The 138,299-nt window shown below is 44.4% G+C and overlaps 1 protein-coding gene and 4 long non-coding RNA genes across 5 annotated transcripts; 3 read left to right on the forward strand and 2 right to left on the reverse strand.

Moving 5' to 3' along the window:
* Positions 1 to 19,845: 19,845 nt before the first annotated feature.
* Positions 19,846 to 22,788, reverse strand: LOC140214135 (uncharacterized). Its single transcript, XR_011891082.1, has 2 exons — positions 22,727 to 22,788; positions 19,846 to 22,006 (listed from the first exon to the last, which is right to left on the reverse strand). It is a non-coding gene; the product is annotated as an uncharacterized lncRNA (long non-coding RNA).
* Positions 22,789 to 32,655: 9,867 nt separating this feature from the next.
* LOC140214028 (uncharacterized) lies at positions 32,656 to 37,114 on the forward strand. The gene is made up of 4 exons (XR_011890938.1): positions 32,656 to 32,736; positions 33,218 to 33,827; positions 36,150 to 36,224; positions 37,035 to 37,114. It is a non-coding gene; the product is annotated as an uncharacterized lncRNA (long non-coding RNA).
* A 4,457-nt stretch (positions 37,115 to 41,571) lies between these two features.
* On the forward strand, positions 41,572 to 52,628 carry LOC140214109 (uncharacterized). Its single transcript, XR_011891035.1, has 3 exons — positions 41,572 to 41,895; positions 51,206 to 51,325; positions 52,492 to 52,628. It is a non-coding gene; the product is annotated as an uncharacterized lncRNA (long non-coding RNA).
* Positions 52,629 to 52,683: 55 nt separating this feature from the next.
* Positions 52,684 to 81,368, forward strand: LOC129386873 (uncharacterized). The gene is made up of 8 exons (XM_072285229.1): positions 52,684 to 52,885; positions 53,000 to 53,221; positions 60,385 to 60,467; positions 62,187 to 62,246; positions 62,319 to 62,500; positions 76,248 to 76,299; positions 77,370 to 77,562; positions 79,358 to 81,368. Exons 1-5 carry the CDS (start codon positions 52,684 to 52,686, stop codon positions 62,340 to 62,342), a joined length of 591 nt encoding a protein of 196 aa, XP_072141330.1. The 3' UTR covers positions 62,343 to 62,500; positions 76,248 to 76,299; positions 77,370 to 77,562; positions 79,358 to 81,368.
* Positions 81,369 to 83,635: 2,267 nt separating this feature from the next.
* Positions 83,636 to 93,089, reverse strand: LOC129386874 (uncharacterized). Its single transcript, XR_008614173.2, has 4 exons — positions 91,696 to 93,089; positions 89,833 to 90,022; positions 87,559 to 87,752; positions 83,636 to 85,663 (listed from the first exon to the last, which is right to left on the reverse strand). It is a non-coding gene; the product is annotated as an uncharacterized lncRNA (long non-coding RNA).
* Positions 93,090 to 138,299: the final 45,210 nt, after the last annotated feature.

Consider the following 138,299-nt stretch of genomic DNA (forward strand, 5'->3'; position numbering starts at 1 on the left):
CGTCGTTCGTTTTTAGGTATTGATACAGGTTCGCCTTTTTCTTTCTTTTTACTTCTGCAAATCTATTGCCATATGGTATATCTAATGTTTCTTTGCCTGTCCATGATTATGTTGTGGTTTCAGAGGTTCGCGGGTCTATTATCGACGGCTTGAGTGGTAAGGAACACTTGGGAGTTTCCTGGGCTGTTTCCATTTCTTTTGCAAGGGCTACAGCGTCGATTCTTTCTTCGAACCTCGTTACTCTTGCTCTTATACTCTCAAGATTCTCTTTATTCTCTTTATATTCTCTCCGCGCACTTCCCCTTGACGGCGCTTCCCCAGCTCACTGTTGCGGTTGTTTGGTGCCTCCGAAAATCTGGTGCCCTTTGGTCTTGGACCTGGCTCTGCTCTTGGACCTGGATCGGCTACGCCCTTCTTTCGAAGGTTCCGAAACCGAGTTCCGGCGGATTTTTAAGGATGCTTATCCGATGCGGCTCATCTTGCGTTGTGTAGTTTTCGTGTTCTTTGTGTCTTACTTGTTTAATCCTTTTCCTGTGACGTTTCTTCAACAGGAAGGGGATCTTGTATCTTGCCTTGCATTCTCGATGTGGTCTAGGGTGATACATGTAGCATAACTGACATTTAGCCTTGCATTCATGGTGTTCGGGAGGGTCCGCGAACCCGCATATTCGGCAAATCTTGCCGTCGGTGTAAGGACACACATCCGCTCTGTGTCCTAATCGTTCACATTGGTAGCACATTTCGAGTTTCTTATATAGTGCACGCCTCAACAAGGCCGCACTGTATGTTACGTAGTTTGGGACCTTGTATCCGTTGAACACCACAATCATGTTTGTGTCGTTGCCTATTCACTTGGCGGCAATTGCTGCAGGATTTCTTGGAATTATTACTTTTCGCACGACGTCTTGTGCGCTGTCTTCCAGTCGTATGCCTCGAATCGCCCCTTTGGCTGTATTGTCCGGGGCGGGTTCGTAAGCGGTAGCTTCATTTACGTGTGTATTCGTCCTGATGCAGATGATCTTCTTAGGACTTGTCGGCGTGATCTTGTGTGGCAGTACTGGTCACTATTACGCTCTGTTGACAGTTGATTTTGCTCTTGAGCCTCTTGAGGTAGGCTGGCCGTATTGATAATGCTTTGGAAGATGTGGGTGTTCGTGTAGTTGGAGACTCAGAAACCCCCTCTTGGTCTCACTATATTCTTGTATTGCTCCTTGGGTAGGTACGGCATTCTGCTGGCCCTGGTGATGGGTCGTATATGCCGTTATATCTTCTTCTTGCCTTCTGCTGTCGAGAGGTGTCACAAGTGGTGTCCCTCTGGCGTTGATTCCTTGGCTTTACGTCGCATAACCGGCCGCCAGCCGGTGTTATCCTCGTAGCCTCCCTTTGTAACGCCTTCTCCTTCGACCGATACTTCCATCTTGCTAAAACTCCTACTCGCTACGCGCGCGGGAAGCCATGTCGACAGAGATGCGGCGAAGCCGCCGATGGCGGCTGTCCACGCGTAATGTGGCCAAAAATCGGTCCTCTCACCTGAATTAGGTGTCAGGACGATCGCGGTGACTTACTGCGTCATTTGTGGTAGCCCACAAATTTGTGATCTCACTTACGACGAACGCCTGGATGATTCTCATGACGCTTGCTTGTTTCATTCCTTCGTTCATGTTGGTGATTCTCTTGATCAATCGCATCGTCTGAGAAACTTTGGCTTCGATTTGGCGAATGGCTTCTCCGTTGGTGCCGTTGGCTTCTGTGATCGTTCCCAACACTCTTGTCTTCTCGACTTTGGGTATGGGTTTTACATCTTGGGTCATGACTTGTATGTCTTTGTAGGTTCGTGTGTTGTAGTTATTAGGAGGTTTCGTTTTAGCGTTGGCCAGTACAGCAACAGCTCAGACTTTTCGGCGAAGCATGGTAGACCGTTGCCTTCTCGGCATTTGGCGCCTGTTTCAACTGCTTGTTGTAGTCTCTGTTCAATTGATCCATCACTGCCATCGTTTATCCATAGCGTGATGTCGTCTTCATAATTGTGTGTTTAAGTCCTTTTATTCTTTATAATATGCTATGAAGACCAATCATGGCCAGATTAAAGAGCATTGGCGATATAACCGATCGCTGCGGTGTGCCAGTACTGCCCATGGGTACTTTCTCGGACGCCAGATCTCCTACCGTGATTTTTGCTTCTCTAGCTATTAAGAAGTTTCGTATATACTTGTAGGTCGGCTCGCCCAAGCAAAGGTAGCTGATTTGGTGCAGTATGGTTTGGTGTGCCACATTGTCGAATGCCTTCTTGAGATCTACACCGAAGATGGCTTGAGTCGATTTCCGTGTTTCGTCTATTACTTGGTGCTTCAGTTGCCTCATGGCGTCTTGTGTAGACAGGTTTCTTCGGAATCCAATCATTGTGTTTGGGAGCAAATTATTTTCTTCTGTGTTGTTGGTGAGTGCCGATGAAGGGATTCTCCATTAGTTTGCCCACGCAAGAAGTTAATAATATGGGTCTTAGATTCCCGATTTGTAGTTTTTTGTCATGCTTTGGAATTAGGGTGACTTGTGCCATCTTTCACTTCTGTGGTATCTTTGCTTGTTTCCAGCACTCGTTGATATATTGTTAGTTTGCCAATGTACGTGTCATCGAGGTTTCTGATTGTCTTTTTTGTAAGTGCGTCTGGGCACGGTGGCGATCTGGTGTTGAGTGTGTGCAGGTCCAGTCTTATTTCTGCATTGCTAAACTTTTCCTCGAAGTCGAAGTTCTTTTCCCCTCGTATTCCGGATGAAAACGCGGCGATGCTTGTGATATTTGAGTTCGGCGTTTTTCAAGAATTCTTGCTCGGTTCCTTTATACGCTTATAAGATCTTGTGCATGTTTGGCCTGTGCATCGTTTTTGTTTCTTTGGGTTAAGGAGATATTTGAGTAACATCCTCGCCTTGCTTGTGCTCAGTTGCTGATCTATCTCCGTACGTAGTTTCTCCCATTGTCGTGTTTGGAGCTGTTGTGCATATTGTTCTATTTCTTTGTTTAGTAAGGCTATCTTCTTCGTTAATCTCTTGTTATGTTTCTGCGTTTTCCATCGTTTCTGCCGCCCTGATTTGGCTTCGCACATGTGTGAGAGCCTGCTGTCTATCCCTTCTGCTGAGCCTCTTGTGGGATCACCTGCGTTCGTTTGGAGATGTCTTCAGTTAGGTTGGCTGTGCAATGGTCAACGTCTCTAATGGTTTCTAATGGTTGAGAACCCCGTTGTGGTCTTACTATTATGTTGTATTGCTCCTTGGGTAGGTAAGGCATACTGCTGGCCTTGATGATCTGTCGTATACACCGGTATATCTTCTTGCCTTATGCTCTCGACTGGGATGGCACGTGTTATCACTATGGATTTGGTTCCTTGGCTTTACGTTGTATAACCGGACGCTAGCCTGTGCTATCATAGTAGCCTTCCTGTGTAATGTGTTCTCCTTCGATCGATGCTTGCATCTTGCTAAATTTCCTGCCTGCTACGCGCGCAGGAAGCCACTTCGACAGAGATGCGGCGGTGCATCCGACGGCTGCCGTCAATGCGTAATGTGGTCAAAAATCTGTCCTCCCAACTGAATTAGGCGTTAGGACGATTGCAGTGACTTGCTGCGTCATCTGTGGTATGCCGACACATACGTGATCTGACTTTTGACGAAAGCCTGGATGATTCTCACGACGCTTGCTTCTTTCATTCCGCCGTGCCTGTTGGTGAGTCTCTTGATCAGGCGCATCGTATGCGAAACATTGGCATCTATATTACGAGTACCGTTGGTGCCCTTGGCTTCAATGATCATTCCCAACACCCTTCTCGAATTTGGGTATAGGTTTTCCATCTTGGGTCTTGAGTTGTACGTCTTATAGGTTTGCGTGTTGGGGTTCTTGGGAAGTCTCCATTTAGCGTTGGTCGGTACAGCAACAGCTAAAATTTTTCTGCCGAACATGTTAGACCGGTGCCGTCTAGGTATTTCCCGACACTTTCAACTTCTTGTTGTAGTCTCTGTTCAATGGATTCGTCACTGCCATCGTTTAAGCATAGCGTGTTGTCGTCTGCACAGATTGCGCGTTTAAGTCCTTCGATTCGTTGTAATTTGCTATGAAGACCAATCAGAGCCAGGTTGAAGAGCATAGGTGGTATAACCCATCCGTGCGGTGTTTCTGCACTACCAATAGGCACTTTCTGGGAGGTCAGATCTCATACCGTGATTTTTGCTGTTCTATCCGTTAAGAAGTTTCGTACATAGTTTTACGTTCGCTCACCTAAGCAAAGGTAGCTGATTTGGTGCTCTATGGCTTGGTGGGCCACGTTGTCGAATGCCGTGTTGAGATCTAGGCCGAGGATTGCTCGAGTCGATCTCTCTGGTTCGTCTATTACTTGGGGCTGAGTTGCAGCATGGCGTCTTGTGTAGACAGGTTTTTCCGAATCCTATCACTGTGTGTGGGAGGAAGTCAGTGTCTTCTATGTTGTTGGTGTGTGGCGAGGAAGGCATTCCCCATTATTTTGCCCACGCAAGAAGTTAATGATATGGGTCTCAGATTCTCAATTTGTAGTTGTTTACCATACTTTGGCATTAGGTTCACTTGTGCCGCCTTCCAGTGCTGTGGTATCTTTGGTTGTTTTAGCACTCGTTGATATATTTTATTAGTTTTCCAATGGATGCGTCATCCAGCTTTCTGTGTAAGGGCGTCTGGGCACCGTCCGATTTTGTGTTGAGTTTGTATAGGATTGCTGTTATTTATGCAATGCTAAACTCTTCCTCGAGGTCGGAGTTCTTTTCCCCTCGTATTCGGGACGAATGCTCGGCGATGCGTTTCATATATATATATATATATATATATATATATATATATATATATATATATATATATATCAATTCGACCTCTTTGATGAATTGTTGCTGGATTCCTTTATACGCGTATAGGATCTTGTGCATGTTTTGCTTGTACACCGTATGTGTTTCCTCTGGGTTAAGGAGATATGTGAGAAACCTCCGTGTCTTGCACGTGCTGAATTGCTGATCCATCTCCGTTCACTGTTCCTCCCATTGTCGTGTTTGTCGCTTTTGTGCATATTGTTCGATTTCTTTCTTTACTAAGGCTATCTTCTTCCTTAATCTCTTGTTATGTTTCTGCGTTTTTCATTGTCTGTGCAGCCTTGTTTTCACCTCCCATATATGCGAGAGCCTGCTGTCTATCGCTTCTAACTGAGCCTATTTCGGTATCATCTGCGTTGATTGGAGATGTCTTCGTGTAGGTTTGCTGTCCAAGGGCCAATGTCTGCAATAGTTTCTAAGTTTCTCTCTTCCCTTATGTTCCGGAATTTCACCCAACGAAATAATTTGGGTTGATTATCCGTGCCTTTTTTAGGACCTCCTTTGAGGTGGATTTCGATTACGCAGTGGTCGATCCTCAGGTCTTCGTGCGTATGTTGCCATCTCATTGAGTGCATATTCTTAGCGAAGGTGAGCTCTTGTGTGGAATAGTCACAGGTGCTATCGCTTTGCCGTGTGTGCGTTGCTAGGTCCGTGACAAGGGTTAAACTTTCCTGTTGGGTGTCAAGGCACAGTTTTGCCTTTGTTGTGGATGTTGTTTACCCCCACGTGGTGTGGGTAGCGTTAAAGTCTCCACCTATAATTCATTCTTGTCACATGCTATGTTGAGCGTGCGTATAAATAGTGTCAATAATCTGTATCTCTTGAACTTTGGACTTCTGTGTACGTTTAGAATATACTTGTATTCTTTGATGGTATAATTTCCATTAGTATCTTCTCTATGTCTGTGACTCGTGTATCATGTTCTACACTTCCGTATGGTCTCTTCTGACTAGGGTGGTAAGGGTCTAGGTTTCTCCAACGGCATTGCCGATGGGTTGGCACCCTGATAGTCAGCCGGGACCATTCATTTCTTGCAGATTTATTACGTCGGGCTTGTCCTTCGTTTTTAGGTATTGATACAGATTCGCCTTTTTATTTCGGGAACTTCTGCAATTCCATTGCCATATGGTATATCTAATTTTTCTTTTCCTGGCGATGATTATGTTGTGATAATAGAGGCCATCGAGTCTAGTGTTGAAGGCTTGAGCAGTAAGGAAGACTTGGGAGTTTCCGGGACTGTTTCCAATTACTTTGCAAAAGTACAGGGTCGATTCGTTCTTCTAAACTCGTTACTCTTGCGTTTACAATCTCAAGATGTTGCTGTACAGGTTGTAGTTGTTGAGCGACTATACTGACCATGACCGCCTTAATTGATTCTTCCAACTGGCTCATGTGCTCTTTTATCTTTTATTCAAGTTTGGGTAGATATTCTTTTAGACGTTCCTTTCTTATGCTTGCAGATTTAGTTTCTCTCGTTTGGTTCCGTTGTCCGCAATAATCTCAGCGGTCTTGGGTTTAAATTGTGGGGTATCGCTGTTGTCTTCCATGTTCACATTCTCGCGGTCCATTGTGGTTGTTTTACCTGCGATCTGTTTTCGTTTTTCAACTTGGTGTTTGTGAACGTTTTCTTCTAAACTCTTATTCTCCTAACTGAATACTAACATTTGTTGTTTCATTGTTGCAACGATTTGTTTTGGCTGTGCCCCCTGTTCCTCTTATTTATGATTAGCAATAGCCTACGCCTCCGTGCACTTCCGCTTGACGGCCTTGTCGAGCTCACCGTTGATGTTGTGGTGCTTGCAGAAACTTCGGGTTCCTTGGTCTTGGAGCTGTCTCTGCTCCTGCACCTGGATTTGGTACGCAGTTTCGAAGGTTTCGAAGGGGTTACCGGCATATTCTTGAGGATGCTCATCTCGTGTCCGTCAGTTTTCTCCTTCTTTGTTTCTTTCCTTTCTTTCTCAGCGAGATTTCTTCACCAGGAAGGGGATCTTGTACCTTGCTTTGCATTCTCGATCTGCTGTAGGGTGATCTATGTAGCATAACTGACACTTAGCCCTGCATTCATGGTTTTCGGGAGTGTCCGCTAACCCTACCGAAAACACACGTCCGCTTTGTGTCCTCATCGTCGACATTGGAAGCACATATCCAGTCTCTTGTATAGTGCACACCTCAACAAGGCCGCAGCGTTTTTCACATAGTTTGGGACCTTGTATGCGTCGAACACCATAATCATGTTTGTTGTGTTGCCCATTCTCTTGGCGGCGATTGCTGCTGGATTTATTGGAGTTAATACTTTTCTCACGATCTCTGGTGCGCTGTCTTCCTGTCGTATGCCTCGGATAACTCCACTGGATGCCGTGTCCGGGGCCGCTTTGTAAGCGCTGGCTTCATATTCCTGTGTATTCGTCATTCTGCAGAAGATATTGTACTTGTCGGCGTGTCCTTCTGTGGGATTGTTTATCACTGTTATGTTCTTTTGAGCTCTTGAGCTTCTTCAGATAACTGTGCCGCATAGATTATGCTTTGGACAATTTGGGTGCTCGTATAGTCGGGGACTCGAAAACCCTCTTTTGGTTTTACTATTATCTTGTATTGCTCTTTGAGAAGGTATGGAATTCTGCTGGCCTTGATGATCTGTCGTATACGCTGTTCTATCTGCTTCTTGCCTTCTTCCGTCGACTGGGCTGGCGCGTGTTTTCGCTGTGGCATTGATTCTTTGGCTTTCCGTCGTACAACCGGACGCCAGCCGGTGCTATCCTCGTAGTCTTTTTGCGTAAGGTCTTCTCCTTCGACGGATGCTTGCATCTTTCTAAAATTCCTGCCCGTTAAGAGCTCAGGAAGCCACGCCGACAGAGATGCAGCGAAGTCGCCGACGGAGGCCGTGCAGGCGTAATGTGGTCAAACATCGGTCCTCCCACCTGTACTAGGTGTCAGGAGGATCATGGTGACTTACCGCACCGATCCGCGTGGCTTTTCCGATAAATTTGGTGCTTTTCCGCCAAGATTCCCTCAAGAAACAGACAGCCGACATGGGGTTATTCAGCTCACCATTTTCTTCTTCTTCCCTCCCAGTAACTAAAAGCAGCTAGACCTTCCATACCACAGTACAGAAAGTGCACAGTAGGGCACAATTCGGCCTCAGGTTCCTTAGAGCATAAACACTAGAGGTCTTGTCAGTGAACGTGAGGAGCTACGTAGCGTATTAGTTTCAGGTTGAGCGCACCTCGGGCACAACTAGCAGATAAGGTTTGCACCTTATGTTTGCCTTTCGGACAGTGGCCTCTTCCGAATGCACTTGCAACCAAGTCTTTTTATCGTGTCAAGGAATGCCCGTGCAACGAGAAGTGCTCTTGATCGATAAAGTGATCCTTGTCGCAAAGGCATTCGGAATCCTCGCCCACCACGTCTTGCAACCGCGAAGAAAGGACGTTGCCTACGGTCTGCAACACATCGCACTTCCGTTGCAGCAAAGGTACTGGGACAGACCATTTATCGACAAATGCTGTAATTATGAATAACAGCGGGGATTCGGCTCATGGACTGTTTACTCGGCTGCGATCTCGCTGGGATATAAGACAATTGTGCTCACTTTATTAACAAGTATTTCGAGCCTGATATTTTTGCAGATTGGCGTCCTCATTCCAAACACAGCTCTAGTAAAGGCATCGCAGTGCTGTGCTGTTTTCGGACGTAACCGTACATGGTCCGTGGCTGTGCTTCGATCATCGGTGCCTCCTGCCAACTCCATTCTGTTGGCTTGCCCTTCTCAGGTGATCTCATCGATTATCGTGTTTACTTTTCAATAAGGTGTTTGCTTTCCGAATTTTTGGCATTCGTCTCATCCCTGAATTTTTCATGTTGCAATGGCTGTTGCAGATTTCTTGAGAGCTCGCAACCAGAAAATGACCGATGACTGTGAACGGACGTGAAGAAGTATGTGAAAGCATCGTCACCGTGCAGAGCAGAGTAAGTATGCAGGGCAATCCCCAGTGTTGAGGCCCAGTGTTATCCAATGTGCATACGTTAGGCTGCTCACTCTATTTTTACTAAACTTTATTCCTAGATGTATCCAGATGTACTTCCTGGACCATGGAATCGTATGAAATATTCAAAAGTTATCATCGTACTGTCCAGCCTTGGAGTGTGGCAGTGGAGTCTTGACGAAAGCAGTGGTGTTGCTACACATTTTCCTTTGGTGCTGCTTGCCAGGTAAACAATTTCTGTTCATTTAATTTCCATGGACTAAGTTTCTCTTGATCTTGAATATATGCAGATTCGGTCTGAAGTATACCATTGCCAGGACGGCTCCACTATGACCATCGCAAGACACAGTCGTGCAGTGCGTTGATTCACTCGTGAAGAGGGCTTTTACCACAACATTGCCTCGTTGCTTCTGCTAAGGTGGGAATCGCTACTTATCGTTCTCAGCTTTCAGTAAGCTGGGTGTTTCATTTAGATATCTAGATCATCTACCTGGAGCTTGTGTTTGTCTGGATGGTTTCATCGTGAGCATCGAAGTTATCATTGGTGGAGTTAAGAAGTGTTGTGGTGATGAAGATGTGCTGTTGGACCCCACCGACCTACAGCTGCTGATCAGGTGAAAAACTTCGGTCGCTTTAATTCCGCTATACGAAGCTACTTCCACCTTTAGATATCAGCAGATTCGGTATAAAGTATACGCTTTCTCGAATCGTACAGTACTGCTCTCGTGAGGACGAAGAGCTATTTCCACTTTAGTTCCCCGCTGGTTGTTCTATCATGAATATCTCTGGTAGGTTATTCTGATTTTGCAGAGCTGTTTTGCTATATTTGAAGATCAACTACCGCAAGTTTGCTTTTGTGATGTTATTTTCATTTGGGCCGTGGAATATACGAGTGTTAAACTGTAAGAGCGCTTTGGCGATGATGACGTGGTAATCGCACACATTGACTTGGTGTTACTGCTGAAGTGAACAATTTGAGTTGCCTTATTTCCTTTTAATAAAGATGGCATGCCTTTGCATATCTGCAGGTTCGGCCTAGACTCTATCCTTCCCTGAACGGTTTCAGCATGACTGTTTTATGGTCGAGTGGGGCGTTTGGGATTAGGCTTCTCGAGATAACAGCTGTTGCCACCAGAATGCCTTGCTGCTGCTTCTCAGGTGAGCGTTTAAAAAATATTTTATGTTTACTAAGCTGTCATTTGTTTACATTTCGAGATTTGCTATCCGGAGTTTGTCTTAACGGTTCGATCGCGATCAGGGAATATACCAATCGGGTAGTTCTGAACGTCTCTTTTAAAGAAGGGGTGGTTGTGGTACTAAATTGACTAGCTGCACTCAGATCAGGCGAACAACTTGAGTTCTTTTCCTTTTTACAGATGTGGGCGTGGCCCTCTATATCTGCGAGTTCGACTGGCACTTTACCCTTCTCTGAAAGGTTCCAGGAGGATCATTTCACAGTCCAGTGGAGCCATTTAGTATCACATTTCTCGAGGAAGGTGCTGTTGCCACAATAATGCCTTGCTGGGGCTTCTCAGGTGAGCCTTCGTTTAAAGAATATTTTGCTTTTACTTAAGCTGTCCTTCATGCTTATTTTTAGATGATCTACCAGACGTTTGTGTGGATAGTTCCATTGTGATAAGGGAATACACCAATCGTGGGGTGCAGAAGAGCTGTGTTGATGAAGATGTGGTATTGGCACCACATGTACTTGCAGCTCTCGCTCAGGTGAGCACATACCTGTACCCACAATAATTTGATTTTAGGAAGCTTCTGGCGCCCTAGGCATTTGCGAATTTACTACGTGGAGAATAATTTTCGGTGGAACGCACTAGTATAGGCCTCGGTTCGTTTGTTAGCATTGAATGGACAAGTTTTCCACTGTGGTAACGTTGCACTTTTAAGGAGACTCAATATGGCAGGTGCTTGTTTGATGAACACGTACATTTGCTTTGCTGCTTTATTATGGATGTCTTTTTCTCTGTTTATTTCGGCGCACCACAAAATATGTGCTCTCGAATTTTTCAGTGGCAACTGGAGGTGACTGGGCAACTTCAAAGCGGAGAATGACTGAAGAATGCGGATAAAGAACGGGCTTCTAGCTTCCAGCTTCCAGCTTCGTAGCATCGCATCACAGAGTGAGTGTACGAGGCCAATAGCCTCGTGGCGAGGGTGGAATGTGTCCAAGGAACCACTTGAATACGCAATCCGAATTTTCATTGGCTTAAGCTTCATATGGCCAATAGCTGAAAGCAGCTAAGCATTCAATACCACAGTATCGACAGTGCACAGTAGGGCACAATTCGGCCTCAGGTTCCTTAGATCATAACCACTGGAGGTCTTGTCAGTGACGGAAACGTGAGGAGCTACGTTGCGTATCAGTTTCAGGTTGAGCGCACCTCGGGCAGAACTAGCAGATAGGGTTTGCACCTTACGTTTGCGTTACGGACAGTGGCCTGTTCCGAATGCACTTGCAACCAAGTCCTTTTATCGTGTTAAGGAGTGCCCGCGCGCGAAAAGTGCTCTTGATCGATAAATTGACCCTAGTCGCAAAAGGCATTCGGAATTCTCGCCCACCACATCTAGTAACCGCGAAGAAAGGACGTTGCCTACGGTCTGCGACACATCGCACTTCCGTTGCAGCACAGGTACTCTGACTGACCATTTATCGACAAATGCTGTAATTATGAATAACAACGGGAATTTCGGCTCATGGACTGTATACTCAGCTGCGATCTCGCTGGGATATAAGTCATCTGTGCTCAGTTTCTTAACGAGTATTTCGAGCCTTATATTTTTCCAGATTGGCGTCCTCATTCCAAACACAGTTCCAGTAAGGGCATCGCAGTGCTCTGCTGTTTACGCACGTAACCCTTCATCGTCCGTGGCTGTGCTTCGATCGTCGGTGACTCCTGCCAACTCCATTCTGTTGGCTGGCTTTTCTCAGGTGATCTCATCAAAGATCGTGTCTACTTTTCGATAGGGTGTTCGCTTTCCGAATTTTTGGCATTCGTCTCATCCTTGAATTTTGCATGTTGCAATGGTTGCTGCAGATTTCGCGACAGCTCGGAACCAGAAAATGACCGACGACTGTCAACGGACCTGAAGAAGTATGTGAAAGCTTCGTCACCGTGCAGAGCAGAGTAGGTATGCAGGGCAATCCCTAGTGTTGAGGTTCAGTGTTATCCAGAGTGCATAAGCTATACTGCTCACTCTATTTTTACTAAACTTTATTCCTAGATGTATCCAGATGTACTTCGTGGACCATGGAATCGTATGAAATATTCAAAAGTTATCATCGTACTGTCCAGCCTTGGAGTGTGGCAGTGGACTCTTGACGAAAGCAGTGGTGTTGCTACACATTTTCCTTTGGTGCTGCTTGACAGGTAAACAATTTCTGTTGATTTAATTTCCATGGACTAAGTTTCTCTTGATCTTGAATATATGCAGATTCGGTCTGAAGTATACCATTGCCAGGACGGCTCCACTATGACCATCGCAAGACACAGTCGTGCTGTGCGTTGATTCAATCGTGAAGAGGGCGTTTACCACCACATTGCCTGGTTGCTTCTGCTAAGGTGAGAACCGCTACTTATTGTTCTCAGCTTTCAGTAAGCTGGGTGTTTCATTTAGATATCTAGATCATCTACCTGGAGCTTGTGTTTGTCTGGATGGTTTCATCGTGAGCATCGAAGTTATCATTGGTGGAGTTAAGAAGTGTTGTGGTGATGAAGATGTGCTGTTGGACCCCACCGACCTACAGGTGCTGATCAGGTGAAAAACTTCGGTTGCTTTTATTCCGCTTTACGAAGCTACTTCCACCTTAAGATATCAGCAGATTCGGCATAAAGTATACGCTTTCTCGAATCGTACAGTACTGCTCTCGTGAGGACGAAGTGCTATTTCCACTTTAGTTCCCCGCTGGTTATTCTATGATGAATATCTCTGGTAGGTTATTTTGCTTTTGCAGAGCTGTTTTGCTATATTTGTAGATCAACTACCGCAAGTTTGCTTTTGTGTTGTTATTTTCGTTTGGGCCGTGGAATATACGAGTGTTAGACTGTAAGAGAGCTTTGGCGATGATGACGTGGTAATCGCACACATTGACTTGCTGTTACTGCTGAAGTGAACAATTTGAGTTGCCTTATTTCCTTTTAATAAAGTTGGCATGCCTTTGCATATCTGCAGGTTCGGCCTAGACTCTATCCTTCTCTGAACGGTTTCAGCATGACTGTTTCATGGTCGAGTGGGGCATTTGGGATTAGGCTTCTCGAGATAACAGCTGTTACCACCAGAATGCCTTGCTGCTGCTTCTCAGGTGAGCATTTAAAAAATATTTTATGCTTACTAAGCTGTCATTTGTTTACATTTCGAGATTTGCTATCCGGAATTTGTCTTAATGGTTCAATTGTGATCAGGGAATATAGCAATCGGGGAGTTCTGAACGTCTCTTTTGATGAAGACGTGGTCGTGGCACTAAATCGACTTACAGCTGCACTCAGATCAGGCGAACAACTTGAGTTCTTTTCCTTTTTACAGAAGTGGGCGTGGCCTTCTATATCTGCGAGTTCGACTGGCACTTTACCCTTCTCTGAAAGGTTCCAGGAGGATCATTTCACAGTCCAGTGGAACCATTTAGTATCACATTTCTCGAGGAAGGTGCTGTTGCCACAATAATGCCTTGCTGGGGCTTCTCAGGTGAGCCTTCGTTTAAAAAATATTTTGCTTTTACTTAAGCTGTCCTTCATGCTTATTTTTAGATGATCTACCAGACGTTTGTGTGGATGGTTCCATTGTGATAAGGGAATACACCAATCGAGGGGTGCAGAAGAGCTGTGTTGATGAAGATGTGGTATTGGCACCACATGTACTTGCAGCTCTCGCTCAGGTGAGCAAATACCTGTACCCACAAAAATTTGATTTTAGGAAGCTTCTGGCGCCCTAGGCATTTGCGAATTTACTACGTGGAGAATAATTTTCGATAGAACGCACTAGTATAGGTCTCGGTTCGTTTGTTAGCATTGAATGGACACGTTTTTAACTGTGGTGACGTTGCACTTTTAAGGAGACTCAATATGGCAGGTGCTAGTTTGATGAACGCGTACATTTGCTTTGTTGCTTTATTATGGATGTCTTTTTCTCTGTTTATTTCGGCGCACCACTAAATATGTTCTCTCGAATTTTTCAATGGCAACTGGAGGTGACTGGGCAACTTCAAAGTGGAGAATGACTGAACACTGCGGATAAAGAACGGGCTTCTAGCTTCCAGCTTCGAGCTTCGTAGCATCCCATCACAGAGTGAGTGTACGAGGCCAATAGCCTCGTGGCGAGGGTGGAATGTGTACAAGGAACCGCTTGAATACGCAATCTTAATTTTCATTGGCTGAGGCCGTTGCACGGCAGTACGATCAGTCATGTCCACGCATTAGTGAAGCTGCACAGCGCGCTCAACTCAAGAGGTTACTGAAAAAATAAAAGGCGTGTTGTCACGTGACATAATGTGTAGTCCAATAGCGACGAGGCGAACAGGCGGGCAAAGCCTAAAAATTAGAAAGACGGGGAGAAAGTTTGGTGGCCTTACTTGTGCACTGCAAGGCTTATCTTTCGCAGAATCAAGGGCCGTATAACGTAAACATTTCCAATATGTTTTATTCCAATCTCCTGACGTCAAATTTGCGTAACCGCTGACGCAAGCATAGGGCGGTCGCCCGCAGTGTTGTCTGAACAAACCAATCAAATGTTCCCCTCGTTCATAGGAGGTCACTTTTGCTCGCTTGAAAAGCGAATAACATTGCGTGCACTGAGCGGCTTGTCTTATCTAATTGGCTCACGAGAGGCGAGGAGCATGCTCAGGTGGAGAGGGATTCGATGGGGCCGAGCCACTGCACTGAATATCGATAACTGGATGAAGAGGGTGGTGCCGGCGTCTGTGATTGGTCCGCTTTCTCTTACTTAGCTTGCGGTGGCTCTTCGACAATCGCAGCGGCATGCAACGGAAGCTTAAGAATGACGCTAAAACGGATCCTCAGCAAAGAAGAGTTGGCAGAACAAGGTAATAAACGGGGCGAAAGTTCTCGAAAACGTTACACGGCCACGCAAAAAGTTTTATTTCACGCAAATAAATCCATGCTCTCCAGCAGGGGCGAGTAGCCAGTGCCGGAGCGATCGGCGGCAGCCATCTTTTATTCCTTTCGGAACGGGGCAGCCTGCGGCTATTCAGAAGAAAATTCAGTTTTGTTCGGCATATTAATGCATCTTTAACGCGCACGCGTCACTTTGCCGCGGTAAGTTTTTGCGGTTTTGTGACGTCGCGTGAGAGGCAGGTGAAGTGGGTGCAGCCCGAAAACTTTTGACCAATAGCCGAGCGGTAATGGCACAAAGATCAGAATTAACTATTTTTGTTTTGCTCGGTCAAATTATGCATAATCAGTGTGTCATCTTATATCAGAGGGGAAGCTATCGCGGTTTTCCGTGACGTCGCGTGACAGACAGGTAAAGTGGGGGTAGCGCAAAAAAGGTTTTGACCAATCGCGGTGGGCTAATTGCAGATTTAGAATAGAAAAGTTTGGAATAGTTTTACGTTATAGCGCCCCAAGCTTAATTTCCCAATGGTCTGCGCTGTAGTGAAGCCGACTTCTTGCAATATCTTGTCTCGCAGTAAAGCCAATGCTTTGTATATATTGCATGCATGTTTTTGTATTGTTTACTAAAATGATAAAATAAAAGTGAGGGAGGGTGGGAAATTACTGCAGGCTGCGCTGTAATTATTTACCGCGAGGCTACTGACACCTGAACGACGGTCACCAGAGTGCGTGATAGGTTAGCGAAAGGACTGGGATATAGAGGATGGCAGAGAGGACCTACTTATTCATTGCGAGCTTTTGCTTTTGGCCTAACTGATCTAACTTTTTTTCACGGTATGTTCTATGGTGAAGCCCACTCCTTGCAGTGCAGCCGATGCGTAGTCCCTGTGAGCAGCACTACACTGCACATCGCGTTGGCGATCCTCGTGGCTTTTGCTCCCACTTATGCTGCGTGTTTGCTTGTTCTTCCTGCCAGTTGTCCTCACGCCTACGTCGACACCAAGGAAGGTAATGGCAGTGCTTAATGTTCAAAATTTGGCTGAAATGTATGAGCACTGCTTTGCTATCTCTATCCTTAACCTAACCGACACACACACACACACACACACACACACACACACACACACACACACACACACACACACACACACACACACACACACACACACACACACACACACACACACACACACACACACACACACACACACACACACACACACGCACACACACACACACACTCTCTCACACACACACACACTTTATTCAACCTGTATTACATCATTGCTGCGTTAAAATGTTGAATCCAAGACAGCACTAACGGAACAATGTGTCCTGAAAAACGATACGTACAATCGCGCGACCAATTTATCAAATGACCACGTGTGGCACCCACAGAAAATATCTTTTGAATGCAGCCATTTTCGTACGGGCGCCACGCTAAATCCGTTAACTGTCACCCGTGTTATGTGTCCATTTCAACTTCACAACGAAATACTTACCCGTGTGCGTGTTAGGCAAGCAAAGCAACGAGAACGCCGATCAGCTTGCGGCGAGCGCTCGCAAGCTGCCTACCACACTCTAAAAACTAAGGGAGTGCCGGGCACTCTCTTTGAGGGAGTAGCTGCTTGTCCCATATTTCACTCTCTTTTCGAGAGTAGATCGACCCTCTTTGAGAGAGAGTAGGTCAACTCCTCCTGACAGAGTTTTGTTACTCCACCGCAAGGGTTTGCTAGTACTCTTCCGCAGAGTGATAATACTCTTCCCACAGGGAGTGCTAGTACTCTTCCGCAGAGTGCTAATACTCTCCCCGCAGGGTTAATAGTACACCGCCAGACCGAGTACTTCTACTCCCCCAAACAGAGTGCTTGTACTCCTTCAGAACAGAGTGCTAGTACTCTTCCCAATACCCTTTTAGCCAAGTCCTGGTCACGCATGCAGGCAGGAAATCAGATCAAATTAGGGCCGCTGATATACTGTTCCCTAGGCGGCTCCTCAGAGACAGTGGCCCAATTCCAAGCGGCTTCAGAATAGGCGTGCGCAAAGTTACGCAGGATTTTAAAGTCATTTTTTCCTGGCTATTTGCTGCCTACCGTGAGGCGTGACTGCTCTGAAGCGGCCTATGCGTATGCGTCACGAACGCCACTGAGGAGAAAAAAAAGCGAATTAACACTTAATCTGCAAATATCTTCGCAAATTTCACAATCAGGAGTCACACAATCTAATTAGAATACAATTGTCAAGGAGATCAGCTTATCAGGAATCGCAATGCTCTATACATCATGTGGATTCGAACCCGCGTACACTCGCATTTGTACAATTCAATACACACATCATAACCATTACACCACAACGCCGCCACGTACAGTCGTGTTCTTTTAGAGGTTATATATATACCAAACGTATTTGATGAATCGGCTGTGGTGGGTGGGGTTTCTCTGCAGTGTGCTGTGCTGTTGTGTACTGGAATACGTGTGCGTTTGCATCATTTCCATTCCTTGCTACGACTAACGAAGGAAGACAACGTAGACGACAACGTGAGAACTATTCACGGCTTGTCGTCACCGCAGGAAAATAACAAATATGCCGTTCAGCTCATGATCGAGTGCTTCTCCAGTCCATGTTCTCCAAAATACGCGGATACAAAGTATTGCGCCAACAATCCACGTATGTGAATTTAATTCGCGCGTATACTGGTGAGCAACTGCGACGCCAGTACCAGGCATTTCGACGTGCCTCACGCTGCCGTGTAGGCGTTCTTTTCAAGTGCATTAGTTTAGAGTTTGGTTCAGTCCGCTGTGAGCTGTTGTCCTGCATTAGCAGCGGATCGTTAGCGTTTTGAAGCGCATGCATTCCAGCATTTGGAGACTGCTTATGCCGATAGCCGCGTCAAATGCATTGGCACGCATGTTTAAACGACTAATGTGTCCACTTGTTACGCGTGCACTGCTCGTATCCTGTGGCAGTGCTCGTTCTAAAAGCTTCGAAGACCATCTACACTCATGCGTGTGTTCAATTTATATATGCACAGGATGGACTTGCCGGCTAGTTGATTGAGCATTTTAGAAGAAACAGCGCAACACAAGGACGACGCAAAAACATGCCACACCACGAAGCGCTGGTGTGGTTGATGCTTTTTCTCGTCCTTGTGTTTGCGCTGTTTCTTCTTCCACGATACACGCACACCACAGGTACGCGAAAGTTTAGGAGCATAAGTGGTTAACTCTGTTTTCCCCGTTTTCTCTCAGTGTCAATGGCACAGTGCGTTGCCCGGAATTGTGCACGCTTACCCCCATATGCAGAAATGCATCATAACTTGAAGCCCATGCTTGACTTGATCTAAACGACGCAAGTCGTGAACGCGCCAAAAGAAAGGCAGTGAGCGTCTTGGGGGACGTTCGCACCAGGCGTCGTTTATATCAAGTCAAGCATGAGCTTTGTATTAAGATACATTTCTGAATACGGGGGCTAGACATCTGCTTCTTCCAGAAAATGTCGAAGAAACGCCCGCCAAAACCAGGCACATTCGTAAACTTAACTAGGCAATACGAAGCTCCATAGAAAAAAAGAAGAGTGGTATTAAAAGCTTTCAGTATTTTTCTTTACTCCAGAATAGTTGCGCTCTCGTGGCTTTACTGTACAGAGATAGTGCAGCGTTAGCTAGAAAGCATGAATTTCCTAACTCCATGCCAAAATAAGCTTGTAAAATTATTTAGGTGCTAGAATCCAGGGTTTGTAGCGATCCTTGAAAATCCTTTATTTCTAAAATGCCATTTTCAAGGCATTGAAAACCCTTGAATTTTTAGAAGTATTGGAAAGTCCTTAAACTTGTACACTTGGCTAGACTTAGCAGACATTGCCAAGCGCTTTTTTTCCCTTCTGTGACACTCTTTCGCATGTCACAGAAAATTGTCTCTGGAGGTAATAGAAGGAAAGCGACATCCTTAAAGTTGAAATTACAAAGGAGCTGCAGATACCAGTTTTATGCACATGGAACCGGCGACAAATGTGCTTGGAGGAGCAGAAGCAGGAAGCTCAACAGTTGAGGCATTCGAAGAGTAAATTGAGAGCGACAGACACAATAAAAAGAAATTAGAAATGACTATTGCTTATTTGATGGTGAAAAAAGCTGAGGCAACAGATGACATCACATACACTGTCAAACCAAACAGTATTCAAAAACTGCAAATGTTGCAGGTCCAAGTAGTTAATTGTGCTATTGCAGAAAAACTTTGAGCGCTTTCTTGAAATGCTTCCTTGTGTGCGTTTAGTGGTGGGCGGTGAAAGGCAAATTAGCAGTCTTTCAAATGTTTGAAATCACTGAAATGTGATTTGTTTTCTTTTGTTTGCATTAAAGTTAACGGTGTTCTTGAACAAATTATTGCCTGTCCAAACTACTACACACATTGCACGAGGTCCTTGAAGTTACTGTGTCGGGGCCTCGAAAGTCCTTGAAAACCATTGAATTTTTTTCTTCAATATTGCTACGAACCCAGTAGAACAACTGTCATGGAGTAAAAAGCTTGGCTGAACAGGGGCTTATACGCAGAGCACAGGAAGACTAGAAATGCAGTAGTAGGCATGGAGGGCCCTCAAAAAAATGTGCCACATCCGCTCGTCTGCCTTATGTTTCTGCACCGACTGTCGCATTTTTAATAGAAGTGCACTTTCTGTTCTACTCCAATAAACGCAACATTACGAACTCCAGTGTGGGGCAGTCCTTCAGCCAGTGCAGAACTTTTTCTGTACATCCGAGTCAGCTCTGTCATTTTTCCAGCATTGTAGTACAAGATTTGTTAAACTGGTTTAGCAGAATATGAGCAGTATACTCTTAAATTAGCTGTTTATTTGTATGCACAAGTTCAGGTCCTCAGTTTGGTTGCATGACAAATTGCCATACCTCAATAGATACAAGAAACAATTTTATTACAGTTTAATAAAATCCAAACAGTAATAATCACAACAATATAATGACATACATTTCTTTTGGTACGTATACAGCCCATGTCTTGGCAGTGTATAAATTCAACTATACACTGCAAGTACTGTGTCCTGACCACTATTATTCACATGTGTAAAACCATCACAGCAATTCAACAAATATCACAGTAATTAGTGACATACACTTTGTAACTGCTTTACATGAGCATAATGTATACAAATGGTCCCTGTGTACCTACACATGACTAGTGCCACCTGAGTACTATTACTCACAGGTGTAAAACCAACAAAGCAGTTCTTTAAAAAATATCACAGTGCTTAGTGACGTACATGCTGTAACTCCCTTGTAGAAACTTAATACAAACACGCGAGGACACAGAAAGCTAGCAGTGGGCATACATGGGAATACCACTGCCTCAATACTAATTCACAAGTGTAAAACCAACCAAGCAGTTCTTTAAAGAATATCACAATGCTTAGTGACATACATTTTCTAACTAGCTTATATAAGCTTTATACAAACATGAGAACATACACAAAGCTAGCAGTGCACCCGCATAGAAGTGCGGCCATCTGAACACGATTATTTGCAAGTGTAAGCTCAACAGAACAGTTCGTTATAGTGACGCACATTTTGTAACTGCCTTATACAAGCTTAGTGCAAGCACAAGAATGCAGAAAAATATAAATTAAAAACTTGCTCTATGCATACACAAACAGACCAACACAAATGGTAAACACCGCTTTGAAGACAAATGTGACTGTGGCAAAGTGCAGTGCTGTGCCAGTTGAAATTGCCACCCACAAAAGTATTGAGCAATGCTTAAACCACAGGCAATAAAGTGCTGAAAGACTGCGTCTCTAACGTAACTATTTTAATTCAAATTTCTTGAATATAGGGCTCGCTTGCAGATAAGGCATCTGATCCAACTGACCTGATTTTACACCTGCTACATGCATACAATGCACTCAGATATAACTGGTGATAATAATTATAAAAGGCATTTAAAAACTTGATAGTATGATGAAGATGCATGACTAGAAAAGTTCTGTCCCCCTCGTACTTGTTAAAAAGGTGTAAGTACGACACATGTTCTTTTTTTCCTCAATTTTTGCATTAATGGACAGCCGGGAACCTCGAACCGACACAAAAAAAAGATACTGCTATGTTAATAGTGTTATGAATAATTTTTTGTGAAAGCTTTTTTACAGACAAGTTGCAGTCTCGTTTCTGGAGGTTGAGCTGTATCTTGCAAAATAACATGAAAAGTGGTCACATGGGAGCATGACACTATATCATAATGTTAGTTTCAGTTGACTCTCTTGCCCTACAAGTCGCTGCTCACTGTGGCCAGTGATGCAACAGCAGTGTCTGTGTGATTTTCATCACACTTCTGTCCTATGCCATTCTTACCAGAGTTGGCGGCACAGATACCCAAATTTCGATAGTGTTGCTTTCTCAGGTGGTTGCTTTTGATTTGCTCAATATCAGTTGGCACTTCAGCTGCATCAAACTTCTTTTTTACCTCTTCAACAACAACGTCAACAACAATCTTATGACACCTGTGTTGTCCTTCTAGTTGCCTACAAAGACCAGTCAATCTAGCAACAACACTGACAGTCTCTACTATCTTGTAATGGGGGAGAGGTGTGTCCCACCATGTGTTCCACATTGTTGTCACTATGTGGGCGGGCTGGGGAGGCAACAACTGTAATATGTCTGCATTTGCATATATTAAAGTGATGCTTGTACTGTGTTATAACACCTAACTTAGTCTTGCACTTGCTGCACAATAACACTGGCTCACAGTCGTGGTGAAAAGCTTTTGTATGTTGAGCAAATGAGTTGTATCCACTACAAAAAAAGTCAGTGATAGAACACATGTTGCTCTACCAGGCCTGGTGTGGTTCCTTCTGACACTGCTGCTGATGCTGACGCGCTGCTGCTTGCCTCGTACACTGTTGCAGCTGCAGTAGACATGGCAGTCTCTGTATCTATTGCTGCCATGTCATCTGTCATGGTAACTTCCAAGTGGTATCGGGCTCACTTCTGCAACAGAGATGTTGTTTGCCCCTTGAGGCTCTCATGATCAGGGCCAATAATTCCGTAGGCATTGTCTCCTGCATCGAAGAACCAATAAGAACAGCATGAATTAATAAACATAGCTCTAAAAAGTACGGACATCAAGACTTAACCACAAGCTTTGCACATAAGTGACCGGGCTAATGAATAATACTTGCAGGAGGAGTTACACAATTGTTTGTGTATATTACAGTAAAGCCTCATCAGAAGATATTCAAGAGGCACGGGAAACATGTCTCTCGAAACCAAAAATTTTGAGACACTGAGGAGCCAGACTAGATCACTTTATTATGCATCATCACTAAAGTATGTTTTGATATATCTGAAGGAATAAATGCTCAGGGTGGCTTAAAGGGCCCCTAAACCACTTCTCGACATTTTTTGAACATTTCAAGTAAACACGCGTATCGAAATCAGAATGCCGTCACGATCGACAAAGCCAAATGCCAGAGTGCGTAGCACTGCCGGAGCACCACAATGATGAAAGATGGAACGTCCCTGCCTTTAGTTTAATTGTGTGTGTGTGTGTGTATATGTCTCTCTCATGTTTTGAAATATATGTACATTCAGGAGTGCCTGCATGCCCTTCTCTCCTGCTCCAGTGACGAAAAGGAGAGCCTGTTTATGTACCATAGTAAAAAATTCAAAGGTTTTCGCTGTGCCCATTACATCCCTTATCATATGGATCTGTCACAATACAGAGTAGCAGTGGTCCATAATACTAGCCCATCCCAACATAATTATAAATTAACACATACCGACATGCTGCGAAACAGCTGTTGCAAAGCCGCTGGTGAAGGCAATTTCCGCAGCACTGCAGTGGGTACAGCCGAGTTCCACCTGTATAGTGACAAATCCATATGCGTGTTAGCAACTCAGTAGTTGCTGATGGTTTCATAAGCTTTACACTACACAATAAAGTAATCTAGACAACTTTGTTGGAACAAATGCACATAATTAGGACACCACTTAAACACTAACACGATTAATTGCCCCCAATCTCTCACTCACTAAGGGATAATACTACTGAAACATCGGTGGAGAGCTCAGATTAACACAGCCCATAAAGGACAAGCGTTCTTTGAGGAAAACAGCTATAACAGCGGTTAGTTTTCTCGATAATTTTATGTGGTAGCTTTGATTTAAATGTCATGCAGTACTATAAAATACGAAGTGCCGCATTTCTAGCAGCAGAAGGCGTCGTCAGGCTCATGGTACAACAGATTTTTGCACTGTTTGTCAGTGAGCCGACACATACAAAGAAAACCGAATTCACACATACATATACAGTGTCAAGTGCACTTCTCCTTCTGAAAATGCAGCCACCAGTTCCAATGTTGCTGAAAGGAAAGGTTATATAAAGTGCGAGACTGCATGGAACTGCCACTTATGACTGTAAATGTATGGTCTGCTGATTGCAGAGGTAGTCACATGCTATTTCTAGTCTCTTTTAGAAGCATTACTAAAGAATAAATTAAAATCTATTCATAAGTCACGAATTTCATGCATCCACAGTTTGGCTAAATAACCTGTGAGAAAAAGACATGTTTACCTGGAATAGCAACCTTTTTTCCTGCTGCAAAACTTTCCTTCGAATTAATGAAATAACTTTACAGCATCATAATGCGTTTCTCGCAACTACTTGCCGGCAGTGGCGAGTTAGTGTTTATATCTGACTCATTGGGCGACAATACTGCCAAACACAAATGCTTCACGAACACGAGAACACGTCCCTCGCAGAGAATAGCAACCATATATGCCTCTGTGAGACATGATCGCACCTTTGTGGTCAAAATGTACATTAGAACGACATCACCATCTCATTAAAAAAAAAAGCCTCCGTACAAGGCAGCCGCCAACTGCATAATGTGAAATTGCAACTGATGTCCACTTACTGGTGGCCTGTGTTTGAGTCACTTTTGGCAGCTGACTGGGTGCTGAGAAATGCACGTCCTGGGTTGTCCCTGCAAAACATACAGGGTTATGTCAAATGTTGAAAATATATATATGCCGGCATTTCATCAGTCGCAAAACAAACGAGTAAACTAATAAACAACTGTAATGTAAACAGAGTACACATCATAAGATAGGCTGTCAACTGTTAATGCATTACGCAAAAAACCTAATGCATAGGAAAGACTATATGTATACACACGAAGCTGACACAATTTAATTCGCTCTAGGTTTTTCCGTGCAGTATATTCAAATTATTATGTCTCGTGGTTAGAGCAAAATTAGTGTAAATTAGGAACTAAATTATCTACCCTGGAAACTTTTTTTCAATATGCACCTGTGCGCGCTTCAAACGAGTAGCGTTGTAAAATTTACGTACATGGCATTTAACATAGTTACTGAACACGGATTTCCTTTGCCCTGTGTCGTGTACAGTGAGCTACATATATCTGCCCCCCCCCCCCCCCTTTTTTGTACTAGCCATACTGCGTGCGACTGCACCTATACGCACGTCAATAAACCTCACGACACAGAAATAAAAAAAGCGCCAATCACCCATGCCTGCATGTTGTAGTGGGCCTAACCTAACCAAGCATGGGCTGTTGCTTTTTATAGTAAACACAGGCACCGTGCTCATTGCAAGTATGTATCATGTCGCTAAGCAAATATGCAATTTCATTGTACCACTATTTTTTTATCACATGGATATATCTGTTGAGAGGCAAGACAAAAAGCAGTCACTTCTCAGAACTAATCAGCTTTCTTAAAACACATTTTTAACTTTTCAATGACACTTGCTGCTATGTGTTTGTCTCCAGAGAGCATACTTGATTTGACTTTCCAATCAGAGACATTACATAAATATACCATGTTAAGATGACTGCCTGGAGCACGTGAGAATTTTCATCTTCGTGTAACATACTGCATCTTGATTTTGTTGACATTTGGTCAAATGGTACACCCAATATACCCACATACTAGTTTTCTTGTCCAAATAACATGCCAATGTATTTTGATTTTTCGGCATTGGCTCCTCTGCACTACGTGAAGTCGCGCTGCACTGGCTCTTTCACATCCTCGTGTCCTTGCAGCTGCCTTCTTGCGTTATATAAAGCGGGTGCCTGAAAAATATCGTATGCAAAAGTCAACACAAGGACATGGTGCAAAACAACATCAAGACAGTCAAGACAATGGCAATAAAAAAGTCTTAGCTCTTAGTCTTCCTAGTGAAATGCATGCAAAACATCCAAATGACTGCAACAGTCAACTGCTAAACTAACTTCAATTTTTAGATTTAAGCAAAAAAACAAACCACAGTTCATCCTTGTTTTTCATGAATATTAGAATACTCCTGCTAATGAATAGAATATTGGTCATTTTCAGACGTCATAGGTCTGTCATGAGTCTGGTGTATCGCAAACACCACTTGTGACACATCCTAAGCACGTGCCCAGTGTGCCCCCCCACCCCCCCGCACCATGCCTGGTTGTGCCACTGCTGAAGCCATAATTTGAGGATTATAGCTGCAAACATGATGCTCAGTAGGGATGAAAATATTGTCCTTCAGCTCAATGGATATATGGATGTGCCTATAAAAAAGGGCAACAAGGCTTGTTATGGCAAGCTTACCCACATTTCAATACTAACAAGTTCACTGCGGCCTGCATCTAAGCTTACTAAAAGGCATGAACTTATTTTCATGCATGAGGTGCGCAGTGGAGTTCATTTTTGACAGACCCGACTACTGCTGCAGTTTGAAATCTAGCATTTTAGATTCTTGTAGGCATGTAAAAGTTGCAGTTAAACCGCAGTTATTAGTTTATTACACCATCCTATTGTTCTGTGTACGACAGAATGGTAACACGGAATTAAAGCAACATTTTATTTTGATATTTTATTTCTCTACTAAAGATATTCAAGCGATAAACACATCATAATCTGCCATGCTATAGCAAAATGCACACATTACGCTTGTAACACCCAGAGCAAGGCTGATTTAGCTGTTCATATGACATAACTCTGACACGCCAACTCATATTAGCAAATGCACAGGTATGTCCAAAACAATAAGCGTATGCAAAGCGCCCCTGCAATTGTAATTCCACACAGCAGCCGTTATATTCGATGCCGATGCGTAACTAGCTGCTCGACAATTCACCGAGTTCGTAGACATAAGCATCCTTTCAGTTTCGCACCGTGCACGAAAACCGCAACAGGAGACAAAACCAGACCTATAATCACACCATTTCAACATGAGCAAAAACAGTTCAGTCTTAGGGATAAACACTGTGAGAGCGATTTAGTGCGCGACGGCGACGAGCGACAAAACGGGCTGTCGCTTGAACAGATGGCTCGGTTCTGGAAATCTAGAAATCGTCGCTCGTCGCCCAGAAGTGCTATGAGCGACTAGCCAATAGCGCGAAGCCGGAACTGGATGTACATACATCGCTCAAATACTACCGATTGTCGCGCGGAACGAGCAAATGATTCAATTTTTATACGTGCAAGGATAAGAACGTACTGCAAGACCTCCGGAAATATTTTATGCTACTTTTTATAGTAAAATACATCAACGTAAATTACTAAAGCACCCGTCACGCGTGACTGCAGCCCTCATGCCGGCAACACCGGGGAGGCGTCGCTCAAAATCGTCGCTCGCACGGAGTACGACTTGTAGGCGACGAGCGAACGCGACAGCCATCTCCGTCGCGTCGCTTGTAGCTGCCGCGCGCAAGATCGCTTATATGGGGTTTATACTTTTTTCATCATAAAACATGGATTCCTCATGCGTTTTCAGTAAGTTCAAGATAACGCGCCCAACTGACCTCTTGCAGCATGCAGCTGAATGCCTGCGGCAAAGTTTCTAACTAGCACTGGTGCTGCACGTAACTTCAGTGGTCGCAGATTCCCCCTGCGCGAGACACCGTCAAGCGCGCGGTTTATTTATAAAAAAAAAGCATGCTGCCAGCAAAATGACGGCTTCTGTTATGTGATTCCTTAGTTCAACAGCGTTCCGTACATAGTAGACTGCCAAACTGAATAAATTCAAACACGCAAAACGCACGCTAATCACGCTCCGCATAGGCTCGGAATCACGGGCTGGTGAACTAACCATTTTAAGCGTCCTCTCGCCTGGCGTCTTATTGAACATACCATAGTTCTGGCAGCGTTTGCGATTTTTAAAGCTCTTACTGACAACGGCAAAGTGATAAAATCACATGCAGTTATCGCGACGACTGGCTTTTTCGATTGAGATCAAGAGACAGCGCGTACGCCTAGTCCTTTGTCAATCGCGTCGGCTAAGCGCAGCGACAACTTCCTGGCGATAGCATGACATATACGGAGAATGTGCACCTAAGTCAGAATTCACTTACCGTGGAGGATTTGTTGTTATATCCAAGGCACGACGAACGACTGTCGTGTTTTCGTGGCGACGCGAGATGGCTGCCACACGATCTCCCTCGGCTGGCCTTTGCTCGCTGGATGGAACTACTTTCTCCGGTGTTGTGTTGTTCCGCGATCTTGAGCGCGCGCGCGCGCGGTGGAGCCACTCCGAGTGAAAAAGTAGAGCGCTCGCTACGCGTTCCTTTGAACTGCGGCGGCCTGTTCTCTTAGAAGCAAAACGATGTGTTCTTTGCTCAGCGTGCACGAATGATACATTGCCATGTTCGGGGCCAGCCACCTACAGTTGAAGCAGAAGATTACGCTACGTTTTGTTTTCTATTGCCGCAAGAGTCTCTCTTTTCTATTGTCGCAAGAGTCTTTTCACTCTCTCTCTCTGAAGGGGAGAGTGAAAAGCACATTTCACTCTCTCCTTGGTGACAGAGTGAACAATGCATTTCACTCTCCTCGACATTTTGCGAGAGTAAAACGACGCTTTGAAGAGTGAACCGGCAGCTTCACTCCTGCGATACCCTTCCTAGTTTTTAGAGTGCATGCGACGCCAACTAAGCACTCAGACCGCGTATCGAGCGTGGAGAAGCTGCCCGCGTTCGCCGCATGGATTAATTCGCGGGGTCGCTACAGTTGACGTGTTGGATGAGTGTGTACTCCAGGTGAATTTCTGTCGTTGAGGCAATATATAGATGCATTGCTCGCAAAAATTCATGTCTGCACTATTCAATAAACGGATATAAGGGTGCTAACTTTTGAACGAACCACTTTGCAGATAGGAATGTTTTATGCATTTTGCCAACGTCAGTGGAACCGCTTTTATCTCGCTGCAGCAGCTAGTCAAGAAGCGACGATATAGCTATGAGTTCTGTTACATAGTTACGACACGCGTGCCGTGTCTTACCGTATACGACAGCACGCCGTTCGAAGGTTGGAACATGAATCTTTATTGCTTCCGTCTAGGAGCGTATATATACGAAACAGAGAGGGGGAAAGGGGAAAGGAAGAACAAGGGAAGGATATCAAACGATAAACGCACGTGCCGTCAGCGCTTGCAAGGCAGTCTGATTGCGGCTGACGTCACTTTACAACAAGTTTCTTATTGTGCATCGCTTCACTTGAGAAGGTAGTACACAACATATGTGCGGTCCCATGGCCAAAGGCTAGTACGGGTACAGAAATACATCTGCGAAACTGTCAGTTCAATTATACAGAGAATTCTGAAATAGGAGTTAATTACGAGGAGATACAAAAGCATGTCGCCCAATAGCGAAGAAAAAGAGAAAAAGAATATGTTGCAGAGAGAGAGAGAGAGAGAGAGAAGCAGTTCTTTATGAAGAAGGGAAAGGATGGCACTGTCTTCTGTATCCCTGAGAGAGCATGGGTCAGCACAGGCTTTGCGGTGAGGCTCTTCAGACGATAAGCACGTCTACAATGTTATAGAAGAATTACACAGGAATCGTTCAAATCAAAAAACAAACACCGATCACTTCAGGAAGCAGAAAATATTGGTTAAAAGTAGTACTTTTTCAGTTATGTTAACACCTTCTGTGAGATCCGAATTTTATGCGAGATTCCCTACTTTAGTTACGATAAACACTAAGAGACGTTTGCAATATGTATTTTATTGGCTCGAGATCTAAATTATCAAAAGTTCATTTCCTAGTGGAACTTTGTGGAGTGTAGATTAATAAAACACGAAATGACTCGTTGTTTGTTTTAACGTTATTAGCGCAAGTGGTTCACTTCAACTACCGTAAAGGATCAGGCGATAAAGCTTAACTTGGGGGAACAGGGGCTTACTTGGTTCGTAACATCGCGAGAAATAGCGAAAAGAAAAAATGCCGCGACGATCAGCGCAGCTAAAGTGTGCTAGAGCGCAGCCGTTGTGAGGCGTACCTGCTAGCATTGAAAATGCGTTCGCCCAAAACCGAAACCGGAACTGTGGTTCAGGTATTATAGCCGGTAGCTTAGCGCGCTACAGTCGATTCGTCCGCTTGGCTCTATGGGAGCGTCCGCGTTTGTTGAATTTATTTCTCTGTGGTGTCATACTCGGGTGAGTACATCTACCGCGCTAAGCACTACGAAAGAAAAAGCTTCGGCATGGTAACTGTAAGGCCAGAAACGAGCATGAAAAAAAAAAAAAAAGAAAGAAATAGAAATTGAGAGCCTCCCTTCTAATTACTCCTTGCGGCGTAGCAGCGCCTAAGCCAACCGTAAAAAGTCGCAAAGAAGCCTAAAGGAGCACGGCTTCTTTCATCGGCCTCGGTAGTGCAGTGGCTACGCCGTTCCCCTGCGGTACCAGAAGGTCCTAGGTTCGAATCTTGACCGCATTGCACTGGGTTCCGAATGCAAAAAGATTACCTTGCATGTTGAATATGCTGTGAAAATACATCCACTACGAAACCTTTGAAAGGCCGGTTACGGCTAAGCCTGCGGATTATTTTTTTAAGCAAAAAGAAAGCGCTCGTATATATCAGCATGGTGCCGCGCGAGCGTCTCTCGTTGGTATTTCGCAGGACCGTGGTTCGAATCCTAAAAAAACCTGCGAGCTTCTCTTCTAATATATGTAGGTTTTTTTTTTCAATTAATAAACGTCTTTCACTATATGTCTTCTAATTTCACACGGTGTACTTTATTAAAAAGTGTTATTTTAATGAAACCTAATTTTTTGTATATACAGACACGCCCTCTGGCGTTTTGATGATACCGTCTGTCTGACGTACTGTAACTACCTTTGTTTAAAGGCACGCTAAAGACAAACATTAAAATGAGTTTAGACGAGTAAAGCATTGGTTAGAAACTATATTTGATTCAATTTCGCGGTGATAGGTTGAATTATTAGAAGAGAAAATGGAATTCTAATTTAATATTACTTCGGATTTCGCACCGTCAGGCCATACATGAGTGTGACGTCACAAATTTCAAATTATCCCTTTGCTATATAAGCCCTTCTGGTTCATCAAAAGGTCGTAACGTATGCCGAGTTCACTCTTTGTTTGGCTCCATCGGAATGCGATATAGTCCATAATTACCGATGGAAAATTAACTAAGCCCAAGCACATACCAACAGAAAGTGATGACGTCACTACGAGCTGGCTCGTGCACCACACTCATCCTTCGTTTTTCCGTGTTTTCTCGCTTATAGGCTACCTTTCACACAAATGATGTTTTTTTCTTCTTTATTTTATTGCGAAAGGCTAATTTACTAACAAAACTCAAATTGTTTGCGCGCAATATAGTGTTTTTAATACGGACTCGGGGCGCGTTTGCGAGCGTTTATGTGCGCTTTCTTTGCTTCTACGTCATAATGACAGTAATTAATACGCTTTACTAATTAAAAATTATGGCGTCTTACGTGCCAAAACCACTTTCTGATTCTGAGGCACGCCGTAGTGGAGGACTTCGGAAATTTCGACGACCTGGGGTTCTTTAACGTGCACCTAAATCTAAGTACACGGGTGTTTTTGCATTTCGCCCCCATCGAAATGCGGCCGCCGTGGCCGGGATTCGATCCCGCGACCTTCTGCTCAGCAGCCTAACACCATAGCCACTGAGCAACCACGGCGGGTCTTTACTAGTTCACCCCAACCGAAATGTCTTCAGGAATGCTATTCCCAGCATATGAAACGCGAGGTTTCACGTTTCATATGCGTGATGTTTCACGTGTCATTTAAACCGTGGCGTTAGCGCAGTGGTGATTTCGCTGCGCTGCTGGGCGTAAGGTCTCGGGTTCGATCCCGGTTGCGGACGCTGCTCCCCGGTGGGGGCGGTATGCAAGAACGCTCGTGTTTGCCATGCGTTAATCTGGGGACCTCCACTACGGGTGCGCATTATAACCGAATACTGGTGCGGCACGTAAAATCCGCGGAGTAACTTTTTTTTTTGTTTTTTGAGTAAGCTTACCGGAAGTTGGGTTTGCTTGACAACATCCGTCCCCTCTGTTTGCAAATGGCGTTCTTACAGCGGAAGGCGACGGTCCGCAACCTTACCTTCAGGGATGTAAGCACTTTATTTTTGTGTGTGTGTTCAGCTGTGTTTTACGAGAACACAAATCGGCGGCATCAGCGCAAGACGAAACGAGCATTAGAAAAGCTGCGGATTCCAGCCGGCGTTTGTGTAAGGACCCAGGCACTACCGGCCATGGGCGGCACCAGATTGCCGACGTCGAGTACCGTTCGAATGTTTTTCCCCATTCTATTTTTGTGGTGTCTCACTTCTTAAATTGCAGTTGCTAAGCTTTGCCATTTGGTAATCTACCGGACGCAGGAATATGAGCTCGAAGCATTCGGCGCCTGTTAGTATTGGGGCGTTCTGAGGTTGCAAACATTCGTAAATTTTATGAATGTACTGCGTGTGAATACTCAGATAAAGGCGGAGGACTATTAAAACGACTGTGTAGTGAAATGACTGCAAGAGAGGCAGTGCGTTAGTAAAAAAATATTTAGAAAGACGCTTAGTGTATTTGTCGGGAAAATATTGTTCGCTGCCTTATTTCCGTGTTACTCGGCAACGTCTGCCTCAGATTCGTAATAATAAGAAAAGAAAGATGAAACGGGGTTTCTGAAAAAAGTAATTATTACTAGTTACGTTTCGCAGAAGTGATGGAAACTCTACACAATCAGTGTTGATACATTAAGTGCAGTGTAATGCAAAGCAGTGGCAGTATATTCTGTGTGGAATAACTTGTTCATTTAGTTCAACTAGAGAAACTGAATTTGAGAAAGAAAGAGATGTATTTCATATTACGAGATATAATAACCTTATTGACTTAAAATTGGCAAGACGCGAGCAGTTTTCGTGAGTTCCGGTTTCTTGAATCCATTATGCTTCGGGTATCCTCAATGGCGACGTTGGTATAACTTTAACTAAATATGTAGTGCAACTACGTACGGCAACATAACTAAGAAGGCCTGTGCTTTCAGTTCTGCTGGTAATCGCAAGGTAACGCGCCCGCTAAATAATCACAGGTGCCACAAGATTGTTTCCCTCTATCTTTCTATCGCAATTTCTTTCTGAAAACGGCAGGTTGGGCGACTTCGTAGGCTACCATCGTTCAAATCAGTGTCTTCATTTCTTTGGCGCTGTTTGAGTTCGGCAACTTCTTCGCATTGGGACGTTGCCCTCGCCGCAACAGCGGGCGATGTAGCCAGCGCTGATATCACGGCTTGCTTTGACCTCGGTTGCCATGTTGACCTTTGTCGGTGCATGTGGGGGCGTGCAAGAGTGCGTACCTGATTTTGTGAACAGCTTTAGCTTCTGACGTCACGCCGCAGTTCGAGCCACTTTTTCGAAAGGACCGCATAGTAACCGAAAGAATGCTGGCTTCTCATTTTTGTAGGACAATAAATACCGTGGCTCGTGGTTCGGACGAAGCTGGGACGGACAGCCGGGCCAAGCTACGTTTTCCCCAGCAGACAAGGTGAGAACAATTCTAGCAACTGTTGTGAAATAATTACGCGCAATCAACATTTCGCGTGCAGCAGCTAGCCCAAGTGCCTCGTACTCCTGTTTTGCTGTAAAACTTTCTTTTTTCCTGCTCGCGAAGTAGTCTTATCAACCATTAGATATAAATCCGTACAGTTGCCAGTCCAGTGCAGCGCGCCACTGAATTTGATGTCGGCGTGTTGAAAAAATAAGTTCATTCCTATCGCGTTTTCTGATTGCGGCCATTTCCTCGTGCTTGGACGTTGCGTTTGCTGCAGTACCAAGCGAGGTAGCCGCCACTGATTACGCGGCTTGCTTTCGCGTTCGTAGCCATTTCGACGTTCATTAGTGCACGTGACTGAGCGCAGGAGTACTCATCTGTTTTCGTGAATAATTTTAGCTTTAGCCGTCTGGCCGCAGCCTTTTCGAGGGCACCACAATGTGACTGAAAGAATGCTCGCTGCTCGTGCATGCAGGATTTACCCGTCGCTCATGGTTCGCACAACAACGGGGGGACGAACAGCTGGGCCGAGTTCCGTTTCCCAGGAGACGAGGTGCACGCAATCTTTTCTGTTGCTTTGAATTTGGGTAATTGCCCTCAATGAACGTTTGTGTTTAGCAGCTAAGCGATGTGTACCTTCGGTTGATTTTTGCTATAGAGATGAAACAGGTTTTTTTTTTGTAATTTAATCACTACCTTGTAGATCAGCCTTTTTTGTTGCAAGTGGCTGTAGGTCACCGAAGCATCCATTTTTTCGTTTTGCAAGACGCTTCCGTATTACAACGAGCACTCGGGTGGATGCGCGCCGAAGCAAGCCCTAACCGTATGTGCAATATTTCGCAGCGTCAGCATTAGCAACACGTGCGTACATCGGTTGCTGTCACGACAAGAATCAAGTCTTCCAACTTCAGCAAGAAATCAACCGCCGTGCTGAGTCGACCCAAGGGCCTGTGCTGTGCAGCGTCCACTGGACTGGGAGGCTATGTAATCTGGTGCCTCGTCTTCAACTATTCCTTACAGCGAGGGATCCGATTGAAAGCGCATCGAAGCAACCACTGGGTACCCGTATCTGCAATATTTCGCAGGTGTGTAAATTTTTTTTTCTATCCTAACTGTAAAACTCGGATGGCTCGCTGTCCAAGTGAGTGAAAAGCAGCCGGACAGTATAAAATAGCTGTTCAAGCAATTCACTGCCATGAATGTGAATTTGAAGGAACTCGACGATTTAAAACAGTGTCGCGCATGTCAATGAAACTTCTGAAAACCTTCGGGTGACTAAACAAGGACTGGATGATTTAGAACAAAGCATGCTACTTTAAATGCAGAAAAGGAACGGTACAGTCGCTGGCCACCACACAGAAAGAACTTGCCGAAATAAAGCAATACGCAAGGAAAAATTAGAGATAAATGAAATCCCACGGAACGAGAACGAATCGCTGGTGGAAGTGGTTAGCAATATTGTAGAAGACATAGTAGGGGTCAGTACTGTATCGTTAGACATGGAGATGGTTCATCGTGTGCCAACAAGAAAAAAAGCAATAGCAACGTCGTCGTGAGGATGATATCGCCAACAAAGCGTGACACCCTGTTTATCACCGCAAAGGAAAAGCGTTTTATGGCCAACAAAATAGCATTCTCTGAAAGTGATGCAGTGTTTCATCAACTAGCACCTTTGTCCCGAAAACAAAGCTCTGCTAGCTATGGCCACTGAAAAAAAAAAAAGGCAAGAACTTGAAATCTGTGCAGGTAGTTCAGTGAAAAATTTTTGCAAGGAAGCCAGGAAAATTCGAGAGCTACTCACATTGCAACAATAGACGACCTTGCGAAAATTTTATGACAGACTTGTACGTGTTGTATCTGACGTTACATTCATTTTGTGTATTTCGCCCCACGAACAATTCTGCTTGGGTTCTCACTAGCTTCATATCCTGCATTGTAACATCAGAAGCTTGCCCAGAAATACTGATTCATTATTGTCCTTACAGGTGCGGTTTAAATGTTGGTACAACATCGTAGCTCTATCAGAAACTTGGTTAAAAGGACGCGAATTTTTAAACATGCCTAGTTACAACTTTATGTCCCTCCCAATGATTCTTGAACGTAGAGGTGGTGCTGCGGCACTGTACCCGTCATCGAAACTAAAATATAAGAAACTGGATGCCTCGGAGTCGAGTTCCGCTAAATACGAGACGGTTTTTGTAGAACCCGAACACATGCTTATAATTGGAGTGATACACAGGCCGCCAGACTCAAAACGTCAGCCATTCTTAGGTAAACTTGAAAGAACCGTAGGAAATCTTGTCAACACATGTAGGTGCCACTTTCGTGGATTTTCTCAATCATTTAATGACTACTTTGTTGATATGGGCACTACGGAAAAATAGAACCAGAGCGCCCATGATTCTGAGTTTGTTTCAATTTTACCTACGTCTCAAATAAACACATTTGTTTCCTCTGAAATAGCAGCGCAAATCATAGATACAGTAAAGATTGTGCCATCAAATATGGCCGCGGGACATGATGGTCTACCTGTAAGCTTGTCGATGCCGTTTTTGAGTGCTTTGAGTCCAGTGCTTGCAAACTTTTTCAATGAATCCGCTCTATCAAGCACATATCCTGACCAGCACAAAATCGGAAGAGTGGTAACAATATACCAAGCACATAGCCCAAACGACTTAGCGAACCATAGTACAATAACTATTTTGTCATACATTATTACGCTCTTCGAAAGGCCGATATCAAAGCGCACCACAAGCTGTCTTTAAAAATACCGCACTCTTTCAAGCGCACAACACGGTTTCCGAGCTGGCGTCCTGCTCTCCTTTTTAGTTTCGCACCTCGACGTGGCACATCGCAACATGTAACCCACGCGACTATTTGCCACGCGCTCGCCTATTCCCTTTCCTAAAGATTACGATTGTACGTACTACAAACTACAGATAAGGTCTGCGTCGTTCGTTCTGCTCGGGATGCAGAAGTTTGTGTTCATGCAGAAGCTAAAAAGTCGCAGGTGGGAAAACTTTGTTCCCCCCCTCTCTCTTTCTGTCAATCGAAATTTTTTCATCAAAACGGCAAGTTAGCTGCGATGGTAGGCTAACACAGTTCAAATCAGCGTGTGATCGTTCGTTTCGCGCCATTTTATTTCGGCGAGTTCGCTGCACTTCAGTGTTGCCTTGGTCTCAATGGTCTCGATAGAAAGCGATGTAGGCTGCATTGATATCACGGCTTACTTCGCCTACTTGGATCTTCGGTGCCATTTTGCCATATGTCTGTGCATGTGGCTGCGTGCAATAGCAACCATCTGCTTTCGTGAATAGCACGTGTTTCTGGCGTCACGCCGCAACTCACGTCGCTTTTTTCGAAAGGACCAGAGTGACTGAAAGAATTCTGGCTGCTCATTGTTGTAGGAGTCTCCCGTGGCTCGTGGTTCGAACAAAGGAGGGACGGACAGCCGGGCCAAGCTTCGTTTCCCAGCAGACTAGGTGAGACCAATACTTGCAACTGTTTTGAGATAATTCCGCACGGGCGACATTTCGCGCAGCAGCTGTGCAAAGTGCCTTGCACTCATTTGTTTTTGTTGTTGCTACAAGTGGTTTTTTTTCCTGCTCGCGCAGTAGGCTTATCAACCATTAAATGAAATCCATACCATTGCCAGTCCAGTGCAGCACGTCACTGAAGTTGACGTCGAGTTGTCAAAAAGAAAAAAAAAAAGAATTCGTTCCTGTCATGCTGTGTAACTTAGCCCATTTCCTCGTGCTTAAAGTTGCTTTTGCCGCAGTAGCGGGCGAGGTAGCCGGCACTGATAACGCGGCTTGCTTTCGCGTTGGCTGCCATTTTGCCGTTCATTGGTGCACGTGACGGAGCGCAAGTGGATTTATCTGTTTTCGTGAATAATTTTTGCTTAATAAAACGAAAATCAGACATCCGCCCGTTTGTAGCAATTAATAAATAGGAGACCCCTACGGGTTCCTCGAAAGAAAGGCCTCACATTTGAAGAAAAATTAGTCCTGGTCCGGGACCCGAACCCAGGACCACCGCCTTTCCGGGGCAGCCGCTCTACCATCTGAGCTAACTATGCGGTTAGCAGATGGCAGGGCGAAGTCAAATTTGTCGACAACACGAAGCAAAGGCAAGAGTTTGACGTAAAGTGAAATTACGTAAAAAAACTTCTCTTCACCTTGCGGATTTCCGCAGAACTTTTACGTCATAATTTTTGCTTGTGCCGTGTGGCCGCAGCCTTGCCGAAGGCCCCACAATTTGACTGAAAGAACGATGGCTGCTCGTGCATGCAGGACTTCCCCGACGCTCCTGGTTCGAACAACGGACGGGGGAACGAACAGCCCGGCCGTGTTCTGCTTCCCAAGGGACAAGGTGAGCTCAAAGCTTTGAAGTGGTTTAAAGTGAAGTAATTGCGCTGAATGAACTTCTCATGCAGCAAGCTATGCGATATGTACCTTATGCTGATTTTTGCTGGAAAACGCGTTCTTTTTTCCTCCTCGTGTTATAGGCGCATCACCGTTCGACAAATGCACTACAGCTACCTTTCGGTGCAGGACGTCGACGAATTTGATGTCAGCGTGTTTAAAACATAACCTGTTCGCTACATATTCCGAAACGCTATTCTAAACTTGCTAAAAGTGCATTTAAGGCTGTAATGCGGTGATTTGGGCTTGTTGGTATGACATCGTGAGGCTTATAGCGCGTGAAAAGACAAGGACGAAAAGCAGACGTGATACACATTTAAGGACTATTGCCGGTATCTTTACGTTTTGTCGTGTACTTTGCTGGTTTCTGTAGTGGCATCATCGGTGGAAAACTTGCCGAATACGGGATTCGCTCGGAACGAAAAATTGTGCAGAAAGATAAACTTTATGCAGATCTAAGACACATGCTGGGCTGTATTTGAAACCAACCTTTACGATAAAGTTTTATGCAACGGTGACACGTACAATTGTATGATTTCATCCTATGCAACGAGTAAATTCACGCAATGTTTGCGCGGAGCTTTCATTTCGGGCCCTTTCTTATGGCTCGTGCCACGCCATTCAAATGCTATTCTCAAATGCAAACACCAAATCAGGTGGATGCACAGTGTAACACATCAGCGTAGCAATGTCACGAGTATGAAGCCGATGTGTGATACTTCTCGAGGGAAGAGCACTGATCACAGGTCATTGAATGCGAGTTTTCTGCATTTGGAACTAGGAGATATTTGTAATCACGTGTACTCGGAATATATTCGAGGCAGTTATGATCTTGAAAGAAAGCGCGGCTTAGCAGCTCTACGTAGACGGTCACAGACGACCATGTATAGACGCGATCTTGTTGAGCGTGAACACGGGAGCACGTGGCTTTCCATACTGCTAGCGCAGTTTAGCGCCGAGAAGCAGTGCGCGTTCATCACGCATCATTGGGTCACGGAAGCACGTGAATGTCGTCTACGGCACGCGTACTGCAATATGGGAGCCGTGCGCTTAGAGAGCGGGTACAATGTTGACATTGCAATTACGTTCCACACGATGCATGAACAAACTTGAAACGATGTTATGTTTTGCCGACGTTCGCAAGATAATTTGTTCTGTAGCTAGTTTGTTGCATGTGTACATGTATATTTATACATATACACACACATTCATATTACCACATTGATCAGAGCAGTTGTTGAACCTCAGCATGGCCCGTGTTCCTTAAGAAGAGAGGCGGGACATAGTAAAACTTTTGCTCACGGGAAATCTTCAGTGCTCCATCGGTGCCCTGGTGAGAGGCCGCTATATACTGTCAATAGGATTATCCAAGCATTCACCAAGGAAAGCCGCATTTCCAACGCCCTACATTGGCGTCGACCAAGTGCAACGACGGACTAAGAGGACGCACTTATGGTAGATGCAGTCGTGGATATAACCCGTTTCAGTCCGCGACGGAAGAGCGTGGGAGCTGCTGGATGTCGACTCTTCCGTTGTTATCATCCGGCAATGTCTCAGGTGTGCTGGTGTGCTGGACAGCGAATGGCTGCGGGAAAGGCCGTCATACACGCTTCGATCAAAGCGTCACGACTGCAATTTGCTGAAGCCGACGCCTCGTGGACTTCCGTTGACTGGGGTCGATTTATCTTCTCGAAGGAGCCGACTTTTTGAACGCGTCAAAACCAACGCCAACGAGTGTGGCGAGCGAGAGGGACACGGTAAGACTTCGTTTTCCAAGCGGTCGTTATATTTTGTGTGAAGGATTAAATTTATCGTTTCCGTGCAGTTACAAGCCAGCCAACGTGCAGGGAGTCGCAGCGAGTCGACGCATCTGCGTGGACGTGGGTTTCGGCGTTCGAGGCGTGGTCTCGGGCCTCCACACCCCATCGAGGGCGCTCTTACTTCGCAGCGCTACTGTAGCGGAATCGAAAGCCTCCCCACTTAGGCCCACACCGCTCTCCCCGATGCTGAGTCTGTGATCCAGCATGACCATGCGCCGGTGCACACTGCGAAGATTGTGAAAGAGCAGCTGGAAACCCGCAGAGTCAATCCGCTCTCCTGGCTGGCTAAGTTCATTGACATGAGCATCTGCGGAAATGTATGGGCGCATAAGAGCAGCTGTGGTGCGAAACCCGATTTATTCGGCGACTGCGGAAGGTGTTTGCCAAGAGTGAGGATCATCTTAGAGCGAGTAACCCTTGTGCCTGCTCTGTACTCCTTCAATACCTTCTGGAATGGCAGCAGTTGTTGCTGCGAAAGGGGGTATGGCAAAATATCACCGAAACTCAAGCAGCGAACAATTGTGATTTCCGGCGGCCACTTCTCCAAGTTTTTCGATATTTCTTGAAAAGTGCGCAAAATAAAGTTTTGATGCTTGTGTTTGGTTGATTTCTGCATTGTGACTAAAGGAACCTGAGATAAAATAAACTGGGTAACGATTTCCTGGTAATTAAGGTAACGCTAATACACCGGAATACAATGAATAATACAAGGAATACACCGCCTTAACTAGAAGCATCCAAATTTTGGTTACTCGTAATGCGGCCACAACCGAGAAAAAATGAAACTGCAAGCGGACAAGCGAGCGCTCCAATGACTTGATGCGCCTGATGGGAAGCCACTCTCTCCGCGCATGCGCACGGATAGTTTGAGACGTCGGATAACTGCGCTCGTAGTGCAGAAACCCACGCGCTCCCGTGTTCACGCTCAAAAAGATCGCGACTGTGCAGGTGGGCGTACTGTTAGAGGGAACACGCGAGCGCGTTGCTCATGTAAAGCCCCTTAAGCCCCTTAACTTGCCGCAGGTGGGAACCGAACCCACAACCTTCGCATTTTCGCGAAGGTTGTGGGTTCGGTTCCCACCTGCGGCAAGTTTTTCACCCACTTTAATTTCCATTAATTTATCGTTTCTTTATTTCATTTATTAAGCGCAAGTAATTTCCCCTATGTTGTCCTTGGTGTCAGTGTTTGTTCAGGAATTGTGGTATCATGAAGTGAATAGCCTAAGCCATTGTGCACAACCTAAAATCTTGTGCTTCATTTCTGTTTCTTCGTTTTTAGCTGTGATCACACAGTATTGACCATCGCCTTTTTCAGAATGATTCGTTTGTTTGGAGTTGGTATACCTTCGTTGCTTCGCTTTCATGCGCCTGTCCTTTTACTGTCCATCATTATCTTGCTAGAAAACACCAAAGCCCGTAACATTGCGTTTCAGCTAGCGTTTCTGTATATGGGACTATGCAGGTGAACTGGAAAATAAGATTACGTAGGCCACTTGGAGAGAACTGGAAAGATGCCGGAAAGTAAGCAACCCTAAGTCCTCTACAGCTAGTCTTAAAAGAATAGCGACATTCTTTTGCCCGCACAGGTGGCCGCAGAATTTAATCTTTAGTTTTACTCAGTGTTTACTGACGAAATTACAATCCCCTCAAATGCTCATAGGGTTTCTATAAGTGCCACCATGGACGACATTGTGATTACGCACGAAGGAATTGACCGTTTGTAAAGTAATTCGAGTACTGGGTCTGATGGTATCTGCCCCATACTGCTCAGACTAACTAAAGCAACATTACCCCGGATATTTTACTGCATTATTTCAGAGGTTTATTTACACAGGCTACACATCTCACTTTTGCCGACTATATCATAATCCTTCGGCATTCTCAGAAGCCCATATCAAACCGGCCATTCACGTCTTTCCGTTACTAGATCACCCTTTTAAAGTACAGCCAAATTTCGTCCGTACTAAACTTATGCATCAGTCACAACCATAGGAATCTACCATCGGAACAAACTGCCAGCTGAAATCGCTTCTGAGAACAATCACGATGTTGTTAATAAACTTCAGTGCTGGATGCATACTGCATGTAATAGGGTTTTAAGGACCTTTAGTTTTATCTTGTATTTGAATCTCGTTTTCCATTTTTCCCATTTATTTATTTGTTATTTATTTGTATGTCGCAATCTTTTATTGGTATTCATTAATTTTGTATTTGTGACCTTGTGTCTTGTATTACTTGCGGTGCTATGTATATTGTTCATTCATGGCGTTTTTGAACCCCCTATGTAATGCCTGTAAACGGCCCTTTACGTTGCGTGAATAAAAAAAAAAAGAGTAACTATTATCGATTGCTTAAATGATATTGCGCGACATAAAAAACGACACGGACGTGAGAGAAGACGACACACCAAGCGCAATGGTGCGCAATTGCGCTTGGTGTGTCGTCTTCTCTCACGTCCGTGTCGTTTTTTATGTCGCGCAATATCATTTAAGCGATGGATTACCAACTTGCCCGGAATGCTGCTCTCATTAACTATTATCGATGCGCGAACGGCCAGTGGTCCAAGAGCGACATCTAGGGCGATACTTTTCGGGACGATCACACCAGCTCTGTGACAGTATGCTGAGTATACTGCCGAAAGCGTTTCTCGCTTTGTGCTAAGATCGCCATCTGTTGGCGTACAGAATAGTTAAAGGTATCGTGTCCTCATCCCTTTCACCCTGTTGCTCACACACGCGTGCGATGTCTTTTATTTTTCATTGGTGCCGAGAACGAACGGCACGAGATCGACATGTTCGTGCCGTGCACTCATCTGTCGGGCAAAGACGATGCTGGCGTTTCGTGCGTCATCACCGGGTGAAGCATGGGGAGGCAGCACGGTCGCCTACTATTCGAGTCAAGCAAGCAAGGTGAGCGCATGGAAGACGAGACTCGGGTGTTGAAATCTTTCCATTGCATTTTGCTCTGACTCTTAAACGATTTGACACTCTTTAACTGTAAGAAGTAAGGTTAGTCGTTTCGTTAGTGACATAAACTGCTGTGAATATTCGCTTACTAACTAAATTAACGAGCACGTTATCACGCGCACAGGCAAACACGAACGCATCGCACTCGATGGGCACGGACACTCGCAGTTGTACCTACATAGTTACCATTCCTTGTGAATTTCACTCAGTTTGCGGTATGTTTGCTTGCGTATTGGTTTGTTTGGTTATTCGTATCTAACCTATTTGACGCCAACTTGGGTCGCCGGGTATTCCGTGGTCTAACGTGTAGAACATCGGGCTGCGTTGCCGAGGAAGAAGGTTCAAAATCAACCTGCAGACAAACTTGGCGGACTGGTTATCTGGTGGTATATGCCGCTCCTCAGTAAATTTCTTTCATGCCATTCTCGGTCAGTGTGTATGGTCCGCCAACTAGTGAACCACTTTTACACTAAATTTGGTCACTGGTTGTTGGCCATTACCCACGGTGGTGGCGTATTGGATTTGGCGTTTCGCTACTGAACTCGAAGGCGCAGGATACAAATCCCGGCCGGGGTGGTCGCATTTCGATTGGGGTCGAAAAGCAAGAACGCCGGTGTGGATGCACGTTAAAGCACCCTTGATGATAAACATTATTTCGGGGTTCAGCGCTATGGAGTTCCTCATAACACTATAATGGTTTTGGCACGTAAAAGCCCAGAAATGTTTGTGCCATGCGTGCGTGCTCTGGCGATGTCCCGCGTTACGCGGCGATGAAAGTAACACTTCTTCATGCTGGGATGCTGTCCTACACAGCCCCAACCTCGAAGAACAGTTATGGGCTGTCCAACGGGCCCGCGACGCAGCGGAGAGGCTCGGCCTCTCTGTCCCGACGTGGGAGCGGCCCGCTGCGCGCTAGGGCGCGCCCTAAAGGACCCTAATAAAGTTTTTCATCCATAGCGTGCGTACTGCCCTTCAGTCGACGCAAACTTTGGTAGCTGGGTATGTGTCACTGGGTATGCGCGTAAGTTCAATCAACCTATTTTACGCCAACTTGGGTTACAGTGTTGCTCAAACGGCCCGGTTTGTTGTTGCCCGCCCTGCGGAATTGGTGGCCAGTCCTTTTATCGGGATGGTGTCTGCAGCCTGCCCTGCGGACCTGGTGGCCTGCTTTCCTCGCAGCCTGGTGTTTTAATGACCCCCCTCCCCCACCTTCATGTACTGTGGATCTGGTGATCAGCTAATCTAGCGACTTGGTATCTCGATAACCGCTATGCTGACCTGGTGGCCAACTGATGTGAGCTCCTTGGCTGCCGATTAGAAGTATGCGTTAAGGAATCATTGGTGGTAAAATGTTTATCTACCAATTTCTCTACGAAAAAAGACAAGTAGGCATAGTTGTTGGTTACCATGCGCAAAATCAGCGTCTGTGGTAACTTCGTTCTTTTCGCGCTGTTTTATTTCGGCCATTTCTTCGTATTTAAAAGTTCTCATCGCTGCAATAACGGACGATGTAGCTTGAATCTATATCGCGGGTTCCTTTCGCGCTGGCTGTCATTTTGTCATTGACGCTGCAGTGGTTGTGGGAAAGGGTATTCACCTGCTTTCGTGAATCGCTTCAGCCTATAACGTCCGAACGCAAGTCACGCCGCTTTTTCTTTTTTCTTTAAGACATCACGAGATGACTGCATCAATAATAATAGCTACTCGTTTGTGTACGCCATCGCCGTGGCTCTCGGTTCAAACGACGCGGAGACGGACAGACGGACCAAGTTCGGCTTCCTAGCAGACGAAATGAGCGCAATCTTTGCGACTGTTTTGAATTAAGATCAATCAACTTTTGGTTTAGGAGCCAGGCGATGTGGCATACGCTGCTTTTTGCTGTAACCGCTTTCTCTGTCGTGCTTGTGAAGTTGGCGTATCTGCGTTTAGACAAATGCAGTAGAGTTGCCTGTTCAGCACATTCTTGAATGTTATGTCGTGTAGTTGAAAACTTCGGGACAAAGTAATCAAGAAATACTACAGGCAGGTTTCCATTTGCTGACGTTTCAACTTGTTTTTGTCCTTTCTGTAGTGGCAGCATCAGGGAAGAATGCTGATCCAATGCACTTGTTACAATTTATTTGAAACGAAGATGTGTAATCATCATCATCATCATCAGCCTGGTTATGCCCACTGCAGGGCAAAGGCCTCTCCCATTCTTCTCCAACTACCCCGGTCATGTACTAATTGTGGCCATGTTGTCCCTGCAAACTTCTTAATCTCATCCGACCACCTAACTTTCTGCCGCCCTCTGCTACGCTTTCCTTCCCTTGGAATCCATTCCGTAACTCTTAATGACCATCGGTTATCTTCCCTCCTGATTACGTGTCCTTCCCATGCCCATTTCCTTTTCTTGATTTCAACTAAGATATCATTAACTCGCGTTTGTTCCCTCACCCAATCTGCTCTTTTCTTATTCCTTAACGTTACACCTATCATTCTTCTTTCCATAGCTCGTTGCGTCGTCCTCAATTTAAGTAGAACCATTTTCGTAAGCCTCCAGGTTTCTGCCCCGTACGTGAGTACTGGTAAGACGCAGCTGTTATAAACTTTTCTCTTGAGGGATAATGGCAACCTGCTGTTCATGATCTGAGAATGCCTGCCAAACGCACCCCAACCCATTCTTATTCTTCTGATTATTTCAGTCTCATGATCCGGATCCGCAGTCACTACCTGTCCTAAGTAGATGTATTCCCTTACCACTTCCAGTGCCTCACTACCTATTGTAAACTGCTGTTCCCTTCCGAGACTGTTAAACATTACTTTAGTTTTCTGCAGATTAATTTTTAGACCCACCCTTCGGCTTTGCCTCTCCAGGTCAGTGAGCATGCCTTGCAGTTGGTCGCCTGTGTTACTAAGCAAGGCAATTTCATCAGCGAATCTCAAGTTACTAAGGTATTCTACATTAACTCTTATCCCCAATTCTTCCCAATCCAGGTCCCTAGAATACCTCCTGTAAACACGCTGTGAATAGCATTGGAGAGATCGTATCTCCCTGCCTGACGCCTTTCTTTATTGGGATTTGGTTGCTTTCTTTATGGAGGACTGCGGTGGCGGTGGAGCCGCTATACATATCTTTCAGTGTTTTTACATACGGCTCGTCTACACCCTGATTCCGTAATGCCTCCATGACTGCTGAGGTTTCGACTGAATCAAACGCTTTCTCGTAATCAATGAAAGCTATATATAAAGGTTGGTTATATTCCGCACATTTTTCTATCACCTGATTGTTAGTGTGAATATGGTCTATTGTTGAGCAGCCTTTACGGAATCCTGCCTGGTCCTTTGGTTGACCGAAGTCTAAGGTGTTCCTGATTCTATTTGCAATTACCTTAGTAAATACTTTGTAGGCAACGGACAGTAAACTGATCGGTCTATAATTTTTCAAGTCTTTGGCGTCCCCTTTCTTATGGATTAGGATCATGTTAGCGTTTTTCCAAGATTCCGGTACGCTCGAAGTCCTGAGGCATTCCGTATACAGGGTGGCCAGTTTCCATAGAACAATCTGCCCACCATCCTTCAACAAATCTGCTGTTACCTGATCCTCCCCAGCTGCCTTCCCCCTTTGCATAGCTCCCAAAGCTTGCTTTACTTCTTCCGGTGTTACCTGTGGGATTTCGAATTCCTCTAGACTATTCTCTCTTCCGTTATCGTCGTGGGTGCCACTGGTACTGTATAAATCTCTATAGAACTCCTCAGCCACTTGAACTATCTCATCCATATTAGTAATGATATTGCCGGCTTTGTCTCTTAGCGCATACATCTGATTCTTGCCAATTCCTAGTTTCTTCTTCACTGCTTTTAGGCTTCCTCCGTTCCTGAGAGCATGTTCAAGTCTATCCATATTATACTTCCTTATGTCAGCTGTCTTACGCTTGTTGTATAACTTCGAAAGTTCTGCCAGTCCTATTCTAGCTGTAGCGTTAGAGGCTTTCATACATTGGCGATTCTTGATCAGGTTTTTCGTCTCCTGCGATAGCTTACTGGTCTCCTGTCTAACGGCGTTACCACCGACTTCTATTGCGCACTCCTTAATGATGCCCATAAGATTGTCGTTCATTGCTTCAACACTGAGGTCCTCTTCCTGAGTTAAAGCCGAAAACCTGTTCTGTACCTTGTTCCGGAATTCCTCTAGTTTCCCTCTTACCGCTAACTCATTGATTGGCTTCTTATGTACCAGTTTCTTCCGTTCCCTCCTCAAGTCAAGGCTAATTCGAGTTCTTACCATCCTATGGTCACTGCAGCGCACCTTGCCGAGCACGTCTACATCTTGTATGATGCCAACTAACACAACTACACAACTAACACAATGCTACACAACTAATGGTGATGCGCCAAATTGTCTTATTTCTTTCCATGCAACGAGTATGTTCACGCAATGTTTATGCAAAGCCTTCAGCTCGTACACTTGTGCTCTACACTGTTCAGAAGCTGTTCCGAAATGCAAACACCAAATCAGGCGGATGCATAGTCTGAGACGTCCGTGTAGCAATATCACGAGGACGAAGGTGATGTGTGATTATTCTCGAGGGACGAATGCTTACAAGGGGTGTTCACAGAAAAGTGTCGCATGTATTCGGCTCATATCAGGGGAATTCGTAATCGTGAGAAAGCGTGGTTCGGCTGCTTTGCATAGGCGGTCACGGAGGGCTATATATCCGCTGCTTTGGCGGCTACACGTTTATATCGCTGAGTTTCTCAAGAGCGAATGTATCATTATGAGAAAGCATTTCTTCGGCGTTGGTCAACGCAGATGGTCAAAATGAGAAACATCGCTTTTTCCTTGGCCATGCTGCATTATTAGTGAGACCAGTGTATCGTATAACGTTCTGTTTCTGGAATGCATCATGTAACCGCGCAAACGACAACGGACGAGGAAAGAAACACACAGGACAGGCGTGGAACTTAACCGCGCAAACGACAACGGACGAGGAAAGAAACACACAGGACAGGCGCGGAACTTCAGTTCGTCCGTTGTTTGCGCGCTTAAGTTACGCGCCTGTCCTGTGTGTTTCTTTCCTCGTCCGTTGTCGTTTGCGCGGTTACATAATGCATTCCAATAACGACCACCAACTAGCCCGCCTCTCCCTGTTAAATATGTTCTGTTACTACCCGTGCCTTTTTAGAGGGCAGCTCTTAGACGCACGTACCTGTGGCGATCGTCGGCGTTGTCCCCCGAACGCAGCGAACGAACACAGCGAAGGACGAAAGCGAACGCGGAGCGCAGCGGAGGATGAAAAAAAAAAAAAAAAAAAAAAAAAAAATGGCGATAGCAAAGAAAGTGCGAGAAGGTAAGCGGAGGAGGAGGGTATGGCGTAACTTTAAGAGACATGAGAGAGCGGTGGGGATCGGAAAGCAGACGGGGATAGCCGATATTCTAGTTCACGCTAACATAAAGGAATGGAGCTGGGTAGGGCATGTAATGCGTAGGCTGGATAAGCGGTGAACCATTAGAGTTGCAGAATGCGTGCCCCGGGAAGGGAAGAGCAGTCGAGGATGGCAGAAAATTAGATGAGGTGCACAAACGCACAAACGCACGCACGCACGCACACGCCCATGCTAGGTGTCTGAGCTTACGTTTCTTTCGAGTGAATGTGCCAGCGAACGGATTTGTATAAGCCCTCAATGCTCCATGGTGTACCCTTGTTTTGCGTAATAAAAATTAAGTAAATTTTTACATCAAACCTCAACATGTAATGCACATGAGTGCGTCTGAAGCACGCAGGCGTCCTGAAAATTTAGCTTATTATCATCCTTTGGTTTTTGTTCAATTCTTCATTCCATATGGAGCACTGGGTGGGAGCGAAAACTTGGAATATCCTGCAAGATGGACGCGTGACACTGGGGCATGAGAGGTACAGATTCCCTAATGCATCTAGGCATGTGTCACGCTTCTCTGTGCATGCACCTGTAATCGCCATTCTTGCATCGACAAACATAAGTCGCCTTGGCCCTTGTGACATCGCTACATTCATATCTGACACTGCATGTCTGCCTGGTTTAGTTTTTGAATTTGCATAGCTTGTGAACAGTATAGTGTAAAAATATGAAACAATTCCAGAATATCAGAGACGTAGCCTTCGTGGTGAATAGACAGAATATTGTATGGCGTTACACGCTGCACAATGTGTAAGTAAACAGAATTGCGTGCATAGGTGTTATTTGCGTAGGATTTGACGATGCGTTTCACTGTAGCTTCGCCTGATATAAATTTCAGCGCGTGCTTAGGATCATCGTAATTTTGCCTTCATGTGGCGTTTGACAGGCATTACGAACTGACAAATTGGGCCAAAGAGAGAAAATAATGCAGAGAAAGGCAGGGAGGTTAACCAGAGGTAGTTCCGGTTGGCTACCCTGCGCAGGGGGAAGGGTTAAGGGTGATAAAAATTGGGCCAACTGGTACATTGCTGGTTGTGCAACAGTGTGGCAGGGCAGCAAACAGAATTCTACTCCGTACTATGTATTCAAATTTTGTGCTTTATTATTTGTCTTATTCCCTGTTGGTTATTGCGAATTCTTTTACGTATATGCTGCGCCGTTTTGGGCAACACCATGTGTTGATAAGCAGCGCAAGTATTGTTTTTCGGCTTGCTACTCCGGAAACCACGTTACATCCTACTTAATTCTTGATTCCTTGTTCTTACGATGAATGAAGCCAAAGCGACAGCAGTCGCGTCAGTAAGACAGCCGAACGCGTAGAAGTGAATCAGGTGCATAAAGTACGAGTGCAAATGTGCATTTCGCTATTTGGGATAATGAAGCAAGGAAGGAAGCATTTTTGCATTTGAGCTGTTTACAGCATCGACAACAAATATATTGATGTCAAGCAATACTGGGTTCTGCTATTACTCGAAATGTTATGGTCCCGTGACTTTAAAGCCGTTGGTGAAAACGTCACAACTTGGACTCATTGGTAGTAAAATATGATATGCAAATATGCATCAACGGACGAATACAAATGAAGCACGCCAAAAAAAGAAAAGAAAGCGCCATCTTCTGACAAACTATTTGAATAGGAAAAATTAATCCTATGTCATCTGTTCTGAGATACCACAGCTCCTTATGCAATAGCGCAACTAATGCCATGTAACCATTTTTTGTCCGTTGTTTATTGCCTTTTTTCTTTCTTTTTTGTTTGGTTTTATTCGTGTAAATCAACTACCGGTATTTTCTTCCCATACAATTCTTCTTGCTCCCATGAGATAAGCTATACCTTGTTTTCATTTGTAATCAATTCTGTATTTTGCTCTGTTAACGTTCATTTCCTGTTGCTTGTATACTAGCTTATATGCTACTGTTGCTTTGTGATGTCAACTATCATAACTGTTCTTGTACAGGAGGTCTCGATACAGTCCTTGACTATGCGACCTCCTCCTGCATACTAAATACTTGTAATGTGACCCAACTTCTAACAATAAATTCTGATTCTGATTCTGCTCGCGCGCGACAAAGCCTACCGGTGTACAGTCATCACCATCAACCTACTTCTGTCCTCTCCCGGCGATTTCCATAACCCTTGACTTGCACCAGCTGATTCCACCTGATAACTGCCAACTTTGTCAATTGATCACAACACCCAATTTTTTGCCGTCCTCTACTGAGCTTCACTTCGGTAGGCGCCAATTCTGTAACTCTATTGCGCCTCCCCTTATCTGCTCTATGCATTACGTAGCTCAGCTCGATCTTTCCCTCTTAATGTCATCTCGCATATCGGCTACCCTTGTTTGCTCTTTAGTCGACATCGCGGTCTTTGTGTCTCTGAACGTTACTCCTTCCGTTCTTCTCCTGAAGGGGATTTGTTAATCCCCAACTGTCTGCTACATACATTGACACCCGTAAAATACAGTGATTGTGCACTTTTGGATGCCAATGTATAAGGATAGCAGTAAGCTGCTGGTCATTATTTCGTAATGCGTACCATATGCGATTTAACCGGTTTTTATTTGCTCGTATGTTTGCTTGTCATGATCAGTCACCTTAGCTACGCTATAAAAGATTGCCTAAATGTTATGCATATTCGTGAACCTCACTCATATACTCTTTCGGCTCAGTCATAGAATGCAAGTTGCACTTTACGTTACTTACTCAATCCCATAATAGAAAGAACGGATTCGAAACGCAATGATGTAAATGTTATAATTGCGCCACCAATAAGCTATGGGTAGGTTTATAACCAAGAACTAATCCTTCTAGCGAAATTCAACGCAAGCCCCGCAGCGCTTCCGTGGCATGGGTAAGTTGAACTCTGACATTCGACAATCGGTCAGTCATCAGGCATCACGTAGGCAAATCTGCACGCTGCGTGAAGCAAAGGTTGAATAAGCGTAAGCCAAACATCAGAACAACACGCTGTTGGCGTCGAGCTTCCAGGCATACAGCCACCGCCTAACGTTAAAAGAAACTCGCGCGTTGCTTTGATAACAAGCAAATACGGCGAGATAGATAATTCAGGTAAAACGCTGTGGCGGCGAGGTTTGTCGTGCATTAGTAGCGCATGGCTTCGGCTATTATATCGTGTCACGAATTGGGGAATCATAGCCTATGCCCTTCTGTTCAAACCCATATGTTGCGCTGTTATTGCTTTTTCCTATTTGGCTTAGATAAGACAGTATATAACTTCGTCGTTTCCACTGATTAATTTGTCGGAAGGTTGTGCTGTATTTGTGTGCTTCGCATGCGTACGCCTGCTTCTTTTTTATACCACCGAGAGTGTTTCTGGCGTTATGTCAAGCTCGCTCTCGCGCAGTGTGAAGAGCGCCGTTGGCCGTATACCTTATTGAGTCCGGGGCCGAGTCTCGCGAGATCTCGCGAAAGTGAAATTATGTCCGTTAGTGATCGCCCCAGAATGCCCGCCTACTTTTTCAAAACGACGGCAACAGAAAGATAAAGTCATGTTGACAATAACGGGCACAAGCGAGGCTGGTTGACGTTTTTCATTTAATATATTGCACCTGACACAATCCTACGCGAGGGAAATGCCAATACAAGCGTCGATGTATTTCTCTTCCGCACAAAAAGCGACGAATGTCGTAACGAGTTTTACTACTTGGAGTGTTCAAGACTGTTGATAAATTGCAATTTGCGATAGATCATGGCGGCCTTTGACGGTGTTCAGAATATAATTATAAAGGCCTCGCGTCTCCAGTTCTGTCGCCGTGCTTCTGACATATGCGTGCGGTGCTTTCTTTTTTTCTGTTTCGTGAACGAGCGGTAGGAGATCGACCAGATCGTGTCGGGAACCCATCTGTCAAGCAAAGGCGATGCTAGGCTTTTGAGGATCAGGATCTGCGTGGGAAGAAGTACACTGCTTGACTATACTAGCCATACCAGCAAGGTGAGCGCATTGAAGGCGTGACTTACTACATTTCAGTATTTTCATAGCCCTTCTCTCTGCAAAGAAAATTGTGTGAATACAATTTCACGTTCGCTAAACTCGAGTACGTCAACGTTTCTTATAACTCTTAACAATCAAGTGTCAAGAAGACGCCATTATAAATAAAAAAAATACAATTAGCGCAACCACAAATATTTTGCCTGACTAATGTCAATTATGCTACCTGACAAAAATGCAACATGGGTTACTACAACATATCCAGTGAAAGATCGCATAAGGAACACGTTACGAATAAAATAGCAGACGTGCGTCGCCTCACAATTGGAGATAATATAAAAACACCGCGAACGCATCTGCGTTTTAAACAATATGCGTGCGCATTCGAGCCTGCTTTCACACGAATGTTTGGTCATTACAGATGAATCATGTGCGCTCCTTCGATAGCTACACTTTTCACTCCAGCATCAAAGCAGTGAAATCTGTCTTGACGTGTTTCTCTTTCTTGCCATGTAGTCGCTGGTGAAAATTTGTCCGCAGCTACCCACTTTGGCGTCCCGTATATGGCCGTATGTGTTTCGTTAAGGTACGCGATAATTCATAGCTGCTACAAAAGGGAACCACACATCACGGTTTTTCATGCTTCATTTTGATTGATGGGCATGCAGGCCTATTCGACGAAAAGCTGCTACCCGTGCTTACCATAGGCCATTATATAATTGAAGCCGCACATTTTCAAATGAAAAGAATTAGAAAGACATGACTAGGCTGTGTGTAGAATTCTTTTCGGGTAACGAATAAGAAATTATTGAGGCTGCAGTTCCAATAGTGAGAGCACTTTCGAAGATTACGACCAAACGCAAAGCCTATAAGGATATTATGCAAAGTTCTGTGCAGTCTAGCGTCTTAAGTTTGTGAGTTTCAATTACTCATTCTTCGGAAACTTCACCCTCTTTACGGTACGTTTGTTTGTCTATTAGTTTGTTATTGCGCATGTGACCTCTTTCACGCTAATTTTGGTCAACGGATATTCTTCGGGCTGCTGTGCTGAGGGGACAGGGCTCGCTATAAACCTTCAAGCCAACTTGTGTCGCTGAGTTTCTTCAATGAGTGTCGCCGCTTATCGGTGAACCTATTTCATGTCAACTAGGCTGAATCGGTGGTTCTAGCGTCTCGGTGTCTTGGTCCTAACCTGCGGTACTGGTGGCCAGCAGTTCTTACGCACTTGCATCTTGCTGCCGGCCCTGGGGACCTGGTGACCTGGTGACCAGTTCAAGCGGCTTGGTGTCTTGCCACCCACCCTGCAGACCTGGTGAGCACCTGTTCTCCTGAGGCCCGGTGTATTGCTATCAGTGCTGTGGATGTTGTTGCCAGCTCTTAAAGTATTCTGGCGTCTTGCTTCCCGCACTGGGGACCTGGTGGTCAACGGTACTGGAGGTGACTTTCCAGCCCTGCGGTCCTGGTGGCCAGATGTCCTTGCGTACCTGTATTTTGCTGCCGGCCCTGTCAACCTGGTGGCCACAACAAGAAGCCTGGTGCCTTGTCACGCACCCTGCAGACCTGGTGAGCACCTGTTCTCCTTAGGCCCGGTGTATTGCTATCCGTGCTGTGGATGTTGTTGCCAGCTCTTAAAGTATTTTGGCGTCTTGCTTCTCACACTGGGGACCTGGTGGTCAGCGGTTCTTGAGGTGATTGCCCGCCCTGCGGTCCTGGTGGCCAGATGTTCTTGCGTACCTCTATTTTGCTGCCGGCCCTGTGGAGCTCGTGGCCAGTTGAAGTCCGGCCCTGTCAACTTGGTGTTCACCACAAGGGGTGTGGTGTCTTGCTACGCACCTTGCGAACCTGGTGACCACCTGTCCTCGTGCGCCCTGGTGTATTGCTATCCGTGCAGCAGATCAGGTGAGCACAATCCTTGCTACTGTTTTGATTTCATTACGTTCAAACAACTTCTGGTGTAGCCGCCGCGCTTTCTACCGTAACCACTTCGTCTTTCGTGCTCGTGAAGTACTACGTCTTCATCTTGCGTTAGACAAATGTAGTACAGCTGCCTGTTATGTTTAACGCGTTCTTGAATGTGATGTCATGTAGAAATAACTTGTAACTCCCTTTGTTGGTTGCTTATTTGAAGAGAAGCGCTTTAGCAAACGCTATACAATGAACGGCGGTGCACAAAGTCGTTTGATTTCAGCCTACCCAAAGAGTAAATTTATCCAGTGTTTATGCAAAAGCTTCACCTCTGACAATTACTGGACTTGTTCTCAACACAGTTCAGATGCTATTCGGAAATACAGACACCAAATCGGGTGGACGCACTGTGTTGCGCATCTGCGTAGCGATGTAACCAGGACGAAGGCGATGTGGGATGCTTGTCGAGGAAATGCTGACGAAGGTGTGTGCACAGAGAAGTAGGATAGAATTGTAACCCTGTGAATTCAGAACATATTCGAGGCAGTTGTCATCTTGAGAAAGGGCTCTTCGGCAGATTTGTGTAGACGGTCACCGAGGGCTACGCACCTTCTGCTGTCTCGGGTTATGTGCGTGCAGTCACCGCTTTTTAGAAAAGTCAGAGCAGGGCTGTGTGGATATACTATTGGACTATGTTATGTTTTTTTCCATGACAAAAAAAATTTTCGTAAATTGTTGTGACGTTCGCCCAAGTGATTTTGACTATAGGTACAATTAGTCATTGATATGTGCTTCCAGTTGCATATTATTAGAGAAGTGATAACATGGATCTTGAGACATTAAAATGGGCTTTGTTTTTTTTCCGCGAGAATTTCGCAGACGCCTGTGCTATATATCTAAATAAGCGTCACTATATGCGGATTTTCCGACGTACTGATATGTGTGTCCAGTCAAAGCTTTTTAGGGAAGTTAGAACATAGCGGTCCTTACAGTCTAACGAGCTACGAGCTTATGTTCTCTCCGGGACAAGCAAATTTGGTAAATTCGTGCATTCTTCTCCTAAACGAGCGCCAGTATATGTGCATTTCCATAGGTAGGGTTATGCACATGCATTGACGTATTTTTGGAAAATGAGAGCACGGCTGTGTGGGCATTATATTGGGCTATATCATGTTTTTGCATGACAAAAAAATTGTAAATTGGTGTAGCTTTCACCCAAGTGATTTGGACTATAGGTACACTTAAAGACGTAGTGATATGTGCTTCCTGTCGCAGATTATTAGAGAAGTCAGAACAGGGATGTTTAGACATTCTGATGAGCTCTTGTTCGCTTTTTCTGCGAGGAGTACATTTGGCAAATGCCTGTATTCTCCACATAAATAAGGGTCACTATATGCGCATTCGGACAGGCCGCCATTGGAATATGATCCTGGCAACGTTTAACGCTAGAACGTTATCTAGTGAGGCGAGTCTAGCAGTGCTATTGGAGGAATTAGAGGGCAGTAAATGGGACATAATAGGGCTCAGTGAAATTAGGAGGCCAAAAGAAGCATATACAGTGCTAAAAAGCGGGCACGTCCTGTGCTACCGGGGCTTAGCAGAGAGACGAGAACTAGGAGTCGGATTCCTAATTAATAAGAACATAGATGGTAACATACAGGAATTTTGTAGCATTAACGAGAGGGTGGCATGTCTTGTTGTGAAACTTAATAAGAGGAACAAAATGAAGGTTGTACATGTCTACGCCCCTACATCTAGTCATGATGACCAGGAAGTCGAAAGCTTCTATGAAGACGTGGAATCGGCGATGGGTAAAGTCAAAACAAAATACAGTATACTGATGGGCGATTTCAATGCCAGGGTAAGCAAGAAGCAGGCCAGAGACAAGTCAGTGGGGGAATATGGCACAGGCTCTAAGAATGGCAGAGGAGAGTTATTAGTAGAGCTTGCAGAACAGAATAATATGCGGATAATAAATACCTTTTTACGCAAGCGGGTTAGCCGAAAGTGGACGTGGAGGAGCCCGAATGGTGAGACTAGAAATGAAATCGACTTCGTACTCTGCGCGAACCCCGGCATCATACAAGATGTAGACGTGCTCGGCAAGGTGCGCTGCAGTGACCATAGGATGGTAAGAACTCGAATTAGCCTTCACTTGAGGAGGGAACGGAAGAAACTGGTACATAAGAAAGCAATCAATGAGTTAGCGGTAAGATGGAAACTAGAGGAATTCCGGATCAAGCTACAGAACAGGTATTCGGCTTTAACCCAGGAACAGGACCATAGTGTTGAAGCAATGAACGACAATCTTATGGGCATCATTAAGGAGTGCGCAATAGAAGTCAGTGGTAACGCCGTTAAACAGGAAACCAGTAAGCTATCGCAGGAGACGAAAGATCTGATCAAGAAACGCCAATGTATGAAAGCCTCTAACCCTACAGCTAGAATAGAACTGGCAGAACTTTCTAAGTTAATCAACAAGCGTAAGACAGCGGACATAAGGAATTATAATATGGATAGAATTGAACAGGCTCTCAGGAACGGAGGAAGCCTAAAAGCAGTAAAGAAGAAACTAGGAATAGGCAAAAATCAGATGTGTGCGTTAAGAGACAAAGCCGGCAATATCGTTACTAATATGGATGAGATAGTTCAAGTGGCTGAAGAGTTTTATAGAGATTTATACAGTACCAGTAACACCCACGACGATAAGGTGAGAGAGAATAGGCTAGAGGAACTTGAAATCCCACAAGTAACACCGGAAGAGGTAAAGAACGCCTTGGGAGCTATGCAAAGGGGGAAGGCAGCTGGGGAGGATCAGGTAACACCAGATTTGTTGAAGGATGGTGGGAACACTGTCCTAGAAAGATTGGCCGTCCTATATACACAATGCGTCATGACCTCGAACGTACCGGAATCTTGGAAGAACGCTAACATAATCCTAATCCATAAGAAAGGGGACGCCAAAGACTTGAAAAATTATAGACCGATCAGCTTACTGTCCGTTGCCTACAAAGTATTTACTAAGGTAGTCGCAAATAGAATCAGGAATACCTTAGACTTCTGTCAACCAAAGGACCAGGCAGGATTCCGTAAAGGTTACTCAACAATAGACCATATTCACACTATCAATCAAGTGATAGAGAAATGTGCAGAATATAACCAACCCTTATATATAACTTTCATTGATTACGAGAAAGCGTTTGATTCAGTCGAAACCTCAGCAGTCATGGAGGCATTACGGAATCAGGGTGTAGACGAGCCGTATGTAAAAACACTGAAAGATATGTATAGCGGCTCCACAGCCACCGCAGTCCTCCATAAAGAAAGCAACCAAATCCCAATAAACAAAGGCGTCAGGCAGGGAGATACGATCTCTCCGATGTTATTCACAGCGTGTTTACAGGAAGTATTCAGAGACCTTGATTGGGAAGAATTGGGGATAAGAGTTAATGGAGAATACCTTAGTAACTTGCGATTCGCTGATGATATTGCCTTGCTTAGTAACTCAGGAGACCAATTGCAATGCATGCTCACTGACCTGGAGAGGCAAAGCAGAAGGGTGGGTCTGAAAATTAATCTACAGAAAACTAAAGTAATGTTTAACAGTCTCGGAAGAGAACAGCAGTTTACGATAGGTAGCGAGGCACTGGAAGTGGTAAGGGAATACATCTACTTAGGGCAGGTGGTGACCACGGATCCGGATCATGAGACTGAAATAACCAGAAGAATAAGAATGGGCTGGGGGGCGTTTGGCAGGCATTATCAAATCATGAACAGCAGGTTGCCACTATCCCTCAAGAGGAAAGTGTATAACAGCTGTGTCTTACCAGTACTCACCTACGGGGCAGAAACCTGGAGGCTTACGAAAAAGGTTCTGCTGAAATTGAGGACGACGCAAGGAGCTATGGAAAGAATGATAGGTGTAACGTTAAGGGATAAGAAAAGAGCAGATTGGGGAGGGAACAAACGCGGGTAAATGACATCTTAGTTGAAATCAAGAAAAAGAAATGGGCATGGGCCGGACATGTAATGAGGAGGGAAGATAACCGATTGTCATTTAGAGTTACGGACTGGATTCCAAGGGAAGGGAAGCGTAGTAGGGGGCGGCAGATAGTTAGGTGGGCGGATGACATTAAGACGTTCGCAGGGACAACATGGCCACAATTAGTACATGACCGGGGTAGTTGGAGAAGTATGGGAGAGGCCTTTGCCCTGCAGTGGGCGTAACTAGGCTGATGATGATGATGATGATGATGATGATGATGATGATGATGATGATGATGATGATGATGTTATGCGCATTTGCCGAGGTAGTGATATCTCGTCCATTTGCAGCTTTTTAGGGAAGGTAGAACAGGACTGTAGAGCCATGTTAATGTGCTATAATTTGTTCTTTCTTTTTTCCCGCGAAAGGAAATTTCTGTAAATTAGTGTATTCTTCGCTCAAGAAAAAGTGAGTATATGTTTATTGGAACAGGTAGCGATGTGTTAACCCTTCTACAGCTTTTTAGAGAAGTTATAACAAGGTTGCTGTGGACAATAAAACGGGCTGTTGTCCTAACTTCTTGGTCTAGAAACAATTCTCGAAATTTCGTGTACTCTTCGCCTAAGTGATTATCACTCTATATTTATTTCCAGGGGTAGCAATATGTGCCTTCAGTTGCAGCTTTTTAGGGAAGTGAGAACAGGACCGTACAGCCGATTTAATGGGCTATAATTTGTTTTCTTTCCCTACGAAAAGCAATTTTTGTAAATTAATGTCAGTGAGTGTATTCATCGCTTAAGCGAGAGTCAGTATATGTTTATTGGCAGAGGTCGCCATATGTTAATCCATTTACAGCTTTCCAGAAAAGTTGTAAGAGGGCTGTGAGGACATTACAACGTGCTATTGTCTTATGTTCTTGGTCTACAAAGAATTATCGGAATTTCACGTATTCTTCGCCTAAATAAGCGTCACAATATATGTATTAAAGTAGGTGCGATGTGTGCGTCCAGTTGCAGATTTTTAGGAAAGTGAGAGCAGGACTGTACAGGCCATGTTAATGGGCCATAATTGTTGTTTTTTTTTTCGCAATAAGCAATTTTTGTAAATTAGTACATACTTCCTTTAAGTGAGAGTCATGATATGTGCATTGGTGGAGGTAGCGATATATTATTCGATTTACAGCTTTTTAGGGAAGTTATAACAGAGCTGTGTGGCCGTTCTAACGGGCTATGGTCTTATGTTTTTGGTCGACAAAAAAATTCTCGTAACTTCGCATATTCTTCCCCTAAATGATTGTCAGTAGGTATTTACTAGCAGGGGTAGCGATATGTTCGCCCAGTATCAGCGTTTTGGGGAAGTGGAAACAGGATTTTACAGGAAGGTAATGACCTATAATTTCTTTTTTTCCCTGAGAAAGGCAATTTTTTTAATACTTTAGTGCATTATTCGCTTGCACTGAGAGTCAGTATGTTTATTTGTAGAGCTAGGGATATGTGACTCCATTTAGAGCTTTTCAGAGAAGTTATAAGAGGGCTGTGTGCACATTGTAATGTGCTACTGTCTTATGTTCTTGGTCTACAAATAGTTCTTGTAGATTGGTGTATTCTTCGCCCAACTGAGTGTAACTATATATATATATATATATATATATATATATATATATATATATATATATATATATATATATATATATATATATATATATATATATATATATAAATAAATTAGCAGGGGTAGCGATATATGCGGACAGTTGCAGCTTTTTAGGGAAGTGAGAACAGGACTCTAAAGTCAACTTAATGGGCTTTAATTTGTTTTTCTTTCCTGCGAAAAGCAATTTTTGTAGATTCGTGTATACTTCGCTTAAAGGAGAATCAGCATATGTTTTTTGGTAGAAGTAGCCATATGGTAATTCAATTACAGCTTTTCAGAGAACTTATAAGTGCACTGTGTGGACATTATAACGGGCTTTATAATTTTGGTCCACAAACAATACTCAAAATTCCATGTATTCTTCGCCTAAATGAGTGTCGCTATATATTTCTTAACAGGGGTAGCGATATGTGCGTCCAGTCGCAGCTTTTTAAGGAAGTGAGAACAGGACTGTACAGCCATTAATATTGGCTATAATGTGTTACTTTTTTCCTGCGAACAGAAATTTTTGTAAAAAGTGTATTCTTGGCCGGAGTCAGTCAGTACATGTTTATTGGTAGATGTAGCGATATGTTAATCAATTTACAGCTTCTCAGAGAAGTTAGTAGAGGGCTGCGTGCGCATTATAGCGGGCTATCGTATTGTTTTTCGTCTATAAACAGTTCTCGAAATTTTGTGTATTCTTCGTCTAACTGGGTGTAACTATATTTATTAGCAGGGGTAGTGATATGTGCGTCCAGCTGCAGCATTTTAGGGAAGTGAGAACAGGATTCTGTAGCCGTTTTAATGGTCTATAACCTGTTTTTGTTTTTGCCGCGAGAAGCAACTTTTGTAAATTAGTGTATTCTTCACTTAGTTGAGTCACTATATGAGCATTGGTAGGGATATATTAATCCATTTACAGCTTTTTACAGAAGTTATAATGGGCTGTGTGGACCTTCTAACGGGCTATTTTCGTATCTTTTTGGTCTACAAATAATTATCAAAACTTTGTGTTTTCTTCGCCGAAATGAGTGTCGCGATGCATTAACAGGAGTAGCGATATGTACGTCCAGTCGCAGCTTTTTAGGGAAGTTAGAACAGGACTGTACAGCCATTTAAACGAGCTATAGATTTTTTTTTTTTTCGGCGAGAAGCAATTTTTGTAATTTAGCGTATTCTTCGCCTAAGGGAGAGTCAGTATATGCTTATTTGGAGAGGTAGCGATATGTTAATCCAATTGCAACTTTTTAGAGAAATTATAACAGGGCTGTGTGCACATAACGGGCTGTTGTCGTATGCTTTGGTCGACATCTCGATGTCTGCCTGTCTGTGTTGATAAACTTCAGTTTTCAATAGACTGGGGTGGCGTTTCAGGGAGCCCACAATAGAACTCCAAGGCTTCGCGTCCCCGCCTCTATCACCGTGCTTCTGACATATGCCTTGCGGCGTCTTTTTCTTTCTTTTTCTGTTTCAACGGTGCTGTGAACGGACGGTACGGGATCGCCCTGGTCGTTTCGGGAACCATTGTCAATCAAAGGCGATGCTGACCTTTCGTGCATCGTAACCGCGACCAGCGTGGGTGGCAGCATGGTGACCGACTATAGTAGCCAGACTAGCAAGGTAAGCACATTGAAGACGTGACATATTGCATCCTAGTAGTAAAGCCATAGCGTTACGGGCCATCGGCCTTGGTGTTGGCGTTGGCGTGATGTGTGCGAAATTTCCCGTATATGTTCAGGTTATGTCATGCGACACCTTGCTGCATGACACACGGTATATGCGGGTTATATTGCCACAGAAGCGCATGAATTGAAGTTGCTCGCACCTTGACTTAAATTCTTGACAAAGTTTTTCCTCTGAATTTTGAGAATGACATTCCAAAAACAAATGTCATCAAACAGAACACCAACAGCGCATGCCCGTTATGTTAAATGTTTTCAGACCTAATTATTAAAAGTGGGAAACAATAAAGGAAACCTGAAAATGATGCAACTCTTTTGGCGCGTCTGTGAGCTACCTCCAATTTCGGCCGACGCAGGAGGCCGCGTTTCTACTAGAAAGCTCACCTGCGTGCATAGCGTTCGCCGCCAGCTTTTCCCGAGGAACATTAGGTTGCATAAGCTGCAGTTGCCTGGAAGCGTGAGAAGCATACAGCGACCTTCGAATGCTCTCGCATTCCAAGCTTAAAGGCGAAGCTTAAGCGCCCTCCAAATGATTTCTATTGCCTTTCGCTCTGCAAGAAAAATTGCGTAAAAATGACGTCGCACTCACTAAACTCGAGTGCACCAATGTTTCTTATAACGGTTAGAAATCATGCGTGAGCAGGACACTAAAGTGAACAAAAGGTTACAGTTAACCGAAGTACAATTATGCTACCTGACTAACGTTATTAGTAAAAAAAATGAAATGCGTAAATTTGAACGCTTTCGGTGGAGGATCGTATGAGGAACACGTTACGAATAAAATAGCGGACGTGTGTTGCCTTACAATTACAAGTTATTTGAAATCTGGCGCGAAAGCGTCTGCGTTGTTCACAGTTTGCGCGCGCTTTCGAGCCTCCTTTCCAACGAACCTTCGGTTGCCACGGATGATTCGTGTGTGCTGCTCCAATGGCTACGCTTCCGAGTCCAGCATCCCAGCAGTGAAATCTGTCTTCTCGATATACTTCGCGTTCTTGCCATATAATCGCTGGTAAAAATTTGTCCGCAGCTTCCAACTAAGGCGTCTCTTATTCCCGGAGTGGCTTTTGATTATTATGCCCAATAATTTGAAGCTGCTGCAAAAAGGAAGCACCTTACGGTCTTCCAGGCTCCTTCTTGATCGGTGGTAATGCAAGCTTAACCCGGCGTAAAGCTGTTGCGCGTGCTTGTCATTGGCCATCGCATAATTGAACCCGCACATTTTCAAACGAGAACACATTCATTTTCAGGTAACAAATAGGAAGCTGAGCCCACAGACTCCGTAGTGATGTGATAATTCTAATATAACTCTAATACTAAACACAGTTCTGCGCCCTCAAATGTGTTAAAATTGTGACTTCAAAATACTTCAATTAGCATTCCCTTGAAAGTTCACCCGTTTTCCGCATCTAATGTGTGTAATTCGAGTCTGCTTTGCTGAAGCAACAGATTTCGTCACCAACCTTCAGGCCAACTTGTGTTGCGGAGTTTTTGGCGGTAGGTACTTCTCTTAGATGACGAACCTATCTGAGCCCAACTAGGCTGAGTGGGTGGTTATAGCGGCTTGATGTCTTATTCCCCACACTGCGGTCCTCGTGGCCAGCAGTTAAGTACTTGTATCTTGCTGCCGGCCCTATTGACCTGGTCGCTGGTTCTTCAGTCGGCCTGGTGTCTTGGTACCCACCCTGCCGTTCTGGTTCTGTGGCCCTCGCGGCTAGCGGTCAGTGGCCAGCCTCTCGGACCTGGTGGCCAGCTCTCATAGCAGTCTGTTGGCTTGCTCCCCACACTGCAGACCTCTTGGCCAGCTGTTCTATAAGCCTGGTGACTTGCCCACCCTGAGGACCTGGTGGCCAGCTGTTCTAGCGACCAAGTATCATTTTGTCCGCTCGGCGCACCCCGTGGCAAGATCTTCTAGCGGCCAGATGTCCTGCGGCCCAACCTGCGGATCTTGTGGCTAGCTGTTATAGCGACCAGGTATGTTCATACCCGCACTACAGACGTGATGGCCACTTGTCATAGTGACATTTTACCCACCTTGTGGTCGTGGCGGCCAGGTGTTCTAACAAACCGGTGTCTTGCTCTGTGCCTTGCGGACCAAATGGATGGCAATTCTGGCGACCTGGTGTCTTGCCGCCTGCCCGGACCTGGTGGCCAGCTGCTCAACCGACGTTGTATGCTGCTGAAGAAAGGATCGGCTGGGCGGTGTAGAATGACAGGAGGCGAAATTCTTTTTCTATCACAATTTCTTTATAAAAACGGATAGTTGGGCAAGTTACCATCTTCGAAATTAGCGTCTGTCCTTACTTTGTTACCTTTATTTCAGTCATTTGTTTGCGTTTATACATCGCCTTCGCTGCCATAACAGAGGATATTGAGAGAACCAATATCGCGGCTTGTGTTTGCCTGGGCTACCATTTTGCCATTGTCTGTCTGATGTTGCACGCAAAAGTGCTCATCTGCTTTCGTAAACACTTCTTTTCGCTACAAGATACGAACTTTAGTTCGCAAAGAGGTCCGTCAAAATCACATTGCCCGAGTGCAAAATATGTAAACTAATTCAGAAAGCGCCATGCATGTATTAACTGCTTTGTGGCCTTCAATTGATAACAAACGGCTCCAACATGTCGGGATCTGCGATCAAAAGTACAAATCACCGGTGATCAATTAGAATAGGCGTGGTAACGAAATAGATAAATGAGGGCTTGTAAGCGCATTTGCAAAGTTACTGATTTGTGCGTTCAGGTAAAGCTATTGGAGAAGTTAGAACAAGACTGTGTGGACACTATAATAGGCTATGGGCTGGCTTCTTTTTTTCGCGACCAGGAATCTTTGCAAACGCATGAATACTTCGCGTAAATGCGGGTCACAATACGTGCATTGGCAGGGGCAGCGGTATGTGCGTCCAATCACTGCTTTTTAGGGAAGATGCAGCATAGCTGCACTCACATTCTAACGAGGCACAGGCTTGTTCTTTCCGCGATAAGCATTTTTTTGTAAATTCGTGCCTTCTCCTAAAAGAGCGCCAGTATATGTCCATATTAAAAAGTAGGGTTAGGTGCGTGTTGTCACCGCTTTTTAGACGAGACAACAGAGCTGTGTCGATATTGTGATGCGCCATATCATGTAGTTTCTTAGGGAAGTGAGAACAGGACTATGCAGCCATTTTAATTGCCTATATTTTATTTCCCGCGAAAAGCAATATATGTAAATTAGTGTAATATTCGCTTAAATGAGTCACTGTATGCCGATTGGAGGAGGTCATTATCATCATCAGCCTGGTTAAGCCCACCGCAGGGCAAAGGCCTCTCCCATACTTCTCCAACTACCCAGGTGCTGTACAAATTGTGGCCATGTCGTCCCTGCAAACTTCTTAATCTCATCCGCCCACCTAACTTTCTGCCGCCCCCTGCCAAGCTTCCCTTCCCTTAGAATCCAGTCCGTAACCCTTAATGACCATCGGTTATCTTCCCTCCCCATTACATGACCCGCGCATGCCAATTTCTTTTTCTTGATTTCAACTAAGATTTCATTAACTCGCGTTTGTTCCTTCACCCAATCTGCTCTTTTCTTATGACTTGACGTTACACCCATCATTCTTCTTTCCATAGCTCGTTGCGTCGTCCTCAATTTAAGTAGAACCCTTTTCGTAAGCCTCCAGGTTTCTGCTCCGTACGTGAGTACTGGTAAGACACAGCTGTTATACACTTTTCTCTTGAGGGACAATGGCAACCTGCTGTTCATGATCTGAGAATGCCTGCCAAACGCACCCCAGCAGCCCATTCTTATTCTTCTGATTATTTCAGTCTCATGATCCGGATCCGCAGTCACTACCTGACCTAAGTAGATGTATTCCCTTACCACTTCCAGTGCGTCGCTACCTATCGTAAACTGCTGTTCTCTTCCGAAACTGTTAAACATTACTTTAGTTTTCTGCAGATTAATTTTTAGACCCACCCTTCTGCTTTGCCTCTCCAGGTCAATGAGCATGCCTTGCAATTGGTCGCCTGTGTTACTAAGCAAGGCAATATCATCAGCAAATCTCAAGTTTTTAAGGTATTCTCCATTAACACTTATCCCCAATTCTTCCCAATCCAGGTCCCTAGAATACCTCCTGTAAACACGCTTTGAATAGCATTGGAGATATCGTATCTTCCTGCCTGACGCCTTTCTTTCTTGGGATTTGGTTGCTTTCTTTATGGAGGACTGCGGTGGCTGTGGAGCCGCTATACATATCTTTCAGTGTTTTTACATGCGGCTCGTCTACACCCTGATTCCGTAATGCCTCCATGACTGCTGAGGTTTCGACTGAATCAAACGCGTTCTCGTAATCAATGAAAGTTATATATAAGGGTTGGTTATATTCCGCACATTTCTCTATCACCTGATTGATAGTGTGAATATGGTCATTGTGAGTAGCTTTTACGGAAGCCATTCTCATAGCTTAAAATTTTTGTATCGTAAAAACAATTCATGCATATTAGTGTAGTCTTCGGTCAAATGAGAGTCAGTATATGTGCGGTGGTAGAGATAGTATACGTTAATAAATTTACAGCATTTTAATGAAGATATAACCTGGCGCTGTCGACATTCTAATTCTAATGGGATATTGTCTTTAGCATTTGGTTGACAAAAAGTTCTCCTTATTTCGTGTATTCTTCGCCCTAATAACGGTCACTAGATATTTATCTGCAGGGGTATCCATATGTGCGTCCAGTTGTAGCGTTTTAGGGAAGTGTGAACTGGACTGTGGAGCCATCTTAATTGCCTATATTTTGTTACTTGCCGCGAAAGGCAATATATGTAAATTAGTGTATTCTTCGCTTAATTGAGAATGAGTCGATGCCCATTGGTAGAGGTCGCGACACGTTAATCCATTTACAGCTTTTTAGAGAAGATATATGACGGCTGATGGCGATTCGCTCATGATATTTCCTTGCTTAAATATAATAACTGAGGGGACCAATTGCAATGCATGCTCACTGACGTGGAGAGGCAAAGCAGAAGAGTGGGTCTAACAATTAATCTGCAGAAAACTAAAGTAATGTTTAACACTCTCGGAAAAGAGCAGCAATTTACAATAGGTAGCGAGGCACTGGAAGTGGTTAGGGAATATATCTACTTAGGGTAGGTAGTGACGGCGGATCCGCATCATGAGACCGACATAACCAGAAGAATAAGAATGGGCTGGGGTGCGTTTGGCAGGCATTCTCAGATCATGAACAGCAGGTTGCCATTATCCCTCAAGATAAAAGTGTATAAGAGCTGTGTCTTACCAGTACTCACGTACGGGGCAGAAACTTGCAGGCTTACGAAAGGGGTTCTATTTAAATTGAGGATGACGCAACGAGCTATGGAAAGAAGAATGATGGATGTAACGTTAAGGGATAAGATAAGAGCAGATTGGGGAGGGAACAAACGCGAGTTAATGACATCTTAGTTGAAATCAAGAAAAAGAAATGGGCATGGGCAGGACATGTAATGAGGAGGGAAGGTAACCGACGGTCATTAAGGGTTACGGACTGGATTCTAAGGGAAGGGAAGCGTAGCAGGGGGCGGCAGAAAGTGAGGTGGGTGGATGAGATTAAGAAGCTTGCAGGGACGACATGGCCACAATTAGTACATGACCGGGGTTGTTGGAGAAGTATGGGAGAGGCCTTTGCCCTGCAGAGGGCGTAACCAGGCTGATGATGATTATGATGATCATGATGATGATGATGATTATATGATGGCTTTGTGGACATTCTAATAGGCTATTGCCTCACGTTCTTGGTTGACAAACGATTCCCATAATTTCGCGTATTCTTCGCCTGAATGAGTGTCACTATATATTTAATGGCAGTGGTAGCGATATGTTCGCCAAGTTGCAGGTTTTTAGTGAGGTGACAACAGGACGCTGGAGCCAACTTGATGGGCTGTAGTTTTTCTCCCGCAAAAAGCCATTTTTCTAAATTCGTGTATCATTCGCTTAAATGAGTCAGTATATGGACATTGGAAGGGGTAGCGATATGTTAATAGATTTACTGCTTTTTACAGAAGAAATAGGAGGGCTGTGTGAACAGTCTAAGGGGTACAGTCTTATGTTCTTCGTCGACAAGCTATCCTCGTAATTTTGTGCATTGTTGCCCTAAATGAGTGTCACTATATATTTATTTGCAGGGGTAGCGATATGTGCGTCCAGTTGTACCTTTTTACTGAAGTGAGAACAGGACTATGCGGCCATCTTATTTGCCTATATTTTGTTATTTCCCACGAAAAGCAATATATGTAAATTAGTGTATTATTCGTTTAAATGAGTCAGTCTATGCCCATTGGTAGAGGTAGCGACATGTTAATCTATTTAGAGCTTTTTATAGAATATATAACAGGGCGGTGTGGACACTTTGACGGTATATTGTCCTATGTTCTTGGTTGACAAACGATTCCCGTAATTTCGCGTATTCTTTGCCTGAATGAGTGTCACTATATATTAGTGGCACGGGTAGCGATCTGTTCGCCAAGTTTCAGCTTTTTAGCGACGTGAGAACAGGACTGTGGAGCCATCTCAGTGGGCTGTAATTTTTTCTCCCCCAAAAAACCATTTTTCTACATTCATGTATTCATCGCTGAAAGAGTCAGTATATGGGCATAGGAAGGTGTAGCGATATATTAATCCATTTACTGCTTTTTATAGAAGAAATAGGAGGGCTGCCTGAACAATCTAAGGGGTATATATAGTCAAGTTCTTCATCGACAAACGATTCTCATAATTTCGTGTATTCTTTGCCTAAATGAGTGTCCCTATATCTTTATCAGCAGGAGTAGCGATGTGTGCGTCCACTTGCAGCTTTCTAGGGAAGTGAGAATAGGACTATGCAGCCAATTTAATTGCCTATATTTTATTTCCCGCGAAAATAAATATATGTAAATTACTGTAATATTCGCTTAAATGAGTCGGTGTATGCCGATTGGGGGACGTCATCATCATCATCAGTCTGGTTAAGCCCACCGCAGGGCAAAGGCCTCTCCCACATTTCTCCAACTACCCAGGTCCTGTACAAATTGTGGTTATGTCGTCCCTGCAAACTTCTTAATCTCATCCGCCCACCTAACTTTCTGCCGCCCCCTGCTAAGCTTCCCTTTCCTTAGAATCCAGTCCGTAACCCTTAATGACCATCGATTATCTTCCCTCCTCATTGCATGACCTGCCCATGCCAATTTCGTTTTCTTGATTTCAACTAAGATTTCATTACCTCGCGTTTGTTCACTCACCCAATCTGCTCTTTTCTTATCCCTTAACGTTACACCCATCATTCTTCTTTCCATAGCTCGTTGCGTCGTCCTCAATTTAAGTAGAACCCTTTTCGTAAGCCTCCAGGTTTCTGCCCCGTACGTGAGTACTGGTAAGACACAGCTGTTATACACTTTTCTTTTGAGGGATAATGGAAACCTGCTGTTCATGATCTGAGAATGCCTGCCAAACGCACCCCAGCAGCCCATTCTTATTCTTCTGATTATTTCAGTCTCATGATCCGGATCCGCAGTCGCTACTTGCCATAAGTAGATGTATTCCCTTACCACTTCCAGTGCCTCGCTACCTATCGTAAACTGCTGTTCTCTTCCGAAACTGTTAAACATTACTTTAGTTTTCTGCAGATTAATTTTTAGACCCACCCTTCTGCTTTGCCTCTCCAGGTCAATGAGCATGCCTTGCAATTGGTCGCCTGTGTTACTAAGCAAGGCAATATCATCAGCGAATCTCAAGTTACTAAGGTATTCTACATTAACTCTTATCCCCAATTCTTCCCAATCCAGGTCCCTAGAATACCTCCTGTAAACACGCTTTGAATAGCATTGGAGAGATCGTATGTCCCTGCCAGACGCCTTTCTTTATTGGGATTTGGTTGCTTTCTTTATGGAGGACTGTGGTAGCTGTGGAGCCGCTATACATATCTTTCAGTGTTTTTACATACGGCTCGTCTACACCCTGATTCCGTAATGCCTCCATGACTGCTCAGGTTTCGACTGAATCAAACGCGTTCTCGTAATCAATGAAAGTTATATATAAGGGTTGGTTATATTCCGCACATTTCTCTATCACCTGATTGATAGTGTGAATATGGTCTATTGTGAGTAGCTTTTACGGAATCCTTCCTGGTCCTTTGGTTGAAAGAAGTCTAAGGTGTTCCTGATTCTATTTGCCAGTACCTTAGTAAATACTTTGTAGGCAACGGACAGTAAGCTGATCGGTCTCTAATTTTTCAAGTTTTTGGCGTCCCCTTTCTTATAGATTAGGATTATGTTAGCGTTCTTCCAAGATTCCGGTACGCTCGAGGTCACGAGGCATTCCGTATGCAGGGTGGCGAGTTTCTCCAGAACAATCTGCCCACCATCCTTCAACAAATCTGCTGTTACCTGATCCTCCCCAGCTGCCTTCCCGCTTTGCATAGCTCCCAAAGCCCTCTTTACCTCTTCCGGCGTAGAGGTAGTGACATGTTAATCCATTTACAGCATTTTAGAGATAACATATGAGGGCTTTGCTGACATTCTAATGAACTATTGTCTTACGTTTTTGGTCGACAAACTATTTAAGTGACTTTGAGTATTCTTTGCCTAAATGAGTGTGCCTATGTCTTGATCAGCAGGGGTAGGGATGTGTGCGTCCACTTGTAGCTTTTTAGTGAAGTGAGAACAGGACTATGCAGCCATTTTAATTGCCTATATTTTGTTATTTCCTGCGAAAAGCAATATATGTAAGTTAGTGTATTCTTCGCTTAATTGAGAATGAGTCGATGTCCATTGGTAGAGGTAGCGACATGTTAATCCATTTACAACTTTTTAGAGAAGATATATGATGGCTTTGTGGACATCCTAATGCGCTATTGTATATAGTTTTTGGTCGACAAACAACTAACGGAATTTCGTGTATTCTTCGCCTGAATGAGTGTCACTATATGTTTAGTTGCAGGGGTAGCGATATGTACGTCCAGTTGTACCTTTTTAGGGAAATGAGAACAGGACAATGCAGCCATGTTATTTTCTTATATTTTGTTATTTTCCGCGAAAAGGAAATTATGTAAGTTAGTTTATTATTCCCCCAAATGAGTCAATTAGCGACATGTTAGCGACGTTAGCGACATGTTAATCTATTTAAAGCTTTTTTGAGCAGATGTGTGAGGGCTTTGTGGGCATTCTAATGGACTATTGTCTTACAATTTGAAACGACTAACTGTTTAAGTAACTTTGAGTATTCGTGGCCTGAATGAGTGTCACTATATCTTTATTAGCAGGGGTAGCGATATGTGCATCCAGTTGTAGCTTTTTAGGGAAGTGAGAACAGGACTATGCAGCTATTTTATTTGTCTATATTTTTTTATTTTCCGCGATAAGCAATATATGTAAATTAGTGTCTTATTCGTTTAAATGAGTCAGTCTATGCCCACTGGTAGAGGTAGCGACATCTTAATCTATTTAGAGCATTTTATAGAAGATGTAACAGGACTGTGTGGACAGTTTGACGGTATATTGACCTATGTTCTTGGTTGACAAACGATTCCCATAATTTCGCGTATTCTTCGCCTGAATGAGTGTCACTATATTTAGTGGCAGGGGTAGCGATCTGTTCGCCAAGTTGCAGCTTTTTAGCGACGTGAGAACAGGACTGTGGAGCCATCTTAATGGGCTGTAATTTTTTCTCCCCCAAAAAGCCATTTTTCTAAATTCGTGTATTCATCGCTGAAATGAGTCAGTATATGGTCATAGGAAGGGGTAGCGATATATTAATCCATTTACTGCATTTTATATAAGAAATAGGAGGGTTGTCTGAACAATCTAAGGGGTATAGTCTTATGTTCTTCATCGACAAACGATTCTCATAATTTCGTGTGTTCTTAGCCTAAATGAGTGTCACTGTATATTTAATGGCAGGGGTTTTGATATGTGCGTACCGTTGTACCCTTTTAGGGAAGTGAGAGCAGGACTGTGCATCCATTTTAATCGCCTATATTTTGTTTTTCCCACCAGGAACAACTTATTTAAATAAGTTTATTCTTCGCTTAAATTAGTCAGTATGTGTGGATCGGTAGATATAGCGATATGTTAATCCATTTACTGATTTTTAGAGGAGATATAACAGGGCTGCGTGGACATCCTAATGGTCCATTGCATATAGTTTTTGGTCGACAAACAGTTATCGTAATCTCTTGTATTCTGCGCCGGAATGAGTGTCACTATATATTTGGTTGCAGGGGTAGCGATATGTTCGCCAAGTTGCAGTTTTAGGGACGTGAGAACATAACTGTGGAGCCATCTTAATGGGCTGCAGTATTTTCTCTCGCAAAAAGGCATATTGCTAAATTTGTGTATTCTTTGCATAAGTGAGAGTCACTATATATGCATTGGTAGAGATAAGGATATGTTAATCTATTTGGAGCTTTCTATAAAAGAGATAACAGGGGTATGTGGACAGTTTGACGGTATATTGTCCTATGTGCTTGGTCGACAAACGATTACCGTAATTTCGTGTATTCTTCGCCTAAATGAGTGTCATTATATACATATATATATATATATATATATATAAGCAGTGGTTGCGATGTGTGCGTTCAGCTGTAGCTTTTTAGGGAAGTGAGAACAGGACTGTGTAGCTTTCTTAATGGGCTTTACTTTTCTTTCCCGCGAAAAGCCCTTTTTGTAAATTGCTCTCTTCTTCGCTTTAATGAGCCAGTATATGGGCTTTGGAAGAGGTATCGCTATGTTAATCCATTTACAGCTTTTTATAAAAGAGATAACAGAGCTAGTGTCATATTTTTTTGGTCGATAAATAATTGACGTAATTTCATGCATTGTTTGGTTAAGTGACTGTCATGGTATATTTATTTGCAGGAGTAGCGATATGTGCGTCTAGTGGTAGTTTTTTAGGGAAGTGAGAACTAGGCTGTGAAGCCATTTTAATAGGTTCAATTTTTCTATCGTGAAAATCAATTTATGTATATTATTGTATTCTTCGCTCAAATGAGAGTCACTATATGTGCAGTGGTAGAGATAGTATATGTTAATTCATTTACAGCATTTTAGAGAAGATATAACACACCTGTGTAGATATTCTAATTGGATATTGTCTTTAATATTTGGCCGACAAAAGTTCTCCTTATTTCGTGTATTCTTCGCCTAAATAACTGTCACTATATATTTATCTGCAGGGATATCAATATGTGCATCCAGTTGTAGCTGTTTAGGGAATTGAGAACAGGACTCTGCAGCCATTTTAATGGCCTATGTTGTTTTTTCCCACGAAAAGCAATTTATGTAAATTAGTGTATTCTTCGCCTAAATGTGAGTCCGTATGTGCCCATTGGTAGAGGTAGCGACATGTTAATCCATTTACTGCTTTTTACAGAAGATATATGAGGACTGTGTGAACATTCTATCGGGCGAATGTCTTGTGTTCTTCGTCGAAAAACAATTCTTGTAATTACGTGTATTCTTCGCCTAAATGATTGTCAGTATATATTTATTTGACCGGGTAGTGATACGTGTGTCCAGTTGTAGCTTTTTAGAGAAGAACAGGACTGATAAGCCAAGGTAATGGACTATAGAACTTTTTTTTCGCGATTGACAATTTTGTAAATTAGTGTATTCTTCGTTTAAATGAGAGCCACTATATGTGCATTGGTAGAGATAGCGATATGTTAATCCGTTTACACCTTTTTCGAGAAGATATAACAAGATATAACAGGGCTGTGGGGACATTCTAATTAGATGTTATGTTAATTTCGTGTATATTTCGTCTAAATGAGTGTCACTATATATTTATTAGCAGGATAGCGATATGTGCATCCAGTTGTAGCTTTTTAGGGAAGTGAAAGCATGACTGTGCGACCATTTTAGTGGTCATAGTTTGTTTTTTACCGCAAAAAGCGGTTTTTATAAATTAGTGTGTTCTTCGCTTGAATGAGTCAGTATATGGGCATTGGAAGAGGTAGCACTATGTTAATCCATTTACAGATTTTTGGAAAAGATATAACAGAGCTATTGTCCTGTTTTCGGTCGACAAACAATTCACGTAGTTTCGTGTATTCTTCGTGTATGCAGTGAGTGTCACTGTATATTTATTGGCAGTGGTAGCGATATGTGCGTCTTGTGGTAGCTTTTTAGGGAAGTGAGAAGAGGATTGTGCAGCCATTTTATTGGGGGACCTTTTTTTCTCGCGAGAAGCAATTTATGTATATTCGTGTATACTTCGTTCAAATGAGTCAGTATATGTCTACTGGTAGAGTTAGCAATATGTTAATCGAGTTACAGCTTCTTAGAGAAGATATAACAGGGCTGTGTGGACATTTTAACGGTCTATTGTCCCTTGTTGTTGGTCGACAAACGATTCCCGTAATTCTCCTAAATGAGGGTCGCTATATATTTATTAGCAGGGGTTGCGATATGTTCGTCCAGTTGTAGCTTTTAGGGAAGTGTGAACAGGGCTGTGCAGCCATTTTAATGGGCTATAGTTTTTTCTTACCGCGAGAACATTTTTTTAAAAATAAGTGTATTGTCTTAAATGAGTCAGTACATGGGCATTTGAAGATCTGTGAAGTAGTGCGTTTACCTAGGTCAAATAATTCCAGAGAACATTGATAACGAGATGGAAATTCACAGAAGAATAAAAATTGATTGGATCGCATACGGCAGGCATTGCCAGCTCCTGACTGGAAGCTTACCATTATCATTGAAAACGAAGGTGTACAATCAGTGTGTTTTTCTATTGCTGACATATGGGGCAGAGACTCGGAGACTGACAAAGAAGCTTGAGAACAAGTCAAGGACCGCACAAACGGTGATGGAACGTAGATTGCTAGACATAACGTTAACAGACAGAAAGAGACCGGTGTGTATCAGAGAGCAACGGGTGTAAAGATATTCTAATTGACGTTAACAGAAAAAAATTGAACTGGGCAAGTCATGTAAAGCGCAGGTTTGATAACCGTTGGACCGTTAGGGTTACAGAATGGGTACCATGTGGAGCGATGAAATTAAGAAAATCGCGGGCGTTAGTTGGAATCGGTTGGCTCAGGACACGGGTAATTAGAGATCGCAAGGACAGGCCCTCGTCCTGCAGTGGACAAAAAATATGCTGATGATGATTATGATGATGACGGTGATAATGATGATGTCGACGATGACTACGATCTCGGGACATTCTAATTGGCTGTAGACTTTTGTTTTCCGCTACGAGCACTTTTTGTAACTTCTTGGATTATTCACCTAAACGAGTCAGTATATGCGCATTCAGTGGTAGCGATATTTTCATCTTTTTGAAGCCTTTTAGAGAAGTGAGAATAGGGCAGGGGGAGGGGAGCAGACATTCTAAAGGGATACATTCTATTTTTTTCCACAAGAAATGAAGGTAACTTCCTGTATTATCCAAAATGATTGTCAATATATCAGCATTCAGGTGATAGTGATATGTGTGTCCAATAACATCTTGTCGAGAAGTTAAAACAGGGATGTGCGGGCATTCTAACGAGCAATTGTCTTATGTTTTGCATCTATAAGGAATTCTCGCAAATTCTTCTATTGATCGCTTAAATTACTCAGTGCACGCGCATGTTCATCCATTCATCCATCAAATCATCCATCATATTCATCCATCTACAATTTTTATGAGAAGTGAGGATGGGATGCATTCTGTTTCTTTTTTCTTTTTTCGGGACAAGCAGTTCTCGTAAATTCGTGTCATCATCATCATCATCAGCCTATATTATGTCCACTGGAGTACGAAGGCCTCTCCGTGCGATCTCCAATTATCTCAGTTCTGCGCCAACCGATTCGAACTAGCACCTGCGAATTTCCTAATTTCATCGCTCCACTTATTCATTTGTCGCCCTCGATTGCGTTTCCCTTCTCTTGGTACCTATTCTGTAGCCCTAATGGTCCCACCGTTATCTAACCGGCGCATTACATGACCGGCCCTGTGCCATTTTTTTCCGTTAATGTCAATTAGAATATCGGTTATGCCCGTTTGCTCTCTGATCCTCACAGCTCTTTTTCTGCCTCTCAAAGTTATGCCTAGCATTCTTCGTTCCATTCCATTTTGTGCGGTCCTTAACTTGTTCTCAAGCTTCTTTGTCAGTCTCCAAGTCTCTGCCCCATATGTCAGCACCGGCAATATGCAGTGATTATACACCTTCCTTTTCAATGATAATGGTAAGCTTCCAATCACGAGCCGACAATGTCTGCCGTATGAAATCCTACCCGTTTTTATTCTTCTATGAAGTTCCTTCTCATTATCAGGGTTCCCAGTGATTATTTGAGAGCTAGTTTAACGTATTCCTTCACAGACTGTAGAGGTTCACTGGCGATCCTAAACTCTTGTTCCTTTGCCCGGTTGTGCATCATTATCTTTGTCAGTAAATGTGCATTTGCAGAGGTAGTGGTAAGTGCATCCTCTTACGAGGAAGCTTTAGCTCGGGCGCAACTCCGACGCTGCCTATTCATACACATGTAAAACGCAAAAACGTTTTTCTGAGATAACCCCTGGACCGATTTTAATGAAATTTGTTGTATTTGAGAGAGAAAGTAGAATTCCAGTGACTGTTGGAAGCGGAATTTCTATTTAGTGCCTGAATTTTGTTAAAAAGCTTTTCAAAAATTCTGAAGTTTGAAAAAAGGAATTAGAAGCCCGAAGTTTACAAACTAATAGCTCTGCATCGGGAACAGATATCGCGGTTCTGTAAACGACATCCATTACATCATTCAAAGCGGACAAACTTAATGTAAATTTATATCCTACGTGAATTTATTACGATGTGTACAAGGGTTCTGCATGAGCTATATTTCTATATTACTAGATTTTCTTAGATTCATGTGTAACATATCAAATTTGTCTGCTTTAGATGTACTATTAGATACCATTTACAAAATTGCGGTATCATTCTTTTCTTGCTGAGTTACGAAGTTGTAAACATGATACTTTCGTTTTGTGAAATTTTGCGAGTTTTCCCAATTTTTTATAAAAAATTGATGACCTGAATCGAAAATTTGAAACCAACAGTCACTAGATATTAAGTTTTTCTTTTCAATGCAGCAAACTTGGTCAAATTTTATGCTGTGGTCGCCGAGAAAAACGAATTCTCCTTTTGCATGTATTTAGATAGTAACACCCGAGCTAAAGCTACCTCTTAAAGCTTTTTAGAGAAGTAAGAAGAGGTCTGGGCGAACACTTTATTGGTCTGTAATTGTGCATCAAAGTTTCTTTGCTTTATTATGCGCTTTTTGTGTACGTCAAGTGGGAGTAATCTTGTAAAACCATATCAGCAGTGTTTTGCTGATGCGCAATAATAAATTTCGCACGAAGAGGCCGTTTGCAATTGAAAATAATGTTTCTCTTTTCAGGCGTGTGTGTGTGTATATATATATATATATATATATATATATATATATATATATATATATATATATATATATATATATATGTTCAAGCAACCTTATGCTTTCTGGTCCTTTGGACTACGTGACGTAAAGCATCACAGTGGTGCCCTGCTCTTTCAATGAGATGTAGACGCACTGTGTGAGTTACGTCAGCATTGTGTCATTCCATTCTTGTCTTGGAGGTACTGTTAAAGCAGAGCACCAAGAATAACTTATTTATTTTGGTTTCTTCATATTAACAGATTTGAGTTGGCAGTGCCAGGAGGTCCTGGCATTGGGTAGTTTAGGGTTGCTATCTTAATTTTCTTTCTTTTCTGTGCAGATCTGCTTGCCCCACGAGACAGGCTATTCGTTCTGCAACTGAACATTACTAGGTAAAACATGTACCTGTGTTTGAAGCAACAAGAGCAGATCGAATCACTGGCTATCCATACTTGGGTATTCACCACTATGCGAGAGAGTATTTAACCGACAGAAAAGTCGAATGACATGAGGTCTTTCGATAAAAATCGTCCAACTGGATTTAATTGCTTTAATGGTAGCCGCAGCCTGTGATGCAGTCAACTTTCTTTGCCCATTCACCAACACAGTTGACAGTATATTACCGCATTCTCGCGATATCGCACATTGCCGACCGTCTACACCGCTGTATACTGCAGGCGGCGATTTACCTTATGTCATCATGGTGAAGATCTCACAGGTGGGCGGGTGGGTGGATGGTCCTGATGATGATGTGTGGCGGCCTGTCGGATTTACCCCATGCGCAAGAAGCTTTCGTGGATGTCCAAGACACAAATGCACTCGTCTAGCAATACTGCATCTGCATTAACCAAGAAGCCGCGTGAACTATATAAACATTACTGTAGTTACGTGTTTTATTAGCAGCAGGCATCATCAGTAAACATTGCGCCCAGACTTGAAAAGCAATGGTCAAGGCTGTGGCAAGTGCTGTTAACAGTTAAGAGCAGGCAAGAACATATGGTGCCATTGAATGTCACTGAATGTGCATTAGCGCCGACAGTTTTACCCAGAGTTCGTTGAACTGTCTCGCATGGAGTCATGTCGTATGGAGTAAAGCGGACAGGTGGTTTCCATAGACTACCCATAGGCGCCTGGTATTGTAGGGGCAAGGGGCTCACATGTTTCATACTGGTTATGCTGTGGAACACTAATGACGACTGCAAAAATTTAGGATACTCATACAAAAGACAAGCTCTTTTCACCATGTTTTGTATGAATCTATGTTGCCCCGTTTGCCAGTCGATGTAGTACCGCAGTGGTAAATGGTTCTTTATTGAAATAAATGAATAAAGGAATGCAGGCACGAAATTGCTGCTGATTGGGCTGTAACGTGGCTGTAACTTTTTAGCGCGGTCAATGAATCCATAAGCTCTGGAAGACACGTAAGGTGCGATTCTCACGCTGGCCTTGGCGCAACTCGCAGGTCCACCTGGCTCCTGGAGCAGCGAGGCGAACAGCATCCGCAGGCGCACGCTCATGTCGGGCCACAGGTGCCAGTTGTGAGCAACGTAGGCGACACAGTGCCCCAGCCTTGCCGGTGGCTTGAACACTCCCCGATGTCTCCGTGCAGCCGGATACTCCACTTTGAAAATTGGTTGGCCGAGATGTCCAGCAGGGTTGAGCCTTCATCTGCATTTTGAAGTGCAAGCATATATCGTTTAGGTGGCTCGGCCGCTCATAGCTGCATATGCGTGTGTGTTTTGCTACGTATTTACATTTTATGTCTGCATTGCGCCTTTCATACGATATATGAAGCTAACAATTAACGACTTGTGGATGAGAATGTCGATGCAAACAAATGTACCGCTTTCGTTAATCTGACACGCAGCGCTGCGCGCTAAGATTTGTTGAATAAGCGAAATGTCTAAAGAATGTGTGAAAGTGATTAAACAAAGCGAGATTCAAGTGCGCAATTCAGCGACAGCAAACAAGGCAGCCGCTTCGGCAGAAGTAACTCGGCGCGCCTTCAACGGCGGCACTGCTGGCGCAACAGCGTGTTTAGCCTTGCTCGTAGAGTAGTCGCTGAGTGCGACGTGGCTTTTATGTGCAAGCTTCTCCGGAGAACCCAGCCGCGACCCACGAAACTCGTAACCGACGCACACTCGACATGGGCGCAGTTCCACAAATGAACGGGCGAAAGCCCCTGTGCCTTTCCAAAACGCTTCAGGGCAGAACAGCAAAGTTTTTAAAAATGGCACATAAGTAACTAAAGCATGCCGTAAACCTTTTTTTTTTTTGTGAGCTGGACATTGTTGGTCTAATACCGAGAACCGAAATCAGTTTCTAGTACTGAACGTAATAAAGCACAATTGGAGGCAGCATCAGCGTAAATTCAAACGTGAACAATTCCGAAACTATTCAAGCGTATCGTTCCGTTTCCAAGTTCACCTGCGTGTGTAAACGTGCTCTCAATTAAGATTCCAAAACGTATACTCGGTGCTGCTACTCCATGTTTAAAAACTGACTACATAGCATATAGATTCCATGCGTTTACCTTAGCAGGCATGCCAAGAGGTCATACTGTGGTTCTGTTTTTGTGCTAATGGTGCAGTGATTCAGGTGTGAAATATTTCCCATTTGCAAAAATTAGGCCTTCATGTTAACAGTATGCAATTATTGGACGACTCAGGAAATGTTTCATTAAGCTAGCTTAATGTGGTGCCTTGCAATCGGAGCAGATAAGAAGCACTCGTCTCTTTATCAGGATTTACATACTGCGCCGATTCATTAGTTGGACTCATGCTTGTGACACTCTTCGGATGCCTACATATTTAAATGTATGCCCTTGACAGGTCAATATATGAAATATTCAGAGTTGTTTGATATCAGTAAGACGGGCAATGAAATGGCCCATGTTTCCAGGCTATAGAATAGTCCCGCTTGGAGATGGGTTGTGCCGTTGGAAGGTTTAGATAATGTCTAGTTTATATGAACTCTGTTATTTGCATCCTTGCTTGAAGATGAGTATTCAGATTATAAGCATTTCTCGTAGACAGCTTAGGGCATCTTCTTACTGATTTTTCGCGTGTTATGAAGTTTTGTATTTTGAGTGTTACTTATTTTTTTACCGCACATGGAGTATCATGCGTTTTTTTTTTTTCGTACCTGTCACCATGGTTTCTCTTCAACATTGTAAAGCCCACCTTACACATTACTCCGATTGGGAGCCTGTAAGGTACTGTAAATAAATAAATAAATTCTACTATAATTAGTTTAGATTCTGTGGCCGGCGCCCCGTTAGCAGCGCTATGAACCAGGGCCCGTAAATATCGTCTTATCACTATCCTAGTATCTTCTGTTTGTCGAACAGTATGCAGATTCGTGAAAACTGAGTAAAACACGCGACAAGGATTTGTTTTAGCCTGAATGCGTTGCCCTTCCTCTCAACAATCTTTCTTTTCTTTTTTTCAGATCCTGAGCAGCGTGCTGACTGGAAGTGGCAAAGATGGCGACGATCTCCCCACCACGGACTTCGAACGAGAAATCCATCGATCGGAAGCAACCTGGTCCGAGACCGCCGAAGAGCCGCCGACCCAGGCTGCAGAAGTTCAGCTGCAACGCCAGGTCGCGAACCTGCGTCAGAGCGGCCACATTTACCGTCACGACGTCGTGGCCATTCGAACCATTGCTGAAAATTCCGAGGAACGCGTGTTTACGCACACACAAAAATAAAGACTGACAACACCGCTGGCCATCAGGCCGGAAGACGACGACGGCGACGTATAGCATCCAGGACGTGCCAGACGACTCGCACTTCAGATGCCACTAGTCGAACTAACTATAAGTCTTTGCGGGGTACATCCTGAATAGCCTAAGGATAGCTTGGGCGGGGTCATCGAAAAAGAGCACCGATAACACGGCGCCTTAACGAGTTATCGAGTTGGCAAAGGCAGACGAAAGACAAGGAGTGGAATGGTGGTGGATGGCATGAATATCTTAAGGGACGAAAAACCGCGTGCGACTGCAAAATTTGGCGGAGATGTTCGCAGTACCCCATGCTGTTTGCGCACTGTTTTTCCCCAAGCCACTAAGGTGATTCGGTACCCTTTTAACACTAATGCATAACGCACCGCCTGTATACTGCGCTGCTTGAGATTCCGAAATTCAAATTTGAGCAGCTGAAACAGAAGTAGCGGTATCAATTCGCTGTCGAGCTAAGTGTCGGCTTTGAATAGCTTGGGAATCGAATTGCTAACTACAGTGGTAATTAACTTTGCTCACAAATTCTATCTCCAGCACAAATTTGCACTCCATGGCGTGTAATGGAGAAAATTCTGCGTACGTGCAAGCGTGCTCGAGCATTGCAGGGTTTAAATACTCCCCCAATACTGTTCGTTTCAGTGCTGTTGGATGATTCGAACAGCAAGTTCGTCAGTGTTCGAAAACTGCAGCAGTTGGCGACGAAGCCTGGAGTGAGCTTCTGCAATATTCACAGAGCATCTTGAAGGCGTACCACAGGTTAAGTACATAAAATTTCAGGTTGAGTTATCACGCGGCCCCATAACTGACGCCCGTGTATTGTGTTGCAGGAAGAGTTGCTCGTGACGTCAGCATTTTGCAGAGGTTAAGCAATCGCTGTATAAGAAGGAAGAGCTTGAATACTGGTGTAATTTGGGGCTTTTTTTTTTTTTTTTTGTTTCCCAGTTCTAGCTTGTGCTTTTCCTCGGTGGCTCCGCCCTCTTATTTTTCTCTCTTGTACTGAATAGCTGGTCGCACCTCTTCGCCTAAGACTTTCTTAAAGCTGTTCCAAATATTCTGCATGCAGAGTCGCGATTTTCCTCTCGTGCATCTACCTCCTCCTTTCGGCTGTTACGGTTTTCTGTATTTAGGAGTCGCCGCTAAGACGTTCTGAAACTCATGTCGTTGCCATCGTTAATTCGTACGTGGGTACTTGCGATATGGAATAACAGCTACTGCGAATCATACGCATAACTGATCTATTCGACGTCATTTTTTTATGTTGCGAATTTCCGCAGCGTATTTTTCGCGGTAGAAGATTGGCTGGCTTATAGCAACGTAGACGTCGCTGTGCTCCAGGTTAGCCGGTAACAAGAACGCTTACTGTTGACTCCGTGCAGCCGGATGCTCCACATTGAATATGGGTTGGCCAGGATGTCGAGCAGGGTAACCACCTTGCTCTGAATTTTTCTTGCTCTGCAGCTATGAAAGCACGTAGTACACATCGGAACATTCGTGACTGCTGGCGTTACTGAACTATAGTTCGCAATTAGTGGTGGTAGTTTCACTACTGCACGCTATGTATTCGTTCTGTTCGCCATGCATATGGCACAGTACAACCCTCAAATTGCGCCTACGACAGTCTCCTCTTGATTTCGTTTGTGTGCGTGTGTTTTGACCCGCCCATAGGAATTTGACTCGTGTAACAATGTTTACGAATTTCGAAATAAACTTGAATGAAGGCCGTGCGTGTCTTGTCTCGATTCGTTTTCCTCATGAATGATGCCGTTATGACGAGTAATCCGTTCACCACCTACAAAATAGCGAAAACGTACTTACGTTGCGGTGTAGATGTGTTTTCTTTCGCAGAACAGCTGATTCGTGACATTTTGGCGCTTGTCCACGCTCAAACGGAGACGGGGGTCCGCTCATAAAAGGAACTGAACAGCGCCTTTTATCCGCACGTCACAGCGCTACCAAACTGCATCACGGATTACAATTGAAGCGTGTTTCATGGTTCGGCTGCATTAGAGGCACGGCACCGTTAATTTACGCCGCTGCAAAGTGGACGCAGAGTCCAGGGTCACTGCGCAGCTAGCGTGACTGGCGGCGTCCTGCGCGCATGAGCGTGGTCAGCACGGGGATGGAGCACGTCTTATCTGGCCGGAAGCATCAACTGTGAGAGCATAGGCGAGCAACAACGGTCTAGCTGGCCAAGCTACTGGTCGAGAAAAAAACGGTGTTCGGTGTGCCGTTCCGGTAGCCGAGCGGCTTGAGTGTTGATCTCGTATCCTTCAGTACGGTGGTTCGATTCCCGCTGCCTGCATCGCTGTGTAAAAAAAAAAAGGCAGCGATGCGGATGCCGGGGCTCGAAGTGCCATCCATGAAGGTTCGAGGTGGACCGTTAAGGCTGGGTCTCGACCTCTAGAGGACCTCCTGCATCGTAGTACCGGCGTACGCATGGCCAGTGCGCGGATTGAAGGCTGTGCGGACGTCGGCACAACGACGCAGGTGACCCCCTGGGAGTTATGTCGCCGTGCAGCTTGCTGCCGGAACTGGGAGTTCCGGCACCCAGCTGTGCACTCGGCCGCCGGAATGTGGCGGATAAGAGGGAGTTTTGTGTCATGGTGCACACTATTTCCTCTCGCTATCCCCCGGGTATCCTAAGAGGGTGGATACCTGCTGCTTTTGGGGGAAGTGCGGAGGGCACCCCACGGAGAACGGCGACCACACGCGAAAGAGAGGACACCACGACGCCCAGAGAAAACCGACCTGAGCCACCCCTCCACAGAAAATCGCGCGCACCCGGCGACCCCCCCCCCCTCCGATCTTTTGCCGCGCCAGCTCTATAGAGGGCCGCGCGACCTCTTAGAGGGCGGACCTCTATAGAGCTGGCGCGGCAAAAGATCGGGGGGGGGGGGGGGGGGGTCGCCGGGTGCGCGGCGATTTTGTGTGGAGGGGTGGCTCAGGTCGTTTGCAGGTCGGTTTTCTCTGGGCGTCGTGGTGTCGTCTCTTTCGCGTGTGGTCGCCCTTCTCCGTGGGGTGCCCTCCGCACTTCCCCCAAAAGCAGCAGGTATCCACCCTCTTAGGATACCCGGGGGATAGCGAGAGGAAATAGTGTGCACCATGACACAAAACTCCCTCTTATCCGCCACATTCCGGCGGCCGAGTGCACAGCTGGGTGCCGGAACTCCCAGTTCCGGCAGCAAGCTGCACGGCGACATAACTCCTAGGGGGTCACCTGCGTCGTTGTGCCGACGTCCGCACCGCCTTCAATCCGCGCACTGGCCATGCGTACGCCGGTACTACGATGCAGGAGGTCCTCTAGAGGTCGAGACCCAGCCTTAACGGTCCACCTCGAACCTTCATGGATGGCACTTCGAGCCCCGGCATCCGCATCGCTGCCCTTTTTTTTTTTTTTCACAGCGACGCAGGCAGCGGGAATCGAACCGCCGTACTGAAGGATACGAGATCAACACTCAAGCCGCTCGACTACCGGAACGGCACACCGAACACCGTTTTTTTCTCGACCAGTAGCTTGGCCAGCTAGACCGTTGTTGCTCGCCTATGCTCTCACAGTTGATGCTTCCGGCCAGATAAGACGTGCTCCATCCCCGTGCTGACCACGCTCATGCGCGCAGGACGCCGCCAGTCACGCTAGCTGCGCAGTGACCCTGGACTCTGCGTCCACTTTGCAGCGGCGTAAATTAACGGTGCCGTGCCTCTATTGCAGCCGAACCATGAAACACGCTTCAATTGTAATCCGTGATGCAGTTTGGTAGCGCTGTTACGTGCGGTTAAAAGGCGCCGTTCAGTTCCTTTTATGAGCGGACCCCCGTCTCCGTTTGAGCGTGGACAAGCGCCAAAATGTCACGAATCGGCTGTTCTGCGAAAGAAAACACATCTACACCGCAACGTAAGTACGTTTTTGCTATTTTGTAGGTGGTGAACGGATTACTCGTCATATCGGCATCATTCATGAGGAAAACGAATCGAGACAAAACACGCACGGCCTTCATTCAAGTTTATTTCGAAATTCGTAAACATTGTCACACGAGTCAAATTCCTATGGGCGGGTCAAAACACACGCACACAGAACAAATCGAGAGGAGAATGCTGTAGGTGAAATTTCAGGGTTCTTTTGCAGCACATGCAAGGCAAACAGTATGTATACTGTGTGTAGTAGTAAAACCACCACAAATTGCCAACCATAGTTCAGTGACGCCAGCAGTCATGAATATTTGGATGTGTACTGTGTGCTTTCATAGCTGCAGAGCAAGAAAAATTCAGAGCAAGGTTGTTCAACCCTGCTAGACATTGTCCGAACGATATTCAATGCGGAGCATCCGGCTGCACGGAGTGTTCTTTCCACCGGCTAGCCTGCAGCGCAGTGTTGCCTGCGTTGCTACAAACAAACCAATCTTCTATAGTTTACAGGTGCGCACATGTACACTACCTGTAAACATGTCGCAATGACAAAAAATGCGTTGCGGAATGTCGCAAAAAAAAAATGACGTCGAATAAATCAGTTAACGAACAACGGCTACTGGGAATCGGAAGTACATCGCAAGTACGCACGTTAAAATTAACGATGGCAGGGACATGAAAACAGTTTCGCGGCGTCTTAGCGGCGCCTGGTAATTTCTCAGGACCGTAAGGCGGCAGCTGCACGAGACGGAAATCTCGATTCCCGAGGCAGAAAATTTGGACGAGCGTCAAGGAAACGTGGGGCTAAGTACTGCGCTCAGCTGTTCGTTCCAACAGAAAAAGAATGCGGCTCACCCGAGAGAAAAAAAAAAGAAAAGCTGTAACGTACGTGCAAGTATTCAAGTAGCTCTTCCTTATACGGAGATTGCTTAACCTCCGCATTAAGCTGACGTCACGAGCAACTCTTCATGCTAAACAATACACGAGCGCCAGTTAAGGCGGCCGCGTTACAAGCCATCTCGAAATTTTTTTTTTGATGTGCACCACCTGTGGTACGCGTTCAAGATGCACCGTGAATATTGGAGAAGTCGCGTGTCTCACTCCGGGTTTCGTCGTCCTCTGCTGCAGCTTTCAAACACTTTGACGCGCTTGCTGTTCACATCATCCAACAGCACTGAAACCAACAGCATTGGGGAGTGTAACCCTGCAATGCTCAAGCACGCTTCTACGTACGCAGAATTTTCTCCATTTCATGCCATATGGAGTACAAATTTGTGCTGAAGGTAGAATTTGTCAGCAAACGTAATTAGCACCGTAGTTAGCAATTAGATTCCCAAGCTACTCAAAATTGACACTTGGCTCGACAGCGAATAAACATCGCTACTTCTGATTCACGTGCACAAACCTGAATTTCGAAGTCTCAAGCTGCGCAGTATACAGAAGGTGCGTTATGCATTACAGCGTTACAAGGGTCCCGAAACACCTTAGAGGGTTGTGGGGAACACAATACACAAGCAGCATACGCTACTATGAACGCCTCCGCCATGTTTTGCAGTCGCACGTGGTTTTCCGTCCTTTCAAGCTATTCATGCCATCCACGAACATTCCACTCCTTCCTTGTCTTTCCTCTTCCTTCTCCAACTCGATAACTCGTTAAGCCGCCGTGTTATCGGTGCTCCATTTCGATGACCCGCCCCAAACTATCCTTAGGCTACTCAGACTGGACCCCGCGAACACTTATAGTTCGACTAGTGGCACGTTAAGTGCGAGTCGTCTGGCACGTCCTGGATGTTATACGTCGCCGCCGCCATCGTCGTCTTCCGGCCTGATGGCCAGCGGTGTTGTCATTCTTTATTTTTGTGTGTGCGTAACCACGCGTTCGTCGGAATTCTCAGCAATGGTTGGAATAGCCACGTCGTCGTGACGGTAAATGTGGCCGCTCTGACGCAGGTTCGCGACCTGACGTTGCAGCTGAACCTCTGCAGCCTGGGTCAGCGGCTCTTCGGCGGTCTCGGAACCGTTTGCTTCCGATCGAAGGATTTGTCGTTCGAAGTCCGTGGTGGGGAGATCCTCGTCATCTCTCCCACTTCCGGTGAGCACGCTGCTCAGGATCTGGAAAAGAAAAAAGATCGAGAGGGCTCATAACGCCTTCAGGCTGAAACGAATTCTTGTCGCGTGTTTTACTCAGTTTCCAGGAATTTGCATACTGTTCGACAAACAAACGATGCTACGGACAGTGTGTAGAAGATATTTACGGACCCTGGCGCATAGCGCCGCTTACGGAGCGTTGACCAAAGTATCTAAATATAGTGTCATTTCTTATTTATTTGATTATTTACAATACCTCAGAGGCCCCTCATCGGAGTAATGTGTATGGGAGGCTTTACATTGTTGATGAGAAGGTATGGTGGCTGGTACAAAAAAAAATAGAACGTATGATACACAGCGTGCGGTAAAAAGCAAACTGACACTCGAAATACAACGCTTCGTAACACGCGAAAAATACGTAAGAAGATGCCCTAAGCTGTCTACGATAAATGCTTATAACCGGAATGCTCATCTTCAAGCAAGGATGGAAATAGAGTTCACATAAACTAGACATTATCTAATCCTTCCAACGGCACAACCCATCTCCTCCAAGCGGGACAATTCCATAGCCTGGAAACATGGGCCATTTCATTGCCCGTCTTACTGATATCAAACAACTCTGAATATTTCATATATTGACCTGTCAAGGGCATACATTTAAATATATAGGTATCCGAAGAGTGTCAAAAGCATAAGTCCAACTAATGAATCGGAGCAGTATGTAAATCCTGATAAAGAGACGAGTGCTTCTGCTCTGCTCCGATTGCAAGGCACCACATCAAGCTAGCTTAATGAAACATTTCCTGAGTCGTGCAATAATTGCATACTGGTAATGTTAACATGAAGGCCTAACTTTTGCAAAAGGGAAATATTTCACATCTGAATCACTGCACCATTAGCACAGAAACAGAACCACAGTATGACCTCTTGGCATACCTGCTAAGGTAAACGCACGGAATCTATATGCTATGTAGTCAGTTTTTAAACGTGGAATAGCAGTACCGAGTATACGCTTTGGAGTCTTAATTAAAAGCACGTTTAGAAACGCAGGTGAACTTGGAAACGGAACAATACGTTTGAATAGTTTCGGAATTGTTCACGTTTGAATTTACGCTGATGCTGCCTCCAATTGTGCTTTATTACGTTCAGTACTAGCAAATTATTCCGATGCTAAGGATTAGACCGAAAATGTCCAGCTCACAAAAAAAAATATGTTTACAGTATGCTTTCGTTACTAATCCACCTTTTTTTTTTTTACTTTGTTATTCTGTCCTCTGTCACATGTTTCGCCCGTTGATTTGTGCACCTGCGCCCATGTTCAGTGTGCGTCGGAAGCCACCTCGCACTCCTAAGCAAGCCTAAGCACGCTGTAGTGTCAGCAGTGCGGCCGTTAAAGGTGAGCTGAGTTCCTTCTGCGGACGCAGCTGACTTGGAGTTTGTTCTCTCTGATTTCCGCACGTGAATGTCGCTTTTTGTATCACTCTTACACATTCTGTAGAGATTTCCGACATTCAACAAGTCTCAGCGCGCAGCGTTGGGATTAGGCAAAGCGGCGCATTTGTTTACATCGAGATCTACATCCACAGATCGTTAATTGTTAACTTCAAATAGCGTAAAAAAGGCGCATCGCCAACATAAGGTAATGTCAAACGTAGAAAACCATACACATCTTCAAATATGAGCGGCCAAGCCACTTATATTTGAGTGGCCGAGCCAACATCGTTTCTGTACCCAGCTCATCTGCCTTCATAGAAGAAATTGCCTCGCATTATGCCTTGTAACATTTTGATATTCTTTGTTTCTCACATTCTTCGTAACCCACCCCTTATATAAATACCCCGAATAGAGGTCTTTAAGGAAATAAAGTGAAAGTGAAAAAATATCTTTTCACTTCAAAATGCAGAGCAAGAAAGTTGAACCTTGCTCGACATCCTAGGCAACCGATATTCAAAGTGGAGCATTCGGCTGCACGGAGACAACACGGAGCCTTCTTGCCACCGGCAAGGCTGGGGCACAGTGTCGCCTACGTTGCTCATAACTGGCACCTGTGGCCCGATAGGGAGCGTGCGCCTGAGCATGCTGTTCCCCTCGCTGCTCCAGGAGCCAGGTGGACCTGGGAGAGATGCAAAGGCGAGAGTGAGAATCGCACTCTACGTGTCTTCCTGAGCTTATCGATTCATTGACCGCGCTAAACAGTTACAGCCACGTTACAGCGCCATCAGCAGCAATTTCGTGCCTGCATTCCTTTATTCATTTATTTCAATAAAGAACCATTTACCACTGCGGTACTACATCGACTGGCAAACGGGGCAACATAGATTCATACAAAACATGGTGAAAAGAGCTTCACCTTTAGGCTTGTCTTTTGTATGAGTATCCTAAATTTTTGCAGTTGTCATTAGCGTTCAACAGCATAACCAGTATGAAGCATGTGAGCCCTTTGTCCCTACAATGCCAGGTGATAGGAGCGGCGTCTATGGGTAGTCTATGCAAACCACCTATCCGCTGTACTCCATACGACATGACTCCATGCGAGACAATTCCACGATCTCTGGGCAAAACTCTCAGCGCTAATGCGCATTCAATGTCATTTGATGGCGCCATATGTTCTCGCCTACGCTAACTGCTAACAGCACTTGCCACAGCCTTGAGCATTGCTTTTCAAGTCTGGGCGCAATGTTGTATACTGATGATGCCTGCTGCTTTGAACACACCTAACTGCAGTGATGTTTATATCGTTCGCCCGGCTACTTTTCATGTGTTAATGCAGATGTGGTATTGCTACACCAGCCCATTTTCGTTCTGGACATCCTAGACGACTTCTTGCTCATCGATTATGTCCCACAGGCCTCCAAGGCGCACATCGTCATCATGACCATCCACCCGCGCACCTATGAGACCACTATGACAAGAAGTAGATTGCCTTCTGCAGTATGCAGCCCTGTAGACTATTTGAAATGCCCGATATCGCGGCAATGCGGTAATATACTGCCAAGTGTGTTGGTGAATGGTCAAAGAAAGCTGACTGCATCAAAGGCTGCGGCTACTATTAAACCAAATAAATCTGATGTCATTTGTCGTTTCTGTCTGTTAATTAATCTCTCGCAGAGCGACGAATACCAAGTATGTGTAGTCAGTGACTCGATCTGCTCTTGTTGCCTCGATGCGCCAGACGTCGTGTAAATATGAAGTCTTCACTCAATCTCACTATTACTTTTGTTTACCATGTAATGTTTGATTACCAGGTAGGTTTCTTCGTATATGTAACTTGAGGCTTGTTTGGCGGCACATGCAAGGCAAACACTATGCATACATTGCGTGTAGTATTACAACTAGTACTGATTGCGAACTGTAGTTCAGTGACGCAAGCAGTCGTGAATATTTTGATGGGTACTAAGTGCTTTAACAGTTTGCCTCTTGCCACGTGTGTAAATAAAGATGTGTCAAGTTCTACATCGCTATCTTCTGTTTTTTATTTCAGTAGCCATCATATCGACGGGTCGGGTGCTGTACCACAGCAAGCAACGTGGACTACTCCCGTACTTCTGCTATATAGACTATCCTTATCCGGCTTTTTAGAACCCCTTCTACAACAACGTGAGCCTACGTTGCTGCCGTCTGTTAAAATATATGCTTCTTACAACTAGCGCATCTGAAAGCTAATGGCACACCAGGTCAGTGGTAGTCGTAGCACGTCCTCCGAATGAGCACGATGGGTGCCTGCTACATTGCGTGACCAATCATAACACGCACCTTCATGTGCCTCATTCCCTTTTTTTCTGTATTTAACATTCATAGGAGTGCGAGTAGTAATTTTCAAAACCGAATCAAATACTAATCGAATAGCGTGAGAAGCGAAAGTGATTGAATATAGCATAATTGTCTAATAGTTCTCTAATGAGGAACTTGCGTTTTTCACTACCAATATGAAGCAGTCTTCAGATCGCAATATATTCACGACATTAATAAATTTATGTGATAGCTTGCACGTTTCGAACGACATTTTATTAAAAACACGAATAAAGGGACAGGAGCACATAGCAGGTTATTCGCATACTCCGGAGTCACCGGTGAGTGCGGAAGATAGCCGTCTAGCACGAACAAAAAGACGGGAAGGAAAGCGGGAAGAAAGGACAAGGCACATTAAAGAGGGTAAAGTAAAACAACGATGCATGAAGGGTTTGAAAGTATACCTTGCACACCGCAGTCGACCTGGCGACGCTGTGCAACCTGTCAGCACATGCGATGTTCGAGTGCAGCCAGCGAGTCGAAAACTGGGTCGAGGGGTTCCTGTGGCGGCATGGAACCCTCTCCGACCCGGGCCTCCCGGGCCATGCGCCCATGGTCGCCTACAGGGCGGTATTCCTTGGACAGATGCTGGCCCTGTGGATGTGAGTGCACGCTTTCATAATCACGATCTCTCTGCGATCTCCCGCTCTCTGGTCTTTATGAAAGCCCTTGTTAACGTTTCCGTGGAACCTGCCTTCCCGAACGCTTTCCGTGATCTTGTATAGACAATCTATGAAGAACTGCCGAAAGCTTTTTTTTGTGTGTGAAAAATGTGTTTGGGTGCTTCACGCGCGTGTCAGCACTAAGGTGACAAAAATTGCCACCTATTTTAGTCACCAAGGGACACTTGTCTCTATTATTGTGCCATCAGACCACTCAGGCAACAACCTTCACCTACAATAGACTCCTCCCAGTTTCGAAATGTTTCTAAGGCATGGAAGTGTTTCTAAAGCCATGGACAATAAATGTACAATAGGTATTTCAAGTGTACTGCCTTAGTTTGTCTAGTACTTGTTTATATTGTGCGATTGGGTGAAAAACCGAAATTTCGAGTACGAGTTGCATGTAATGCTGTGCGGAAACAAATTATTCAATTCGAGAATTTGGTATTCAAAATTTCTCTAAATATTTCATTACGATCGAATGCAACAGTATACTAAGAATATTGGAGCCAGATTCCATAAAAAATGACCCATGCCTGCGGTCTGCTGGAGTTTTTTATAGTCATTCTTAGCTCTCTTTTTAATCATACATGATCTGCCTTTTTGAACAGACTTTCATATGGAATTCGTGGGCATGTATTTTTTACGCTGCAACGAGTTTCACCTGACTCATTCTTCTCCACAATGATAGCTTAGTATTCATCAGAAAGTTCTGTTCGAACTCGACACTTCTGCAACTACCAGCTCTTTAAATCTGAGAAGGTGCTCGCTTTGACATAGAAACCACCTTTACTGTGGTCATATCTCTTGCATAACAGCTAGGTTAACTTGGCTCGTTAACGATCCGGTCATTAATTTATATTTGAGTGAAAACTGTGCTATATCTTTTACTTTAAAAAAATGATATGGAAGGAAAAGAAACTTCATTTTTGTTGAATACTTTCTTTGCGTATGCTCTTCCTTGTAATTTGCATATGTAACCTTTGCTCTGATATGTTCTAGGCTTGGGACATTCTCCAGTCACAAATATAACACTGACATTTGCATTATGCGCTCATATCACGTAACAATCCTTGTGATTTTTGTTGATTTGATTCTTCATCATTAACTGGCATGGTACCAAGGCTTAGTTATCAGCAGTATCGACCACTTTCTGGGGGGAAAAGTTAAGTTGTGGTGTTTTATGTGTAAGGAGCACAATCTGATTATGAAGCACACCGTAGTGGGAGATACCGGATTTATTTTGTACACCTGGGCTTCTCTACCGTGCACCTCAACATAAGTGCGCGAGTGTTTTTGCTTTTCACCTCCGTCTAAATATGGTCACTGCCACTGGTATCTGACCCACAACCTCGAGGTCAGTTGCGCAATGCCGTAGCCACTTGCCTTTGCCACTAAGCTACTTGCTGCCAAGGTGCTTAGAAATAATATTATGAAATAAGGTTTCATAGCTTCTTGCTCACACTGCATTGCGAAGAATAAGAAGAAGCATTGGCGTGCTCGAATTAAGCGTGCTTTAAATCGTTTTATATGTAATTACATTGGCAGAGCGAAAGACAAATGGAAAGAACACGAAGCTACACGTCACTTCATCGATGCGCTCACCTTGCTGGTTTGACTCGTGCAGTCGGCCCCCGTGCTGCCTCCCCCGCCTGACCTGCTGATGACGCACGAGAGGCCAGCATCGGCTTCGCTCGACAGATCCGTGGAGGACAGGAACATGTCGATCTCGCGTCGTTCGTTGTCGGAACCAATGAAAAAGAAGACAACGGACACGTATGTGAGGAGCACGGTGAAAGAGGTGAGGACACGAAACCTTAAGCTACTCTGTGCACCATTAGAATGCGAGGTTGGCACAGAGCCACAAACGCTTTCGGCCGTATACGCACACATATCTAGTGTGATTGCCTCCGAAAGTGATCGCCCTAGAAGTGATCGCCCTAGAAGTGATCGCCCTAGAAGTGATCGCCCTAGAAGCGATCGCCCTAGAAGTGTTTGCCCCAGATGTTGCTTCCGAACCCTTCGCCATCCGCGGCTCGATGATAGTTGTTCACCTACGTAATCCCATATGCAGCAACGCTAGCTGAAACGCAAAGGTACGGGCCGTGGTGTTTTGTGGCATGACAAATATAGGCTAATGGGCAGTAAATGATAGACAGTAAAATAAAAAAAAACAAGCAAACGCAAGCGAAGCACACCGACATAGAGCCAATTCCCAACAAATGAATCATTCTGGAAAAGGCGGGGATAAAGCTATGTCTCATCAGAGGTGGAAAGCAAAACTAAAGAGCTGCAATCGTGCAGAAGGGTCTAGGCCATCCATTTCACGATACCGTGATTCCCCACGTGACAACACAAGAGGTGTCATGCGTAGTATACTAGCACACGGCAAACCCAACCGCCATATGTTTTTTACCTCATCCCTCTCGTCCGAATTTATGCTTGGGAATATGCAATATCTGGCTTTCTTTTGCCTTTCGGCGATTGCTGTAAGCCTGAAAACAACGTTTTGCTGATGCTCATTCTATCTTTGCTTAACGCAGCGTGCACTTTTTGCCAACATTATTTCTGATGATTTATTTACAAATGTCAAATTGAATCTATGCCTATGCTATGTAAGCAGTGCGGTGCTTAAGGTAAGCTTTACTAGAAGTATCAAGTCTTCGTTATAGCCCTCTACCATGTCTTTACTACTGAAGTCACATATTATATATATATATATATATATAATTGCGCTGTGCAACCTTTTTTGTGTTATGAGATTTGGTGTTACACGTCAGCTATGATCTCTACGGTAAGACCAAGCTAGTCGAACGAATAGAAGAGTTAGCTTGAATATTAATAGTCAAAAGACCAAGATAATGTTAATTTGCATAGCAACAGAATGACAATTCGCGATTGGTAGTCAGCCTCAAGGATCGATGAAAGAAAACGTATATCAAGACCAATCAGTCAAAGGCAGCCGTGATCATGGGAAGAAAATTTACAGGAAAATAAAATTTGCTGGAACGCATACGGCATGCATTACGAAATCATGACCGGCAGCTTAGCAGTATCTTTGAAATGTGTACAATCATTGTTTTCTGCGGGTGCTAACAATTGAGCAGAGACTTTGGGATCAACAAAGAACCTTGAGAAGAAAATGTTCTACCTCTCGTTCAGAGACAAGAAGACGGCGAAGTGGATTGTTAGGGCTAGCCGTTATTCTACTTCATATTAAGGGGAAAAGGTTAAGATGAGCGGGCCATGTAATGAGTGGGGCAGACAACCGGTGGTTTGAAAGTGCTATCGAGGACGGCGAGCAGGTGGTGGTATAAAATTAGGAATTTGGCCCGAACAAGATAGAATTAGCTGATGCAAGACAAGGGTTATCGGAAATTGCTGGGAGTTAACATAAATAGGTTGCTGGTGATGATGATGATGAATGCATTATATTTTTTTTTTTCTCCTTTGAGATTAGCCTTTTATTTAACCTTTTACGCTCACGTTCGCTGACAGACGTAATGAGGTGCAATAGGTAACCACACGAATCAACGCGGTAAGTTTGGGTAATAAGTAGCAAAATTAAGCGACAAATAAGAGAAGCAAGCAGATGTCATTGATTATCCCCTAAATAACCCGATGGGGCATTACATTACAAATTTGCCGGTTGGTTTTTGTCGTGCGTGAGCGCAGAATTAGTTGCGCTATCACGTAATGGATGACATGTACGTTTATATTCTTACTTTTGTTTTACGTTGTTTTAAGATCGCGCTGTGTTTGCGTGCTTCGCTTCTATTAGTCTATTTATGTAGTATCGTATATCTGTATTGCATTACCAACGAGCCGAAGCCATAAATATCTTTATCAGCAGCTTTATATTTCCGAGGAGGCATGTACAGGTACATTGTAAGTACATTGAGTCAAGAATTGAGTAAGATAACGTGGTGCCTAGTATAGCAAGGTGAAGAGCAGAGACTAAGTGCTCACGCAGCCCATCGGCTGATGATGTTAGAAGATGTACAGCATGTATGTAATTGACTTTATAAAGAACCAACGCGGCATATGAAACGTGATAAAATGCAAAACGTCGATGGATGAACCGTAGTAGAATTTTGTTTCCCGTATCGTCACGCTGTGGTGGAACCTGCAATATCACATCTGGCCCAAATCAGCAATTCGAAGTTTCTGATGGCTGCCACATGACAACAAAGTTGTGTAAATCCTACGCATGTGTTGGAATTTATCACAGCTTAAGTGAAGCGTCCAATTGAATGCTATACAACTAACGGCGATGCGTGTTTACATTCATCGTGTGCAGCGTGTAAGCCCATAACGATGTTTATCCACCACAAGGGTAGTAACATTAATTTCATACAATTTTTTTATATTTGTAGACTGCGTCGTTCATAAGCTATGCCGAATTTCAAACACTACATGTTTTCCCGCTCAGCTTAATCCAAATACCATTGAAACTAATTCAGGTGCCAGCCAATTTAATCTGAGCGCCAGCATGTTTAACCCAAGTGCCAATAATTTAATCCAGGCGCCACCACATTTAATCCCAGCGCCATCCGAATTAATCCGCGTGTCAACTCGTTTAATCCTTGCGCCAGCCATGGTAATCCAAGTGCCACACATTTTAATCCCAGTGCCAGTCAATTTAATCCTGCTGGAAATTGATTGTGAAACAAATCATTCTTGCAGAAGAGGTCGTAACCGGCGTCATGAATGCCCTCTATTCATGGTGTGACCACTCGATTGGTGTCAGCACTATAGGAGCACAGCTTCCACGCAACCAGTGTCGTCATGGCTTTGTCTGGAACATTTCCGCGAGGTATACCGCTCGCTCATTTACTCCTTTTCGAGTCGCATTTCCGAGTGACTGAATGACATGACTGAAGTGAATGACATTCGATTTCCTTCTCTATTGCCCTGCATATCGATCGAAATCGTTCGCAAGGGTAAAAACTTGCTCACAATTACTCAGGCACTTCACATAATCACTAAGCGACCCATTATAGCTCACTAAGCTTGTGCATGGTTGGGTGAGAACCGTGGTGACCTCACGTGAGTTACTATAGTGATCACCTTACTCTACTTTGTGATAATGAGCATGTTGTTCCTCTTTGAGAGCCATTTCGTTTGATAAGCATGTCGGCATATTAGTAGAGTGCATGCGTAAGTAAAACGCGTGGTGACGACACGTGAGTCACTAGTGATAATTTATTTCGACATTGCAACAATGAACAGGTTGTTACTCTTTAAAAGCCATTTCGTTTGATATGCATGTCGACAGGTTAGGAGAGTGCATGATCGGGTGAGAACCGTGGTGACGTCACGTGAGTCACAACTGATCACCTCATGTGACTTTGTGATAGTGAGCAGGTTGTTACTCTCTGAAAGCCATTTCCTTTGATATGCATGTTAGTAGGTTCGTAGAGTGCATGGTTGGGTGAGAACCATGGTGAAGTCACGTGATTCACAAGTGATCACCTCATTCTGCTTTGTGATAATGAACAGGTTCTTCCTCTTTGAGAGCCATTTCATTTGATATGCATGTCGGCAGATTAGTAGAGTGCATGGTTGGGTAAAACACGTGGTAATGTCACGTGAGTCACTAGTGATCATTTCATTTGACTTTGTGATAATGATCAGATTGTTACACCTTAAAGGCCATTTCGTTTGATATGCATGTCGGCAGGTTAGGAGAGTACATGTTTGTGTGAGAACCTTGATGACGTCACGTGAGTCACTAGTGATCACCTCACTGATTGGGTGATAGCAGGTTGTTACATTTTCGAAGCCATTTCGTTTTATATGTATGTCGGCAGGTAAGTACGACATATTTGGGTGAGAACCATGATGAAGTGTGAGTAACTAGTGATCACCTCATTGACTAGGTTATAGTGAGCCGGACGTTATCTTTTATAAGCCGCTTCGTTTAATATGCATGCCGGCAGGTTAGGATAGTGCATTCGTGAGAAGCGTTGTCGGTGGTCACTCCTTTAGACAGGATGCCAGTAAGTTATCGCAGGAGGCGAAAGATCTGATGAAGAAACGACAATGTATGAAAGCCTCCAATCCTAAGCTAGAATAGAACTGGCAGAACTTGCCAAGTTAATCAACAAGCGTAAGACTGCTGACATAAGGAAGTATAATATGGATAGAAATAAACATGCTCTCAGGAACGGACGAAGCCTAAAAGCAGTGAAGAAGAAACTAGGAATTGGCAAGAATCAGATGTATGCGTTAAGAGACAAAGCTGGCAATATCATTACTAATATGGATGAGATAGTTCAAGTGGCTGTAGAGTTCATAGAGATTTATACAGTACTAGTGGCACCCACGAGGATAATGGGAGAGAATAGTCTAGAGGAATTTGGAATCCCACTAGTAACGCCGGAAGAATTAAAGAAAGGCTTGGTAGCTATGCAAAGGGGGAAGGCAGCTGGGGAGGATCAGGTAACAGCAGATTTGTTGAAGGATGGTGGGAGATTGTTCTAGAAAAACTGGCCAACCTGTATACGCAATGCCTCATGTCCTCGAGCGTACCGGAATCTTGGAAGAACGCTAAAATAATCCTAATCCATAAGAAAGGGGACGCCAAAGACGTGAAAAATTATAGACCGATCAGCTTACTGTCCGTTGCCTACAAACTATTTACTAAGGTAATCGCAGATAGAATCAAGAACACCTTAGACTTCCGTCAAACGAAGGACGAGGCAGAATTCCGTAAAGGCTACTCAACAATAGACCATATTCACACTATAAATCAGGTGATAGAGAAATGTGCGGAATATAACCAACCCTTACATATAGCTTTCATTGATTACGAGGAAGTGTTTGATTCAGTCGAAACCTCAGCAGTCATGGAGGCATTACGGAATCAGGGTGTAGACGAGCCGTATGTGAAAATACTGAAAGATATCTATAGCGGCTCAACAGCCATGGTAGTCCTCCATAAAGAAAGCAACAAAATCCCAATAAAGAAAGGCGTCAGGCAGGGAGATACGATCTCTCCAACGCTATTCACAGCGTGTTTACAGGAGGTATTCCGAGACCTGGATTGGGAAGAATTGGGGATACGAGTTAATGGAGACTACCTTAGTAACTTGTGATTCGCTGATGATATTGCCTTGCTTAGTAACTCAGGGGACCAATTGCAATGCATGCTCACTGAACTGGAGAGGTAAAGCAGAAGAGTGGGTCTAAAAATTAATCTGCAGAAAACTAAAGTAATGTTAAACAGTCTCGGAAGAGAACATCAGTTTACGATAGGTAGCGAAGCACTGGAAGTGGTATGGGAATACACCTACTTAGTGCAGGTAGTGACCGCGGATCCGGATCATGAGACTGAAATAATCAGAAGAATAAGAATGGACTGGGGTGCGTTTGGCAGCCATTCTCAGATCATGAACAGCAGGTTGCCATTATCCCTCAAGAGAAAAGTGTATAATAGCTGTGTGTTACCAGTACTCACCTACGGGGCAGAAACCTGGAGGCTTATGAAAAGGGTTCTACTTAAATTGAGGATGACGCAACGAGCTATGGAAAGAAGAATAATGGGTGTAACGTTAAGGGATATGAAAAGAGCAGATTGGCAGGCATGGGTAGGACATGGGCATGGGCAGGACATGTAATGAGGAGGAAGATAACCAATGGTCATTAAGGATTACGGACTGGATTCCAAGGGCAGGGAAGCGTAGCAAGGGGCGGCAGAAAGTTAGGTGGGCGGATGAGATTAACAAGTTTGCAGGGACGACATGGCTACAATTAGTGCAGGACCGGTGTAGTCGGAGAAATATTGGAGAGGCCTTTGCCCTGCAGTGATCGTAACCAGGCTGATGTTGATGATGAGAAGCGTAGTGACACCACGTGAGTCCCTAGTGATCACCTCATTGACTGGGTCATAGTGAGTAGGTGGTTGCCCTTTATAAGCCACTTCGTTTCATATGCATTTCGGCAGGTTAGGATAGTGCATGCGTGAGAACCGTGGTGAAGTCACGTGAGTCACTATAGTGATCACGTCACTTGAGTGAGTGGCAGGGAGCAGGCTTCTAAGCTTTCAAAGCCATTTCTTATGATATGTTGGTAGGCAGGTTAAGAGAGGTGCGACATCGGCGACGTCGCGTGAGTCACTTGTGACCTAATCATGTCACTCAAGAATAAGCTGTTACCACTCTCAGAACCATTTCGTTTCATATGCATGTTAGAAGCATAAGAGTGCATGCAAGATACAAGCTTAGTGAGGTATAATAAGTCGCTAAGTGATTATGCCAAGTGCCTGAGTAATGGTGAGCAAGTTTTTGCCCTTGCGAACGATGTCGATCGATATGCATGACGATAGAGAAGGAAATCGCATGACATGATCGCAACCGAAGTCGCGTAATATCCCTCACGATTCTAACTCACTCCACTCGGAAGTGCGACTCGAAAAGGAGTAAATGAGGTGGCGGTATACCACGCGGAAGTGTTTCCAACAAAGCCATGACGACACTGGTTGCGTGGGAACTGTGCTCCTCTGACACCAATAGAGTGGTCACATCATGAATAGAGGGCATTCATGACGCCGGTTACGACCTCTTCTGCAAGAATTATTTGTTTCACAATCAATTTCCAACAGGATTGAATTGACTGGCACTGGGATTTAAATGTGTGGCACTCGGATTAAAATGGCTGGCGCAGGGATTAAACGAGTTGGCACGCGGATTAATTCTGATGCGCTGGGATTAAATGTGGTGGCGCCTGGATTAAATTATTGGCACTTGGATTAAAAATGCTGGCGTTCAGATTTGATTGGCTGGCCCCTGGATTATTTTTAATGGCATTTGCCTTGTCGCCCTAGAGCACAACTACTCAAGCTGAGGGTTGGTTGCGTGAACGTGCACGAATGTTTATACAGACAAGGACGTGTGGCAAGTCCATTGTGTACGTCTTGTGGCTGCTGCGAGACATTTCAGCACCTTATATTTGAGTGTCCCGCTTTCAGTGCACAGCGCATGTCGCTAGTGAGAAACTATCATCTCCTTGGCCTGCGGTGTGCGACACTTGAGGAATGTTTATACCCCAGTGGTTGTGCATCTAAACGTGATCAGGCCCAACGCGCCCTACTAACCTTTTCTAGAGTTAACTATCTTAGGTTCACGTTTGTAGCGTGAACATTCAACATTCTGTAGTAGCGTGAGCTTCAGTGACCGGCCCTACTGTGTGTGATCTGTACTGTGTCCTACTTTAGTCCTTAGATTTGTCCTGTTTCTCTTCCTTTCCTCCTTCCTCTCTTCTATTTCTGCGTTGCTGTCACCTCACTTCAGAAGAGTAGGCAGGCGTTGTGCCCCTTACGGTGGCAGTTGCCAGCCTGCTCCTCGCTTTCCCTTTCCTGTTAACTGTGTGTATGTGTTCAAAACAAATAATAATAATAATAATAATAGTAATAATAATAATAATAATAATAATAATAATAAAACTGAGCGGGAGAACCTGTAGATCAGACAGTTGCACACTGTCAGACTTCTACGTAGCCATCTCACGAGGACAAAGGCAACTTATGTTTGCCGATGCAAGAATGGCGATTGCAAGTGTATGCACAGAGAAGCGTGACACATGTATTATGTAACTCTGGCGTCAACATTGGCGCAAACCGGGAGGAACATACCGAAGCGTTAATGCCAAGAAAATAAAGTGCACTAAAGAATCAATTGATAATAACGTGCTCATTCATTAGAACGTCTGTGTGCTTTAGAGATACTTATGTCCAGGTTTTATGTAGGAATTTTTTTTTTTCATTACGCATAACAGAGGTGCGCTACCGGGCACTACTATGTCGTTCAGCTTACAAGGATTATACAAGCCCACTCAATACCGTACTTGCATTCGGTGCATGCAACGTTCGTATCCACATCCACAAATACATTCTGCGAGATAATGACCGACCCAGAGCCAGCGATCGCCCCACCAAGCATAGGAGGGTAGAAAAAGAAAGCTTCTCAATAAACTATACACGTATCTTAACAATTGAGCAACCAGCGGCGTGTGCTCATCGAAGCTGTTATATTGTTTGGGTGGTTTACGTTATGGCTACGCTATGTTCCACTCTGTGGGTAGCCACCTGGCTGGCTACCCATCTCGCACCCTAATACTATATCTCACAAGTTATTCTGCAGCACTACCGAAGGTACGAGGTGTACAGAGGTCATATCCTTGCGCAGCAGAATATAGTTCTGGGCTTAACTGTCTTACTGATGGAGAGATAAATGAGTGATTTTTTGCTTTACATATGATACGTTACGGCGATACGCAATACGTTAGCGCCCTTGGCGCATGCACATCGTCTACCGCCAATTACGTCTGCGGTTACCACCGGTAACATTATTAACCACCCTAACCGCGATCACGCAGCAACATGGCAGCGTCCCACGTAACCCAGACCACCCGCTTCGATCCCAATTCGCGCTTGTTATGGGACGTCCGCCTAGACAGCAACAAATAAATATTAAAATCCATCGTCGCTTAGTTTCATCTCACGCTGAGGACAAAGCACTAGGTATGTTTTTTCGTTATTGAGATAAGCTGCTTGTTTTGACGCTGCTAGGACTACACAGGCATCACCAATTAGTAAAAAAATTTGATTTCCAGTTAGCATATGGCACCACAGCATTAGCGCTGGTGATGCTCTCACGATGTGGAACGCTACGAAGGCCTAATTATTCACGGCATCATTAATTTACCACTCTGTTCTAGTATGGCACGTGATGACAGTGGCGAGGAAACACCAAATACACGCCGAGCAGACGGTACAGGGCATGGGAACAGGTATTGGGGCGTTCGCTCTTACGAAAACTGGCCATGGAGGCTGCAGTGAACTTCTCAGAAAGCGTATTAATGGAGGGAATGCCCGCTGTGGTATTCATGAAAACGCAGCCTATATATTTAGAACACAAAAACATGTTGCGTCACTCCAATAACAGTGGAGGATGTGTCGAAAGGAAGGCATGCAGACGCTCGGCAGACGACGCGGCTCGGATGAACACGTCTTGACGGACATTCAGCCTTACTATTTGCTAAGGTACCCTGCAGATTCTCCAGTGCTGCAAGGAACTACTGAGTGTAGTTCCACACCCTGTTACCATATACGTCATCCTTTTTATAACGTAAATAAGTGTGTCCGTTTGTGTGCGTGTTTGTGCGCATGTTTGTGAACGAGTAATAGGGAAAGATAATTATAACGCAATGGTACGATGACGACTGCACAACGTGTAGACACGACAAAAAATTACGAGGACGTCATGGCGTCATGGACAATACGAACACTACGATGATATCACGAGGACGAGCCCGGCAGAATGGCGACATGGCCGTAAGGGTGGTGACTGCGACGAAGGTTGACTGTGACGCCAACATGACGGCTACACAACCACTACGGGGATGTGATAAGGACTTACAATAATGAGGACGGTGAGATACGGAAACGACAACAATGACGTCGTGAATACAGTAGCACGTAGATGATGACAACACCGAAATTCTGAGCCCGACAACCACAATATTACAGAAGGACAGTGTATGACGACTGTGTGATGGCGACTATGACATGGTGGCATGATTACTTAAGTGCCGTCGCAAAAGAATGCTATGAGTGCCTATGGAAGCCAATAGCCGAAACGAATGAACGAACGAACGCCTGAACGAGGGAACGAACGAACGAATGCACAGCTTAACCAAGAACTAATTAACCAACGAAGGAACGAACGAAAGGACAAACGAAGGTTTCCTTGCCGAGTCCTGTCACCGACCAGTCACGAAAGCTGACGGAAGCGAAGAATGCATTCGGCGAGAAGTCTGCGACCATAAACATTCTAGAAGGCGCGCTGCTGCCAAAGAATCATCACCAACGACGACGCCCACGCTGTACATGTCCAGAGTTCCAACTTTCTTTTGCCACAGAAGTTGAGTAGTCATGCCAGCAATGACATAGTCATCATCACGTCGTCATGTCAACGTTTCGTCTTTAGGATGTTGTTGTAGGTGGACAATTGGAACAGTTTAAGCGACAATAGAAGTGAAAACACAGTCCGAGAAAGGTACAAACAGAACTAAATATACAGAAGATACATATTGCATACGACAAAAAAAAAAAAAAGAGAAAGACAGGCACGGGTAGTGACAAACTTAGAAGATACACTGGTTTCACTAACAATGCAGCGTGGTCAAGGCAAACGCGATTGTTTCTCATTTTAACCAGGTTCCTTGACCAACACCGAAGAAATCCCACGTTCCCATATGATACGATCGATCTTGGAATACTCAGGTCCTTAAGCACGTAGCCGCCACAGCAGAGATTACATTGCCCTCGGCGACAGTCTACGCCAAGCTGCCGAAACACTCTTTCTCAAAATTACAATTCCCCGTAATGTCTCCACAATACTTGTGATTACAAATATGTCATACTTCTCTGTGCACGTGTCTGTCATCAACGTTCTTCCCTCGACCAGTATCACACATCGCCTTCGCCCTCATCACATGACTACACGATCACACACTGTGCATCCGCCTTATTTCATGTTTGCACTTTGGAATGACTCTGGACGGTATGATGTAGAACTCTAAACGTTGTACAAGGAGGAGGGTGTGTATAGACATTGCATGGATGTAGCGTGTCATAGGATAAAATAAACGAATTTAGCGCATGGCCTTTAGTTGTATAGCATTTATGAAAAGCTTCACTTCAAACAGATTATGACATCTGCGTTCGGTCAGCATTATACTCCAGTGATGCTGCCAAGATAGAAAATCAAAAAGAACATGAAACGTCAGCAAATGTAAACCTGCCTGCACTATTCCTTGAATGCTCTATCAGCAAGTTTTGTGCTTCGGAATAGGGGACGAACGGGCTATTTTTCATCTACGCGACGTCAAACTCAAGTACTTGCTGCACAGAAGAGACAGATGTAGTGCATCTGTCGAACCACAGATACGCCAACTTGACGTTGTACGAAAGAGAAAGCGCTTACGGCTAAAATGCAGCGGATGGCACTTCGCGTGGCACCCTAACCAACCAAAAGATAAATGAGCATATAATTCAAAACAGTGGCAACGATTGTGCTCAGCTCATCTGTTATGGGAAGCGGAACTTGGCCCGGCGTTCCATCCCCTCGTTCCGTGAACCAATAGCCACGGGGATGTCCTACATAACAAAGCAGCGAGCCTTGATTCATCCAATTAGTGGCGCCTTCAAAAATATGGCGTGAGCTGCGTTCACTCGTTAAAGGCTGAAGCTATTAACGAAAGCATGTGAGCACTCTTTCACGCAACGACATGCACGGTTAATGGTAAACTGGAAGCCAACCGGAAATGAACCAGCCATAGCGATTCAGGCTACATCGACCGTTCTTGCAGCCAGGACAACGTTTAAATACGTAGTAATGGCAGAAATCAAACAGCGCGAACAGAACGAAGTTAACCCAGACGCTGAAATTGCGTATGTTGAAGGACAACTAGCCCAACTTGTATTTTCGATAAAGAAATTGCGATGGAAAAAAAATGAACTGCCACCTGTGATTCCTTAACGCACGCAGCCGAGGGGCCACAAGAGCAGCTGGTCAGTAGATCCGCAGGGTGGGCATCAAGACAAAGGGCTGCTCAAATAGCTGGCCACCAGGTCAGCAGGGCGGGCTTCCAGGAACCATCGTGATAGAAGGCCTGGCTATCAGGTCCGCGGGGTTGGCACGAAGACACCGGGCCGCTGTGGAACAGTCCAATGACCCATGATGGCGTGAAAGTTTCATTGAAATGCGGCGCCTACTGTCTAGTGGGATCTAACCAGTTACGCAAGTTGGCTTTAAGAATATTGACTGAAGGGCAGTACGTACGCAATGGCACATGAAACAAAACAGATCCTAGGCTTTTACGTGCCAGAACAACGATAAGATTATGAAGCACGCCGTAGTGAGGGCCTCTGGAATAATTTTTACCATCTGGGGTTCTTTGGTGTGCACCCAATGCACTGTACACGGGCTTTTTTTTTCATTTTGGCCCCTTAGAGATGTTGCCGTCGCTGCCAAGATTGCATCCGGCACCTTCGGGGTTAGTAGCGCAACGCCAAATCCAGTATGCCACTACGGTGGTAATGGCACATAACCAATGACCAAAGTTGGCGTAAGAGAGGTTCACTGATGAGCGGCACATAAACAGTGACGCAGAACGGCACGAAAGAAGTTCGTTGAGGTGCGGCACATACCGTCACATAGCCAGTCACCCAAGTAGGTCTCCCGGCACACAAACCCGACGTTCTACCTATTAGTAAAACTCTTGCTTGGGCTAGTTGGTTCATGCTTGAAGTAGTAAAGGCAAGGCGCAGAAGACCAGGACTCGAGAAGAAGAACACAAACGACAGGACAGGCGCCACTCGAGACTGGCAAGCTGAGACGGCGATCAGGTTGACGCACAAAATGGCAGGATGGGTGCGAAAGCTTTGTTGAAAGAAAGGGCCCAATGTAGAAGAAATACTGCCATTTTGTGCGTCAACCTGATCGCCGTCTCAGCTTGCCAGTCTCGAGTGGCGCCGGTCCTGTCGTTTGTGTTCTTCTCGAGTCCTCGTCTTCTGCGCCTTGCCTTTACTACCTATTGGACCACGGACTACCCCGTGACCCAAGTTGGCGTGGAACATGTAAGGTACGGGTTAACAAACCAATAGACACACAAAAATACCGCAAACTGGTTGAAGTTAAGGAAAGCTAAGCGCAATAACTAGAAGGTAGAAGTGTAACACGCTAGAGTGCAACTGTAATATTGTCGTGTTCACGGTTTTCGTTGTGCCGTTACGTTTTAGAATACTATAGGTATTAAGTCAGTGGGCTCAATGAATTCCTAGCCGTTAATTGACAAGGACTCTTGGCCCCAATTCACCACAGTTATGTACTCTTGCTTCTTTTCTCGTTCGAAAATGTGTGGCTTCATTGAGCATAACGGACAATGGCAAGCACAGGTAGCAGCTTTAACGCAGAACGGGCTTGCGTTACCGCGAATCAGGGAGAAACATGGAAAACCGCAATTGGTTTCGTTTTGCTGTAGCTTTAAATTAGGGCATTATAATACAAAACAGCTCGGAGATTTCGATGGTCAACGTAGTAGATAGATAATCTTTAACAGAGATTATACGATACGAAGGCGAAGTACATAGACATGGCGTATTTCACTAGCATTGTGGGGTGATGAATGTAGACATTGAAACCACATGAACAAAATAGCCAGAAAAAAAAAAAAACGATCATTGGCGCATAACTGAAAGCTTATTTGACAGCAGCGCCACATACGTGCTTTGAACGACGCACATGCTTTCACGCTATTTCCCAATTAACTTTCACTTGTCAGGAAGCGCGCGTCTACCATTTTCTTCCTTCCCTGTTCTCCAAGCGCTGCTGCACCGGATAAGTTCCAGTTCACCAAGTTCGCAATTTTTATCTTTAGTTGTCATAAAATTATTCAGGTGGAGTTGTGTACTGCGCGCTGGCTAATTTTTTACATATCTCTTAATATAGAAAAATGCTAAAAAATATTTTATAGCGTCTTTTTCAAACTTCGTTGATAATAATTACAGAATCATTGGCGTACTCGAGTTTAGTTAGCGTGAAGCTCTATTGTAGGCGATTGGCACAGCGTAAGGCAACGAAAAGAGTTCGGCGCAGGACATAAGTTTTCGATGCGCTCACCTTTCCGGCCAGATCGTATGGTCTGGTGACCCGTATTATTGCTGTCCCGCACACGTGACCTGGTGATGACGCACGAACGGCCAGCGTCGTCTTTGTCCGAGGAATGTGTGCACGACAGGACCACGTCCATCTCTCGCCGTTCGTTCTCGGAACCGATGAGAAAGAAGAAAAGAAAGAAAAGACATTGCACACGTATGTTAGAGACACGGCGAAAGAGGTGAGGACACGGAACCTTGACCACGCCTATGTCAGCTCGCATAAGCGTGGTGCCCCCCCCCCCCCCTCCCCCCAGGTAAACGGGAATTGCGTTACGAGCGCTAATTTCTCCCCTGGTGCTTGGTCGGCTAAATACTAGGGGGCGAAAAACCAAGCATGCTGCCACGGAAACGGTTTTGTTGATGCGCGAGGGAGAAGCGTAATCCCACTTGACTACTATGCGCTCGTCGAGTAGACTTTCTCTGCAGACGCCAACGGAAACCAACGCCGCTTGCGTTTATTTTTTCAGATTGTTTTCCTTTTTCAGACCTTATTTACAACTTCCTTCGGCTTCTAATTTTCTTGTAGTCGCAACATGTGTGCAACGCATCTGTGTACAAATGTATGCCACAACGCATCTGTGTAAAAATGCACGAGCCACCACGCCACGGCGCGCGGCTATTTTGTTTCAGCGAAACATAAGTAGGCAAGAAAATGAGATTTATTCACTGTTTTTATTAGCAACCTATCGCACGGCAAGGCATTCTCTACACAACACAGTAATGTACAGCTGAGTATCACATTATTCGGTACAAATTGGCGCATTCTGTACTACGATTTACCACAGTGTCATAGCCATGTTACGAGTTTAATCATTGGCCGGAGGTCATCCGTCGTGAGAATTTCGATGTCCACACAGTAACGAAGTGAAAGCATTTCAACTTGTCTAGAACATCAATTTCTGGCACAGCATGCTTTCTTTGCTTATTAAGATTATTCGTGGCTTCGCCGAAAGGAACCCCCTCCCCCTTTTGCCATATTAATGAAGCAACTGAAGTCAATAGTGTCGAGCAACATTATTACTTGCAAAACTTTATTGAAGCTCAGCAAGGTTCTAGTATCCCAAGGTCCTTGTTTGGTAGCTATGTAATAAGATTTAAAGAGTGGGGTGCAAGTGTAGCAGCAATGAATGTCTGCACAAAAGACACACTGCACGATGTTTATGCAACTATTTAAATAAGGTGAAATATTTTGTAAAGATAGGCTGATCAGTAAACCGCACTAAGAACTATCGGAATTACAAAAAGAATAAAATATCAAGCTATGTTTCCTAATTTTCAAGCTTCTGAAGCTTTCTTATTGCAGCAAACTTTCTCTCAAGATGCTTTTTCTTTGGGGGGGGGGGGGGATCCAGATTGATGTCATTTATGTGCAGCAAAAGCGACGCATAGCAGAACATCTGCAGCAGGTTTCTGCGACACTTATTAGAGGAAAATATTTCATATAGTAGGCTTCTGTTTAGCTTAAATTCACTGCAGTAGTCACAACTCATATGTGCGCTACCACGCGAACGTTTGCTTGCTTGCTTCTTCCCCAGTCGTGGCGCTGCTCCAGAAAAGATTTCTCCATGTCCTCTTTCTCTTGCAATAATGCAGCGCCACCTGGCTCCGCAAGAGTTGGTGAAACTCTGCCCTCACATGATACATCTACATCTCTAGCGCTTTTCCCGTGATAATCCTCCGGAAGCTCTTAGCTCACTTCCAGTATCTTTGTGTATCGATCATCGGTCCGTTGATGACACCTGCGGTGTCTGGTGAGTATATTTTCCACTTGCTGCCTTGCTAGGCGATGCAGAACCTGTAAAGACAGGCACCTCATGTAAGCATCTTGTTGGGCTAGTTGGCAAATTCTCGCCAAAGTTTGAAGCTGCGTAAAAGAACACTACACACAGGCACACAGGACAAGTGCAGCTGTCCTGTGTATTCTTGAGTGCCACCTTGTATTGTACAGCAAATCCTTCTGGCGTTACGAATGCGTCCCATAGGACATCACTTCACATTTACTGATGCATGACGGGAAAAGCACGTTGATTATCAAATTTCGAGTGCACGTGACAAGAAACAAAACTGTTTTCGCAAAATATGACTTTCAATCCATGCTCGACACTCCTGATTATATTAGGTTGCAGGATTTCAATTAGGAATATGCTTTCAAAATTCAGTAAGCAAAGTTCCAAGTTTTAGTGCTGTTATGCCAGTCTTGTAACATGTTAAGCACAGCTAATTTCTCAAGAGCTGGCGTCAGTTTTTTCGAAGCTAGTTTTCTTGATAGATGAAAGCTTTTGATTCATCTTGTTAAGGATTAGGTCTTCATTTTTCTGTAGAGTGCCCATCAGTGAAAAGCAAACTTCTAGCTTTCAATAGTTAAAGCTACTGGGCAACAGGGCATTGAAATTTTCGCTGCGGAAGAATTTTTGTTATAAGGCGGCAAACCAAACTACGGGGGTACACAGCATCGCGCGGCAAGTTCTGGCTTCGCCGTATCGTATGCTGTAGCACCAAGCACGACTTGACTTTTTACGAACGTGAATTCACTCATTGTCTGAAAAATGTTCAGCTTTTTTAGTTTAACCTATAATGAATGGAGAACATCACGCACCGCTGAAGAGCGAACGATATTTATTTATTTATTTATTTATTTATTTATTTATTTATTTATTTATTTATTTGGATACCTTCAGGGCCCATAAGGTGTTACAGAAGGGAGTGGGAAGAATAAATAGGAAATAAAACACACAAAGCAAATATTAGGTAACATATTCAAGCGCATTTTTAAAGTCACTGGGGCCTGCACTTGATACAGTGGAGGTGGGCAAGCGGTTCCAATCATTAAACGTTCGAGGGATGACGGAATGAAAGTTAATTAGTGTGGCAACGAGGAACAAGCACTTTGTAACGATGGTCAATACGAGGTGATATGAATGAAGAGTGGGAAAGTAGTTCTTGCTTGAGACGAGGTTTATGGTAGTAAATATTATAAAATGAGGAGATACGTGCTATTTTCCTGCGTCAGGAAAGGGATGGAAGCTGTAACGCCGTTTTCATAGATAAAACACTGGAAAGACGGGAGTAGCTGGAAAAAATGAAGCGCGCACTACGATTCTGCGCTTCTACAAGGTGACTAATAAGACTTTCAGTAAATGGATCCCACACAGCTGATGCATATTCTAGTTTACAACAAACAAAAGTTTTATAACGAAGGAGTTTAAGAGAAGAAGGGGTTATTGAAAAATTACGGCGCAGGTACCCAAGCATGCGGTTAGCATTACTGACAACATAATTAATGTGTGGTTGCCATGACTGGTTCAAATTAGTGTGGACCTCTAAGCATTTGTAAGTAGTCACTTCGAGAGGGGAACCATTTATTATCCAAAAAATGTGAGGCGTGCAGACAGGACACAAGAGAAGTGAACCTTTTTTGCATAATGAATCCTTACCAACTAGCTCAGCTTTCTATCATTCTAAACCATTTATGTCATATTCACAAGCGTTAATGGAAAGTTTACGAGAGATTTTCATTAGTTTGCACGTCGTTGCGTTGAGTTTTATTTTCCATGTGTTACACCAATCAGAAATATTAAGGTCAGCCTGTAGTAGCGATGTGTCACTATCAGAGGAAATCATGCGATATACAACACAGTCGTCTGCAAAAAGCTTAGTGGAGCAGATAAGACAATCAGGTAAATCGTTTATGTAAATTAAAAAAAGAAGGGGCCCAAGGACACAACCTTGGGGCACCCCTGAAAGGACAGGACAGAGAGAATAATCGTAGCTATTAGCAGTTACGAATTGCTGTAGGTTTAACAAAAAAAAATTATCCAAGCAAGAATGTTAGAGACAAGATTTAGTGTACTGAGCTTAAGATAAACTAGTTCGTGGCAGACTAGGTGAAAAGCCTTAGAGGTAATCTACGAATACGCAATCAGTATATCATCGCAAGTCTAGAGCTACTAATAGGTCATTAGTAAATGAAATTAATTGCTTAAAAAGAAAAAAAATAAAGAGAAACTGACAGGCAGACGGTTTCTTCGCGCACGCGAAAGAAATTTCTCTGTGTAACGTCACGTGACTACTGAAGGCGTAGCAAATAACGTGCACAGGAGAGCGCTCGCCCTGCTAAAGCCACTTGCTCCCAGCCCGGTCAATTGGTTTCTGTACGAAAACAATGAACTGCGGAAGCACAGACTTGCAACCACTAATAACGTGTTGTCCTTACCCTCATCGATCAGGGACCGCTCTTCCAACCCAAAGTCGGCAGCACAGCTGACCCCAAGTTTCGTTTCGGCCGGGTTGGCATAGTCCCTTTCTGTGATGTAGTCCGAGCAGAGGCAGTAGCCGTTGTACATCTGCACGAATGACAACCCCGCCAGGACAACCCATTTGGCGTAATTTCGCCGTTTGTCACATCTGAAAAATGGGCAAAATACCGCGTGGTCATGATTAAAGAACACCTAAAAGGGAAACCAAAGTTGAGATTACGAAGAAGCAACGAATAAATTATGTCCTTCTAGGCACACTTTGAAAAGTGAAGCGCAACTCGGTCGTGGCGCAGGTAACTCAAAATTATTGTAGTTATTGTAGTTCTGTGTTCATGAACATTTAAAGGCGGTAATGTCTAGACAAAAAAACAAAGGTCACCGGAACGCTCTCCAGCGTGACCAGTTTGTGCCACAAGCGTTCAAATACTTTCGACAAATATAAATCGCAAGTTTTCTAGCAGTGGAAAAAAAATTAAGAGCGAACGCTAACATATAACGAAATGAAATTTCCTCCTGCACGTCAGCTAGCATCAATCGGCCCCTGCGCAACTGTCAACAAGTAGCTTTAGTATCTTACGACACCGAGGAAAAATGCGCCGCGCAAAAAAAAAAAAAAAAAAAAAAGCATTCACTTGAAAACAATCGCGGAAGATCTTTCGTTTTGTTCTGTAGCTGTTCTAAGGATAGTGCTTGATTCTTCGTAACGACTACAGAGAAAGCGTGCTCACCTCTCGTCCGTAGGGAAACGGAAAAATTTCGGCCGAGTTGTCCTCCCTGACTTGACACACCGCACAGCCGCGCAGCTCACCGCGTGCGTTTTCCTGATTTTTTCCGAATTTGCCGGAACATTCGCGGGTAGAGAAAGGAAACTTTTAACTGCAAAGCATGCGAAATATTCTGGCAAAACATTAGTAGGCTGACGGACAGTAAATCAGGGACAGTGAAAGAAAGAACATGCAAACGCAATCGAATCGCACGAACATATCGCCAACTCCCAACAAATGAGTGATTCTGTAAAAGCCGAGGATAAATGCTATGTCTCATGACAGCGACAAATCAAAACGAAGCAGTGAAGCGCAATATTATAGGTTGTGCAGAATGGCCTAAGCCAACCACTCCATAATACCGCAATTCCTGGCAAGAGACAAGAACCGTTCTTATGATAATGTATAACAAAACCAACCACCATATAGTTTTCTTTTAACTCGAGTATCTCTCACAATAGTTAATTTTTATGAATCCTCAAGATTTGAGCTTCCTTGCGTTTTCGCCGATAAGCATGTGCCTGGAAGTTGGACCCCACCAGCACATTCTCCCAATGTTTGGCTTATGCTCGTTCGACCTTTGCTTAACACACCGTGCAGTCTTCCCTAGGTAATGTCTGCCTACTAATTGTCGAATGACATAAATCTCACCTTCCACCCATGCCACCTAAGGTTCGCGGTGCACGTGATAAGCTTTGCTACAAGAATGAATCTTTGGTTATAACCTTCCAGCTTGTGTGGTTCCAGCTTTGGTTATAACCTTCCAGCTTGTGAATGTGTAGGGCGGATAACCGGGCCTTTAAGAGAGTTACACTTACACAATAGGTGCCAAGCGAAGAGAAATGCAGTGGAGGACGGCAGGAAATTGAGTGCTATAATATTAGTAAATTGGCAGACATCAGACAGAATGGGTGCAAGGCAAGGGTTATTTCAAATTGCTGGGAGAGCGCATAAATAGGCTGACCGTGATGATGATGACTGCTTTATGTTTTCCTTTGTGGTTCGCTTCATTTTCTTTGCTTAACTTTTTTACGGTCACCATCTCTGATAGATGCAATGAGGTGCAATGCGTAGCCAGACGAACCAGCGCTGTCATTTTGGGCAATAAGCGACAAATACTCGAGGAGAAAGTAGATATCATTTATCTCCTTTCCTATCCCTCAAGGACCCCAGGTGGGCCTTACATTGCAAATGTGCCGATTGGTTTTTGTAGTGCATGAGTGTAGCATTCGTTTCGCTATCGCATGAAGTGACGGTACCCCGGAATGGAAGACAGAGCACTATATTTTTCCTATATTTCATTTATTTTATTCGAAGGACGCGCTATGCTTACATGCTTGGCTTCTATTAGTCCATTTAAGTACTATGAATATCTCATTTCATTCATTTGCGTAATACTACCAACGAGCCCAAGTCATAGGTATTCTCATCAGCATGTTTTATATTCGCGGGAAGTAAGGACAAGGAGTAAAGAATTTAGCAGAATTACGTATCGCTGCCTATCAACTTACGATATTGTTTGAAACGGTGCCGCATATATACATAATTGACTTATAAGAACAACACGGGATGTGAAACGTAACGAAGTAGAAGATGTCAATAATGGTCCGTAGTAAAATTTTGTTTCCTGTAGCATTAGGCTGCTGTACATTCTGCAGTGTCCAAGTTGGCCCAAATTATCTGTTCGAAAAGTATTATGCATGCCACACGAAAACGAACTTAAACATATCCTGAGCATATGTTGCAATTAGTGCGAGGTGAACCTTAAGTGAAGAGTGCAATCAGAGGCTGCACGGCTAACGACGATCCGTACAAATGTGTTTAATTTCATCCTGTATGGTGTGCAAACCAATAAAATGTTTGTGTTTATTCGCTACAAAGGTCAAAGCTTTAATTTCATGGACAATTTTTTTTTATATTTGTAGACTACACCGTCCGCAACCCTATCGCGAAATTCCAAAGCAAATAAGGGGTATACACAGTCTGAGACATTTGTGCAGCGATGTTATGAGGACGAAAGCAACTTATGCTCGTCGATGCAAGAATGGCGATGACACGTGTACATACAGAGAAGCGTGATACATGTTCATATGCATTTAGTAGTTATGTACTTGTGGTGTCGCAGTGGCATACCCTGGGTGGAACATACCGACAGGATAATTCAGAGAAAATCAAGTCAATACAATAATTAATTTATTATAATGTGCTGATTCATTAGCATGTCTATGAGCCTCAGGGGTACTTCTGTGCATATATTATATGTTAATATTTTATGTAGCAATATACGTGAGCTTTTTAGGCAGTACAGAGGATGGCACTGGCATTACTTTGCTGGCAAAAAAAATAGTGCGCGTGTCCGTTCGTGGGCTTGTGGGAGTGCGTGCGAAAGACACAGTGAGAGGACAATGGTACGATGACGACTACTCAAGGCTGATTCGCGACAAAAATGACGAGTACGTCATGGTGCCAGATATAACACGAACGCTACGACGATGTCGCGAAGACGACAGCTGCAAAACGACGACGTGACCGCAACGGTGATGAATGCGACCAAGCTTGGCTCTGGCACTGACAAGATGGCGATGACATAACTACAGGGGTGTGAAAAAGACAGCACAATAACGAGGACAATGAAATACGGAAGAGACAACAATGACGCCACGGATACAGTGACAGTAGATCATGACACCGACAAGCTGAGCATGACAACCACAAGATTACAAACGAAGGTAATATGACGACTATATGATGACGTCGGTAACATGATTACTTAAGTGCTGTCTTAGGAAAAAGATCTGCAGTTACCACCGACGATTATTGCCATAGGAACGAATGAATGAACGAAAGAAAGAAGGAAAGGGAGAAAGAAGGAAAGAAAGAAAGGAAGAAACGAGCAAACTAAATTACGAACGGGGGAACGCACCAACCATTGACTGAACGAACCATTGAACGAGCCCACTAATGAAACACTGAACGAGCGAGCGAACGAACGAACGAATCAAAGAACGAATTAACCAAGAACTAACTAAAGTGTAAACGAAGGGGGGTTTCCTTGGCGAATTCGACCACCGACCGTTGCCCACCGACCAACCACGAAAAGGGGCGAAACAGGCAAAAAGAAAAGAAGCTATTCGCTGAAAAGTTTTCAACCATAGACATTCTAGTGCGTGCGCTACTGCTTTCGCCGCCGCTGCTGCGTAAGCATCGCCGTCAATGGCGACGCAGGCACAGTGCGTGTTTAGAGTTGTAACCTTCTGCTGACACAGCACGTAAGTTGTCACGCCACACATTCATCACACACATTCATCCTCACGTCGTCATGTCAACGTGGTTCTCTTCTAATTTTGTTATCTTTGGGATGTCGATATCGTTGATTATTGTTAGTATGATTATAGGTCAACATGTAACAAAATAACTGGAGTCCACGATGAGCTCGTAAACATTGGCGGGACAATAGAAGTGAAAACATAGTAACCGATAGCTGCGAACAGAAGTGAACACATAAGCGAAGGTACCTGTTGCAGACAAGACATTCAAAGATCACCCACATACACGCACTTACAAAAAAGGAAGCTACCAGTAAAAAGAACGTTATACGATACAACGGTCTTGCTAATAATGTAGCATGAGCAAGAGTAACGCGTTTTTTTCTCATTTTAATAAGGTACATCGACCAACTCTGTAGAAATTCTTACCTGCAATGATAAGATCGCTCTTCTAAGACACTCACGGACTTAAGCACGTATCCGTCACACCAGAGGGTACATGGCCCTCAATGACCGCCTAACGTATGACTGCCGAACAGCGCTTTGTCATGGTTACAATTTCCCCGGATATATCCCGAACACATGTGATTAGAAATGCTTACTACTTCTCCTAACGCATAGCTGCCGAACAGCGCTTTGTCATGGTTACCATTTCCCCGGATATGTCCCGAACACTTGTGATTAGAAATGCGTACTACTTCTCTGTGCAACGCGCCCGTCATCGGCATTCTTCTCTAGACAAGAACTACACATCGCCTTCGTCATCGTCACATCGCTACACAGAAGTCCAAGCCTGTGCATCCGTCTTATCTGGTGTTTGCATTTGGGAATTATTCTGGACGATCTAGTGCAAAATTCTAAAAAAATGTACAATGAGAAGATTTGGCATAGACATTGCATGGATTTTTAGGTGCATACGATGAAATCAAACAGCTGTTCGCATTGCCATTAGCTATGTAGCATTTATTTAAGAAGCCTCACTTCAAATTAAGTATAACATGCGCGTCGAACGAGCAATAATCTCCACTGATGTTGCTAGGACAGAAACGACCAAATTTCAGCTGAAACGTCAGCAAATGTAAACGCTGCACTATGCCCTGAATACTATATCAGAGAGTCTAATTGCGTTTCGCAATAAGGAACTAAAAGGTTGTTTCTTTTGAGCTACACGACATCAAATTCAGGTATCTGCTGCATCGTACAGGCAGCTGTAGTACATTTCTCTAATCATAGATACACGCCAACTCCACGAGCACGAAAGAGAAAGCGCTTACAGCAAAAAGCAGCGGATGACACTTCTCGTGGCCGCTACATCAAAATTTAATTCACCATAATTAATTCAAAACAGTCGCAAGAGTTGCGCTTACCTCGTCTGTTAGGAAGTGGAACTTGTCCCGTCTGTTTGTCCCCTCGTTCTTTGAACCAAGAGCCACGGCGATGTCCTACATAAAAGAGCAGCGAGCATTGACCCATCGAATTCGTGGTGTTTTCAAAAAAGCGGCGTGAGTTGCGTTCGCGCGTTAAAGGCTAAAGCTATTCACGAAAGCATGTGAGCACTCTGTCGCGCAACCACTTGCACGGTTAATGTCAAAATGGCAGCCAACGCGAATAGTACCGGCGATATCTATCCCGGGTACATATCCGGCTATTGCAGTGATGAGCATCTTTAAATACAAAGTAATGGCAGAAATCAAGCTGCTCGAAAAGAACGAACACCGACGCTGATGTTGCGTATGTTAAACGACTCGCCGAACTTATTTCGATAGAGAAATTGGGATAAAAAGAAACCTTTGGCCACCTATGATTCCTCAACGCACGGGTGATCTTTTGATGAGCAGCTTAGCGGACAAGAAACAGCTGGCCACCAGGTCTACAGGGTGCACAACAAGACATCACGCAGCTAGAATGGCTGGCCACCAGGTTAGCAGGGTGGGCAGCCAGATACTAGGCCGCAAGATCAGCTGACTAGCAGATCCACAGGGCGGGGATCAAGACAACTGACCTATAGAAAGCTGGGCACCAGATTCGTAAGGCGGGCATCATGACACCGCGCTGCTAGAACTGGCCACCAGGTGAACAGGGTGGGCATAGAGGTTCCACGTCGGTAGATCAGTTGGCCATCAGTTGCGCCAGGGGGATATCCAGACACCAGGCTGCTAAACTGTTGACCACCTGGTCTGCAGGGCGGGTATCGGGTTACCAAGTCGCTAGATCAGCTGGCCACCAGATCAGCAGTGCGGGCATAGAAATACCCCGTTGATAAATCACATGGAAGTGGGAAATTCATCCATTGAAGAAGCGCGCACGAAACAGCACGACAAGGCGATCGTTCGCTCATAACTGAACATCTTTGGACTGTAGTGGCCAAATGCTTGGCGTCAACGACGCGGATGCTTTCACGCTATTTTCAGATTAACTTTCACTCGTCAGGCCGCACACATTTTCTGTTTTCTTCGTACCATGGATAAGTTGAAGCTCAGGCAGTTTGTAAATTTTGGTAGTGATATCATTACTCATTTAAGATAACCGTGGCATGGCTAATTAAAAGCATTTATTTTACTAATTTTAAGGTAAACAACTTGGAAATACGCATTTATAGCGCATTCTTAATACTTCATTGCTGAGAAATTCAAGAAGCATTGGTATACTCGACTTTAGTGCGTGTGAAATTGTTTTATAGGCAATTGGCAGAGCGAAAAACACTTTAAATATTACGGCTCAATACGTCACGTGTTCGAAGCGCTCACCTTGCCGGTCTGACTCGTACAGTAGACCACCGTGTTGGAGTGACGCTTGGCCCGGGGATGACGCACGAAAGGTCAGCATCGTCTCTGCCCGGAAGATGCGTGCAGCACACGACCATGTCGATCTCGTGCGGTTCGTTTTCCGCACCGATGAAAACAAGAAGAAAGGACATCGCATGACTATCTGAGAAGCCTTGTGAAAGAGATTAAGACACAGAACCTTGACCTTCTATACACCATTAGATATAGAACTAGGCACAGATCCAGAAACGCTTTCAGCCGTATACTCGCGGAGATCTGGTGCGATCTCCTCCGAAAGTGATCGCCCGATAAGTGGTCAGCCCGAATGTTGCTCCCGATCCACTGGCTGTCCGCCCCTCGACGATAGTTATTCGCCTACGTAGTCCCATATACTGCAACGCCAGCTTAAATACAAAGGTACGGGCCGTGGTGTTTTCTGGACATATTAAAATGCTAATGGACAGTAAAAGAAACACAGGCAAACGCGAGTGAAGCACACGAACCTAACGCTATCGCTGAACAAATGAGTAATTCAGTAAAAGGCGAGCATAAGTACTATGTCTTATGAGAGGGAAAAAATCAAAACAGAACAACAAAGAGTGAACTAGTAGGCAAACATGTTATAACATGTTATTATACGAGGGCCGTGATACCGCAATTTCTGACGTGACAGCATAACCGAACCCATGCGATACTAACGCATTACGAACTCAACCACCACAGGTCTTTTATGGCAGGGAATTAGGAGTGTAAGGAAGTTTGAAAACATACGATGTAATCAGATGAAGCAAGACAAGGGTTATTGGAAGTCGCTGGTAAAACAACATTAATACGATGATGGTGACGGTGATGATGATGATGACTGCTATAATTTTTTTTTTCGCGGGTATTAATTCCGATATTTATTGATTCCTTCCATCTTTTAAGGTCACCTTTGACGCCTGCCGCTATGTGGTGCAATGGCTAACCACACGAAAAAACGGCGTCAGTTTGAGCAAAAACTAACAAAAGCGAGAAATACTCGTGAAAGAGATTTGCCGGTTGGTTTTTTCGTGTATGTGCGTGTAGGAGGTTGCTCTATTGCATAACTAGTTATAGAATCCCATAATGATGACATAGGCTTTTATTGTGCATTTTCAATTATTTGTCTTAAAATTGCGCTGTGTTGGAGCGCATCGCTTGTATTTGCCCATTTTTGCACTGTCACATTATTTGTACTAGAAAAATCGTAACGTTCCTATTGAGCAAATTTAGAATGGTGACGCAATTATAACACTGACCAGTAGAGGTCCCTGTGTTACATGACTATCAGGAAAACTAACTCATCGTCTAAACCGCTCAAATGTATACAACAAAATTTCCGTTTTCAATATCGCAAGAGGTGAAAAGCGTAACTGGACTCCTGCTTTATTCACGTGATACATTTCTACGCGATCGACTGTCCCATGTTCTTAACCGTGATCTCTTGGCTATGCTCATCGTATGAATAATGAGAAACTAATTAGCATAGCGTGGTTTCTCGAGGTAGAAAGATGGACAGCAGAAATTAAACAAGTGTTTTGATTAGCAATTGATGGTTTTCCTCTGAATGGTGCAGAATAAATGTCATTGGCTTATAAATAGACGAAACACGGCAGACGAAACGTGGAAAGTACAAAAAAGTCATTCACTGGCTTGGTGCCGAAATCTGTTTCCTGCATTTTCACGCTGTTGTACAACCTGAAATGTACCAGTCGGTCCAAATTCCCACTCCGACATGTATGATGCATGACAGACGAAAAGAACTGCAGATCGGATGGAATTTTTGGAATGTATGTGAAGTGAAACGTAGATGAAGCATGTAAATACATGCTATACATTAACCGGTGACAGTGTTACGGAATGGGCACCCCCATTCCATTCCAAGGAATTAGAACTTGCCGCAATTCTATTCCTTTGAATTCCTCGGAATGAAAAAACTTAGCCCATTCCCACTCCGGCAATGGCCGGGCAGTTCAATTCCATTCCTGTAATGCTTCAACGTAGGAAAGGCATCTTGGTAGTTTTATCGAGTTGCCGATGAGCGAACCGTAAGGCTGATGTCATCGGACGCGTTAAGAACTGCAAAAATACGCAAAACACGTTACCAAGATGGAGGGATGGTAGCTTGTCGACATATCTCGTGAAGTACAACCACCCTACTAATTCCCATAAGGGCAGGTCTCCCGCTACCTATAGTATTTGAATGGTCGGTATGTTTTAACGGCTTGTGATCTTTTAATGTTGTTTTAAGTTTAAATGTGTTGATGCTAAAATGACGACATGGCGTATTTTTGCTTACGTGTTCTCGTGATTTTTAAATGCTGCAGTAAAGGTCGCAACAGTGCAAGGGGCAAAAAAAAAGCTTTATTTTGCAACAAAATATCATGAGCTAAATCGGCGCTTCTTTGTTTTATTTTGAAAACCCGAAATGTAAGTGACGGCTGCTTCAACGATTAGTACTAAAAACAAAAGTCAGATAAAACAATTGCCTTCTGCTTACACGTTGCGCTTCACCAACGTGAGCTGCTCGAAAGAGGCCGATTTCGCTTCACTGTCATCGTCAGGGATGCCGTAGAAAGCACGCGTTCCACGTCAGCTGACGTCGCATTCACAATGGAAACTGCCCTTGCGAGGCGGGAAGGCAAAGCAAAGCGGCTAGCGTTCGCTTTGGTCAGGAGCCCAACTGTGTCTGCACAAGTTCCCTTTGTGAGGTAAAGAAAGATTTCCCCTGCAATGGATCCACGCTCATTGTCTCGGTGGGCATTTTCATTTTGCCTGACGGTTTTTAAACATCAGTCTACGTGGCCCTGCTTCAGAGTTGCGCATTCGCGACGGTGCTGGCGCTGTCCTTCCCTAACAAAAGAGGCCCCCTCCCCAGCACAGCAGAACACATCTGCTCGGCTGTTGCAGCTCAGCACTAAGAAGACTTAAACCGTGGGCCTAGGAAGGCACCCATCAAAAAGGAACAGTCAGTCCACGTGCTTGCTAACCACTTCTCCAAGCTACGTTGCATGCCTTTAGCCGCCTCTATGCAAAGAAGTGTGCCTTTGCTTAAGATTTCCGCAAGGGAAACTTCGATATTTCGCAACGCGGAAAGCAAAAGCTCGGCTGTCTCGTGCCTTTTCTGCAGCAACTCTGTGGCTGCCTCTAGAGGAAAGAGAAGCTCAATGAAGACTGTCGCCAGTAGAGTTCATATTTAGACAGTTTAGCCTTCTTACACGCGTACAGAGTATCTGTCAGACCTGGGTGACTCGGAAAAGTGGTAACGAGCTTTCTCATCCTTCGAAGCTGTGAGTTCCACCTTCAAATGCAGATTGGCCACATTCAACACTTCTTCCGTGTCGGCGGTGCTCTTGCGTATAGATGCAACAATGGCGCCACATTTTTGTACGACTTCCTCGGCATTTCGGTCCTGAAATAAAGCAAGGACGACAATAAATGAATATTGCCACTGCAAGTACAGGTAGTGCCAGCGGCAAACTTGCAATGCAATTGAGCTTCAGAAAGAAAATAATGACCTATGTAATCGTACGGTATTACACTCGACGACACACTGACATTCTTCAAGACTGCATTAAAGAAAATAAAGTGGGGACAGACAGCCGTTTTCTCCAGCTGATCGATATGTTGAGTGCACGTTAATACACAGGCTGCACCTTTCTGTTATTTAAAAATAAATGCCGTGCACGTACTGCCATGGCTGCGGCACTACTGCTGGTATTATCTGAATGAAATGGATTTTGTAATTTAAATAAACATACTAGCAGCAGACTTCCGCCTCGCTGGTTGGTCTTATATGCCAGGCAACTGTGTTTACGGGCAGGGCGATTTGTAATAGGAGTGACGTATGCTGGATTTAATTTTCCCGCGAGAGGGGGGGGGGGGGTTGTAATAAAATAAAGGATAGGGAGATCAAGAAAGAAAAGTAAGCACAAAATACAATAAGACAAAAAAACTTGAACAAGGAATCAACCAAATCAAGCTCTTTTAAAATGTAACTTCGGGACACCGTGGGCGTTCTTTACATGATATACCAGTTTTGTTTGTTAGTCTTTAGAGGTATTTCAGAACGGTTGATTGACGTGGTGAGAGCAGACCTCGAAGTCGCGTAAGCTTGGTGCCTGGTCTGCGGCAGAAAAATGATCCGCAGCCTCTATTTGACGGGAAACAGAGTTTGTGACCTCGGTCATGGCAGCAAATGCACCACGAATCCCCAAGATGGAAAAACGAAGGGGGCTCGAATATTCGGCTTTTCAAACTGAAGTTATATTATGACTGAATTCAAACTGAATTATATTCATACATTCTTTGTCCTTGCATTCATGTCAAATTATTTAACAAAGCTTGGGCCAAACAATTCTTCATTAAAATAGTAATCAATGAACGACGTATTGATGCACGTAAGATAAAACAAATATGTTATTTGATAGCGAATACCTGCTGAATGGCGTCTTTTACGGCAAGCTGCAGGCTGTGGGCGGCACGGCCAAATCTAAATTGCTCCAACCGATGGAACTCGATCAAAAATTCCTTGTTTAAGTGTTCCGGGCAGTCGTCGAAATTATCAGCACCGTCCTTTTGAGTTTCCCACCCGGTAAATACAAACGCCATTGTCATTGATGAAGCGTTATCTGTCACACCGCGAAGGACCTGGACAATTATATAAAAACAGTTAATGGAGGCGAAATTGTGCGAAAATACTTAGTTCACCTTGTCAGCGATGTTCCACCGCAGCAACGCTGCGTCATACTCAGAGCGGATCCGAGTAGCTGTGTGGCTCCCCGTCAGGCGAGTGAAACTGGGGAGGTGCGTGTGAGCCGTGAAGGCCCTGTCTCCGAATGTTGCTTCTACAGCCAGGAAGCTCTCAGCAGACCGCGATGTCCACACGTCTAGTGCGATACAGACGTGCTGCGCTCCCGCCAAACGCTATGGTATTTTCGCTTGGCGCGCTGATACTTTTCCGGGCAGGAACTTCTCCCTGAGGTCATACCGCGATGGCAACTTGTAGCCAGGGACGGCGACCTGAGTCTGAAAGAATACAAAGAAGTTACTTCGACGAAACGTGGCTTGTAATATTGTCAAACTTACCTTAACGAATTGTTTGAGTCTCTCCCTCTCGACAACAGGACAGGGTTCCATGTCGGTGCAAATCATGTTGACTATGGCAACGTCAAGGGCAGCCTTTCGATGAACAGGCATAGAGCTGCATTCAGCGGTAAAGGCCGACGTTACCTTCGGCTGGCTTGCCAGCCCTTTCTCTTGTTGCGTGTATTTACGTTCGTGTTTTCTTTTTAGCTGTCTAATCGAAGTAGATGAAACTCCGACTACAGCATGTATAGTTTCGGAGCAAAGCTTGCAGCGTGCAGCTTGTTTGCTTCACGGGTAATTAAAAAAATTTTTTTTTTCCAATGTTCCATTTACGTAGTGACCACTATGGCCGCTTTGGTATCGGCTGGCCGCACTGCCCGCTCACTGAATTTGGGCGTTTTGTTACCGCTGTCGGAGCGGTATTCGTGTCTATGGTACTTTAATGCGGCTACAGATATCTTTATTATGTCGCCAACTGACCGAGAGGTCTCAACTGGCAAAAAAAAAAATGACCAACCAAGTAAGCTTACATTGTTTATTGTCAATTATGAATGAAGCAGTACATGCTCAAAATTTTCTCGCATATCAGGTGGACTTCTTGCTGTCATTCACTGAGTTTGCAACATGTGTAAACGCCGGTAGCCATGTATATATTGGAAATGAAAGCTGAAATCGAGCGAATTTTTCCCATCGTGTTAGGCGTGCCGCTTCAAGCAGGTAGAACGAAGCTTCACAAAACGATATTTATGCTGGACTATCCTTGCCCTGTAGTTACGTACAGTGCTGCTTGGCATGTTTCACACTACACGTATATAGTCTGCGTTCGATGATTTCAGCTCGAATAAAAAAAAAACGAAAAATTACTCGGCAAAGATGGAGTGTCAGCAAGCTCGCGCTGCAATTTTGTCCCATTCTTTTCATAATACATTGGCAAGAGGCACGTGGTGTAGGCAAATAGCAAAAAAGTTATGCTAAGTTTTCCAGCACATACCGTCTGATCTTGCTATTGCAACAGCACATTTAGTGTTGAGGTGTGGCAGTACAGGCTTTGACACAAATGGAGTACTCGCAAGGAACGTTATAGAGACAAGAATGCTCACAAGTTCTTCTGCAAAGTTTGTGTGAACAAGGAGACTAAATAAACATATAAGCAAGCTCAATAATGCTCACAGATCCTTAGAATGCGCAATTTTCGCTTTCATGTTGTAAAACAAAATTCTCGGTTTATATATTCAGACATAGCGAGGGGATTGCAAGGAGATGAAAACTTCAATTTAGTAACAGATGTGAGCAAGGGAAGCCGCAGCCTGGAGCCAATGTTTGAACAATCAAACATGTGTGATGGCCATAGCATAAAATGAAGAGACCCGGACACCGACCAATATAGCTTAAAATATATATTTACGGTTTGGCTCCCCCGCGGGAGCCTTATTCACAGTTATCACAATAACAAACGTAAATATATATTTTAAACCTTCTTGGTCGGTGTCTGGACCTCTTTCCTTTAAGTATGCATCATCCCGACCAGACGGGCTTCCGTCATATACTCGTCTTGTTCAAGTTCCCACACTTGCTCGTCTTCTGTCGATTGGCTCAAGCCGAACTTCTGCGAGTATATATTAAAAAATCTTTTTGTGACGATACTGTGCTGAAGTTTGTCATCTGCTGTTTGAAGAGAAAAAAATATTGCGTACAATGATTTGCCATTTTCATGAAATGTGGAGTAGGCCTGTTGTGTGAGCTTGCATTTTTTAGCATCTCTTATTCTAATGTGCATGGCTAGCCTAGTTATTTGTTTCATGCTAACTGCTTGTGAACCATGCGAGAGGGACTACCAGAGATTCAGCCACCATAAAGTGTAACTTCCTCAAAATTGCATTGAGCTCTTTTAACCGTTTTAAATTTCTTTGCATTTTCATGTAACAAATTATCGTTCTAAAGGAGCATGTGATACTGAAGTAAGGCATGTTGTTGGGCTGGACGGATCTGTGTGTCTGTGTCTATGTTTCTATTCATTTGCTGTGTTCCTCACGCTGTTCTAAATTTTGCTGAAGCATGTGATAGTTGGTGGTACTGTCCGCCAAGCTGATTTGCAAAGAGCAGATGACACAAGTGATGCATTAGCAACTACAACCTTGCTATCTTGTTCTGTTCCGGTTGTCATGGTTCTGATTAGAAAAGAAACAAGTTGGGACTCAACGTGTTACTTCTTCGTTTGTCATAAAACGGCCTTAAAAGCAAGTAAGCTTCTATGTCAAATTTTAGCATTCCTGCCCGCTACTATACAGTAGACTGTAGACTGCTGCTTTCCTGATTGGACTCACACCCCCTTCTGTCCAGTAAATTTGCAAACATTCAATTCTGAGGCACATAGTTCAAGGGGAGCTGTTGTCATTATGGTGACCGTTGACCTTCTGATTTGACAGGGGCAGCTTGCGCACCAGTCCTCTCTCTCTTGTCAGTCGTCCTGAAAAGAGAAATGGTGTAGCCATGACAAACTTGCCGACAAAAAATTGGGAAGCGAAATTTTGTCCTATAAATGAACAAATCGCGGTTCTAGGTGAAGTGTTCAGAAACATACCTTGGGAAAATTACGGCTCATGTTACTTTCCGTGGTGAGGCATTCACTGTCAGCGTCTTGATGGCTGGAGTCGAAAGAAAAAGCCTCAATTACTACGGTGGAATTGTGGATGAGCTTGCGATTGATGACTGACTATGACCGGTGCACAAAACGCTCCATGACAGAAAAGCACACATACAACACTGTTTAGCATCTGCATTTCTTTTTTGTCGTTTGTCATCTTGCTCTTTCTTTCCTACCCTCCTTCCTATCTTCCGTTTCTATGTTTCTGTCCCCTCCTTTGGGAAGAGCAGGCAGGCATTGTGCCCCTTCCGGCGGCAGTTGCTAGCTTACTTTTCGATTTCTCTTTCCTGTGAAATGCATATATTTTTTCAAAACAAATAATAATTGTGTTGGCTGTGCTTGGTCAAGCCTCGTCTAGACGAAAATTGTTTCTGCCAGATACTAGTAATAACTCATTACGTCTCAAATGGAGTGAATCTAACTCTTACCGGAAGTACATTTGCCATTAATGTGAAGTTAATTTGTCACCGTGTAACATCTATGCAAACAGCCAAAACTATTATTTATGCTGTACTCCATGTTAGGAATTTTAGCAACGTGACAAAATAACAAGAGCCTCGTTTGAATTGCATTTCAACAGCAGTAACCTTATAATTATTATTATTTTTCGCTTTAAAGAAATGACGACAGAAATCTGTTTTATCCGCCTCGCACGCAATGAAATTCGAAGTTGAAAGCGAAGCACTGCTTTTTTTTACTCACCTGTGCACACGGCCAAAGGCTGCAAGGTTAATCCGCTCTCCTGGGTGGTCTCCAAACAGACTGTGCTCGGTTGCAGGGATGAATTTTCGCTCTAGCTGGCGCATTTTCTTTTTCAAGCAACACGTCATTAGGCGGCCAAACGCGGCAGATCAATAACGGTGGAAGTCGTGCAGCCGTTGTACCAGTAAAAAGCCCGGAGGTGATAAAATTCATCGTCTTTAAACACATTCACTTGGTTGTGGCTATCGAATGTGGTCCGCATAAACTGACAGAGATATTATTGTCGAAAGAAACCTGCTTTAAAACGAACCTGCGTGATGCTTCTCAAAGGAAACGACCACTTCGTTCGCAAATGTTACGGCCGTGCAATTTGAGGCGATAAATGGTCCGGACTGCAATCGTTACCAATGGGCAGCTGCTTATCGCACGTCAGTGAGGTCTTAAATATTTATTCAAGTAATAGAGCATGCACTTTAATAGCAGAACTCCAATAAAATCAACGACCTACTTATTTTGTAAAAAGTTGCATGTTAACTGTGGTTGTCAATCAGGATAGCTATAGGGGCTTGTTGATACGGCATGTCTTATTTTGTTGTAGCGTAAGCTTAACGACAGGGACAACAGAAACGGACATCTGACACACACAGCGCTGTCAAATGTACGCTTCTGTTGTCCTAGTCGTTAAGCTTACGCCACAACAAAATAAGGTGTGGTTGTCGGTTTTTATATGTGCATATATAGATCAAATATTTAGCCGCCTTGGGCGCCCCTGTCAGAAAAAGTAGAAATTAACGTATTCGACTAAATTACAGTAGCTCCACTTACGTGCTTCATGCTAGAACGCGCCGCGCTTGTTTTTTTCGCCTTCGGTGGCGATCGCTTGAACTTGATGGTGGTGCGGAGTGGGATATGGCGACGACCTGATGATGACTGTGGCGACAGTGAGTGACTGCTGAAGTGCTGTGCCGAAACCACCGCTGTATATTTCCAATATAAGCGAAAAGCCTGAATGAGTAAACGAACCAGTGGGCGAACTAAGTAATCACTGAAAGAGAGAACAAAGGAACGAACGAACTAATGAAAGACTGAAGGAACTAATAAACAACTGAACAAACGAACTAATGAACGACTGAAGGAACTAATAAACAACTGAACAAACGAACTAATGAACGACTGAACGAAGGAACTATTCAATGAATGAATGAATGAATGAACGACTGAACAAAGGAACTATTCAATGAATGAATGAATGAATGAATGAATGAATGAATGAATGAATGAATGAATGACCAAAGTAGCGAACAAATCAAGGAATGATCGAGCGTTTTCCATGCCGAGTCCGAACTCCGACCATCCGCGAAAATCGGTGAATGAGGCAAAATAAGGCTACTCGCTAGAAGGCGCAATCAAAAATATTTCACAGCGCACGTTGCTGGGCCGCTGCTTTATTGCCATCGTCAGTAACGGCGCACGCGCTGTACAAATTTAGAGTTGCAACGTTTTCCTGCCACAGAAGTTAAGCAGTCATGCCACCAATAGCACGGCCATCGTCACGTCGTCATGTCAATGTCGTCTCGTAATCTTGTCGTTGTCATGCACAGCATGTTGCTATCGCTGATTATTATTATTATTATTATTATTATTATTATTATTATTATTATTATTAAAGTTTTATATAAATGGAACACAAATAACTGCGGCCCACAATTCTAAAAAGTGACGTCACGAGACAAGAGTTCCCGAAAGCCACGAACAGAAGTTAACATGAGAAGGTGCATACCGCAAACGAAATAAAAGTTTCAAGGATGGCCCACAAAGGAAACAGGCACAGGCGCAAACAACATGTTATACGATACAGTGGTCGCACTAATAAGGCAGCATAGGGAACGCAGCCTCCGCTGTTCATAACTTTAACCTTGCGCGTTTACGAACGCCGAAAGAACTCTTCTTCCCCATAATGATAAGATCGCTGTTTGCATATACTGTGGGACAAGCATCAAGGCACGTAGCCGCAGCAGCCCAAGGTACATGGCCCTATGTAACTGTCCACGTAAAGCTGACGAACTGCACCTTCTCCAGATTACAGGTGCCCCCCCACTGTGCCGAGATTTCACGTGATTACAAATGTGTGCTGCCTCTTTGTGCACACACCTGTCATCAGCATTCGTCCCTCGACAAGCACCACGCGTCGCCTTGGTCCTCGTGACATCACTACGAAGAGAGAGAGAGAGAGAGATAAATGGAGTAGGAAAAGCAGGGAAGTTAACCGTAGAAGTTTTGGTTTGCTAGCCTGCACTTTCAACACTACGATGACGTCTCACACTGTGCGTCCGCTCGATCTGGTGTTTGCATTTCGGAGTAGCATCTAAACCGTGTGGCGAACAAATACAGAAATTGTACGGGGGGAAGCTTGTCAAATTTGGTTTGCAGAAGTATTCATGAAATTACTCGCTGCATAGGACCCAACTTGTCGCATAGTCGCTGCTTTATATTTCAGGGCAATATAACTAACTTCCTACTTGTACATTCACCTGTACACTTCAAAGAACTTTCGACATAAGAGCTGGATCTACATATAATTATTTTCTTCTGCATATTTTTTTTTTGTTAGCGTGTCCCTGATTCGCCATTGTTTCCACCGATGGTGCCGCGTTAGAAAAAAAATAAATAAAGGGCAAAACTTCGGCAAAAGTAAGACTGCCTCCAGTAGTCCTTGAACGAACTTTCAAGCAGTGTTAAATTGCGTTTCGGAATAAAAAATGAACAAGTTATATTTTCTTCGCACTAACATCCAAATCAGTGGCGTGCTGCACTGAAGTGGCTGCTTAGTGCATTTGTCTAACGGTTGATACGCCCACTTCACGAGCAGGGAAAAGAAAGCGATTTACGTAAAAAGATTAGCCAAAGGAAGATATCGCACGGATGCTACACAGAATTCGTTGAGCGTAACTACCTAACTTCGATTGCAGCAGCTAAGATTGTGCTCACCTTGTCTGCTCGAAAGCGGAAAATTGGCCCGGTTGTCCGTCCCCCCGCTGTTTGCATCATGATCCACGGGAAAGTCCCACATGCACGAGCAACTAACGTTCCTAACATTCGTTCAGTCACTTTGTGGCATTTGTAAAAAGTTGTGGCCTGACGGCAGAAGTTAAGGGTATTCGCACAAGACGGTGGACACTCTTGCATGAAATCACATGTATCGACATATGGCAAAATGGCGGCCAAGGTAAAAAGAAAGGCGCGATATTAATGCAGGGTACATCGCCTGCTATTGGGACAAATGCAACGTTGAAGCACGATGAATTGGCCGAAATAAGAAAACGCGATAGGAACGAATTTATGTTTTCAACACGACGACATCAAATTTGGTGGAATGCTGCAGTGTACTGGCAGCAGTATGAATTTCGTCTAATGGTTGGTAAGCTAACTTCGCGAGCAACAAAAAGAAAGCGTTTTACTGCAAAAGGAGCGGAAGACACTTGGCATAAATCTACGCGATATGTTGATTGGGCGCAGTTATTTAAAAAAAAGTTGCAAGAATTGGCCTCACCTCGTCTGCTGGGAAACGTAGCTTGGCCCGCCTGTCCGTCGCCGCGATGTTAGAACGAACCACGAGTCACGGGAATATCCTACAGAAAGGAGCAGCGTGCATTGTTTCAATCACTCTGTGTTCCCTACGAAAAAGCAGCGTGAGTTGCAGCGAGACGGCAGAAGGCAAATATGTTCGCCAAGTCAAATGGGCACTCGTGCACGCCCCCCACATGCACCGACAAAGGTGAAAATGGCAGCCAAGGTCAAAGCAAGCCGCAATATCAATGCTGGCTACATTGCCTGCTATTGCGCAGAAGTCCCAGTGCAAAGAAATTGCCAAAATTCAACAGCACCAAAGGAATGAAGACAAAGACGCGGCCGGGAAGCCAACGATGACGTTCGACTATGATGAAGACGACTTAAAGACTGGCGTGAAAGCTTTTAATGTCGCACATATGGCGCCTCACTTTTGCCGCAGACGAAGTAGGTTACGTACTATTGTTAACAACGTTTAGGTGGTCATGAACGTTGCTCTACCGCGGAAAGTGGAGCACAGCTGGAAGCGAGACAACACGCCAGTCTATGTTCTCTTTAAGATGCCTCACTCCGAATACATTTGAATGGCTCACCATTACAAAGAATACCGGCATCCTAGGCTGAACGAAGACGTGCCCTCTGATGTGGTAGTAAATTATAGCTTTAGCAGTACTATCGCTGCGTTTTTCGTCTTGCTGGAGCCTGTGTTCAGTTTTGCGCCGTAAGTACAATACAGATCAACTCAATTGCGGTGCAAAGCGCATGCGCATGTACTTCTGAATCCCGTTCGTTGAAAACGCTTGGCGGCACGCGCTGGTTTTGATATTGTGAACTGGGTTCAAGCGCGGCCACGCAGATGTCTATGATTGCGCCCGTCACTCTTACCAGCGGCGACTCTTGATCAGAGTGTTCGCTTTGCCCTAGCGATCTGCTCCCGTTATGCATGAACGGGTGTGTATACATATTTAGGACCACCCACCAGTTCAACCAACTTTACTAGGCGTTAGATTGCTTGAATAAATGCAGTGAAGTCAAGCCTTTATTCAAGTAAATTCCGCGTTTTAAGAAGCGTGCTCGAGGAATAAAGACGCATCTCCTGCGAGGTGCGACTCTCGCGTCATCTGAGTGGATGTACTTGCAGGCTGGTTGCCTTTGAGAAGGAACAATCTCGAACGTTTTTGCAAAGCCGTCTTTTATGACCGATAGTGTCCGCACTGGAACATTAGGCGTCCGGAAGGTGCACATTTTCCAGCGGCCACAATACCAAGTCGCTCACGATTTTCGCTGCCCTCGTCGCGCTCCGGAAGTGGCGACTATACGGGGCGTTTTTCTTTAGCTGCACCACATTTTTTTAAAAGATTGCGTATGGCATATAGCACAGTTACTGGATGAGGCGCCCGTTAGTTCTACTAGAAATCAAAACGTTCAATTGAATAAGTTAAGTAATTACGCTAATTAACTCTTTAATTACTTTAGGTCACATATTTCAATCTACCAATTATAGCCGCTGAGTTCACACGGCATATCCACTTCGAACGAATTCTCTGGACAGCACCGAGATTTTAATTTTCGAAGTGCCCGACGAAAAGCATTAACGTCCTAGTTATTTCCACTGATGCTTCCACGATATAAGCGATCAGAATCAATGTGAAACGTCAGCAAACGTAAACCTGCTTCCGGCATTTACTGAATACTCTGTCAGCAAGTTTTTCATAGCGTTTCCGAGATAGGGACGAATAGGTTAGTGCTTTCAACTACACGACATCAAATTTAGGAACATGCTCCAACTAACAGGCAGCTGTATTACATTTGTCTAACTTCACGCGCACGATAGAGATAGCGGTTACAGCAGAAGGAAGTGGATCGCAGTCCCCGTGGCTGCTACACCAAAAGTTGATTGAACAGGCGTAATTATTTCAAAACACTCGCAATTATTGTGCTCACTTCGTCTGCTAGCAAGCACAACTTGACCCGGCTGTCCGTCTCCGCGTTGTTTGAACCAAAATCCACGCGCATGTCCCACACATACGAGCAGCCAGCATTGATCGAACCACTTCGTGGTGACTTCAACAAAGCGGCGTAAGTTGCTGTCGGATCTTAGAATTAAAAATTAAATTATGGGGTTTTACGTGCCAAAACCACTTTCTGATTATGAGGCACGCCGTAGTGGGGGGCTCCGGAAATTTCGACCACCTGGGGTTCTTTAACGTGCACCTAAATCTAAGTACACGGGTGTTTTCGCATTTCGCCCCCATCGAAATGCGGCCGCCGTGGCCGGGATTCGGTCCCGCGACCTCGTGCTCAGCAGCCTAACACCATAGCCACTGAGCAACCACGGCGGGTTGTCGGATCTTAGAGGCTAAAGCTATTAATGAAAGCAAGTGATCATACTTACCGCGCCACCACATGCAGCGCCAGTACCAAAATGTCAGCCAACGCGAAAGCAACCCGTGATATCGATTCAGGTTACATCACTCCTTATTGCAGTTAAGACAATCTTTAAATACAAAGTAATCGCACGAACCAATCAGTGCGAAAACAACGAAGTTAGCACAGACGCCGATTTTGCGCGTGTTAAACAACAACTCTCCCAACTTGTCTTTTTGACAGAGAAATAGAGACATTGTGATATAAAATAAATTTTGCCACCTATGATTCCTTAACGCACGCGTGTTCTTGCAATCAGCAGCCTAGGAGACAAGAAACAGCTGGCCACCAAGTCTACAGGACAGGCAGCAAGACACTTGGCCGCTGTAGGAGCACCCAATGACATAAGATGGCGTGAAAGAGGTTCTTTGAAATGCGGTACCTACCTATAGTGGTTCATAACCAGCTACGCAAGTTGGCTTGAGGAATATTGACTGAAGGGCAGTACGTACACAACGGCACAGGAAAAAAGGAAAATATAAGTGCTGGGCTTTTACGTGCCAAAACAAAGACATGATTGTGACTGATTGTGAGTGGGGGACTTCGGAGTAATTTTTACCGCCTGGGGTTCTTTAGTGTGCGCCCAATGCGCGGCACACGGGCATTTTTGCATTTCGGCTTCATCGAAATTATGCCACCGCTGCAGAGATTTCACCCGGCGACTTCGGGTCGTCATTGCCTGACAAATGCCTGCGAGACACGATCACCAATGAAAAAAAAAAAAAAAAAAAAAGAAGACATCGCACGCGTATGTGACGGATGCGGTTAAAGTGGTGAGGACATGAAACCTTGATCTTCTATTGTTTACGCCATCAGATAGCTAGCTTGGCACAGAGAAAGAAACGATTCCGGCCGTATACTCGCACAGATCCGTTGTGATCCCCCGAAAGGCCATCAGCATTGATGTCGACCCCGAACAACTGGCTGTCCGCGTCTCGGTGATAATTATTCATCTACGTAGTCTTCTCCTTTTGTTTTTCTAAAGTAGTCCCACATACAGCAACACCGGGCACTGGCCGTGGTGTTTTCTGGCAAAACTTTATTAGCCTGACGGTCACTGAATGAGGGACAGTAAAAGAAAAACATGCAAACGCAAACGCAATCGAATCACACGAACATCGCACCAACTCCCAACAAATGAGTTATTCTGTAAAAGCCGAGGCTAAATGCTGTGTCTCATCACAGCGATAAATCAAAACGAAGGAGTGAAGCGCAAAATTATGGGTTGTGCAGGATGGCCCAGGCCACCTACTGCATGATACCGCAATTCTTGGCGTGAGACAAGAACTTTTGTCATGCGCTGATAACGTACAACAAACCCAACCCACCATATTTTTCTTTCTTTTAGCTCGAGTATCTCACTCTCGATATAGTTCATCTTTATGAATATGCAATATTTCAGTTACCTTGAATTTTCAACGATAACCTTTAGCTTAGAAGTTGGACGCCGCCACCATGTTTTTCTGATGTTTGGCTTTTTCTATCTCCAATATCTACCCAGTGCAGGGTCGCAAACCGGACACTGATATCTGGTTAACCTCCCTGCCTTTCCTCTTCATCTCTCTCTCTATCTCTTTCTATGACGGGAATTGGTGTTAAAGATAAGGTGTGACTGCTATGGTATGACTGAGTCAATGGAATGAAAGAGTCAATCGGAAGATTAGTAGACAGCAGACTACAAGGTAATGTTGAATTGCCTTGTAAGAGAACAGTTTTCGCAGTTGGTAATCAGCGTCTATGATAACATACATCAAGGCAAATTATTCAAAGGTGATCCTGATCAAGGGAAGGAAACACAGAAAAATTAAATCGGTTGGATTGCATACGGCAGGCATTCTGAAATCATGATTGGAAGCTTACAGCTATCCTTGAAATGGATCATCATCATCATCATCATCATCATCATCATCATCATCATCACCACCCTAGTTACGCCCACTGCAGGGCAAAGGCCTCTCCCATACTTCTCCAACTACCCCGGTCATGTACTAATTGTGGCCATGTCGTCCCTGCAAACGTCTTAATGTCATCCGCCCACCTAACTTTCTGCCGCCCCCTACTACGCTTTCCTTCCCTTGGAATCCAGTCCGTAACCGTTAATGACCATCGGTTATCTTCCCTCCTCATTACATGTCCGGCCCGTGCCCATTTCTTTTTCTTGATTTCAACTAAGATGTCATTTACCCGCGTTTGTTCCCTCACCCAATCTGCTCTTTTCTTATCCCTTAACGTTACACCTATCATTCTTCTTTCCATAGCCCGTCGCGTCGTCCTCAATTTCAGCAAAACCCTTTTCGTAAGCCTCCAGGTTTCTGCCCCGTAGGTGAGTACCGGCAATACACAGCTGTTATACACCTTCCTCTTGAGAGATAGTGGCAACCTGCTGTTCATGATTTGAGAGTGCCTGCCAAACGCACCCCAGCCCATTCTTATTCTTCTGGTTATTTCAGTCTCATGATCCGGATCCGTGGTTACTACCTGCCCTAAGTAGATGTATTCCCTTACCACTTCCAGTGCCTCGCTACCTATCGTAAACTGCTGTTCTCTTCCGAGACTGTTAAACATTACTTTAGTTTTCTGTAGATTAATTTTCAGACCCACCCTTCTGCTTTGCCTCTCCAGGTCAGTGAGCATGCATTGCAATTGGTCTCCTGAGTTACTAAGCAAGGCAATATCATCTGCGAATCGCAAGTTACTAAGGTATTCTACATTAATTCTTATCCCCAATTCTTCCCAATCCAGGTCTCTGAATACCTCCTGTAAACATGCTGTGAATAGCATTGGAGATATCGTATCTCCCTGTCTGACGCCTTTCTTTATTGGGATTTTGTTGCTTTCTTTGTGGATGATTACGGTGGCTGTGGAACCGCTATAGATACCTTCCAGTATCTTTACATATGGCTCATCTACACCCTGATTCCGTTGTGCCTTCATGACTGCTGAGGTTTCGACTGAATCAAATGCTTTTTCGTAATCAATGAAGGCTATATATAAGGGTTGGTTATATTCCGCACATTTCTCTATCACCTGATTGATAGTGTGAATATGGTCTATTGTTGAGTAGCCTTTACGGAATCCTGCCTGGTCCTTTGGTTGACAGAAGTCTAAGGTATTCGTGATTCTATTTGCGATTACCTTAGTAAATACTGTGTAGGCAACGGACAGTAAGCTGATCGGTCTATAATTTTTCAAGTCTTTGGCGTCCCGTTTCTTATGGATTAGGATTATGTTAGCGTTCTTCCAAGATTCCGGTACGTTCGAGGTCATGAGGCATTGTGTATATAGGGCGGCCAATCTTTCTAGGACAGTGTTCCCACCATCCTTCAACAAATCTGCTGTTACCTGATCCTCCCCAGCTGCCTTCCCCCTTTGCATAGCTCCCAAGGCGTTCTTTACCTCTTCCGGTGTTACTTGTGGGATTTCAAGTTCCTCTAGCCTATTGTCTCTCACCTTATCGTCGTGGGTGTTACTGGTACTGTATATATCTCTATAAAACTCTTCAGCCACTTGAACTATTTCATCCATATTAGTAACGATATTGCCGGCTTTGTCTCTTAACGCACACATCTGATTCTTGCCTATTCCTAGTTTCTTCTTCACTGCTTTTAGGGTTCCTCCGTTCCTGAGAGCCTGTTCAATTCTATCCATATTATCCTTCCTTATGTCAGCTGTCTTACGCTTGTTGATTTACTTCGAAAGTTCTGCCAGTTCTATTCTAGCTGTAGGGTTAGAGGCTTTCATACATTGGCGTTTCTTGATCAGATCTTTCGTCTCCTGCGATAGCTTACTGGTTTCCTGTTTAACGGCGTTACCACCGACTTCTATTGCGCACTCCTTAATGATGCCCATAAGATTGTCGTTCATTGCTTCAACACTATGGTCCTCTGCCTGGGATAAAGCCGAATACCTGTTCTGTAGCTTGATCCGGAATTCCTCTAGTTTCCCTCTTACCGCTAACTCATTGATTGGCTTCTTATGTACCAGTTTCTTCCGTTCCCTCCTCAAGTCAAGGCTAATTCGAGTTCTTACCATCCTATGGTCACTGCAGCGCACCTTGCCGAGCAAGTCTACATCTAGTATGATGCCAGGGTTCGCGCAGAGTATGAAGTCAATTTCATTTCTAGTCTCACCATTCGGGCTCCTCCACGTCCACTTTCGGCTAACCCGCTTGCGGAAAAAGGTATTCATTATCCGCATATTATTCTGTTCTGCAAACTCTACTAATAACTCTCCTCTGCTATTCCTAGAGCCTATGCCATATTCCCCCACTGACTTGTCTCTGGCCTGCTTCTTGCCTACCCTGGCATTGAAATCGCCCATCAGTATACTGTATTTTGTTTTTACTTTACCCATCGCCGATTCCACGTCTTCATAGAAGCTTTCGACTTCCTGGTCATCATGACTAGATGTAGGGGCGTAGACCTGTACAACCTTCATTTTGTACCTCTTATTAAGTTTCACAACAAGACATGCCACCCTCTCGTTAATGCTATAGAATTCCTGTATGTTACCAGCTATGTTCTTATTAATCAGGAATCCGACTCCTAGTTCTCGTCTCTCTGCTAAGCCCCGGTAGCACAGGACGTGCCCGCTTTTTAGCACTGTATATGCTTCTTTCGGCCTCCTAACTTCACTGAGCCCTATTATATCCCATTTACTGCCCTCTAATTCCTTCAATAGCACTGCTAGACTCGCCTCACTAGATAACGTTCTAGCGTTAAACGTTGCCAGGTTCATATTCCAATGGCGGCCTGTCCAATGATACAATGATACAATCACCAAATTCTGTAGGTAGTAATATAAGGCCCAGAGAGTTCGAGATTATCACGAAATATTGAGAAATGTTAGATATAACCTTCAGAGAGAGGAAGACAGCGATGTGGACTATAAGGCAATCAGGGGAAGCCGATATTTTAGTTGACATTAAGAGGAAAGAAGGAGCTGGGTGGGCCATGTAATGCGTAGGGCAGATAACCTGAGCTTTGTATTAATTACACAGTGGGTGCCAAGAGAAGGGAAGTGCAGTGGACGAGTTCAGGAAATTGGGTGGTATGATATGAGGGATAAATGTAGCCATTGAGCCGGCGCGCGCGAAACAGCAAAACAAGGTTATCATTTTCTGATAACTAAAAGGTAATTGACTAAAAGTTAATTGGACAGCGGCGCCACATACAAGCTGTGAACGATGCAGATGCTTTCACGCTATTTCCAAATTAACTTTCACTCGTTAGGCAGAGCACGTCTGCTACTTTCTTCCTCGCCTGTTTTTGACATGCTGCTTCATGTGCTGCTTTGATGTGCTGTCTGTAGTTGTTTGTAGTAATAGCATCAGTCATGTAGAACTGTAGCATCGCTAGCTATAAATTCTTATTTGATTAAATTATAAATATAAGATTAGGAAATAAACATTCATAGCGTCTTGTTGGGTGGTATGGTACACTTCATTGCTTAGAAATACCAGCTTTGGCATACTCCATATTGTGCAACAGTTTCATAGGCAATTGGCACAGCGAAAGGCAATGAAAAGATTACGACGCAGTGCGTAACGTCTTCGAAGCTCTCACCTTGCCTGCCTTACTCGTGCAGTAGACCACCGTGTTGCACTGACGCTTGTCCTGGTGATGACGCACGAAAGGGCATCATAGTCTTTTCCTGGCAGATGAGGGCAGGACACGACCATGTCGATCTCGTGCGGTTCATTTTCGACACCGATGAAAAAGAAAAGAAAGGACATCGCATGCCTATGTGAGAAGTGCGAGGAAAGAGATGAGGACACGCAACCCTGACTGTCTATTCTGTACGCCATCGTAGTACAAAGTAAACCAAATAAGCGCGTAGGCCGTGGATAACGCCCCGCATCCTTAAAATGATCTCTAAGAACAATGCATACCAGAAGTTCTTGCTGATTCATTGCTCCTTTGATTCGATGGTTTCAAAAATTTCGCTGCCCCCCTCAATTTAATTCAATTCAGTTCTCTTTCTTTACCAGAAAATATCCTGGTTGGAATCCTGGGCTAAAAGCTGCAAGAAAACGGCTTGACAGTGCCCAGGAGACCATGCATACATAGTGACATGTGACAGGTAAACGGATAACAGATGTTTTAAAAGCATCATACACGAAAGTTATTTACACAGATAGTGGAATAACATTATACATTAATTATACATCGTGCTTAGGGCGCGGTTACTATATAGCTCTCGAACTTTCTCGAAGACAACGAGGTTACGTGAAACTTTCTGTCAGCGTCATCTGATGAGCGTACTTTCTATTTATTTATTTATTTATTTATTTGTATACATACATACATTTCGCCCATTCGGGCATTATACGAGGGGGGAAATTACATAATGGAAACACACGAAGTATGCACCACTTACATGGGTGAGCATTAGTAAAAAAAAAAAAGTGTAGAATTAGCACAGTCGGCAGAATTAGCTTGGGATAGAAAACGGAGAAACTACACAATTCCATGACAGGTGAAGACATGTAAAGGGAATGTTAAACCTATCCTAAAGGTACACAACCAAAGGAAGTGGTAACACAATAACACCTCTAGTAAGCTGCTCAACCAGAACGCAACATACTCTGATTATAGCATGTAAAAATCTTATATGCGTGGGAAGTAAATGGGAAGAAATAAAGGAAGAAATAGTTAAAAAGGACACATAAAAATAAAGATATTTATGGGCTAAACACGTGAATCGGCACATACAAGGTGTGCAAAGTTAGACTCCCCGGGTTTTAAAAAGAAGTGCGAAGTGGAGTACACAGAAGCCATTTTTCTACCTAGGTTATGCGGCCAGGCGGTCGCAAACGGTGAGGATAATTGTCGCAATGTCAGTATTTAATAGAATTCGATAACAAAATGTTAATTTACTGCAGTTAGCATGTATGTTTACATTTAAGACTTAGAGGCGGTGCCATTCGGTGACTATTCAATTCTGTGCAATTTTAGCAACGCGCCTTTGTCCCGTATGCACGTCT

Source organism: Dermacentor andersoni, chromosome 11 (assembly GCF_023375885.2).
Source record: "Dermacentor andersoni chromosome 11, qqDerAnde1_hic_scaffold, whole genome shotgun sequence".
Lineage (NCBI taxonomy): Eukaryota > Metazoa > Arthropoda > Arachnida > Ixodida > Ixodidae > Dermacentor > Dermacentor andersoni.

Coding starts and splice junctions, on each gene's coding strand:
- LOC129386873 (XM_072285229.1), top strand. CDS start 52,684: ATGTTGTTGCCAGCTCTTAAAGTATTCTGGCGTCTTGCTTCCCGCACT. Junction 52,886..52,999: donor TCACGCACCCTGCAGACCTG/GTGAGCACCTGT, acceptor CCTGGTGGTCAG/CGGTTCTTGAGGTGATTGCC. Junction 60,468..62,186: donor ATAGTAGCCAGACTAGCAAG/GTAAGCACATTG, acceptor CTGGTTCTTCAG/TCGGCCTGGTGTCTTGGTAC.